At 46.7% G+C, this 121896-nt stretch overlaps 1 protein-coding gene across 1 annotated transcript; it reads left to right on the top strand.

Annotated features, from left to right (window-relative positions):
• Positions 1–1046: 1046 nt before the first annotated feature.
• Positions 1047–112401, top strand: LOC138580985 (proteoglycan 4-like). The gene is made up of 2 exons (XM_069651959.1): positions 1047–1164; positions 106388–112401. The coding sequence occupies exon 2, from the start codon at positions 106395–106397 to the stop codon at positions 107937–107939; it is 1545 nt and encodes a 514-aa protein (XP_069508060.1). The 5' UTR covers positions 1047–1164; positions 106388–106394; the 3' UTR covers positions 107940–112401.
• Positions 112402–121896: the final 9495 nt, after the last annotated feature.

The following is a 121896-nucleotide window of genomic DNA, read 5'->3' as shown; positions in this document are numbered from 1 at the left end:
TCAGCGCCTTCTGGCGGCGGTGCCGGTGGTGCACGACTTTCAGCCTTTTTCCAGAGACACGATCGCTCAATCCGCCTAGAGGTGACTAAGCTCACAGTGGCCGCTGTATTGAAGGACGGCGTGTGTTGGCTGTAACTCTTCTGTTAGGCTTCACCCTGAAGAGATAACGCCAGCTCCTAAAAGAAAACACAAAAGTTTGATTTCTTTTTTTAAAGAACTGAAACCCGTATTAGAGAGTGAGGTGCTTGCGGAGGGGAAGCAGAGGGTGCTCTTATTTTAATATTGAGAGAAGACGTTTTCAAAAGAGCAGACGGATACATGGTTCGGGGAAAGGAGGAAGACGAGTCTGCTCAAGAAAGTAAAAAGGGGAGAGTTGGGGAGGGGCAATAATAAGGTTTGTGAAACAGGCAGGACTACAGGGTGGGGAAAGAGGGGGGGGGCAGAGGCACAAGAACTTCACACCCCATTTTGATGAATGGAATGCCACAGGAATCTGTATTTTGCAACTCCAGTGTTCACATAGTAAGTCATGACAAAAGGGTGTTTTTTTCGAACTTTAAGTTTCAAGACTTCATTTTCTAACTTTGGGTTTCAGGCTAAATACCCACAGCAGGTAGGAATGTATCAATATATTAAGGGTGAAAATAAAGGAATACACGTGGCGAGTTGGATTTCTTCCTGGAAAAGAGACTTTGCGCCCGCCTAAAACATTCCCTCTGTGAACACACTATGAGCACACCTGGCAGGGAGGATGCCAGAGAAAAACACACCGTGCAGGAGGCGATAGGAGACGCACCTTGTACACACATGAACTACATAAGGCTCAGAATGCAAACTCTGGTTTGACACGCTGGTAGAAGGATGTAGCTAAGGGGACTGGCCTATGGGCACTGGCCTGACATGTGGCTGACTGGCCTCTTTGGGGGACTCTTCCCAGGGTAAACCTGCCTTTCTGAGATCATGGTGCACAGCCCTGCCAGTCTCCTCGGTGGTATTCTTCAGGTCTGGTTACCATGGCGCCTGGGCTGGTGGCAGGCAACGTGACCGTCTCTGACAGAGGGTATAAGAGACAGGGCACGACAGGCCTGGCAGAGCTCCACCTGCAAAGCTGAGCGTGGAGGAGTCGCTTCAGCCAGAAGGCAGAAATCGCACAGCTTGGCTCAGGTGAGTAGGTGACTGCCACACAGCTTTACCAGTTCACCCATCCACGCTAACCTGCACCCCCCCCACCACTGCTCTGCCAGTGCTGGGTCCCACAGCCCGATCTGACCCCCTCTGCTATTCCCGTGGTAGGAGCCAGGGACTGCTCTGGTGATGCTCCACTGTCCAACCCAATGCCAGAGCACAGTGAGTAGAGTGCTCCCTTTGACATCAGTGCAGTGCCTGCCGACGCCGTTTCGAATCCCGGCCGGGCCAAACTCAGCCTTTAATCCTGCCAGGTCGATAAATGAGCACCAGACACCGTGGGTATTAATAAGCAGCGCTCAGATTCCTGAGGGTTTGTAGCGCTATATAAATGCTAAATTATTATTTATGTTTTGATTTATACCGTGCTCCAATGCCATTTTCATGATTTCCATGTGCTCTGCTGGATTTGAAAAGGAAAGGGTTTGTGGGGGCTTAGTTAGTGGGATTGAGAGGGAAAAGCACAACAGAAGCAATGATGTGCTGTTGGTAGTTTCAGTTCGGGAAAAACTGTCACTGTGTGCTGGTTTGTTTTTAGTTTGTTAATGTTATGTGGTGTTTAGGTGCATGAGTGTGTATGGGGTGATGTGCGTGCGATTGGTTTAGTTTTCTGTTGGGTATTGTGGAGTATTTGCATTTTGCGGTTGGTATTTTTGATGGTGTTTTGCAACTGAGGTACATGACTGATCTGTTCAGTGTTTGAGGGTGAGTATGCAGAGTATTTAGAGAGTTTTTAGTATGGTTAGTAGGTAGTCGCCTGAGTCTTTTTCTGCAGGTTATGTTGACCCAACAAGTTAGTATTAGTCTCTGGTGTTTTGCTGGCAAGATGCTTTATTTTGTTGGGTGGCCCTGTTTTCAGGCAGTCAGATCTTTGTTGTCTTCAGTGTTTATAATGTGCTGTGTTGGTGGTTTCCTTCTATGATGTTTTCGATTTAGCTTGGTGAGTTGAAGAGCCATGTTTTTAATAGTTTTCTGAACTTTAGGTGATCTTCTGTTGTTCGTATTTCCTTAGGGAGTGAGTTCCAGAGTCTCGCCGTTATGCAGGAGAATGCTGATCCCCAATTCACGCTTTAAGTATTCTTTGGTTCGAGGCGAATGCAGTTGCTGGATCTTAATGTTCTTTTCGGTTTGTAGATGGAGATTTTTCCTCGTATGAATTCTGCTCCCTGACAGTGGATTGCTTTGTGTGTTGTGCAGAGTGTTTTGAAGAAAAATCATTTTTTTGATTGGAAGCCAGTGTAGTGTTCTCATTTCTGGTGTGATGTGTTCTCTCTTAGTGAGTCTTAATGAGTTTGCGAAGTAGTCTTGCAGCTGTATTTTGTATTCGTTGTAGTTTTTTCATCGGGTATTCTGGGATTCCGAGATAGATGCTGTTGCCGTTGTCTATTCTTGACATGACGAGAGAGATGATGGTGACCGTTCTGTCTGGGAAGATGACGAATGGGAGTATCCTGTTGATTGTATGTTGGTGGCAGAAGCATTTCTTTACTAATGTGTAGACTTGTGGTTAGAGTGTTAGTTCATTGTCCATAGGTATTCTGAGATTTTTGACCACTTTGAAAGGTTCTGGTAGGTTTCCCAATTTAGTGGGTCATGGAATCTGGTGATGGTTGGGTGCGATCATGATTTCAGTTTTTTCCGGGTTGAGTTTGAGGCTGTTAGCACTCATCCAATGTTTTATTTCTGTGAGGCAGTTGGTAAGCGTTGGAATTTGTTCTTCGCTAATGTTGATTCTGTAGATGATTAGTGTGCCATCTGCGCAGTTGTAGCAGGTGAGGCTTTGTCTTTTGATGAGGTTAACATGGGCGGGGTCATGTAGATGTTGAATAGTAATGGTGAGTGATAAGCCTTGTGGGACTCCACATGTTGTTTTGTGGGGTGTTGATTTGAATAGTGTTACCCACGTCGTTTCTGCTCTTTCCATCATGAAGGATTTTAGCCAGAGTAGCGTTGTGTTGCTGATTGCTATATCTTCAATTCTTTTGATGACTGTTTTGTGGTGGACTGTGTTGAAGGTTGCTGATAGATCAAGTATTATTAGTGCCGATTTGACGGAGTCTGCGTTGGTTTTTAGATCATCCCAGATCGATAATTATGCTGTTTACGTTCTTCTTATGGGTCTGAAACCTACGTGTGCCTGCTCTACTGTCCGATTATTTTCTACATGTTTCAGGATTTGTTCGTAGACATAGCTTTCGAGTAACTTCACTGGGTATGGGATGTTTGAGATTGGTCAGTAGTTGGTTAGGTCTTCTGTGTTTCCCGATGGGTCTTTAAGGAGTGGTTTGATGTATGCCAATTTGAAGGCTTGTGGAGCATCTCCTGTTAGTGAGCAGTTGAAGGGTTTGGGAAATATTCTGCAGGTATTTTTTGGGTAAGGATAGTCTTGTATGTGTCTGGTGGTGGGTAGGGGTCTGGTGGAGAGATGGCTTTGTTGCTTTTTCTTATAAGACTGTTGAAGTTTTCTGTCGAGATTGGTGGATGGTGGTTTAGCCTAGAAGATGGTTCCAGAATTGACTTGTTGGAGGTTTGGTGGTGTTTGTAGGCATGTTCTTAATGACTTGCTGGATGTTTGTGAGTTTGTTTTTTAAGTGGTCTGAAAGGTCATCACATAGTTTTTGTGATGGGGTTGGTGTGTTGTTGCATGCTGTTGGGTTTCTCAGTCCGTTAATGATGATGAACAGCTCTTTCTAGGTGTTGCTTGAATTTGTGCTACGTTCATTGTAGTGCTTCTTTTTTGGTTTGAATATTTCTGCTTTGTATAATCTTATCTGTTTTTGGTATTGGTTTTTGCTTGTTTTTCATAGTTTTTCCTGCATTCTTTTTCCAGTTTTCCTGCTAGTTTTGTTCATTGCTCTGACGTGGGGTGCAAAACATCTCACCATTGTTTTCTTTAGTGAGGGGGTGCATGGCTTTTCTGGTGTAATGTCATCTAGTGTTTTCTTCATCTATTTTTGGATTGTCTCCGTTCTTTCTTTTATGCTGGTTGAGTCTAAAACAGTGATTAAAGGTGCTGTGGCTTTCAATCTGGTTTTTAGGTTTGCAGTGTTCATGGATTTCGATTTTCTTTTCTGAATTGGATGGTTCTGTGGCCTGTAGATAAGTGGCCTGTAGATAAGTAGGAACGATAGGTTGGTTTGTTTATCTAAAGCTAGGAGCAGTGATTCGCAGTTTGGGATGTTTAGTGGTGATGCTGTTATCTTTAGCTTCTCCTTGTATGCAAGGCGATACCTCCTTTTTTTCCCTTCTTGGTTGGCTTGTTTAAGTTTGAAGTTGTTGGGTATGGAGTTGTGCTTTGTTACCTTGACGTTTTGAGTAAGCCAGGTTTCTGTGAGGAATAGCATGTCTGTTCCTCCAGGACTTAGCAGTTTGTGTATTTCCATTGATTATTTTGACATTGATATGTCGTTGACTAGGTTGCAGTGTATCATTTTGATTTTTGCAGTTAGTTTGTCCTTTGGTGGTGGCATTGATAGTTTGAGTTGGTGTTGATTTGTTTTTCCATCAAATTTCACATTCTGTTCGGTTGTTTCTGTTTCTTCGTTGGGTAGGTCAGAAAGGTTGCGTCTTGGGTTGATGTTTTCTTGTGGGTCATCTGTCTGCTCATATTGATGATTCTTTGTGTCATGCACGTTTTTTGTTACAAATGGTGTGTTGAGATAGTTTTTTTCAGTTTTGCTTATGTGGGTTTCACGCCTGTCTGTTAGGTTACCAGCTACCCTCCTCCTGTTCTTGCAGTTAGTTGGGCTGGGTGGTTGTCTTAGTGGCTCGTAGGTTGATTTGTAGCGCGATAAGTAAAGTGATGTTGGTCTTGTTTCAGCAGAGGGGCTTTTTGTGGTAGACGGCTAGGTGTGTTATTTCTTGGTGTAGGTTTGTGATGTTTTGAGATGGTTGGGATTGTTCTAATTGGTTTATTCAGATTTGTCTATTTCTTGTGCGTCAGTCTTTCCTGGTATGGTGCATTCCAGTGCTATCCCAGTGTTCTAGTCATCTAGGCGTCCATTTGTTTCAGGCATCCAACTTTCTCGTGGGTAACCTATCCGGGGCTTGCATTCTCTATTGTAGCCATATCCTTGGTCTAGACCTTATCCTCTGTTCAAAAAACCTTGTCCTTGGAACAGGGTCTAAGCCTAGCATGGGGACAATCCCAGGGGTGGAATTATCCCAGAAGAATGAAGCTATCCCTAGGGCGGGTGTGTGTGTGCTGGGGGTGTGGGGGCAATCCCATGGGAGGGAGCTATCCCATGGGAGGGGAGCTATCAAAGGGACAGTAACTATTCCAGGGACAGGTGCTATCTCAGGGGCCGGAGCAATTCCTGGGGCATGAGCAATCGCAGAGGCGCGCGCTATCCCAGGGTCTGAGCTGTCCCAAGGCATTAAATATTTCTGGGCAGATCTATCTCAGGGGTAAGGCTGTTCTTGGGGAAGGGCTATTCCTGGGGTGAAGCTATTGCGGGGCAGGACTATTCCCTGGCTGGACTATTTGGCAGCTCTAGATCTCGGAGTGGTAGGCCCTTACAGAGTTAGGGTTTCTGGTTGTGCGTCCATGTAATGATAGTGCCTTGTATTGGTGTATCACTTAAGGTGGTTTTAGCCTCTAGGTGGTTTAGGCTCCCCTTTTTGGGGCCTTGTGGAGGTATCGATTTCACAGTGGCGCAAGCCTCTCTGTGGTGGTTGTATTTCAGTCTTCAGACTTCATGGAGCTTGGGGACCCCAGATTTTTGGGGTGCTTTGTAATTGTTTTGGGTTCACAGTCGAAAAAGCCTCTCTGTGGTGTTGTATCTTATTCTCCGGACATTGTGGTGCTTGGGAACTCCTACTTTATAGTGGTAGTGTTCAAGGCAGCAGGTTCAGGGTTTCCAGAATTAGTGGTGGGAGGTTTAGAGTACTGGATTTCGAAAAGGTACTAGCTCTGTTGTACCAATATGCCTTTGCAGCCTCGGTCAGGTAGAGTGCGGGTGTGGTAAACTAGAGAAACTCACCAGACTTACCACCTCTGTCCAGACCAACAGTACCTTTGCTATGCCAGGGCTGTCACCCACAGCTAATGCTGCCCTCTCTGCTATTTCGTTGTTAGGACCCATGGACAAGCCTGCGGATGCACCTCAGTCCAGTCCAACAGGACCCCTGCTATGCCCGTGCTGGGACACACACCCAGATCTGCCCCAGCGCTGTGCTATTCCCACATTAGGACCCAGGGTCAGCTCTACTAATGCACCTCGGTCCAGAGCAACAGGACCCCTGCAATGCCAGTGCTGGATCCCACACCCAGATCTGCCCCTGTGCTCTGCTATTCCCACATTAGGACCCAGGGTCAGCTCTACTAATGCACCTCGGTCCAGACCAACAGTACCACTGCTGTGCCAATGAGCGACCCACAGCCAACTCAGCCCTCTGTGCTATTCCCCTGTTAGGACCCAGGGACAGCTCTGGTCATGTGCCCCAGCCAGTGCTGGCACCGCAGGCTGGGACCCACATCCAGCTCTGCCCATCTGCTTTTACCGTGTTAGGAACCAGGGACTGCTCTGGTGATGCTCCTCTGTCCAGGACAACAGTGCCACTGCTCTGCCAATGCTGGGACACACATCCACATCTGCCCCTTTTACTATTCCAGTGTTAGGACCCAGGGGCAGCTCTGCTGATGCACCTCAGTCCAGCAGTACCCTTGGTATGCCAGTGCTGGGTCCCACACCCAGATCTGCCCCCGCACACTGCTATTCCTGTGTTAGGACTGGGGGACGGCTCTGTTGATGCACCCCAGTCCAGATTAACGGTGCACCTGCAATGAAAGTGCTGGGTCCCACACGCAGATCTGCCAATGCACCTCAATCCTGACCAGCAGCACCCCTCCTATTCCAGCATTAGGACCCAAAAGCGGCTCTGCTTCTTCCTTTCAATTCCAACGCAGCACAACTCACTTTATTTCAGTTCTGGTACCAACACACAAGCGCTGTTAATGCACCCCACTCGGCCAACAGTGCACCTGCTATTCAAGTACGGATTCCAAAAGGCAGCTCAGCTGCTGCACCCTATTCTTGACCTGCAGCCCCCCTACCGCCCCCTTCTATTCCAGCACTGAGACTAACACTAGGCTCCGCTAATGCATCTTAATCCTAATCCAGCACGCCCAGCTCTGTTCCAGACCCGGGCCCCAATCCCAGCTCTACTGATGCACCTTGATTCCGGCCTTCAGCACCCACTTCCACTTCAGCGCTGTATGCCCCTCAGTCCTGGCATCAGCCCTCCTTCCTACTCTACTACCTATGCCCAAATACACAGCTGTGCTTTTTTCTCTCGGGCGAATCTCTTCTTTTTGATGGGGTAAATGGCGAATATGGCCCCTTGTCTCGGGAGGATAGCTCAAGGGTAACGCGCTCGCCTTGCAAGCAAGACGACACGGAGCAACACAGGTTCGATCCCCGGGTCTGCGCTTAGAAACCTCTGGGTATTAAGCACATTATAAATAACCAGTCAAATCAAATCATGCAGAGATGAACGGTGATGGTCTTTGATTGCTACTTCCTGGTTTATATTAACCCCTTCAGTGCCAAGGGCGAGGTATCTTGTCCTTGGGATTACCTCCCTGTTGCCAAGGAAGAGATACCTCGTCCTTGGCACTTAAGGGGTTAATGAAAGAGAAAACGCTGGAAGCCATTGAATGTTGAAATACCGAAATCACCAAAAACGGCCTTGGCACTGGGGGGTGGGTGGGACCATGGCAGTATTTTCTTCTGTTAATCTAAGTTTAGATATTCTGCCCTATGCCATGATGCTGTAGCTAGTCCTGCTACTGTGCTTTGTTACTTCACGGTAGGTTTGTCTATGCCCTAAATGCTATTTCACTGTATGTTGTATCATGGCATGTTGCTATGCCACTGCAGTGAACAGTATATTGCTATGCCATACATCGCCCTACTCTACCCACGCTTAGTCCAGATTCCCGCGAGCGAGAACCGCACCACGTTTTTAGGATAACCCCTGGAGGGGTGAACAACTCCCATTTTGAAGCACTGCACTCCATATGCATTTTGTGTGGATATCCCGATGCCATGGAATGGATTTGGTTCTTGGGGAACAAACTTTTAGATCACTCTGCCAGGATCTGCCCTTAATGACAGTGACTGGTGGCATTAGCAGCTCAAATATCCCAGTTAATGGCACCCTTCAGCTACTCCAGTGCTTGAAAAGAAAACCCAGAAGTGCAGGTACCCCGTATACCTGAGTACCTGCTTACTGTTGAGAAGTGCAGGTACTGTGTCCGTCAAACAAAAGAAGTGAGGGTACTCGGCGCCAGCAAGTACCTGCTCCTTCAAAGCACTGAGCTACGCTGCATGCAAGCAGTGTTTTATAAAACTTCCAATGCATAAATTGGCTCAACAGTGGGCCATCAGGTGGTAAGATTAGCATTTCGATGAGCAGACCTGGATAAATATTAATTATTGAAGGAAAAGCCTTCGATGCCCAGAGACACAGGGGCCGATTCACATAGAAGTGGCCAGAGGCGGATTTAGTGGTCGCCAGGTGGACAAACAGCGAGCAGGACCCTGTGCCCTGCCCACCTCTTTCCTTCCCAGTCTCTCTCTGAGACACAGGCCACAAGGCCCTTTCTGCTTTGACACCAGCCAGTGGCATCAAGTGCCATAAACAAAAATGTCAGTGTGGAAGAAACACAAAGGACACATTCTGCCGCAGCATTCGCTGTGTTAAAAGAACCGCATTGGTTTAGTGGTTAAGTGCATTCATTAGGTCATGGGAAGCCCGCGTTCGGATCCCGCCTGTGACACATACCTGTAAAGGGATGGTAAGGAAATCCAACACCCCCGCCCCCTTGGTATTTAAACAGCATGGAACAGCTTCTCACTATTTTTTTTGAGATAATCTATAATCTTAACCCATTTTACAGTGGCGCTCTTGCTTTTGCGTTGGGAAATATTCTAGGTGTTGTTTTGAAACTGTTCTTCAGGATTTCCACACGCAATCCATTAACAAAACAGCTTGATTGGGGGAGAATAGTAATACATTGGCGCTGTATGGTGCTACATCATTTACTTAAAACCCACAGCAAGGGCTACCAGGCCGCAGGCAGTGATAGAATGGTAAAAGAGTGGGGGCCAGTAGGAACATTGAGACACCTCGAGGGGCAAAAACAGAAATGTCGCTTCACTTGGTCCACAGACCATTTGTTGGCAGTCTTGACAGTCTTGACAGCTGACTTTCCTCCTAGTTTGGTCCTCAAACAACAAATGCGCCGCACAAATGCTTAAAGTGTGCTTTGCAGTGGCTGTCCAGGCTCTTTTGGCTGGGGTTTTGTTAGGAAAGATTCCCATTTTGTGTAATTTTCCCTCCAGTTGTGTACCCCCCCAACATTTTGCTGATGTTAAACACCATAGTCTGACTTTACCAGAGGAGCCTCCTCTGGGCTTTTCGCTTCCTTTTTATTGGGAAACTGACATGCCCTTAAGACAATCAGTACTGGGAGACTTTGTTTCCCTTAGTTCTTTCCAATGTTGCAACTTTTCTGCAACATGCAACAAGTGTACAATGTACCTTCCAGTACAGTGCACTTGGGTCTATTAATCATTTCCAAAGGCCCTAGATACTCTCGAAGGATTTTTTAGGAGAAGTGCAGATGTGCCTTGGACAGGGCTGGTGGCAGCTTATAATTTCGCATATTTTTAACCCTTTCCTGCCAGGTAAACCTCAATTACCGCGTTTGGCATGAACAGGTGGCCTGGCTCCAAAATGGCCACGCCACAAGGTTCTTTGTCCCGTCCTTTGGCCATCTTGCCCCTTCACCTTCCTCAGGTCGAGCCAACCCGGGTCCGTCCTTATTTGGGAATGCATTTTCCCGCGAAGCGCTAAGTTTTCATGAGCTTCTGCATGCCTTGTGTGTGTGCCTCCAACATGTGGCCTGGAACGTCTGGTTCCTATTCACATCCTGGGTGCCAGAGAGTCTGGAGTGCTGTGAAAGCCTGGGTGCACTGTGGTCCGTGATTGGTCCACATATGGTATGCCTGTATGTGAGCAGATCTCCCATTGGGTCCTTTCGTTTTGGATAAGAGAAGGCCCCAAACACCCCTACCATGTCGATCTCTGCAGTTCTCACTGAACGAAGGATAGGATCCAAGTATTCTGAAACTAAGAAGCCGAGTCGAGGAACCGCTGGTGACCCACTAGAAGGTTTGGCACCCTGAGCCCGCTGTCGTCCCTTGGTACCTCTCTGCATCAGGTCGTCATAGAAGGTCTGCGAAGATGCTTCGACCCATTGGAATAGTGGAACCAACTATTCTCGGCACCTTCAACAAACCCTGCAAGTAAGCTCTCTCGGAAGTGTCGCTGGGCCAACCAGTGGGCTGACCAGTTTACGCAGACTCTTTGCCCTGATACCACTGCTGTTTTGAGGTGACCCTCGAAACCTGGTGCGTCGCTAGCTCTGTGTTCACGGCACTCTCACACCGAATTTCGTACACTTGGCATTCCCAAGTCTGGAGTAAAGTGAGTGCACCCGAACCTGGGTATACGCGGTTACCATATCGCCCAGCTGTGGTGAAAAACTTTGCAAGTGTGCTGCATTTGTGACCCTCTTGCACTTGAAGCATGCTGCAGTGGAACTGGCCTGATCCATCTATCAGGAGCAGAGAAATCACCCACTGTCCCGTTTGGGAATCATTGCTGTATCTTCGTCGCTGAAAGCCACAGAGCTGCCAAATTGCTACACTTGAACCTGCAACCGAAGTGGACTCGACTGCTGAAGTTTGGTCTGGAGTGCACCGGGGGTCTGTGAGTAATCGCAACCCTAACCAGTGGCCCCTAGTGCCTCCATCCTTTTTTACACACAAGTGGCCCCTGAGGGCCCCTCTCCTTTCCACTGCTAGTGCAAACAAGCAAACTATTCCCAACTCTTGGAATCGACTCTGCCTTCAAGTGGAGGCCCTGCTTAATAGTGGGAACCTATTCTTCATCACCTCACCCACCTTCCTGAGCTGCTACAGACCCTTGAAGAGACCTCCTTTTGCCCATCTGCATTACCGCGTGCACCAGCATTGCAAGTACATTTGAACAGTAGGCTCCACTCTTCTTAGGGATTGGGCTGCCTCTTAGTTAGGAGTGTGTTGGATGCAGAAGGGACTAGAGACTACCTGCACTGCCTGTTTCCTTCCCCTTGGTCTTGTATATATATATCTAGATAGGGTTGTGTTGGCTTAATAGTATTACTGTGATTTGATTTGTGTGTTGAAACTCAAAGGCCTTGAAATAAATGTATTTGTATTTTTTATATATATATACACACCTGACTGGGAGTGATTTGTAGTGTACGTTACTCTGTGTGCTCATTGAGGTCTTTCAGTCACCCTCACCCCTCCTGAGACCTAGTCTTGACCGCCGCCAAGCTACCTTAATTGGTCTGGCTTGTCCAGAAGGTTACCCTGTTCCAAGAAACTAGGCTGGCCTCCTGAACCTCTGCCCACCAGGTCAGAGTTCAGAAATCCATCTTAACAGGTCTCCCTAAGGGGCACTGACTTATGCAGGGGAGGCATGAAGTACGAGCGCACACAAATAATGATCATAGTTTAGGATGATGGGGTGGCACCTGGGGTGGCCAATCAGAAAAGTATCAAACTGAATTGCTTTTATGGGCTCCCAATGTATATACATTATGGAAATGGCTCAAGCAACAAGGATGTGAAATGTTTATTTTGCTCATCCTGAATCAAGGTTTTCACGTATATGCCAAGCGAAGTTTATGTTGTCTGCTATATGAATGGACAGTATATTATTAAGTAACACGGTAGCTCAGTGTGTGTGTGTGTGTGTGTCAACCTTCCAAGGTCGATAAATCAGTGCCAACTTTAGTTGGGTGATTATTGTATGTGAATATGTTCTATGTATAGTGGTTTGGTGAAGCGCTATTCACATAACCAATATTTATCATTTGTTCGAGTTTAGTGACTTTTGAGAGTGCATAACAAAAGTTGAAAACTGAATTGCTTTTATGGGCTCCCAATATTGGTAGCTCAGGCATGAAGAGATTGCATGATTTGGCCAGGATTAAACACTTTGTTTAAGTAGCGTAACCAGTATTCTGGCCCAGGTGGAGATGTAAGAACTTGACCACATATCTTCCCAGGTATACTTCATATCAGTATTTTTAAGGCTTGGTAATCAAAAGGGTAAATCATTATTTGTCTAGTAATGCCTTGAAAAGTGCACAAATCACATAGTAAAGTCACCTGACAATATATATATACATTATAGAAAGAGGTCAAGCTAAATAATGTGATTGTACATTTGTTTTCCCCATCCTGGATGCTAGGTTTTCCTGTGTAAACCAAGAGAATTTTGTTGTGTGCAATATATGAATGGATCTTTATTGACGTCTTCTCATTGTATAATTGTATGAAGCTGGCAATTGTGTTTTTACTTCGCTTATTGCACAAGAATGTCTATAAAGGGACTGTTTTTATTTTTTGCACAATACTGAATTTATTGTACTGCGACGTGTACTTATTAAAGACATATTTCGACAAGGTGTTATACCTTTGTGAAACATTTCCACAGTTGTAATTACAAACATTGGATCCAACTAGTTTTCTAAGAGCCATGTTTCTAGGAAATTGTGTGGTCATCATAAGCTGTAATTCTCTTACGCCCCTGGCCTTGAAACATGTTCATAACCAAAATAAGTTTCAGGCTTGATCCTCCAATATTACCATTGATAGCAAAGCCTGCTGAGGAGGCCCAGCTGTTTCCAGTTAGTCAGACCCGTAGACACAGGTAACTGTAATAAAAGACAACTTTATAAAAAATAGCTTTTGTCCCTAAAGTTCACCATTGTGCACTTGTGACCACAATGAACTACGCCCACCTTGAGCTCCATCTCCTTAACCTGCCCACCTAGGGCCCTGTGTCAGGTGCTGGCCACGGGGCCCTTTCCCTTAAATCTGCCACTGGAAGTGACTCTGACTTATCCTTGTCCTAAGCCCAGACAGGGCATTTGGATTCACCAAGAACGTGCTGCGAATCACTCTGGCGTACTCCTGGTTTACTCCTGGCATGGCATGGGCACAGAGTTACTCCAGGGGATTTCTTTGTGAATTGGCCCTCTTGTACTTATGGGTGGTGTGTAGAGATGGCAGTGTCTGGCCATTAAGATAGGTCAGTGGGTTAATGCACACCTCTATCACTCACACTTGGTGTGCCCTTATTCATCTTACATTTTTGGGTGCATTTTTATTTCCCAGTGTCTCCTATCTCTTCTGGTACTTGTGTTGCTCACTCTTGTTTATCATGAAGCTCAGCATTCACTGCCTTGTTGGCCTCAATGCACTCCTCTTTCTTTTTTTAATTGGTGTATTCAAAGATGTATATGAAGTAATGCTGTGCAAACAGGATTCCAGACAAAGGTGCATTCAATTGTTATAAAGGTCAAGTGAGCACAAGTCGCCAGAACAGATAATGCAGCATGGAGTCTAGCGCCATGCCCCAATGAGTCGGGTTTACTTATTCGAAGCGCTTCTCGAGGGGGCTCAGCTTGGCCAGAATCCCTGTGGTTCGCCCTGATAGCCTCAGATTGCCCTCCCATCGTCCAGATTGTACTGGTTTCTGAGCGCTGCTCCTCTGCAGGTGAGAGACATCCTCTCCGATACTGTCCTCATCTAAATGTTCTCCCCATTTTCAAGCTGACCCAGTCCCTCGCCACCCACATCACAAATAGCGCACAGCTACCACTCACTGCCCGACCTGCTGCCCTTAAGCCTGGCATGGAAAACGGAGTGCAGGTGGAAGAGCCGGTTATCTGTCCCATGCTGTCACTGTGGCCCTTCCTCTCTGCAGTGCTCGATCTACAGATGCCTAATTATTATTTAATAATATAATTTGTGATTCCAACATGTCAAAAATTCCTTTATGAATATAGTTTGCTCTTTATATCTCTGTCTCCCTGTCTCTTCTGTCTTTTGATCACTTTTTGTATTGCTCTCTCATTGTCTGCCTCTCCCTCCCTCTCTATCTCTTTCTCTGTCTGCCTCACTTTTTAGTTCAGAATATTATAAATCGAAACTAGTGCAGAATACTGAATTCGGTGGCACTTTAGCGCCACCTATCACCCGATACTATTGCGTTAGAATACAGATGGGGAGCAATGTCATATGTGGAGAGACACAAAGCTTGAAGGCAGGGGTGCTGAGTACGAGGGTGCTCTGGGGCCCGCCGCTCCACCCTCCCAAGGAAAGGCCATCAACATAAAAGTCCCTATGCTTTAAATGGGACTTTTTGTTTTTTTTGGGTGCCGGCACCCCCGGGAAAACCTGAAGTTAGTGCCTCTGCTTGGAGATGTTGTTTGGTTATTTGCCCACCATTGACTGCCCATGGCCATGATAATCCCTATGGCCATTCCCAACAAGTTTCTGCCCCTCCCGACAAAAGCACCTCCTCATGGGAACTCTTTGTGCTTGCTTTAATCAAGCCTTACCATCAAACTTTGCACTCAAAGTGCCTGCCAGTGTTTTTTCAAAGCAGTCTTCTGAGAGTTAATGACTTAATTGGAGTTGTTAACATGCTACTTGCGTAATAAAAATGTCTTAACCAGGTATGCCTTCTGGCACTAGATTATTAAGCACTATGCGTGTCCTTCACTGAAGCTTGTTTGTTTTATTATTTATAATGCGCGCGAGAACAGAGGGTATCAGGGCGCAGAAAGAAACAAGAATATTTTCAGCTTAAGTTACAGTGCTGTACAGGTGTATACAGTGGTTATGCAGATGTCTACAGTAGGGATAAAGTCAACAAATTAATACAGTCACAAGGTCAAAAATAGGAGAAAATAAATATTTACATAATATATACAGACAGAGATCGGGCTGACACGTGTAGCAGAGTGTTACGGCAGACCTTACACAATATGTAGAAGAACTAATGTACAGTGTAGGATAGAAGAGTGGAGCTGGCAGGCGGAGCCCAGTGTTTAGCTGTCATTTTCTTTAATCCAATTGATGTGTCTGAAGTGTGGGTATGTTTGGTCTGCCCTTAGAGCAGGGGGCAAGGGGTTTCACAGCTGAGCGGCTTTAACTGGGAAGCTGCATCCTCCACTTTTGGAGAGTTTAAACCTAGGTACCGTCAGGAGATTGGAGTTGGCCGTTCTTGTAGGGCGGATGGAAGATTGTTTCTTAAATCTTTCAATAAGATAACGTGGGGCAGCGTTGTTCAGAAACTTATGGGTAAGTGAGGCCATTTTTAGCAATATTTTGTCAATAGTGGTGAGCCAATTATTCAGTCTCCTTGTTTCTGAAATATGAACTTTTTTTGCTATGCCCAGCGCTGCTCTAAGGGCGTTATTTTGGAGAATCTGGATTTTATTGGTGATATACTTGTTGGCCCCCAAATATAGGGTGTTACAATAGTCCAGTTTTGATAGAATTAGGGCTCTGACCAAGGTAGTGCAGATATACGTGGAGAGGAAAGGCATGGCAGCTTTAATTAGCTTACAGGTGTAAGCAGTGGCGGAGGCCATAGAGTTGACCTGTTTGGTGAAGGAGAGGGAGGCATCTAGGTAGAAACCTAATGTTTTAACTTCTTTGGCAACTTTGATGGTGTTGCCATCTATATTGAAGCTGGTGTATTTGTGGGTGAGTTTATTGTGGGTGGAGCCGAGGATTATGAACTTAGTTTTGTCATCATTCAGGCATAGACCGTGAGTGGCCATCCATGTCCGGATGATGAGGTACACCCAATTCACCACGGCCAAATCCCTGTCATAATCTCCTGTCAACAGTATGAGGATCTGGGTATCATCTGCATAATTAGTGTAGGTGATACCAAGACCATCAAGATCATCAAAATGGGGCTTAGTGAATATGTTGTACATGGTAGTAGAGACACATGAGCCCTGAGGTACCCCCCAGATGATGGGAATGGGGTCGGCGGTTGCTGAGGGAGAGAAGACGCGCATGGTCCTATTAGTCAGGAAGGGTTGTATCCAGCATACAGCATCATGCGAAAAGTGCACGGCCAAGTCCAAATGGTTTCAGAGGACTTTGTGGTCTACCAAGTCGAATGCCGCTGATAGGTCAAGTAATAGTAACACAGCGGTTTTTCCATTGTCCCGAAGTGAGTCAATTTGTGCCTTGAGGTCTATCAGCGCAGTTTCAGTCCCATGCTGGGGCCTGAAGCCTGACTGACGAGCTCCCAAGAGATGGTTTTGTTCCAGATATTGCTGTGTTTGTAGGCATGCTACCCTGGCTAAGATTTTGAGCAGGAAAGGAACTGTGGTGATGGCGCTGTAGTTTGTAGGTATGGAGGGGTCCAATGATTGCTTTTTGAGGAGTGGGAGTACCCAGGACTCCTTGAGGTTGCTGGGGATGTTGCCGGTGTAAAAGGATGCATTAATTAGCTTAGAGATAAAGGGTGATAGGTCTCTGGCAGCGTCTTTAATAATTTGGGCTGGACATGGGTCTCCTTGGCAGTTAGATGGTTTGAGGGTGAGGATGACTTTTTTTACCTCTAGGAGGGTCACTTTGGAGAAGCTGAAACGATGTATGGGTCTGTGTGAGGGCGGGGGCGTACTAGGTTGTGACATGCTCGGTTGTGGGGTGGAGTTGTGAAGGTATTCTTTTTTGTTGGCTATCTTGTTCTGGAGGGATGTTACTTTATTAGATAAGGCTTTTGAAGGCTAGTGCACCAGTTTTTGTCCTTCACACAGTTGTCTGGCACCGGTATAGGAGTTTTGAGTTCTTTGAGGATTATGAATAGTTCTTTTATGCAAGAGTTGGCCTGCAGAATTCTCTTGTTGTAGGAGTCTTGTTTGGATAGGAGTATTTATTTCTTGTAGTGGGAGGAAATATTGCTTAGGTTGGACTTGTTCACGTCTGATGGAGAATGTCTCCATATAGCTTTGCTTTTTCTTTTTTCCAGCCTCAGTGACTTGAGGTATGGAGAGAACCAAGTATTTAGATGCATTTTAGGCTTGCTCTTTCTCGATTTTAGCGGAGCAATGGAATCTAGGGCTTTGGACATTATTTTATTGTATTCCTCAACTAGGATGGAGGGGTCGGTGGAGTCAGGTAGGGAGTTCAGTGTCTGTAGTATCAGAGGTACAAGTTTGTTTTTCTTATTCCTGGTGGGTATGGATGGGGCCGAAGGGTTGTTTTTAGTTTTCAGTAGCGTAGCTTCTAGTGAGAATGCTAGGAGGTGGTGGTCTGTACATGACTGTGGAGTGATGGACGTGATGGAAACACTACAGTTGTAGTCTGCCACCCAATCAAGGGTTCTTCCTTTATTGTGGGTAGGAAGAGTCACTCTTTGACTAAAGCCTTGTTCAGCGAGAGTGCCAGCGATTAGTGTTGATTGGTGGTCTTTGGGGCCTTTAAACCCAAGGTTGAAATCACCTAACAGAAGGATTTGTGAGGTGTTTTTTAGGTTGTCAGAGAGGATGTTGGTTAGGTCCTCCTCAAACGATCCAGTGGGGCCGGGTGGTCTGTATAGTAAGTTAATGGTAAGAGTTTGGGATCCGTGAGTCAGTAGTTTGGCAATCAGAGATTCACAGGATTTGACATCAGGCGATGAGGATAGTCTCATGGCTAAGTTAGTTTTGGCCATTATAGCTAAGCCTCCACCGCGGGCCTCAGTTCTGTCTGCTCTCAGTATTGTGTAATCCTCTGGGACTGCCAGCATGAGGGCAGGGCCTGCTGCAGTATGAAGCCAAAATTCAGTGATGGCTAGGAAATCAAATTTTTCTAACTGTAGGAGGTCCTTTGAAGTGTGGGGTATTGCACACTGTTAGTGATTTTGATGGGATGCCATGTGGGATATTAGTTTCATTCTTGGGGAGAGCATTAAATGGTTGGTTTGTTCTGTTGGCATTTCTTGTGTGGTGGATGATTGAGAAGAGTAGTATTTAGGGTAGCGTTGGATGGTTTGATTAGAAGGCATGTTTTCCTATTGTTTGCTATGTTTGTAATGAGGGTAGACCGGGCGAGTGGTTCAAATAATTTAGTTAGCCTGGAGCGGAGTCTCAGGTTCCTGGTAGAAGGACTGCATGGTCTAGCAGTGTTGAATGTATTAGGGGTTAGTGGGCATGCAGGACTTGAGTTACTGGGTGACAGTAGTGTCGACAAAGTGTTGCTAGTTGATCTATCATGGTTGAGTGAGGTATGAGTGGGAGGAGTAGGCTTATGGTGCTGGTTATAGTGATCAGGTTTAGAGTGGCCCTTAGTAGCACTGTATATAAGCCCGGCACATACATAGTGATGCTGCACCGTCTGGGAGAGATGGCTATTTCGTGTTTCTACCAGCCAACTGTAGTAACAGTGTGTGTTTAGTAGGCTAGTTCAAGCGCTACCATAAGGATAAAGAAGCACACTTTGGCCTAGGCAGCTGGTTCGAGATTGCTACAAATAGGGTACAGAACACACTCTGGTATAATGGGCTAATTCGAAATGGCTACGAGTGGAGTGAAAAACACATTACAGCATAGTAAAAAACACACTTTGGAATAGTGGGCTGGTTCGAAATTACAATCAATAGAATAGAGCAACACGTCCTGTTAAAAACAAGCATTGACAAAGGCAACACTTGAGCTTGTGTAAAAATATTAGGACTTTGCCAGGCACTGCTATTAGATGTCCAGGTACGCACACCATTTTGCACCTGCTACCATCAATGGCCAGTTAATACCACTACACCAATGCCTGGCAAGTGCCTTTCCCATACCTACACACAAGCCCAAGCTGTTGGCATTGCCAATGCGTGTTTAATCTTTCCATCTCTCTGTGCTTCTTTGGCTGTGTTGCCTTTCTCCATTGGTGTTTCTTTTCTCGCTCTAGCTTTCGATCTGTATCCGTTTATTAGACTTGCTTCATGTCTCTGTCTTTGTTTTGCTGTCTCCGCTCCTCTTTGTCTGTTCACCTCTGTCTTTTCCCCTGTCAGTCCCTCTCTGTCCGTAGCTACTCTGTCCATTGCTGTCTATGCACTCTAGCTGTCTGTTCCTCTCTCTCCTCTCTAACCTCTGTCAATCCATCTCTGTCCCTGTATGTCTGTCCCTCTGTATCTGTCCCTCTCTGTCCTTTTCTATCTGTCCCTCTGTCCCCTTCTCTCTCTGTTTTCCCTCTCTGTCCATCCCTTTCTGTCTGCTGCTGTCTGTCCAACCCTCTCTGTCCCTCTCTGTCTCTCCCTCTCTCTCCATCCCTGTCTGCCCTTCTCTATCCACCCCTCTGTCTTTTCTTCTCTGTGTGCTCCTCTTTATCTGTACCTCACTGACCATCCCTCTTTGTTTCTCTCTATCCAACCCTCTCTGTCTGTCCCCCTCTGTCTGTCCCTCTCTCTAAACCCCTCTCTGTCTGTCCCTCTCTCTAAACCCCTCTCTGTCTGTTCCTCTCTATCCACCCCTCTCTGTCCATTCTTCTCTGTCTGTTCCTCTGTGTCTGACGCTCACTGTCCATCTCTGTCTGCCCCTCTTTGTCTTGTCCCTCTCTGACCATCCATATCTATTTGCCCCTCTCTGTTCATGCCTTTCCGTCTATGCCTATGTGTTGATCCCTCTCTGTCTGTCCGTTTGTCTGTCTTGCTCTCTATTCTTCTCTCTGTCTGTCCGTCTCTGTCATCCCTTTACATCCATTAATCTCTTTCTGTTCCTCTCTTTTGATCCCTCTCTGTCCGTCCCTCTCCACCCATCCCTCACTGTCTCGCTCTCTTTGTCTCTCTCTCTTGATCTCTTTCTCTTTTACCCTCATCCTCTCTGATTTCTTTCTGTTCATCTCTCCCTTCCTTTCCTTCTACCTCCCTCTGTCTACATCCCTCTCTCTCTTGGTGTCTCTTATTTCTGGGGATATACCGAACTTCAGCTTTCAGTTAGTCTTCAATCGAATTCCGGCTAAAAAAAGCTATTCGCTTCCGGCCAAATAGTTTCTTGCTATTTAGCTCCAGTCAAATGCTTTGTCTTCTCATTTGAATGCAATATAGCAACTCAGAGAGGAAAATACAGAGGGCAGATTGCAAGAGAGAATGGAATACACATCTCCTGACAGCATCCAGAATAAGTGTAGGACTAGGGACATATGCTGTGTATTTAAGAGGAGGACCGGGGAGTTAAAAAAGATGAGCATGGTTTGTTCCAATGGGAAATGCCTATGGAAAAAATTGAAGAAATTACAAAAGGTAGTGTCACAATAGGCATTTGTACCTGGCAAGGGACAATCGGATTGTTACAATAAATCTGATTGGCCCTCTCTGGATCGTTACCCATCCAGGTAGGACTTACCTCGCTATTTCCTTCCTTTCTCCATCTGGCCATCATATTAATGGCTGCCAAGGAAAGGGAGAAGGGACTTCATCTAGTCCCTTCTCCCCGATCCCCGGCAGCCATTTTTTTGTTCTCAAGTCGAGTACTTCCAAAGAGGCGGGCTACCTCTTATAGGTCAACAGTGCTTGGGACCAGTCATTTACATGTCCGACAGTGCAAGATGAGGCTGGCATTTCCCAATCTAGCAGAAAGTATTTTTCTGTGGACTGAGGGAGACAGAGAGCACTGTATCTGCTGGTGCTGTGTTATGGAGGGCCAAAGAGTGAGAGACATAGACAGAGCTTTTAATGTTTGGGCAGATTCAGTCACATGTCCGTCTTTGCAACCCTATTGGCCTCTCTGGAGTTTCCTCTCCCATATTTTGCCTCTGGGAGAGTGAGTCCCCTCTTTAAAGATACCAGGGAGATGGAGCCCACTCAGCTCCCATGTACTCTCGACTTGAGTGCCGCATGAGAAGGAAGACAACAATTAAACATTTACTTATAGACTGAGAGGAGGGTTTGAAATTCACTTCCCACCTAAGATACCTTGCAATTCGCAAAGAATACCAATGTGTATGATTCACAATGACAATTGCAAATGGCAGTACCATTTTGTTCTTTGCAACCTCGCCTGTAGCGTTCGTGAAGCCTGTCGCTTTGCATAGCAGTAGTTTTGCATATGCAAAGCCTTCTATCCCTTTGGTACATACTTCTTTGTAAATCTGTTCTTTTCTTGCATGCATGCTTTAAATAAGGTTGAGATATTGATTTAAATGGAGAGAAATATATTAATTTCTTTTTTTTTAAACATATTTTTCAAGTTTGACCAAGTGGTGTGTGCATTGAAAGCATCAGCTACGCAATCATTAAATAAGGAGCATTTTGTGCCTTGTATTATGGAATAACCCACGTGCGGCCCTGTAATGCATGGTGTATACCAAGAAGTTATCTGTGTTCTCCCCTGAAGAAAGTTCATGCAATGATAGCCTGGAAGAACTGAAACATGTCGGGATTGTTTTATGTCATTTGAGTGATATACTCAAATGAGTGTATTTTTTGTACTGTATCATCTGATCGTTTCAATGGTGTTTAATTTGAGTGTACTGACTTGTTATGTATTAGTCTTTTTCATCATGTATGTAATGGCTGGGTCCAAAACACTTTTTATGAAATAAATTTCCCTTTGTATATATCTATGTGTTAGGTCGCCCTCTGACCAAGCGAGAGATTTTTCGTGCTAGAGGTTCTTAGCCTTTAATAATTTTTCTGTTCGATACACCCCTACTTCTTCCTTAGAGTAAATCTGTTTTCAACAATCTCACTCGCTCCCTTCTCTGCCGTCTCTCGCTCCCCAGTACTCTCATTGTGTGCATCTATAGCTGTCTGTAGTACCACACAGACTGTCCACCCTTCCAGAGTTGCTTCTATTCACACTCTCTCTCTGACTCTGTCACTCTGTCCCTCCCACTCACTCTCTCATTCTTTCACCCCTCTCTCTCACTTAGTACTCACAACGTGTGCATCTATAGCTGTCTGTAGTACCACACAGACTGTCCACCCTTCCAGAGTTACTTCTGTTCACACTCTCTCTCTGACTCTGTCACTCTGTTCCTCCCACTCGCTCTCTCATTCTCTTCCCCCCTCTCTCTCTCACTTAGTACTCACATGTGTGTGGCTATTGCTGTCTGTAGTACCACACGTATTGTACACCCACTCAGTTAAATCCAGTGCTGTATTTAGGCTTCCTGCTGCCCCAGGCCCAACCAAATTCATGCGCCGCCATCCCTTTATCACTCCACTGTTCAGACCCAGTCTCTTCTTTATTCGTATTAAAGCCACAGAAGCACACATTGGAGGTGAAAACCCTTTTAACCTGTTCACTTTTTAGGGACTCTCACTGCTTTGCTGAGCAGGTTTTGACTTTTTGAATTGCCCTTTGTGCCAGTTCTCTGTAAGCTATGTGTTCTCCTAGAAGTTGGGAGGAAACTATTAGTCATGAAAGTCAATGTTTTTGCATAAACACACAATTTGCAACGTCAGCCACCCCCACTAGAATTGCAGGTGCACTGTCTGGGTGAATTAGCAGATGGGCAAGGCCATGTGAGCAGTCATTCCACTTCACGACTTTGACGCTTGTTATTGATCATCAAACATCCTTAATAGATCCTTTCACATACAGAATCACAAACATTTCACTCAATATGGACCTCACATAGTTTGATGACTGTCTCGAAAGTTGTTGCAACAGGTATATTTGGTATTCAAATATGGTGATACATAGTGCAGTGGCCCCAGCACCTGATGCAGGGGTATTGCGTCCTTTTGCCGACACCCTGTTTTTTTATATTTCCTGTCAGAGAAAAAAAATGTGGGGGGAAGGGTAAATAAAGAGCTGGGAAAGGTCAATAAAACAAATAATGAAATGTTTTAAAAAATGTCGAGGAAGTTTTTTGGCAAAACTCCCGCGACTAGACACCCATCGGAAAAAAGGGGGTCGGCGAAATGACATGGAACCGATGCAGGTACCAAAGCAGAACTATTCAAATGATATAATCCGATTTTACCAGGATCTCACAATTCTGGCCTTGTGGGGAAACTGAAATTATGGCTTGGATGCCATACATCCAAATTCTAGACCTCATTCTTCAACAGTTTTGCACGAAAACAAATTGCTAGAGCAGTCATTCATTTATTGATTGGATTACGAAGAACACCAGCACTAAACACCTAATCAATACCTATCAACCCTTCAGAAGTTCTCTACTTTTTATACTTTCATTGAAGTCTTTGTGCAGGAAGCTGAGTAGACAGCTAGATGATGTGGTACCGCTGCAATATAGCACCTTGACCCAAGAATCCAAATGCCATTCATTTCACATAAACCCAGCACCCCAGACAAACAGTGGTGGACTGGCCTACAGGGAACTCTGGAGGTTTCCTGGTAGGCTTCTGCACACTGGGCGTTTTCTGTGTGGGGCGGAAGGGGTGGACTGGCCTATACGGAATTCTGGATATTTCCCGGTATAGGCGGTGTCCAGTTATATTTTCGAAAAAATAGTTTCTACATACAAAAGTTTTGAATACAAAGTTTTGAAAAGAAAATGTTCGAATGCATTTTTTTCATGTTACAGGTTTTATTTTAGTTTCGTACAGAAAAAAAAAGTTTGTTTTCAAAAGAAAACAAGAGGTTGGGGGGGGACCCCCCGATTAAAAATGTTTTTTTTAAAATGCATTCAAAACTTTTTTTGATGCTTTTGTGTCGAAACTTTTGTATGTAGAAACTTTAACTGTCGAGCAAATCCCTATAAACCCCGTTAGGCCTCTGCACCCACCCTGGGCCTCTTCTGTGTGGGGTGGGAGGGGTGGACTGGCCAATAGGGAACGCTGGGGACCCTGGGCCTCTTCTGCATGTGACAGGAGGGGTAGTCTGGCCTATTATAGGGAACACTGTGGATTTTCTGGTAGGCCTCTGCACCTTGGGCCTCTTCTGTGTGTGGTGGGAGCGGTGGACTGGCCTACAGGGAATGCTGGGAACGCTGGGGACCCTGGGCCTCTTCTGTGTGGGGTAGGAGGGGTAGCCTGGCCTATTATAGGGAACACTGTGGATTTCCAGGTAGGCCTCAGCACCCTGGGCCTCTTCTGTGTGGTGTGAGGTGGGTGGACTGGCCTATAAGGAAAGCATGGGACTCTTGGCCTCTTCTGTGTGGTGTGAGTAGGTGGACTGGCCTATAAGGAACGCTGGGGACCCTGGGCCTCTTCTGTGTGCGGCAGGAGAGGTAGTCTGGCCTATTATAGAGAACACTGTGGATTTCCTGGTAGGCCTCTGCACTCTGGGCCTCTTTTGTGTGGTAAACTATTTTATTTGCAAATGTTCTCATAGGAAAAGAGTTGGGCTTCCTGAACATGTGTAATATGGGGCCACTTTGAACATTATTTCCAGGGCCTCTTTTGGTTCCCAGTCCACCCCTGCTGACAAAGCATGTCCTCTGTATGTATTCTTGCAGCAAAGTCAAAAGCCCCAAAGATGAAAGAACAGACAATGTTCATTCCGCTGTAGGTCATATATGTCTTCCTGATATTCTGTTGGGGATTCTTTGGGAGATGAGGAGGAGGCCAATTCTTGTCTAATGGAGTGAAGAGTGAGAGACATCAAAGGGTTTGGGAGCTGGCAAACAAAATGCAGGAAGGTGATATAATGCAAGGCAAGTGTTGGCCCCCGTCTAGGGAAGCATTGTGCTGGGAGGTGCTGCTCTCCTAATGTCATCATCAACAGGCTCAGGAGCCAATAGACGAGCCAAGGATTCTGGAAAAAGGCTCCCACTGGTTTCTGTTCCTCATTCTCATCGCTAGAAGGAATCCTGCTGAAGTTACATATTTATGGTGTTGATGGGATCAAGTAGAAACATGTTAATATAAGAGATTCATGATCAAGCAGAAGATTTAAAGAAAGAAAGCATGGTTTCAATCTGCAACAACTGCCATTTAGCACTCCTTTAGGAAGTTGGCAAACGTGGATTCATGACAATGGTGCATGCACAATGTTGTAGGGCATTATAACTGCCATCATCTAGAATGTTTCTATGTCTTTTGGGAGTCAACCCTCTCTGCATGTCACGGCCCCTCAGATATTGCACAATGGTTCGATAATATTTAGTTTCAGAGGTAAAACATTTTCCTTTGCTTCACTCGTGCATAGAAAGGGGGCAGTTCTGACCGGCTCTCAGCGCCTGCATTTATGATTTTTGGCCACGTTGAGAATCGGGATTTCTCCAAACATGTGGAGATCACCAGTACTCAATCCCGTGGAGAGGAGAACATGAAACAATGTCCCAGCAGGAAAGCGGTGCCTGTTGCTGCCTCCCTGTCACCCACCCACAGTGTCCACGATCAGGTCTCCTTCCCGCCGCTCACTTAATAACAGAGGGCGAGCTGCACGTGAGGGTCTTGCAGTTACTTTTAAAACGTGTTCTTTGTTCTTAGCAGAACCTTTTCTAATGTCTAACTGTTTAGGTGAAAGGAACTGGAACGGGGCATGCATAACGGAAAGCCCACACACAGTGCCAGTTACCTACCAGAAATGCGCCTTCTTTCAAGACAACGCAAGTGAGCAGAAACTACAACTCCCGGTTAAAGCAGCAGCAGCTGCATTATCATCCTCATCATCCTCATCATCATCATCATCATCATCAATCAACTTTATTCGGCAATACAAAGTCATTAAAGATCGTCAAACAATCATAAGATAAAGCAGGAACACAGGAATTCAAGTTAAAAGCAAAGGCATGCAGAGGATATTAAAACGAGCTGATACATTAACCCCTTAAGTGCCAGGCTATTTTATTATTATTTATTTATTTATTTATTTTTATTTTTTTTAATTTATTTTTTTTTTTTTAGTTGAAATTAATCAACCTTTCAAATTTTTAAGTACAAATACAGAAATATTTACACATTTAAAACATTATAATCTACAATTAGACTTAAACTAAACAAGCACAATAAAAAACAATACAGAATTTTTACCAGAATTCATAAAAGGAAAAACCAATATGAATTAACTAATCAATGAATATCGAAAATTAACTAAGGATATCACACAACTATTCACTTCTACTCAAGATGTCAACTTTCAAGAAAGTTTACAGTAGCAATCTGTAAAGGAAGATAGCCTGATCCCAAAATTAGAAACCAGGACAAATCTTGGGATGCAAGCTGTAAATAGTTGCAATGTCGCACAAAGTGTGTTTCGCGCAATGGACGAAGGACAGCGCATTCTGTGATAAGATGTCTCATAGTCTCATGTGTGTCCGTCAAAGAACAAAAACGGCAAATATTTTCTGCCTGGTTTAACAGTTTTCTTTTTGCCAACAAATCTCCGGTACGCCATAGATTAAAGCGCAATATCAAGATGGAATGCCGGTACTTAGGCGAAGGACAACGTATTAAGTATGCAGACAATGTGCGCATTTTTTTATGGGGAAATCGATTTGCATCAGCATCAAAATATGTAAGACATCTCTGTCAAGTGGCAATCCAGTCTGCTTGGTATATTTTTAGTTTTGCTTTATCTGGATGATGACGTAGAAGGTTTAATGAGACCTCTGCTTCAATTAGCACATAATAGATGGACATTAACCATGATTTAATGAACAGATGCTTACTTGAAAATAGATATGATGAGATGAGTTTCAGGAAAGCTTGTGATGTAGTAGACAATAAGCATTTCCTAAAAAAAGCGCATTTGCGCCAGTTGAGAACGGCCTGTAGTGAAATCAGTCCGAGCTCATACTTCAACCAGGCTATTATGTAAGTCTATGCAAAAAGGAAGTGCATACTCGTCCTTGGCACCTATTAGAAGATATATAAGCGAGTATGGGCAGAGTATACTCACAGCCCTAATACCATCCTTTAGCCTTCTTCACACCTGCAAGAATAGATACAGATTTCAATCACCTGCCCTGATACGCATTTTACATCAACATGACCAAGCCTGCTAAACATAATCATGTCTACTAAAACAGACCAGACATACAAATAATTATAAAAAGAGGAAGGCGCAAGCAGAGTATACTCGCAGCCCTAATGCCATCCTTTGTCCTTCTTCCGGCTTAGGGACATAGGTTTGATGTGCTGTCAATTGCCCCAATACACAGTTTTCTTCTGTATAACCAGGCCCTGTGAACATATAGGGCTACACAGGTCACTCTTTGAACAATCCGCAGTGCTTTTACAAAATTCCAGTGCAGCCTCTAAGGTACGGATGCCTGCATGTCTCAGGAGCGGTCTGAAATACTGTACTGATTTCAGTGCATCGAATGACACCAAAGGGTGGATAGATGTCTCTTCACCCATGCCACACAGGGGGCACAAACCTGACGCCATGGGGTCCAAGACTTCATAACACTTGCGATACGTAGAGTGCCCATTCTGAATCTAATAGACTGGTGGTCCAATACTCTATTAAAGCTTCATGTATGTTTGTGTGTTAGTTTGACATACAAAATCAAAGGGTTTGCTTTTATGTGAATATTCACATTTGCTTAAGACCATACATTATGCTTACATTATCCATTCGTTTTGGGAGAAGCCAATTGAGTGATTTTAATTTTGCATTGTGGGGCTTGTAGTCCTGGATTTCCCTATTATAAACCCACAACTGCAAGTCCCACGATGCAAAGTGAAAACCAGGAATGGGCATTTGTCTCCAAATGGATTGTATAATGGCATGTATGATGCATAACAAAAAGCTGGAACTTTGTATAAAACAATTACTTTTGTCATGTTCCCAAAAACACAATTTCCTTTGTGTCTAAAAGCTGAAAATATAGTGAAGAGATTTTTCATCTTTGCATTATTTTGTATTCTGGGACTTTTCATTTTCCTTTCAGGGCATTGCAAATTAAGCTATAATGAGTACTCGTTTGTCTTAACATGCTTCTGCAAGGGATTATATAATGTCAGATTGCTCTTCTGTAGGTGTGTACTTTGGAAGTAAACTCTATAACCTAGCTCTTGAGCGCCAATACCTAAATATGTGCACCAACTAGAACTTGGAAGGAATGTGGCCAAGTGCCTAAATTACAAAGTGGGTTTGAATCCTGGCTCCACTGCTTTGCCAAATTGTGTGATACTGGGAAAACATTGGGAGTCTTGAGAAAAGAGCCTGCCTAATAATGGGGCAGATTTAGAGGGACTTTTTCCAATAATCTATGAGGCTTAACAACCATGTTTAAAATGTTTACACTTTTTTAAACCAAATTGCTCACTCCAGGGGATGTTTACGTTTTTGATGGGGTTGGGTAGGTCCACCTAGCAAACTTTATATTCCCCCCACCACTATGTACTCCACTTGTCAAAAGAAATGCATATCCTGCAGCATCTGATTTTGATGAAGGTGGAGATTGATTGGATTATTATGGAATCCATCAGCTTTTAGCAAATGCTAAAGCTGGGCATATTCCACAATCACTTGTGTAAATTCCCACCACCATACACCTACACGGCAGAATGCATTTATAATTGCACTACAGAGTGCAAACCATGCACAGAAACCCGAATCCTCCCAAATCTCTGAGTGGCCCTCTGCATGGAATTATAAGAGGGAAGAAAATACCCCTTTGTCAACAAAGCTTAGGTATGTTATGTTGTCCTCAATAACGTCTGCGGAGCCACTCATTAGGATGGTCAAGTTTGAAGCTACGTTATAACCCCATCTGCTCGTTGTTTCGTTGATGCATTTACTCTGTGACCCTCAAGAGATTTTCATCGGGTTTGTGAGAGTTTATGTTGACTTTTCTCTTTGGGCACCAACCTCGTGTGCCCCAGATCATACTTATTAGTTCTCTTTCACTCTTCTTTCTCTCAAAACCTACCAACGTTTGTACCTCACAATAATGGTGCCAAGAACAGGGCAAAAACAGTCTGTGATTGATGGACGTCGTTGAGGGAAAGCTACATTAGGCTGTGAGACTCAGATTTCAAGTGAGTACACCATTATACAGGGCATTTGGTTGGAATCTCATTCTTATGTTTCAGCGTGTCATGCTGCCAAGGCCCAAGTTAGGCAAAAAAGGTTCTTGCGAGAGATGAAAGAAACAAACACAATCATGATTGAAGTAAGGGGTAGGAGGAGAATTGGAGAGAAAGACGAATAGAAGATGACACAAATGGAGTATAAGACATAAAGAGCAAGAGACACATAGAAAGTGAGACAAATATAGAGCTATGCAAACGGAGAGGGAGTCACAGAGTAAGAGTGTCAGGGAGACCGAGCAGGGGCCCAGTGCCAGAGCTGTTTTTTGACCGTTCCGGTGCCTAGCCCTGGCCCACCTAAACGCTCGGATTGTGAGTACACGCACTTCTTTTTTCCACCTGAAGCAATGGTTGCCCTTGTACAATTGGCTGATCACACAATGCCGGAAACAGTGGTCTTGTTGTATAGTGGAGGCCTGTACACCTTTATCTTCTTCAAAATAATCTGTGTAGATAGGTGACTGGATCAACCGAAGTACAGAGAGACGAAGTAACACCTACCATACATCCCCAGTGGGCACTAAAAGCACTCTGCACGGAAAAGAGTAGCCTTACATGATTCACAGGGAGATCCCCTTAAACGCTCTCCTCAGATGTTTCCCCCCCTGCAGCGGCGCTGCTAGCGGGGGCTGAGGGGGCTATGGCCCTCGGTCTTTTGGTTATAGCCCTGGATAGAAGCTCAGAGGCTACAACCAAAAGGCTATAGCTAGCCCCGAGTCCCGGCAGTCCCGACATTAGCGTAGCCCCGGTCTTTTCAAGACCTAGCAACCCCCCTGCCACCCTGTCCTGCATTAGCCACACATTCAGCTGCGTTCTGTGCCTCCCCTTCAAGCAGGAGTGGAGTCCTAAAAAAAAAAAAAAGGAGGGGGGGACTCATTTACATACGCGATGCTATGTGACGTCACCAGGAATTGAACATTTTAAAAAGTGTGCACGTTTTAAACCCCAAGAATCAATGCAAATGTTTTCCCTGGAGAGTGTTGTCCCGAAATGTGACATTTCAACTTTAGTTGTTCATTATTTGTCACCAGGCTATATGGTGTAGTGGTTAAGTGCCCGACCTGTACACCTAGTGACCGCTGTCCAGCTCGTACTTAAAATCATAATTTCGGAAAAAGACTGTCATGTCGTGTTATACACGTGGCCTCTATGCCGTCCACCTGTGCGCACTCTCGACTTGAGCCCTGCCTTCAAGGCATAGCAGCAGACTATTGTGGTGTAAATACAGCAGAACAATCAAATGATGATGATGTGTTATTTATATAGCACCTCAATCCAAAGCGCTTTACAGAGCACATATTTACATTCAATATCACCCAACCGAAATTGGCACTCATTTATCAACCTCAGAAGGATAAAAGGCTGAGTTGGCCTTGCCAGGATTTGAACCTGCGACCTGCAGATCACGCTTAGATCACAGCAGCAGGCACTCAACCTGCTGAGCTATAGGAGGGCTGGTGAATTCTGTGAAATTCACTGTACTTCCATTCTGCAGTGCATTCACTGTGAACACATGAAGGACAGGTGGAGCAGCAGCAGCAGGGGAGGTCCCTGGGTCCTGCTTGCACCCTGGCACTGGAGACCTGCAGACGCAGCAACACAGGCTTTGTGGATGAGCAACCCTTTCAGCATCCATCTTGCAGACTAGAGCACAGAATAAGTGCCGCACCTGTGTCACTTCAACACCGGCTTAGCGGACCTCGCTCACCCCTCGCTTTGCAGTGCCTGCAAAGACACCCCGGGAAAAATGTTTTGCACCTTTACTTTCAAAAGCAATTGATAACAGGCAATGAAACGTGACGCTCCTTGAGAATCTGCCGCACTGGGCCTGGGCCTAGAAGCAGTGGTCGAAGTGTACGAAAAGAAGTAGTGGAACTATGTTCCCTGCTAGCCTGCCCCGCTCCCCACAAACCCCATTGCCACAACCCCTCCCACACACAATACAAACCCCCAAACACATGCACCTGCTGTTTAAGGGAATGTTTAGTGCCGTGCACTGAAAGTGCAAGTTTCAACTTCTTCCTACACTGTTATTTTAAAACGAAACTGTTCCGGAACGGTTTCTTTTTAAAATAAAGGTATAGGAGCTGTAAAAGGTAATTTAAAAAAGTAGAGGAGCACCGCTCCCGACCACTCCCGCACACTTCGACCACTGCCTAGAAGGCCTTATTGGAAATAGGTCTCTGGTGAACTCTATTGACACTTCCCTACCGGTAGCACTCTCTCTCTCTCTCTCTCTCTCTGATTCTGTCAGTCTGTCTCTCTCACTCGCTTCCCCCTCTCTCTCTCGCTCTCTGGTGCTCTCAATGTGTGCTCCTATAGCGTTTTCTAGTACCGCAGGTTGTGTACACCCAGCCAGAGTTTTATATCTATTCAGAGTCCCCTCTCTGACACTCTCTCTCATTCACTCGCTCGCTCTCTCACTCTGACTAGCCAACTCTCTAATACTCTCCATGGTAGTTTTCTTTTTCTATAGTATCGTGGCTATTTGTATGTTATTAGAGGTGTATAATACTTTCGGCGAAGCACTTAAAAGACTTTAAAAAACGGCACAGTGTAATGAAGGGTTACAGCTTATGAGGAGTGGAGCGAAAGAAGATGGTGCCTCGGTATCTAGTCATTGCATCGAATTAAAAAGCATCGAATGCCATACCATAGAAAAAAAAGCATCGAAAAAACCATCAAATGCATTTTTTTTAAGGTAAAGGGTTTACTTGAATTATAACGGGTTTTAAAGGTAAAAAAGGGAGGCTAAGGGGGGACACCCATTAAAAAAAAGGAAAAGAAATGCATTCAAAGCTTTTTTTAATGCATTTTTTTCGATGCTTTTTTTCAATGGCAAGGCATTCGATGCTTTTTAATTCGAGATGCACTAACTAGAAACCGGTGCCTCAGATGAGCGTGAAAGAGAGGAAAGTGAGCCAATAGGGAGTGGATGTTGAATTCAATATGCTGGGGTCAGAGCCGGCCTTGGAGGGGGGGGCGAGCCGGGTGACCGCCCGGGGCGCCACGCCCCCCAGGGCGCCTTTTGCCCCTGCCAAGCCAGCTCGGGGGGGGGGTGTCTTTCAAGAGCTCCCCTGAGCTGGTCTGGGACAAGGCACAGCAGGTGGCCTTTTACTGTAAAAAGTGCCCGTGGCGGTGGGAGCATTTAAATGCCCCCCTCCGCCGTGGACACTTTTCACAAGAAAAGACGCCATTAGCCCCCCACCAGGCCAGCTCCGGGGAGTCTTTCAAGCGCCCCCCCCCCCCCCCCCCCGGGCTGGCGTGGTGGCAGAAGGTGTGGCAGGCGCCACATTGTCATTGAATGAACCCGCGATGGCGGGCTCATTCAATGACAATGGGGTGCTAACGGCACCTATTGAACCTCCTCGCCGGAGCGAGGAGGTTAAAAAAAAATGTAAATAAAAAAAAAGTGGCCCATCCTGGCCCCGCCCCCTTCCGCCGAGCCCGCTGTTAGCCAGGGGGGCGCCAGTTCACCCAGGGCGCTGCTAGCCTTAAGGCCTGCCCTTGCTGGGGTTCACGTAGCTAGTCACACATATACACCTCTCTCTCTCTTTTCACTGTTCCCCACTCTCTCTGCCTCTCTTTCCCCTCTTTGTCTGTCTCTGTTTCTCTCTCGCTCCTTCTGCCTCTCCAACTTTTTCTCTCCTGCTTTATAGTACTCACAAAGCTTAGAAGCACCTGTAACCCCCATGCAGGGATACACACACACACACACACACACACACATATACCCATCCCAATTCTTCTCTCTCGGTATCTCTGAGTCCCGTGCTCCCCGTATCACTATCGCTGCCCGTCTGTAGAGGCCACGACAGCTCTATCATGCTGCAGTAATGAGTGTGCACTCAGAGCTAACGGAGTGCGCACTGACGCCTCTATTGAGCCGTCAGCAGCGCTCCATGTTTCCCTCCTGTCTGTAATCCCGCTTCTCTCTGGCTCGAGCCACTGCCCCAGTTATCATGGATTTCATTTCTCTATTTATTTATTTGTACATTTGTAGAAGCGAGCAAAGCCCTTCGGCAACTATCATCCGAACTCGAGGGCTGACTGGAGGCCCACCTTTAGTTATTCTGATCTGAATGTCTTGGTGGGCCGCAGCTCCATCTCTCTATAAGGGAAGTGGAATTCGACACTTCTGTGCTAGCGACTGCCCTTCTGGCTGCGATATGCGTGTGTGTATAAGCCACCGTTATTTATATCTGCTCTTGTCACGTGACTCACGCGTCTCGATGGCGCTTTCCGCTCGCGCGTCGATCCGAGTGCTCATTGGTCTTACGTTTCCACTTCAGTTAAAGTTCTAATAGTTGCACCAAGGTCGTGTTTCGTTACTCTAGCCCAATATATGCATAACCAACCCCCCCACCCTGCTATGGCAGGTTGAGTCATTTCGTTTCTTATTTTCCCTTAAGTCACGTCAAAGTTTTTTTAAATATAGATTGGTCTGTGTACCGTGATTTCCTCTATGCCACTTTATGCAAATGTTTATTTGTGAAGGCCCAGTAGACGTTTGTTTGCTGTAATTTCTCTTTGCATGTCGTCCTGCTTTTTCTGTGTACACTTTCGCATGCGCTGTTTACAGGTTCCCTTCCACCGCCCTCCATCGATCTCTTCTTGTGCGGGGGACACCCCCACCTCAGCCCACCCCCGGCCCACTGCTTAGCTCTGGCTGCCAGGGCGGCACCTCCAGCCGCTTCCTGCCTCTCGCCGCCATTGCAGGAAATATGGATTCCGCAATCCCCGGTAGGCTGCGGTTCAAGCAAAGTTGCCTGCCGGGAACTGGACTCGCGAAAAATGGACACTTTGATCCACTTAAATATTAGTATCGGTGAAGACCCTCTTTTTTGTTATCGGGGCCCACCTCATGAGGGACTAGTCTGGACTAGGGTGTATCTTGTTTCGCTTTGATCCACTGACGACTGTCATGCTTGGCTCGTGTTTGGCCCTCAGAGCCAAGCCAGATCAGACCGCTGGCCTTATTATAGCTCTCAACTCACCCGCTTTTGGCAGGTGTCACCCGCCTTGAAAGCTGATGAATCACCCGCCAAGCCCCTCCTACGCCCATTCACTTCTATGGGCCTCTCACCCGCCAAAAAGAAAATCGGGTGTTTTCACCCGCCTTAGTGACACAAAAGGTTGGGAGCTATGCCTTATTCATGAAATGTCTGGAGCTCCCACCACCAATCGGGGCACACGATTCAGGCCCACCATGGCTCAGACTGGCAGGTGTTTCCTGGCGAAGCTTGCCCCACCCCACAATAGTTATAACTACAGTATATTCGGACAAAACAAAGGATTTGGACGATTCATTCCAAGAAAGAAGAGGTGTTGTTGCAAGCAGTTTCAGCCGAGGGTGCACCTCAAAGGAAGATGAGCAAAACCCAATGCACAGGGCTCAGGTGTTCCTTCTTTTTTCATAACAAATGCAAGCTTCCGTACCAGCTGGGATCGGATTACGAGTCCGCGCAAATACCGCCAGACCCAAAAAGTAATGGCGTTATTACAGCTGGCGCTATACCAGCCGTATCGCAAGTGCATGTGCAGCAGTATTACAGCTGAGAATTCTCTCCAGCCTGCAGCTGGAGGTAATTGAACCCAGGTGCCAGGAATCAAGCCACCGGTGCACGCATTGCACACCAGAGGGTTACATAAGACACACCCAGGCCCCAAACACTGTTTCCAACACCATGTTTCAATTAATTGCTGGAAGCTGGAACAGGCATCTGATCATGCTGTGCCTGGACCTTCAGATGAAGGCCAACCAGGCCAGGGCACAGGGAGTACAGGGGTTGGGGCAATGAGAAGGTGGAGGAGAGCGGCCCCAGCAAGGCGAGCTCCCATGCCCAGGGTCAGGCCATCACCCTGGGCCCTCAGCGACACCAAGTTGGTTACTGAGTACTGCCTCAACAAGGAGACCATCACTGAGCTGCTGGCCACAATCCAGGATGACGTAGGGAGCAGGATCAATATCCGTGCAGCTGTGCCCCCACTGGTGAAGCTGGTGGCAGTCCTGCAGTTCCTGGGGATAGGTACCTTCCAGCACTCTGGGGCTTGATGCAATCTCTGCAGTCCTGGGCCAGGTGCTGGATGCCCTCCTGCGCCATGTCAACCAACATATTGCACTGCCCACCACTCAGGCCGAGGTCAATGACATGAAGGCAAGGTTACATGCCACCATACAAATGTGCAATGTCATATCAGCCATTGACTGTGCCCATATAACGGAACAGGAAGCACTACCACTCTCTCAAACATGCAGGTGGCTTGCAGCCCTGACCTCATCATCAACCACTGCTGTGCCCGCTACCCAAGTTCCACCCACAATTCCATGGTCCTATGCAACAGCACACTGCCAGGATACATGGAGAGGCACAGAGGACAACCGACATGGATAGTTGGTGAGTACATTCCCTGCCACATATGCACAGTGAAGTACCAGGCCAAAAAGGGGGTGTGTGGCAACACAGAAAGAAAGCATGCCATGACAAGTGGCAGCACTGGCAACACCCAGAAAGCACCTGCACTAACGACAGAGGGCATCTAAGGGAGCATGCACACATCAGACACACCTGGACACACACGCTGACGGACACACACCACTGCCATCACGACACTTTACACCACATGTACCACAATGCATTAGTAATGCACCACAGCACAGATCCACACAGCAGCACATAACATCAAGTCTACCCATGCCACGACCATGTGCCCATGGGCACTCACCTAGGACATGCCACAGAACACCCGTCATATTGCCACAGGCAAAGGAATGCATGACACCATTTACAAATGCTGCACAGCCATCACACATTCACATTGCATGGGTGGGATGCACACAGCTAACAAAGCCCTGATATGTTTTGCTAGCAAACCCAAGTATGAGACAATTGACTGATGTCTGTATGGCGTGGCTGATGACCCCCCTGCATGACCCATATACACTGCACAAGACCGCCTAAGAGATGCCCACAGCTGGACCCGTGTATCCATTGAGCACACCTTTGGACTTCTCAAGGCACAATTCCATTGCCTAGATCGCAATGGTGGAGCCCCAATGTATTCCCCTGAGAAAGTTGAGAAAATGGTTCTGGTGTGTGCAATGCTCCATACCATTTGTTTGAGGAGGAATGTGCCACTACCACCCGACGCAGTCAGGACACACCCAGTGCAAGGCGCTGAGGAACAGCATGATGCAGGAGCCAGAGAAGACATTCACAGGGATGACGTGAGGGAAGGGAGACTGGCCCGGCAGGCACTAATAGACAATTCTTTCTAGAACAAGACCCCACCTTTGTCCACTACCAGCACTGTGTATAAATTGCACATGTACACAATCAGGAATGTCAATACATTATTGATGTTCAACTAAGGTTTATCTAAGATTTTCCACAAACTAAACCTCCAACCGCCACCCATCACCCCCCCCGCCAAAGTGTCCATGGCATGGCCACCCAGGCCAACAGTCATCAAGCCAATCACTGTGGCTGTTTCCTCTTTCCCTGACTCACAACAGCCATTTATCGGTTGCACAGGTGGCGCAGGGACTGGCACCTAGAGGTGCCTTCCTGGGACTCCACAGTAGGTGTTGTTGACCTGGAGGGGTTTGAGCCGCCCCCTACAGCTGTTGTCGTTGGAGGTCATTGCGCTGACGGATCTGCTCAGCAAGGGTTGAGACACCCTCTGTCATCAAACACACCCTTTGCCCAAATGCCGTCAGTGCAACGGTGCTTGCAGTAGTGATCCTCTGGGTCGCATTGTCCCGCGCCATCATTTGTGTCACAGCCTGGATCACGTCCAGGATTGCCTGCATGTGCTCAGAGTGGGTGTGGCCAATGGCATCCATCTCCCTTTGCCTCTTTTGCATTTCACCCAGCCTCTGCATTACCATTCCCAATGTGGCCGTGGTCTGCGTTGGTGAGGGGATACATTGTCATGGTCTGCTGGCAACAGGGGAGCCAAAGAAGGGGGAGTCTGTGTCTGGCTCGGGAGTGTGCATGCGCCAGCGGTGTGGTTGTTCTCTGGCTGCGCTGTCAGCATGGGTTTGCCTCTCTGTTTTGATGGAGGGTTGATTGCACAGACTGCGCCCTGGGGTAGCTGGCAATGCAGCATGTTCAGAGTCACTGCTGCTGTCAGCCTGTTCCTCCACTGTTATATTGGCTGGTGGGGTGTCCACAGCAGCAGAGGTGTTGATTGGTGCAACTTCCGTGCTCCTGGTGAGCTGGACGGGCGGTGTAGGTCTGTTCCTGCTGCGATGGGGTGTGGTGGGCTATGTGTGGCCCCTGTGGGTGGCGTGTCTGCCCCTTTGCAGTTTGTTGGTGGTGGTGGTTGTGTCGCGGAACGGTGCACTCCCAGATGGGCCAGCCGCCTCTTCCTCCTCCGGTGCCCCTGGCATTGCATGTTTGCCTGTAGGTGACATAGGTGATTGCGTTACGTCACATTGCCCCACATGTATTGGCATGCATGGCATTGTATACATGGTGATGAGTGGTGGCCCGAGGTATTGAGCCGATGGACAGGCCTGGTCTGGGGCATTTGCAGGTCGATTGACAAAGATGGCAACCAGTGCAGAAAAGGGCGGGGCACATAGGGGTTTTGCATTTGGACAGTGTGGGGATGGCAAGATTTTGTTGCTGGGCAAGTTGTTTTTAGGCTTGCATGCTTCTGATCCCCATGCACCCGCCTTGCTGATGCAGGTGCAATGTGGGTGGGGGTGGTGGGGTACATGTCACTGGCAGGTCCCTATTGGGCACTGCTTTGCTGTCGCCATGGCTGTGTGGTGCATGGCACTTGGATGTGTCCCTTGGCTGCTCTTGCCACTGCTCTGACTCACAGGGGTGGCCTAGATTCACTGGCACATGGATGCTGCAGTAGGTGCCTGAACTGGCACCCACTCACTTCACCCAGTCGCAATCCCCGGCTCATGGGTCTGTCCACTGGAGCGTGCTGTGCTAGGCTGTCTTTGTTGCATGCACATGATTGGGGGGGGGGGTTTGACTCACCTTCTAGCTCCTGGCTGCCGGCACCCGCCTCTGCAACTCCAATGCCCTTGATGCCCTCCATATCTAGCACCGAGCAGCACTTTTCCTCCCACGATGTTAGTGCAAGTGGCGACACTGTCCTTCCACCTGTGGCCATGCTCTCCTGCCTGTGCTGGGCCAGCAGTCCCTGGACCCACACTCGCAGGTCATTGCACCGTTTCCTGCAGTCTTCACCATCCCAGGGGATGCGGGCAACTGCACTGACCTTTTGGCTCACCGTCTGAAGGATGGCTGTGCGACGCTGGGCAGAGGTTTTATGTTGCCTCACACCATGCAGCTCCTCATGGTGTGCCACAACCTCATCCACAAGCACCAGCAGCTCCACCTCTGTAAAGTTTGGCTTTCTGAGGCTATCTTGTGCAGCCTTGCCCCGAACCCTCTCCTGAGACATTGTGAATGTTTTGCTGGATGGCTGCAGGAAGTGGAGATTTTAAATGTATAGTGTTTTCCAAAATGGCTGTGCAAGGCTTCCTGTTCCGCCGGCACTATTTGCTCTGCATCTCCGATGGTAGCACTATTGGAGCAGGTTTTCCAGCAGTAGCCCTCATTTGGACACAATTACAGCCGGGCGCTAACATCGCTAACGTCGGAGTTGGGGGCGCGTGCTTGCCAGGTTGTGATGCTGCGCAGATACTGCTGCACGACCCGGCGGTAACGCTTTTTGCGCCCGACTGTAATTGCGCTGAGTAACTGCCCAACTTGTCTTGAGAAGCAGACAAGGAAACAATGCAATTTCCACAATGGATTTTTATTCAACAAGACACATTTTGGCCAGAACGGTGCAAATTGTATTTCTGCAGTGCAAAAATGCACTTTGCACCATTCTGAAAATCAGGGTATTTGTTGGCAGTGCAAAGTCACTTTGCACCAGTACAAAGTAACTTTGCAAAGCGCAAAAACATCCATAAATCAGGCCCTTCCTCTCTGTAAGGGCGACCGTTTTTTGGCTGCAACATGCTATTTAACAAACGAAAGATAAAACTAAAACATGGGGAAACCATTTCACTTTCTTGTAGAGAAACTGTTTATTTTTACATGACACCTAATACAAGCTCATGTTAAACCAGTTAGAGTTCAACCAAATTGCAATTAAAATGCTTAACTCATGAAGACAACTAGGTTACTTAAATGTTACAAAATAAAACATCTAATTTACTAATTTCATTTTTTTGCGTTTTCTTTACTCTCTCTTTAAGTACAATGTTTTACTTCACCACCAAAACTCCAAAACATGCATTTCCACTAATATAAAAGGACAGGGATACCCCCCCAAATATTCTAAGAAAACAATCTCTCTTTGGGAACTGGGAACAATCAGCTAAACGGCGAACGTTCCACAAAAGGAAGAGGTATTGGCAGCACTTTTACAACTGCATAAAAAGCAATGCAGTATCTAATAAGGCAAGAGTCTCACGTTAATTTTAATCTCAGTGAACATTTTTTCACATCAAATCAAAACTCACTGAATACCCTGAGAAAGCCCTCCTTTGCGTGAAACACCTTTGTATTTAGTAAAGTAAATATTCTTCACTGCAACCCTAAAACACACCCTGGTTGTGGAGGCTAAGATAGACAATGGATGACCTCATTTGATGGCAGAAATTCCACATCCTCTACTTCCAAAAACTTGAGAGCCGCTTTTGGCTCCAACCTCACGGAACATTTGGAGCTGGGAAAACCTGCAGAGGAGCAGTGGTAAAATACGCTTCACATTTTTTTTATTTTCACCCTTCAAAAGCAAGTCACAAGAGCCTCATCAAATGGTGCATGACAACATTAAATGCTGAACAATCAATGCAGGTTTACAAATAAACAATCAGAATTAACAAGCGAACAAGAATTCAGTAAAATTAGGCAGAAAATAAAGGAAGAAGAAAAAGGAGAACGATAAGGAAAGGATAAAAGAATTTGAATCATTGAGTGGACAGATAATAACATTGGTTATATAGTTGAAACATTAACCATGTTTCAAGAAATGACCCCCAAATATCTGTAAACTTCTCAGTGTATACAGACTGCTTGTAAATGGCCCTCTCATATGTGGATATGGTTAACAATTCATCCACCCAGTCATCAATACAAAAGGAGGCCGCTGACTTCCACGCCCTGAGGATAATTTATTTTGCCACCATGCAAGCCCGGAGCAGCCACACTTTTTTTAGCAAAATGGCACGTCCCCAAGTGGAGATACATCTCCAAGAACCATAACAGAGGCATCCATTGTAATAGTGCAGCTTAAAACCAGGCAGTGGTAAAATAATGCAACTTAACAATTGCTTCAGTTGGCGGGGTGCGCGTCAGAGCTAGTCTTTACCTATTAGCGATGCTGTATTGACCAAATCGAGGGACTATGCAAGGCACAGTGCTGCTGAATTACGCCTGTGAGCTGATGCAATACGTGTGGCACAGCGTTCCGGAACCACGCTCACTGCTGGTTATATAGAGGCAACTCGTTTTTCATGAAAGGGCCCCAGTGTGGTAGCTGGGTTCCATAACTGCAGCATTAAGACTTTGCATACTTAAGAGCTACTGACCTATGGGTACATGGACATTGTTTAAATACCGCAAACATCTGCGATTTCTTTTTAAACTTTATTTATTGGCAGAAAGTTAAGACAGGCACAGGGCAAGGCACACAGCATTGAACAAGCGGATCTGCAAAATGCACATCAATACAACACAGTACAACACAGTCGGGCAGTATCATCGTGTGTGTCAAAAAAAAAAAATCAAAAAAAAAACGGCATCCGTAGTGTGACAACCAGGACAAAGAGGAGACATTACAGTATCAAGTAGTTGCAGGGGTGTGTGGGGAGGGGATGCTACCTCCTCCGCATCGTCTCTATTGTTCAGATAGGTGCGGAATGCAGACCACACATTTTTTGGTCGCGATGTGGGAGGCAAGGATCCAATGTAGACCTCTTCGCGCATTTGTGTCCAGGTAAGGGCTGTGAGCCACATCGCGAAGGTGGGGGGGCTGTGACGTTTCCAGTTTAGCAATATGCATTTTTTGGCTACAATAGCTCCGACATTCAAAAATGTAGACATTTTCCGTACATTCTCGCCTCCCCAGACCCCGAACAGCAGGGCAAGCGGGTCCAGGTCGACTGGAGATTCCACTATTTCTGAGAGCGCCTCTGCTACCTCCATCCAGAAGGCGCTGATCGCAGGGCACGCCCAGAACATGTGGATATGGTCAGCATCAGAAGATTTACACTTTGGGCATGTACCGGACACTGCACCAGCAAATCTCGCCACCCTCGTTGGTGTATAATAGAGCCTGTTAAGAAATTTAAATTGGATGCATCGGAATCTGGCACATAGGGACACCCCGCGTGTACTTGTGCACATCTTGTTCCAGAGTCCATCGGGTATCTCCATTTGGAGCTCACTAGCCCAAGTCATACGTGGTTTGAGGGCCCCAGACATTCTCCCACCCAGTTGCCGTTTGTACAGGTTGGATAACACCCCTTTGGAGCCCGCTGAGTTTGCTATATATTGGAGTTCGGGCGATTCCGGGGGTTCATCCGGATATGAAGGCCATGCGGAGCGTACCGCGGCTCGGAGTCTGTAGTACTGTAACATCTCAAGGAGAGAATCAGTGTGACCTGGACGCCACGTTTGAGGGGTGACAAATTTACCTTCTGGGAAGAGGTCTGCCAGGCACCGATATCCCAGGCCCTCCCAGTGTCTAGTAAGGTATTGGTCGTGTGTGGGGGAGAGACTAGGAAATTGCCACAGGGGGAGCCACTTGTAATACGGGAGATCAATCTGCTCAGTATATAGAATAGCGTTCCATGCTCTAATCGTGGTGGTTACTGGGTCTGCGTGGGAATCAGTACGGAGCGAGCGGTGTAACAGTAGGGTCATAATGTTGGTTCCACCTCCAGCCATTTTTTCGAGTTTCACATGCGGAGGCGGATTTTGGAATGTATACCAATGGGAGGCGTGTTGGGCCTGGGCCGCGTGCCAGTACAGTCGCAGGTCAGGAGCCGCAAATCCACCCTTGTCGCATGGTGCTGTCATGTGGTGCCACTTCATACGGACCGACCCCGGATGCCAAAGAAACTGGGCACATTCGGAGTGGAGCCTCCCAAAGTATTGCCTTCCGGGCCAGACAGGGACGTTGGCAAACACATACAGGAGCTTGGGAACCACTGTCATCTTTATCAGGGAGAGTTTGGCCGCCAAGGACAGCGGTAAATGCCGCCACTTGGAGAATTTGGTGACGATAAGCTGGGCCATGGCCTCGTAGTTATCCTTCAGGAGGGCACTTTTGGTTAACGAGAAATGAACCCCAAGGTACCTGACTCCCTCAGGAGACCAGCGCAGGGGGTATTCGCATGCCGGTTGCTGTGTTGTTTTGGTGAGGGGGAAAATTTCAGATTTGGAGTAGTTAATCGTGAACCCGGAGAACGTGCCTATTTTCGTGATGTCGCGAATGATCGGGTTCAGATTAGTGGAGGGGTTTCTAACATATAGAAGGACGTCGTCCGCGTAGAGTGAGATTAACTCAGGGGCCCCAGTCAACCGGATGCCTTTGTTGGAATGCCGCCCTCTGACATGGTCCGCCATGGGTTCGATGGCAAGGGCGAAGAGTAAGGGTGAAAAAGGGCAGCCCTGGCGGGTTCCACGGTGAAGCTTAAAGAGGTGGGAAGGGATAGAGTTTACCAGGACCCTGGCTACCGGGTCTGTGTATAAAAGCTTTATATAAGAGAGCATGTTCGGGCCCACACCCATCTTCTCCAGCACCGCCCACAGGTACTGCCAGGAGACCATGTCGAAGGCCTTTTGGGCATCTATGGTCACAGCAACCGCCTCTGCACACGGGTCGATTCTGGCCATCACATTGAATAGGCGCCGGATGTTGAGGGACGTGGATCTGCCAGGTATGAACCCGCTCTGGTCAGGATGCACCATATGGGACATAAAGGGGAGAAACCTATTTGCTATTATTTTAGCGAAAACTTTCATGTCAGTGTTAATTAGGGATAGGGGTCTGTAGGACCCGCATTCTTCAGGAGGCTTACCCGGTTTGGGGAGGACCGTTATTAAGGCTTCCCTTAAGGAGGGCGGGAGGGTGCGCAGCCGGAGCACCTCGGACCAGACCCCGAGTAGTACTGGAGCCAGAGCGGCCACATGTTCCTGATAAAACTCAGCGGTGAGTCCGTCCGGACCAGGCGCCTTATTTTTGGGAAGATCCGATATTACTTGGACTATCTCTTCCAGGGTGAACGGTGCTTCAAGACACTCTCTGGTGTCGTGGGAGATTATCGTCATAGGGATGCTCTCTAGGAGGTCATCTAGATCTTGGTCAGAGTGGCCAAGGCGGGGCCCATACAGATCGGCATAAAAGGTGGCAAATATGTCAAGTATGGATTGGTCGGACCAGTGTTTCAATCCTTGTTCATCCGTAATTCAATCAATCCGGGTCCCACCGCCCTCCGCCCGCACCAGTCTAGCCAGTGTTCTGCCCGGTCTGTCCCCCTCTCCATAACGACGGGCGGCTATGGGACAGGCATGATATTGCACCTCCCTAGAGGCCTGTGATTCGAATTGTTCCAGCTCCGCCCTGATTTCTGCCAGTATCCCCGGGGAAGGAGTGGTGAGGTATCTCTGCTTGAGGGTTTTTAGTTTAGTTTCTGAAGCATTCAGGGCTTGCCTGATGGCCTTCAAGACTCCTGCTTCTTTAGAGATGCACATCCCCCGGATGTACACCTTAAATGCTTCCCACCTGACCGCCTCCGAGGTGTCAGCCACCCTGTTGTTCTCAAAGAATGAGGCAATGTCCACTAATATCTCAGCCTTGAATACAATATCCGAGAGGGCGGTAGTCTTGAAACACCACGCAGTACGTGGCGGGCCCACATTACCAGTCTGTATCTGTAGCAGCACCGGGGAGTGATCAGATAGCGTGCGCGGGAGGATCTTAATGTCCAAGGTCCTGCCCACTAACCCGCCCGAGAGCAAAAACAAGTCTATTCGAGAAGAACTATCGTGCACCGAGGAGTAAAACGTATAGTCCCTATCGTGGGGGTGGAGAGTTCTCCATATATCATGCAGGTTTATGAATTCCATATGTGCACGGAGCCGTTCAGCTGCGCGCGAGGTGGTTCTGCGGGTGGTCGTAGTTCTATCTAGGGCATTGTTGAGTATCAGATTGAAGTCTCCCGCTCATACGGTGGGGACGTCCGGATATCTCATTAGGATGGGGGCCACTTTGTCAAAGAACTCGGGGGAATCAGTATTGGGCGCATATACATTGACCAGTATACAGTCTTCATGGTTCAAGCTACAGTGTAAAATAACGTATCTGCCCTCAGTATCAATGTGGGACACGTGGAGTGTGAACTGTAAGGATTTATGGATAAGGGTCAGGACCCCCCTAGCCTGGGTTGAGTATTGAGTATAGTGCCTATTAGAGCCCCAATTGTGTGCTATATTTGACGATAGATGTTTTAGAGCATGAGTCTCCTGTAGTAGAAGGATCTTAACCCCGTGTCTCTGTGCATAGGCTGTAATCCTGCGAGATTTCGTAAAATTTGTCAGCCCCCGGATATTCCAGGACATTATTCTAACCGCCATGTCCCACACTAGGGAACATCCCAGTGAAAGCCTTCATCATACGTGCCCAACCTGCGTGCCGCAACAACATGCGGGTGCCAACCTCTCGAGCCCGTCTCCACTCTTCCGCCATTTTGTGTATAACGTACCCCAACTTCAGCAAGCCCCACCCTCACCGCCCTACCCCAACCAGCAGTGCATGAAACCCCACCCGTACATATCCCACCTGCGTGCCATCCCCAACTTGGAGACACAGGAGAAGTAGCCCAACAGGGGCCAGAACACAAACATTTAAGATCAAGAAGAATAAGAATTGCAATCGCAGTGGGGGCTGCCGCTGCCGTTCTGCCCACTTGTACTGACTACTGTTACATTTGGGTCATATATGACTGGACATCAGCTAACAAATAAACAATTTCAGGGAGCGGATACTGGAGCATTATAGCTTCTATATGCAGCACCCCAGCGGAGAAGAGCCACAGAAATATGGCCCCCACACCCAATGGCAGTGCTACACATCCCCGCACCAAATTGCAGGGCACTAGAACGGTGCGTGTACTTATATATGAACGGACCTCATTCGTATTTCGCATGGACAAGTATGGCCGCAGTGCAGTGCTGCAGGGCCACAAGTTGAGCCCCGCCATATAGAGAGCGGGAAAACCCTTGGCCCGCCAGTGTGGCTTATAGTGCCTCTGCCACCATAAATACATTATGCAGTGCGGTAGATCACAGGTTTGGCGGTTGGTCGTCTTCCATGCGCTCCTCTGGAGGAGGAGCCGGCGGGATCTGTGCTTCGATAAATTTGACCGCCTTATCTGGGACCGTGAAAAAGTAGTGTTTATTGTGGTGGGAGAATTTTAGGCGGGCCGGGAAGAGCATTGCATATTCAATCTTTCGCTCCCTTAGCAGTTTCTTTACGCCATTGAATTGTCGCCTCTCCGCCTGGACCGCCACCGAAAAATCCGGGAAGATTCTGATGATTTGAGAATCCATCCTAAGTTCCCCTTTTTCCCTGGCCAATCGGAGGATAAGGTCTCTGTCCTTATAGCTCAAAAGTTTTGCTATGATCGGTCTAGGGAAATCACCGGGTTTAGGGCGAGGTGCCAGGGAGCGATGTGCCCTTTCCACAGTGAAGAAGGGAGATAATGGCGGGTCGCCGAGGAGGTCTTTAAGTAGTTGTTCGACCGCCGTTTCCATGCGGCCCCTCAGTGCCGATTCGGGAACCCCAACTATGCGGAGATTGTTTCTCCGGGACCGTGATTCTAAGTCGTCACACTTAGCTTTTACCTGCTTCATGTCCCTGACCAGTTCCGAGACCGTGTTTTGCAAGGTATGAACATTGTCCTCAGCAGACCCGATTCTCTGCTCAGTCTCAGCAATTCTAGACCCATGTTGATCAATCTTCACTCTCATTGAGGCCACATTTGCGTTAATATCGTCCAGTTTTTCGTGAACCGCTGCAAAGTTCTTGGCCATGGATTCCATCATTTTAGTAAGGTCAGCTCGATTGGACTCAGACCCACCCTCATCCTCCTCGTGCAGCGCCGAAGCCGAAGCATGCTCCGCCCTAGGCGCTAACTTGGTGAATTTGTCCATGGCGCCAGGTTTACCATTGGGCTTCGATTTACTGGGCATTACAGGGGTGGGAGGGGTGTCTGCTCGGGTATAGTGGCGTTTGCAGGATGGGTCCTCGCAGTACTCAACCCCCAGTAGTAGCTCCCGCAGCGGTCAATGCATACCCCCGATGCTCTAGCGGGCCGTGGCGTTATTAAATTCGGCCCGGGTATGGTGGCACCTGCAGAATGGGTCCTCGCAAAAGTCCACACACCGCCGTGGCGCCCAAGGAGGCCAAGACGTAACCCAGATGTAGAAGCGACCCGTAGAGTTGTCAAGTGGAGGAGGGGTACAGTACGTAATTACCCAGCCAGCCGTCCCAAACCGTGTATGTGCAGCGCCGGGGGACCAGACGGCGTTGATCTGGAGCGAACACCCACCTCAAGCACGTCGGGGGCGCAGTCCGCCCGTACACTCCAGCGATGGGAGCAGGAGCAGTCGCTGGGCACCAGCACGGCCCCAGGAGGCCGCGGCCCCAGGCGGCTGCAGAGGCCAGGCCGCGCCCAGACAGCCGCGCAGGCGATCCGGCGCCCAGAGGCGGTCCGGATGAAGGCCCCGGCCGAGGCTCCGTCGCCTCCGGGGGGAAGGCGAAGCAGGGGGGCACGGCCCCACACCGTTGGGATCGGTGCAAGGGCTGCGCCGCACTGCATGGGCCAGCGATACTCGCGGTGTCCCACGGCGCAGCCCACGGATCAGTCGGCGGGGGGGTTCGATGAAGAGGAGGCCCCTCAGGAGCCGCTCCAACGGGCGATCAGAGGCTGCAGGTATGGCCGGAGCGACAGCGAGCCGCGGATCTCGCAGCGCGAAGGATCAGGCAGCGGGTGCATCCAGGGGGGTCCGCTCGGACGCGGGTAGAGCAGGGAGGCCTCCGGGCCAGCGGGGGAGAGACGTCAGAAGGCCGCGGGCCGCCGCCTCCGGGGCCGGGAAGGAGGCAATGACGCCCCACAGGGGCAAAGGTCCGTGTCTTCGTCCACCAGCGACGTCTCCACCCCAAATTTCAGCCAAGTGTGCAGGGAGACAGGGGGGCAAGAATCGTGCTAGTCTCGTGGGTGAACTTAGCAGTATTACGCCGATGTCCGATGGATTGTAGTGGGCAGAGACGGAGCTCAAGGGCTAGGCAGCCATTTCCTTTGGCTGCTCAACAGCGCCCCCAAACATCTGCGATTTCTGCGGAACGCGTGCAAGATTTGAAAAATACTTGAAATTATGTCAGCCAAGCTTTGTAAAGTGGTTGAGTGCACGTGGTGTGGTTATCACATGCGTATGTAACTGTTTTTTTTGTCTTTCGTCACCTGTGCGCAGTAGGAGTGATAGTATGGAGTGCTTGGTTGTCGTCACTGATAGGGGTGGCACTTTAATGCTAATGTTTTCATTAGTTTATGGTTTATGCATTGATTCTCTTGATGAATTGTAAAACATTTTTAGTGTCAAAATTGTTTGCCATCAGGTAACATTGTACAAAAAACAATCTATTTTTGTAATTGAATGATGCTGTCAATAGCGTATTGTGTTACTTATACAAATACTTGGGTGATCAGATGCCCTGGTTTTTCTGGGACGGTCCCAGAATTGTGCCCTCCGTCCCCCAGTCCCGAGAGTATTTTTAAATTTAAAAACCCTGTCCCTGTTTTAGGGAAAGGGCGGGTGACAACAATTATAATTATTTTCACAACACTTTCAGAATTTTGAAGTTGGAGGTTTGGTTCAAACCCCCAACCTTTCAGGTACAAGCTGCAATACTTACTGACTGTGCCTCAGAGACTGTCATGGAAATTATTGTACAGCAAGCCATGTCATATCAATTAGAGCAAAAGCTTGTTTTTAATTAACATGCCAAGATTCACAGACAAAACTGCATAATTTAGATCATATATCATTTATAGACAGCAAAAGTGCAGGACATAGTGTTGGGTGGTGGCTGTGGGGGCGTGTTAGGGGAGGGGCGGTAATGGGTGGGCTGCGATGGGGTAGTCCTTCTTTTATGTTGTTGGCTGTCCCGGTTTTTCGTTTTGGAAATCTGGTCACCTTTACAAATACAGATAGGTTCACTTGTTCCTGCGTTGCCACCAGTAAAAGGGACTCGAAACAACACATTGTAAATCTACATTCTGGCCCCATTGTAATAGTGGGGGTACCAAACGCGGCCTTCGCTGGGGTCCTGCTCGGCCATGTTGTGAGACGGATTCTCTTACTTTGTGCCGTTCTTCAGAACGCCACTGGGGCAGTGCCCGCCAGGCTGCATTGCACTTGTGAGCTTTGCTTGTGGCATTTGGATCAACGAAATGCAAATAAGCCAAAGGAGAGCAGAGCAACTTCTGCCGCAGCTGGGAGCTTATATCAGCGCCACCGGGCACATCACTCTTCCCGTGATTGTGTTTGCTTTGCATTTATTTGCATAGAGAGGGGAGTTTCGATGAGAAGCTTGTCTATATACGAGCAAACATGGCTGCCTGGGCTCTTCATGGATGAGTGCTTACATATTAAAGGATTTATACATTAGTGGTGGTATTAGGGAGGGTTTAGGACAGAGAGACCGAGTACTGGCATGCAATGATTACAGGGCAACATATTACCTGTTTATATATGCTACTGGATTATCAGGGCTGGGCACACTGACCAGGCTAACATTGTCATGAAGTGCACATCAGCCCACATCTCACCCAAAACAATTTCTCTGTGTAAACGGTAACAATGTGTCCATGGGCCTCATTACGAGTCACCCGGTATGGAAATAACGGTGGTGGTATACCCGCCGCCACTGTTGTTTCCATACCGGGTGATCTTGAGTCCTGCAGGCGGAGGTGTCATTCCCGCCAGGTCTGACCTGGCAAGTTTAACACCACCCGGCTGCAGACGGACATGGAAACACCGGCACCATCCGAGATGGTGCCGGCGTTTCCACTTCCCCATTCCCATTGAGTCCTCTGGGTCCACTGGGTCTCAATGGGAATGGGGATTTACACCATTCCGCCTCCGAAATTCCCAGGTCACCGGGGTCGTAATGCCCCGGCAATTCCAGGAATCACAGGCAGAATGGTAATACGAGTCCGGCGGTAACCTGCCGGAATTTTAGGCACCGTTACCTCCAAACTCGTAATGAGGCCCCATGTGTCGCAAGAATGATCAATCCATGAAAAACTGCCCGTGTTTCCAAAATAATCCCAATTCCCATTCTGAGGTATATTCTTCCCATTTAATTCGCCATTTGCTCCCATGCAAAATGAATTATTTAACTCGTTCTGCCCCTGCACATAAGGGTTCTGTTCACTGCGTCACAAAAGTGTCAAAAGAATGTTCACTTTTTAAGGTGGTGTTTGTGCGTGCACCGATGAGCCAGAGGTTTCTTGGCACTAGTGAGAGATCAAGGAATTGGGCAAAGTTGTTGATCCCCCTGAAATCTCAGTGTACATACTCAGTGGCATGTTTGCATCTCGACACATGGTTGCTGTCTACGTCTTCCCTTGGAGGACATTAGCAACTATTTCCTTTCGGAATGCTGTATCCTCCTAGTGTGACGTCATGACAGTGGATTATGCAATTCATAATTAACCGCTATGAGGTCGTAGCATGGGTATATCCAGGTGAGTGCCCCACCTGCCCCCTCCAACTTGCCTCCTTATGCCTTTGTGTGTGCCCTTCTCGCTGTTTTTTTTTCTTCTCTTTTTCCTTTTCTTCTCATTTCCCCCCCCTCTTTTTTTCCTTCCTTCCCTGGTCCTTTCGTAGCTTCCACCTGCAATCCCTCCCCATGTCTTTTCTCCCTCTCTCTCCCTGCCCACATTATTTGCGTTTCAAAGCTCTGCTTTGAATGCGCTTAATCGTGATGACATTTCCACCAGCTGCAAGCCTTTCAACAAGGGTCATGCAGCAGATGTCCTGATCCAGGTGAGTGCCCCCTCTTGCCCCCTCCATCTTGCTGCCTTGTGCCTTTGTGTGTGTCCTTCTTGCTGTTTTTTTCTTCTCTTTGTCTTTTTCTGCCTTCCTTCCCTGGTTCTTTTTTAGCTCCCACCTCTAATCCCTCCCCATGTCATTTCTCCTTCCCTCTCCACAATCCTGCCCTGTGTGATTTGTGTTTCAAAGCCCTGCTTTGAATCAGGACGGCATTTCCACTAGCTGCAGGCACTTACATGAAGGTCCTGCAGAAGGTCCTGCAGAATCTGTCCAGATGCAGGTGAGTGTCCCCTCTTGCCCCCCCATCTTGCTCCCTTGTGCATTTGTGTGCATCCTTCTCGCAGTTTTTTTTCTTCTCTTTTTCCTTTTCTTCTAGTTTTTTCCCGCTCTTTTTTTCTTTCCTTCCTTGGTCTTTTTGTAGCTCCCACCTGCAATCCTTCCCCATGTCAGTTTGCCCTCCCTCTCCCTGCCCCTGCCACGCATGATTGGCGAGTGGGTGTGGAACCCTCCCACTTAACAGTGGGACCCAGGGTAGCCTCTGCCCGGGCTGCCTTCAGCTAAGGGCCAAAGGCAAAGGGCAGCTCCAGAAGAAGCAGCTCCACCCAGTGTTTGCCCGTGTTCACCTGGGAAGACTGCTGAAATCAACCAGTAGCGATTGATTAGGTAAGTGGGGAGTGCAGCCATTACTGCGCTCCAGTAAAACCCCACCACTCTTATTACCTAATATCATACGCCTACTTACACCTAGTCTACTTATTAAGATTAGCCTTATCTTGCATGGAGCCCCATTATGTAAACCACCCAAATGTGCACTTAACCAGTTTGCCTAGATTAACCATGCGCTGCATGAGGTCTAACTGAATGCGCTAGTCATATGCTCCCTACAGCGCCATGAGATGGGCATGGTGTAGTGTCTTTATCATGCTGGCCCACAGCCCCCAAGATGGATTGTTGGGGGGTAGTAAAAACGCTACATAAAGATGGATTATTGGCGGTAGGAAATGCAGGACACTTAGATGGATGGTTAGGCATGTTAATGTATGGCACTTAGATGGATTGTTGGGGTTGGAAATGCAGCACACTTAGATGGATGGTTGGGAACATTAATTTACTGCACTTAGATGGATTGTTGGGGGTAGGAAATGTACTGCACTTAGATAGATTGAAGAGGTAGGAAATTTACCAGATGGATTGTTGGGGGTAGGAAATGCAGCACACTTAGGTGGATGCTTGGTAACATTAATGTACCGCACTTAGATACACTGTTGTGGATTGGAAATGTACCGCACTTAGATGGATTGATGGTGGTAAGAAATGCAGCAAACTTAGATGGATGGTTAGGGGTAGGAAATGCAGAACACTTGGATGTTTGGGAACATTAATGTATCACACGTAGATGGATTGCTGGGGTTGGAAATGCAGCACACTTAGTTGGATTGTTGGGAACATTAATGTACTGCACTTAGATGGATTGATGGTGGTAAGAAATGCAGCAAACTTAGATGGATGGTTAGGGGTAGGAAATGCAGAACCCTTGGATGTTTGGGAACATTAATGTATCAGACTTAGATGGATTGTTGGGGGTTGGAAATGCAGCACACTTAGTTGGATGGTTGGGCACATTAATGTACTGCACTAAGATGGATTTTTGGGGGTAGGAAATGTACCACACTTAGATGGACTGTTGGGGGTATGAAATGCAGCACATTTATATGGATGGTAGGCTGTAGGAAATGCAGCACACTTAGATGAATGGATGGGTACATTAATGTACCACACTTAGATGGATTTCTGAGGTTTGGAAATGCAGCACACCTAGTTGAATGATTGAGAACATTAATGTACCACGCTTAGATAGGATAACTGGGGGTTGGAAATTTAACACACTTGGATGGATGGTTGGGCACATTAATGTACCGCACTTAGATGGATTGTTGGGGGTTGAAAATGCAGCACACTTAGATGGATGGTTGGGAACATTAATGTACTGCACTTAGATGTATTGTTGGGGGTATGAGATGCAACACACTTATATGGATGGTTTGGCATATTAATGTACCACACTTAATTAGATTGTTGGGGGTAGGAAATGCAGCACACTTAGATGTATGGTTGGGAACATTAATGTACCGCACTTAGATGGATTGATGGGGGTTGGAAATGCAGCACAATTAGATGGATGGTTGGGAACATTAATGTACCGCACTAAGATGGACTATTGGGGGTTGGAAATGTACCGCACTGGGATGGATTGTTGGGGGTAGGAAATGTACCGGACTTAGATGGATGGTTTGGAACATTAATGTACTGCACTTAGGTGGATTGTTGGGGGTGGGAAATGTGTTGCACATGGATGGATTATTGGGGGTGTAAGTGAGCTGCACGTGGATGAATTGTTAGGGGTGGGAGATGTACCACACTTGGATGGAGTCTTGGGAACATTAATGTGTCACACGTAAATAGATTGTTCGGGGTACGAAATATATTGCACTTAGATGTATTGTTTGGCGCAGGAAATGTGCCTCACTTAGATGGATTGTTGGGGGTAGGAAATACAGCACGTTTAGATGGATCATTGGGAACTTTGATGTACCGCACTTAGAAGGATTGGTGGTGGTAGGAAATTCAGGACACTTAGATGGATGGTTGGGAACATTAGTGTACTGCACTTTGATGGATTGTTAGGGGTGGGAGATGTACCACACTTAGATGGACTGTTGGGAACATTAATGTGTCACACTTAGATGGATTGTTGGGGTAGGAAATGTAACGCATTTAGTTGGATTGTTGACGGTGGAAGGTATACCGCACTTGGATGGATTGTTGGGGGTGGGAAATATACCGCAACTTTCAAGTGTCTTACACCATTTTGCTCCATGAAGCATTTTACGCTTTTTGAATCCCTTCAAGGAAACCATATCTTTCTGCAATCCATCTGGATACATAATGAATAAATGTCAGTTACAACCTTGGAATTGCAGTCTGCACTGAAGTCCCCTGCTAAGATAATTTTACCGGCCTGGTATTGTGCCAACCATTCTTCCACATTTGCATTAAGATGAGAAAGCGTTTTATCTAGGTTGCCATTAGGATTCCAGTAAATATTAATTAGCAGCAAGGGACCAGTTCATACCAAGGAATCTACATCAAGAGATACTGCTGGGATAGCTAGTGGTTCTCCATTCGGCCAGTTTTCGAAATCTCATACCATTTTTGGTTGCTACAGTGAGTCCCCACACAGGCCTCCCCCTTGTATACTGAACTGCTACCAAAGTAGAGATTTCATAAGCATCCAAAAACCGGGTACCAACATTCCATGTTTCCTGCAGAAAGATAATATGGAACGAACGCAAAAGCTTACATAGCTTCTTATTTGTAGAGAGGCCGGCTGAGCCCTGAATATTCCAGGGCATAAGTGCGAGAGAGTCACCTGAGCTAACATTGTTGTTTTAGATCTTTGAATTGGAGTATCAATTCCTTCAGGGTTATGGCAAACCAGCGCCCATTTGCATTGTCTGAGATAAATGTATTTTCGTTAGGCCTGACTGTCTCATAAGTAGCAGCTAAATACTTTCTAGAATTCAACCTATTATCCTCATTATACTGTAATTTAGAAAAGGGAATAGATCATACCCAAATTTGTATAGGCTGTCACTCTCGTTCCCCAGCATATCATAAACGAGCCTTGAAGGTATGACCAGCCTCACAAAATCGTAACGCTGTGAATGTAGGATTTTCGTTCGATTGAGCGACTCTGGACCACCATATTCAAACAAAAAGTTTAGAATCAGACTCGATTCCCGAGGCTATATAGGGTCCCTAAGGTTGCTTAGGTCTATGTCTCTGTCTGAGGAAGTCTTCACGCTGGGCACTGATTCTATCACGACAGGTCTTCCTTCTGTCGTACACCATAATTAGTATTTAATGGTCCTGCTCACCCACTCGGAGTAATATGATTCTTCAAGGTTTCCCCCAGAGAGTATTGGGTTTTTCAGATATAGTAAGGTGGGGGTGGGGTGCCCGAGCTAACTCATCACCAGGGACATCCATTCTGCTCATAGGGCACACACTTCTCTGAGGATCTTTTCTCAAAGCTTGAGCATTTGAGTTATCCATATTACTCAACTGGGATTTTTTGTTGTTGTTGGACTATATGATCCCCAGTTCCAGATTCCAGTTCCTCATTGACTCTAGGGTTTCCCGGGCGGTCAGCCCCCGTGTTTCCTTCTCCCTCACTTTATCCTCTTTAATAATGTTTCTAATCAGCGCACTTCCTTTTCTGTAGCTGAAAATCTTTTAGATAACCCAGGGAAGGGAGGATGCCTGCCTCCTGTTGCTCAACAGCAGTACAGATGCTTTCCCCTAAACCTGGCCCAGCAGTGGTGCGTTCCAAGGACTGTGGATTGGGTAAAACATCAGTCATGTCCGTGCCAGCCTGAAGATGCTTGTATCATAACACTACTGTCAACAAACTCTCCAACCCTCTTGGCATTATTAATTAGAGGTTGATCCATATCTTTACATTTAAAGATATTACATAGCCAGGGATACGATTGACCATTTACTCTCTTAGGCCTTTTCTGTAGTGAATTTTTATTTTTAGTACATCCACCAATTTCATTGCAGATTCCACGTACTTATTGCTATTACAGGTTGCTTCTATCGCAGGCTCTTTATCTCCTATTTCAATAGCACTCAAAGGCAGCTTACTAATCTCATCAGTGGTGATCTCAATTATGTCACGCTGGGCAAAGTCATTTTCAGCTTCAAAGTCGAATAGATCACGTTGGGATTTTGTTTATTTTTATTTTTCCTCTTTTTTTCTTTTCTTTTATTCGTTCTTAAGTCAGGAATCAGGACCTCGGCTTCTATAGCATCTAACGTAATATTTTCTGACTCTGTTTTTGTGACGGCTCAGTAATATCTTTTACATTGTAGGTTTTTTTTCGGGGTTGGGGAGTTTGTGGAAACCCAATGTTTTATACACAGCTTTAAGAATGGTTGCTATCTCCATCAGGTAGACAGTGTGTATTTTTAATTCACTGCATAGGTGTTCGTGTAGCTTGTGAGTGTCACGGATGGCACTCTGTTAAGAGTGGCACAGAACACCTAGGAAGGGTTTGGGTGGTTGTGCCGAAGTAAGGTGGACAGATAAGTACACACACAGCTGAAAGTAAGAGAAGGAAGAGTAGGCAAGTGTAGCAAGGAAATAAGGTACAACAGAATGGATTCCCTCTTGGGGTGTATGCAGATATAGGAAAAGAGTATTCCACAGACCTTAGGAAAAATTCTAGCCTTCTGCACAGTTTGCTATAACAGAGGCCCACGCTGATTGCTCATGGCTTGGAACAACAGCTATGGGTGTCTGTAACGCAGAAACGAGACAAGGAAAGGGTCAGAGGTTGCCTGACGGAAACCAACAGACAAGCTCTGTACAAGGGGTCTACAAACAGAACAAGAGAAGACACTAACAGACAAATCCAGGAAAAAGGAAGTCGATAGCAATCTAGCAGAAGGAAATGAAGGGAAAGCCGTATAACAGGATTGGATAGGGATAAAGAACAGAGGGTTGAAAACAAGGAAGAAAGCAAGGGAGCAGCAGTCAGGAAACAGGGGGACTGCAATAACTGAAAGTAAATAAAGTAGGTGAACTGTTGTGGATAGCAGAGGACGGTAGGGTACAAGGTTGAAAGCTCAGAGGAGCAGGAAACCAATGAGCAAGCCCAAAGGAGCAGGGCTGTAAGGAAGGGAGCCCAGAGGGAAAGGGCTTAGGGCAGCGGAGTAAGCAGACTGCATGGCAAGGAGCCCAGAAGGGCCGGGCAGCAAGGAGTGAGCCCAGGGGAGCAGGACCGCTGACTGTAGAAGGCTGCAGAGGACTGTAGAGGGCTGCTAGGCTGAGAACCCAGCAGACAAAGGCTGCAGGCAGCAAGCAGCAGAGCGTGATCGGCTGCAAGGTAGGAAGCCCCGCGGACAAGGGCTGTTGGCAGCGAAGAGAAGCAGGCTGCGCGGCAAGGAGCCAGAAGGACCGGGCAGCAAGGAGTAAGCCCAGAGGAGCAGGGCCGCTGACTGTAGAAGGCTGCAAAGGACTGTAGAGGGCTACTAGGCTGGAAGCCCAGTGGACGAAGGCTGTAGATTGAAAGCAGCGGAGCGTGATCGGCTGCAAGGTAGGAGCCTGGAAGACAAGGGCGGAAGGTAGCAGCGGAGGTGATCGGCTGCAAGGCAAAAGCCCGGAAGGGCAAAGGCGGAGGCTGGAAAGCAGCAGAGCGTGATCGGCTGCAAAGCAGATAGCCCGGCAGGGCACTGGATCCAAAGCAGGAGTAAGGAGGAACCGCATACAAAGATCCGTAGCTCGAAGCTAAAAGGTGCGGAAGGACTCTTAATGCAAGAGACTGAGCTCGTGCAGGCAGCAGCTTTTATACTGCCCTGCCCAGCACAGAGGTGGGCTAATTGGTCGCACCTGGATCAGCACACCTGCATACAATTTGCCTCCTCCCTCTCTGTTCCTGAGCTGGTGGAAGCAGAGCTGATCCCTAGGGCTTCTGTGGATTGTAGTTCCGAGGATGACAAATAGGAATAGGCAGGAATAGATGATTATAGCCAAGTGCATTGTGGTAAGTGTAGTTTGTTGGGAAAAATAGAAAAGCACCAAAGTCTCGCAAATGGGAAATAAGGTCCAAGAAGTGAATAGCGGTTGATCCAAGAGTTTTCCGCAGATAAAAGAATAACAATTAGTCCATATTGATCACCAATGTATGCGCCCATGGCGCAGGCATGACAGTGAGCACCATGACTAGTTCGAGCAGATTAAACCCATCTTCCCCCCAGCCCTTCTACAGGTTTTTGGGCCGAGGAGAAACTACTGTTTTTCTCCTTCACTTCCACAGGATACTGTGAGAGTTCTAAGAGGGTTATCTCACCCCATGAAAATATTGGGGGGTGTCCAAAAATGAATCAGATGGATCTACGTCAGCCTCCACCGCCTTAACATCCATTGGGTGCAGAGGACACGTTGTTTTTACCTGAGGTATTTTCTCAGCCTCCTCACCAAAAAGTATCTGAGAGGAGTTCTGTGACCCCTCTGAGCCCCCCTTAAACGTGTCATCCTTCAAAATAAACACAGAGCTGGAGGTGAGGGGGGGAGGGCTTTTGATCTTTCAGATTTCTTCATTTTATTAACAGAAATGTCCTGCCTGTCTATTATGCCAGCAAATTATTCTTAAATATAACTCAATGTAATTAACCAGAAGGACAAAAGTGGAAAGATGATTGCCTCACCCCACCACCTAGCCACCTAAAAGCCAACAGCACTCAGTGGGGCACTGTGCTGGTTCACGTGGCCATTAGATTTCAAGGAGCTTGCCCCAAAACACGTGGGTCAATTATCTTTCCACAATTTCCCCACAGTAATGCAGAGTTAACTTCTAGAGGAAAAAGAGAGAGCTGTTAGGCGTTTTGTCCCTCAGTAAATACTGTTCTGTATAGATCCAGCTTGTTTGCCTCGCTGCTTACCTTCTTTCTACAAGTAAGTTCTCAGGCTGTGTCCAGTGTTAAGACGCCACCACGCAGCCAACAGCACTCAGTGGGGCACTCCGCTGATGCCCGCCTTTTTCTCATTTGTTATGGGGAAACTGACTAGTCCTTCAGACTGTCAGTACTGAGAAGAACACATTACTTACAACTGATAATGTTCTTTCTGATGGATATTCCTCCCACGGATTCCTCGTCTTAGATATATTCATATCCTGCTTTGCAGTCTTGGAATTATTTCGTTGGCTGAGGGCGCTGTGTGGCATCAAGTCGATGTACCTCGATGGTTACCATTCCTGTATACAGAGGTGGCGTCGATGATAGTGTAAATAACACTCACTGCGCCCATTGCCTCAGTTCCTAGTTTTCTTCCCTCTTTCTGCTCAGCTGTCTTGAGGAATAGATTACTGTTATGCCAGGAACAGCTTTCTTTGATCAATTCAATGGTACAACAAATTACCAGATTTTTAGAAAAGGGAAAAGGGGGTCCTCTTTTTATTTTATAGAGGGGCCTGAGTCAGGAGGATAAATTGCACTATAGAAAAATGGGGGGGGAGACTCTGGCTACCTCTTCCTCTGAGACACTTACAGGTGTCGCACTAGCATGCATGAAAACAAGTCTAAACTTATAGGACCTGTATTTCTTATAGTAGAACACAACAAAAACTTTTTCAGAGGTGCTAACACTTATTTATTTAACACACAACAAGCTTTTTTCCTTTTTTTGATCAATAGATATACAAACTAAAAGTCCATTTTCACAAATTGCATTTCCATTATATTGTATCATCATACAATGTCAACAACAAATGATTGTTAGTACAACATGGTTATAAAGTGCAATGTTACTCCACATGCACTTGATGAGTCGACACTCAAATGTGTTTCCAGCTATGCAACGACACAGGTGTTGGTGGTGTGTTGTGCTATAGCTTTCCTCAGGAGTGTTAAACGGGAAGAAATCGAGTAGACTTTCATCTGTTGCTCAGAGAAAGCTGTGGATATATAAAAAGGGAAGTGTGTTGTTTAAAAGGTTCTACTAATAAAATGACTAAAAGGCATGATGCTGTGCTAAGACACACCTGTCTTCAACAGTATGCTGTCTCAGGGCAAGGTGATGCGTGGGGAATGGCTGATCCAAGTGCCAAACCCAGAAGAAATCGTTCTCTTTGGTTGCAGAAGAAAAAACCATTACAACACAAAGGACACACCATTTTTTAATATTTTTAAAGTGTGTCCTCCTTGTGTCAATTAATTGACAAAAACATGCACATGAATTTAAGTGCTAATGGCTTGTTATTAGCCGGATTAAAAAACTGTGAAACAGTGTGGCTATCTATATGAGGACAAATGTCCTACTATATGGTCTCTATTCGTTGCATGTTAAACGAAAAAACAGGGAGCAATTGCTACTACATGGGGCCTAGTGGCCGAGTGTGGATTCTCCCATGGTGCTGGTGATTGTGATCTCGAAGAGAGAGAGCGATAAATTTACCTGCTCGTACTGGAAGGAGCTCCCGAAGTGAGCTGTGTGTCTTGTTCGTCGCTTGAACGTCCTCTGCGCATGTGTTGTGCTGTGCCGAGAGACGAGAGCGATCAAATGGGCGAAAGCGAACATTTACGCATGTGCGGGCGGATAGTGGGACACCAATCGCGCATGCGTAAGAAGAATATATGGAAGCCTACGTGTGTGTGGCCTCGCTATTGTTGCTATGCCGCGTCGAGGGAGGCGTGGCCTGTGTCTGTGGGGCACTGGTCCCGTTGTTGCTGTGTATACAGGGGGCCTTTGTGTTGTATTGTAATGTGTGCCTAAATGTTCATTTCGGAACAACGAAATCACAAATCAATATACATTAGGAGCGTGAGTCTCAAGATATATATTTGAACATGTATACTTGTTCAGAACTGATTAAACGGGAGATAGATAGCTTAGAATGAACACAACAGTTATAAGCATTAAACATCAACTGTTATTTATGACACATTTAAAATTTTAATAAAGACATAAAACATTTTTTACAAGTCCGTAGCAAATCACTAAATAAAACACTCTAAAACAGTGACAGTATCATACCCTAATGGGCAGGATTGACATCAATGTTAATCAGATCAGTAATAATGCAGAGTATCTAACATTTAGATCTCTAGTATTGTCCTTATCTCGACATGTCTCGTATTGTTATGCTTAGAACATTAAACCATTATGTAGTCTCGACATGTTTCTGTTCGATGTCAATTAATACAGAACTTTCATCAGGAGTATAGTCACTACGATTAAAAAACCACAATCTGAACTTTTGGATCTGTTAAGCCGAAGAATCTTCTGGCTGAATGTGGGAAGTGTACACGACAAATCTGGCGTGTTTTCAAATGGTTGTAACTGTTGGTAAAACACAATAGAAAAGGAAAAAGCTATTAGTGCTATTATCTTGATTACTAGAAATCTCATGAGGAGGAAAAGGATATAAATTACCTTGTCCCCTCTGTGGAGTTATAGCAGAAGCTGGCTTGATTTAGGCTTATTTTGGGCTTCTGTAGGTGAATAACCCTTAATAAGGGATAAACGCCCTGCAAAAATAAAGTTTGCAAAGATTTAAAATCGCCCTGTGAGGCCGTATGTAAAGGGACACAGTGAGAAAGCATCCCCGAGGTCATTAAAAGTCGTTTTGCATTAATAAGCTACGATCCCTCGTAGTATTTACCTGAAGGGTTCAGGGTGAAGATGGCTAATTAATCCTTATAACGAGGTCGATTAGAAAGACTCTTTCTGCAACTTTCCGAATGATAGAGAGAAGCTTTCAGAAAAAGCAGATAAAATCCCTGGTTAGGGTCTTCGCACGTTGGATTGTTAAGGAAGAATACATGGTGAATTACCCACCTATGGGTTTAAAGTCTTACCGTGGTTCGTTTTAATGTATCGTCGTATTCTTTAGTAAAGAATAGAGTGAAGCTGTGTTGAATACAGTCGGCTTCTGTGTAGTGAAGCGTCTTTAGAATGCCTGTTGAGATAGAAATGGAGAGGTTTCTAAGAATGGAGTCCATTTCTATAGTAAATTGTCCGCGTTTATCGTGAAAGCTCAAACTAGTTGTAATTATATTCTGCGGGGGGATGGATGGATCCGGGTCTCTGGAGCAGCTTGTTAGTTCTGGCATGGCATCCTCTTGCAGCACTGGAAGATTCCCAGCTGATTCCCAGCTGCAAGATAATACAGGACTGTAAGTGAATCTTACCCTAATGTCTTATTCAGGACCGATAGAGTGGAGCTTTACCAAATTACGGAGCTCGCGATGACTTATCAGGAGTGAACGCACAGATTGCTGCTTCGTTTGACACAGTTTGGACAAAACGTGCCCTATCCATAATGAACGGAATGCAGGTGAAAAGTCTACAGACAAAGAACAACTATGTAGCAGAAAGACTTCCCCAACCTTCCCTATGTATAGTCTGTTTACGTACCGATTAGACGGCACGTAGATCTCGGAGAACAGAGATGCAGAACCCTGACAATGCTTTCTGGGTAATCGAGTTGCAAGAAAAGGAAACGGCCTGTGATGGAGTAGTACTCCAAAATGCACAGGATGATCCAAAGCAATAAAAGTTGGTTTCGGTCATGGCTTGGCCTTACATTCCCCAAGAACCTCCTCATCCTCCTGTACTGCCGGGTGGACTGACCAGCTCCCTCGTGGGCTACCACACCAGAATGTTCACCATTTCACATTCAAGCCCAGAACTTTGGTGGTTGTCAGCTTGTGTCATGAGTCTCCTTTTTCCTAATTCTCAGCTTACTATTATCAAGGGAACCTGTCTTGGAGCTGCTTCTCTGACAGCAACTGGAAGGACATTTGTCGTCACCTGCAAATGATGATCGTTGCTGGAACTTGCCTTTCTCCATCCTGTGAAGTGTCCTGAAGAGGTCTGCAATACGCAAGTCTGCATTTCTTCATCGTCTGGACTTGCCTATTGCAGTTGCATCCGATCAGAAGAGTACTCGAACCTGCAACGTTTGTACACCTCTCACCCAAAGAAAGGCTGGAAAACTGCAGTGCAGTGAACCCCAGATGATCCATCATGACGCCTGGAAAAAATCAGAGTCAGAGGGGTAAGTAAGCATACCAGTCACTGCCCTCCTCGCCCTCCTCCTTCCTCCATAGGCCAACATCGGGTGCAAAGCCATTTGTCTCCTATCTCCCTCTTACTAATCTTCGGTTGTAGAACCTGGGACAAGTGTCCTTCCCCTGGGTGTAACGCTCACCTGATTCCCGTAGAGGCGCCTGTCTTGACTGGGCGTATACCGTATCTTCAAAGGTGATGTGTAACACACGGCTGGCTCTTTGGGCTGGACCTCTGTGCACTGTATGTCTGCCTCGAAGGGTAAGATGTCTTAGGTAAGTGAACGCCGTGCTCTCCATCTGCCTCGGGGCAGGGTGCTGTAACCAGTTTCTTCACTGGATAAGGGGAGCAGGCCTCTTGACTTCAGAGGACTGCTGTCCGTCGTTTACTGCACGAACGGTAAGTTTCGAGTAATTCTAATGTCTTTAAAGTCTTTAGTAATGATGTTTCTTGTTTTGCAGGGTTCCGGCGATGGCGGATGACGGGCTGAAGTGAGTTGAAGATGGAGCCCGTGTGATGAATAGAAGCGCCTGGAAGCACGTAAGTAAGCGCTTGTTGCCTGCTTCACGATGCGCTCTAACTGTCTTTTTATTTTGCAGGTACAGGTTCAGAGTGGCTGCAGGGTGCCGGAATACCCACTGGGTTAGGTGTGGAAAAGAGTAATGGCACGTGAGTATTAAAGTTCCCCAATGTCTTTAAACGCACCTTGTTTTGTCTTTCAGATGCGGGATGCAGCGCCGAAGGCCTCCGGAGCGTGCGAAGAGTTGGTAAGCTTTTGTCTTTCAGATGCTGAAATGCATTGTGAAGACCTCCGGAGCGCACGAAGAGTAGGTAAGCCTTTGTCTTTCAGATGCCGGAATGCAGCGCGAGGCGTTAGTGACAGCCGATGGACCAGGTAAGTGAAGAGCTGTCACTGAAGACCGTAATGCTAACCTGTTCTTTCTTGTCTTTATAGGTGTTGCTGAAGACTGGATTCAGGATGGTAAGCCTTTTTCCTTAGGCCCAGGATCAGATGCAGAAGACACGATGAGCGTTCTGCTGCAGAGGATGCAGAATAACGCAAAGCAAGATTCATCCATCGGGTGTGGTTTAAATAGCCTCCTGTAGTGCTTAGGTGTCTCCTTCCACAGCCACGCCTAGGTAAGAAAAGAGTTCCTGCTTTCCAGAAGAGTTCCAGTGTTCTGAATCTAGGGAGTGGCTCCTGCCCCACCCAACAGGAAAAGTAGTTCCAAACAGAAGAGGATCAGAGGCTCAATTGGCAGGCAAGTAAGCAGCATGGTCTGCTGCAGGTAAGTCCACCCAAGCATTATGAGCCCGGCGCTTCCAGCGCTGGGACTGGGCATATTTATGAGCCTGGTGCCACTGGCGCCAGGACTGGGTCCAAAAGGTCCCAATTGGGACTGGTTGGCACTCGGAACCTGGGTTATGGATCTGCTTCCAAGGGAGTTGGGAAAACCCTGACCTTTTGGAAGCAGAGATCATGACACTGGGTTAGCCTTGGGCCTGGTGACAGAGGAGAACTCACCTGTCTTCTGTCAAATAGTTTTCAACTGTTTTGAACCACCACAAGCTCATTGCATCTCTGTAGAGAATACCTTCCTGTGATAAACCTTGTGTTGTAACCTGTGAATTTTGGGCGATAGGCCCCATACATCTTAGGGATATGCTTCTTAAGAAAGGGATTTGTTCTTGTGACTGGTTCTCATCTTTTTACCGACATCTGAGTTCTTACCTGTTTCACCTGGTTAGTTATTTAGTGATGTATTGTAAGTGCAACTGACAGTGAATGTATATATTTGTGTTTAATGGTTTTGTGCGATTTTGCTACCTGCTAGGTTCATTTCCAGGTGTGTTCTAAAAGCCTCGTTAAATGAGGGTACTTGTATAACTGACTGTCTAATCCACATTATTGTGTGTTATTCTGTGAAGACTCATTGGGGCCCCTGACAACACCTACACTCTCCTGAGATTAAGGGGCCAATTCATGGAACAAATGTGTGCCGAAAATCGTGGCGCAAGCCGGCGCAAGCCTGAAAAAGTGCACGCGTGCGATTCATGGAAGGCCCTGTGCGTGTTTCCCCCGGGAAGTGCGCCAAATCCATGCGTGGCGCACATGGGGGAACATGTCATTGCAACATCTAGAACGCCGTGTGCGAGGCGCACAGCGAAAGCGCACAACGTCAGCACACACACCAAAAAGGGGGTGGAACACGGGGTATAACATGCAGAATGGGGAACAACGCGGGAAAATAAGTGCGTAAATGGGGATGTACTGCTGGGAAGTATACGGAACGCCCACATGCACCCGAACCACACGTATTCATCGAATCGGTTAGGGGAATCCCACGCAGGGCCAAAGTCACGCACAGGCCTAAACACGTCCGCCACACGAAGGCAGACGGTAGCGTCCCTGCGCATTACAAAAGTGTGCGCAAACAAAAAACACGTATATACAGCTACGATGAATGTCCCATTCTGTGGCCCACTAAGAGAAATGACGTGTCATGCAACGCACAGGCATCCCAGAAAAGCAAGAAAAAGAGATAAGCGACCCCTGTTGCCCATGTGCGTGTAAAAAAACACACGCAGTACGCTGTGGCAGCCAGGAGCCCAAAAGATACGTACGGGATCGACACGCAGGCTAGTATGCCCGTAATAAAAGGGGTATGCGACAAACATGGACACCCGCAGTTGGAAAAATAGCGTGTGCGACTCACCGTCTGCCTTGCGTGTAGAAGACGACCGTGGAGCCAACACCCACCCGCTGTGAAGTAATCACGTGTGAACCCCAACACCTGGAAAACATACGCACCGCTTCCCACGAAAAGCATGTACATTGCGTTGGAAACCCACGTGGGACCTTCAACCCGTGCCAGGGGAACGCCCGTGCATTTCACATCACAGACGCGCTTACACGCTAAGGGCCTTTCCTCCAATTACACGCTGACATGCAGTTTCTTCACGTGCCAAATCACTCCGTATCGAGCTGGGCACACGACAACACACGGAAGACCACGCTCCTTCCCAGAAGGCCATTTTCCTGCCCCCCGAGCCCGAGCACGCTCCCACCTGCCATCTGCTGCTGCCTGCCTGCCTGCTGGCCACGTGCCCAGCTATTTGGTGCCTGCACGTCAGCCATCCGCATGGGTCCAGTTGCTGGGACCACCCCTGCTGGAACAGAAGACTCCAGACTGGTATTCCATCACTCCACAGCCCAGCCCCAGGACCCAGTTTCCCACCCACACCTGCCTCAGGGGTTGCCATGTCCGACACAACACCATCTGGCACCAGTGGCAACTCCCCAGCAGAGAGGCAGAGGGCTGCCAGCTTCACAGCCAATTAAGTTGGCATCCTGGTGGAGCAAGTCCTGGGGCATTATGATGCCCTCTTTGGAAGTTCACGCGCTGACAATGAAGGACGGAAGAGGATCTGGAAGGACATTGTGGCTGCCATCAACGTGGAGGGGTGGCAGCCCGCGACATGCAACATGTCCAGAAGCGCTGGTAGGACTTCAGGTCCAGGACCCTCAGCAAGGCCTGGCTCCTCTTGAAGGCAAAGCATGCAGAGGGGTGCAGGGGCTGCCTTACCAACATCCAGATGAGGGTTCAGGAACGCATACACCCTGCACTCCACCTCCAGATCCTTCAGAGGCAAACCCGTCCGGAGTCGAGCGGTAAGTGTCCATGCACACTGATTGGATGCTGTGCATGTTGAGGTGTGTCAGGAGTGTGCAGATTGCACATATGTCTTGGAAGGCCCATGTATGGATGTGTATGTACAGGGACATGAGCCTGCCGCATGTGAGTCCAGTCATGTGTGAGGCACATCAATAGTGTATGTGTTCAAATGCATGGTGCCCAAATGCATGTGTCGGTGCACACATGTTTACATTTCTGTGTATGTACTGTGGCATGGTTGTGGTGTGACACATGGATGCCGGTTCCACCTTCATGTATGTGCACAATGTACATGTGCGTGTGTGTGTATTTGACATGTGTGCCACTGTGATACACCATGAATGCATGTGACACCTACATGTAGGAGGCAGATTGGCAGATGTGACATGGATGGCAATGATTTCACTGCAACAGGTGGTGGAGATGTACAGATGCATGTGTGTCTGGTGGCATGTGTGCATTTGTTCGGCACTCCCCGTGTTGCATGTGACTTCAGGCTAACCTTTGGATGCTGTTGTATGTGTCTGGATGGTGCTGCCTGCTGCAGCATTCCTGTGAATTTGCGCATGTGTGTGGGTTCAAATGATGTGTGTGTTGGGGAGTGTGATGCCATGTGTGACGTTTGACACTGCCGCTCATGTACAACTGTCATGTGTGTATCAGACCATTGTACAGTGCCCTGATGCCTGTGTTCTCTCTCTCCCTGTCTGCAGCGTCAACTGATGAATAGGGCGGAGACGGTGCTGTGGAGCACAGCGGCAGGGATCCCACCCCCAGCCGGAGACGCAAGGCCCGGCTCCCCTCCCAGGTTGTCATCTCGTCAGGGAGTGAGGAGTCTGGTGCTGCGTCCGTGGCCGCAGCTGCCGAGGGTCGGTCCAAGAGGTGGAGGTCGGAGGTGGACTCCTTGGAAGCAGAAGGGGCAGCTGAGACCCCACAGGGGCCTATGGAGGAAGATGGCACAGAGTCATCCAGGTCGGTGGGGGGTTTGGTTGAGGAGGAGGCCGTGGAAGGGGTGGGGAGGGGGGATTCCACTGGTGCTAGTGGTGCAGTCCAGGGGCAGGGACAGGAGGCAGCACAGGAGGTGCCTGTGTGTAATCCTGTCACTGATCCTGTGACTGCATCATCCCGCACCAGCAGGGATGCCTTCGTCGAGACCTGTTTTCAGGGAGGGGATCTGCTAACAACTACTGGCCTTCCTCTCCTTGTGGACGTGGCAATCGGGACCGTGTTGAGCCTGTCCTGGCTGGGGTGGTGTTGCGTCAACGTGGCATCCGGGATGACGTGCAGGGTTCTCGTGAGGACTCTGCATGTTATTTCGGATTCCTCATTGACCGTGTCGACCTACTAGGACGGGTCACCAGTGCTGGGTTCCTCCGTCTGCTGAACCTTCTACCGACCCCCTCCTCAACTGAACCCCCTATGTGCCAGTTGTCCATAGTGCCATCTTCCTGGCCATGTATCACCTGGCCACCCTGTGGAGCTGTCCCTGACCCAGCGGCCAGGCTGGTGGAGGACACATCCCTGCCACAGTTGGGAGTCGGCAGTCCAGCAGGGGTGGCCAACCCAACAACTGGACCCCAGCAGGAGGAGGAGGACATGCAGGTATCAACAGGCAGAGCACATGCACGGCAGCAGCAGGCTCAAGGTGGGAGCGATGATGGCTCTGGGCATCAACATCAGAGGGGCAGGCATCGGCCGGAGGGTAGAAGGACCCGGGATTAGGAGTGTCGTCCATGTGGCAGCGGTTGGGCCAGCAAATAGATGCAGAGCGGCGGTGGGCGGGAGAGGCACGGCTCACTATGGTCAGGGCGGAGAACTCCATGCGCAGGGTGTTGAGGCGGGCTGAGTGCCTCGAGGAAATTCGCAGGGAGTTGGAGGTGGACATGGCTTTATCCCTGAGAGACCTCATGGCCAGGGAACAGGCCCGCCTCCAGGACGTTGAACAGGAGTTTGATGATGCCCTGGCCCAGGAAATCAACAAGTGAGCAGTAGGACTTGCCCGCCGCCATTGTATATAGTTCATTAGTGTTAGGTTTCCTTTCTATTTTTCGTTCATTTGGGGCCCATGGACTATGCCCCACCTTTTTGTATATAGTTATTTATTAGGTAGGGTTTTTTGTAGGTTTCCTTTGGATTGTTGGGCTCATGGACCCTTGGATGTTCTTTTCTAAATAGTTTTCGATGTGGATTTCATTTTCTTGGACCCATGGTTGAATACTTTGCTTATTTTGAACTGTGATTTTTTTTATGGACAGACCCATAGGAGCTATTTTACTTTGGATTTTATTGGTTGCAGCATTTCTTTTTTTTAATCAATTTTGGAGTTCCGGACTTGGATTATTTCTTTTCATTATTGTGTGATTTGGTTTTATTCATTTAGTTGATTCTTCAATACACTTTTTTTTCTTTACTTTACTTGTGTGGTCTTCTATTATTTGTTTTATGCATGTCACAATGTTGTTTTTCACAGTCATGTGTCACCATTGTGTGGGTCTGAGGGACATGTATTCATGGGCATGCTGGTTATGCATTTACTATCATGACTTTGGTAATTCAATGTGGGGTGTTTGGACTGGGGTGGCCTGATGTGGGATTTGGGTGGCCATAAGGGCCATGGGTCTGCAGTGTGATGATGTGTCGGGTGGGGGGACATGAGTCGGGACCTGCTGGCAGGTGCCCGTCAATGGTGGGTGGGTGAGTGGGTGGGGGGACATGAGTCGAGGCCTGCTGGCAGGTGCCCGTCAATGGTGGCTGGGTGAGTGGGTGGGGGGACATGAGTTGGGGCCTGCTGGCAGGTGCCCGTCAATGGTGGGTGGGTGAGTGGGTGGGAGGACATGAGTCGGGGCCTGCTGGCAGGTGCCCGTCACTGGGGGTGGATGGATGGGTGGGGGACATGAGTTGGGGCTCACAAGTGTGCTCACAAGTGCGTGGTGCCAAGTGGGCTGCCTGCAGGGCATGGTGAGGGTTGTAGGGTAAGTCCCCTGTGGTGTGGGCTGCCTGCAGGGCATGGGGAGGGGGGAAACCACACACCCGCAAGAGCCCACGATGCCAAATAGCGCATGAAACTCCCTGCGCACCCCCCAAATACACGTACCGCGCTCGCACAGGGCCTATCGCATGTGAAACTCCCTGCATACCTCCCAAATACACGTACCCCGCTCGCACAGGGCCTATCGCGTGTGAACCTCCCCACGTACCCCCAAATACACGTCCCCGCTCGCACCAGGCCTAACGCGTGTAAAACAATCTGCGCACCCCTTGGAATACACGTACTCCACTCGCACAGGGCCTATCGCGTGTAAAACTCCCTGTGCATGCCCTACTCGCACAGGGCCTATCGCGTGTGAAACTTCTTGCGCACCCCCGGAATTCACACAGGCTGCCTATCCACCCTCGCCATGCCCCACAGGCAGCCCACACCACAGGGGAGACTTTTTCCACGCAATTTACCTGGTGCGAGCGGGGTACTTGTATTCCGAGGGGTGCGCAGGGAGTTTTACACGCGATAGGCATGGTGCGAGTGGGGTACGTGTATTCTGAGGGGTGCACGGGGAGTTTTACACGCGATGGGCCTGGCGCGAGTGGGGTACGTGTATTCTGGGGCGTGCGCTGGGAGTTTTACACGCATTTTCGTGGTTGAGAGGCTGTATGCTGGTCCACTTGCCTTTGCGTCATGTACTGGATTTGTGCGATATCTTTGGCACACGGGCGGATTTGGGGGCGTAACAGGCGCTGCTGCAGGGTCGCTGCGCCACTGCGCTCCACGGCTGCTTATGGATGTATTAATCCATGAATACGCTGTGCGCCTGAATGGTTTTTGGCACACACGGCTGGCACAGTCTGCCGCATGCGCACTCTGTGCACCAGCCACGTGCACCATATGTGTGCCAAATTCTATGAATTACCCCCTAAGCCTTGACTGCTCTCAGCACTGACTTGATTGGGGTTTAGCTAAACTCTCCTATCCTAGGGTGGACTCTTAAAATCTACCCGCAAAGTTTGATTTTGGAAATCAATCTTAATACTTGTAATGGCAAAGTGGAAGGTAAAAGGCAACAGGCCTCAGTAGGAGTTTGGCGGCAGCCCTTAAATTTGGCGGTAACGCCATTACCGCTGCATTTAAGGGCTGGCCTAATCACGAGATGGGCGGAAAATTTAAGTTTTACCTCCAGTTTTTTGCTGAAGGTAAAAATCTCCACTTTCCGCCCGTTTTTGGCGCCATTAGCTTGGCGCTAATTGCGCCAGCGCTAAAAGTGCTGAAAAACTCCATTGGATCCAATGGACCCAATGGGAAATGGGGCTACACCACATTACCGCTACTCGGGTTCCAGCGCAAATTGCACCGGACTGAGTAGTGGTAACGCTATTTGTGTTGGCAGTATCCTGGCACTATTACTGCCGGGATACTGCCAACCTCCTGATGAGGCCCAATGTCATTATGTGGGCATACTGGGAATTAAATGCTTACCGAGAATGGCAAACTGGGATTTACCCAGTGGTTACTCCCCACCACAACCTGGTCAAAATGTCACTCGACCTCACCCCATCGTATGAAGTTCGCTGCATTCTGTTATGTACGTTCTTTTGCAATCAAAAGAGCATTGTTCTTTCCTGTGAGATTTTTGCCCCGGGCAGCCCTGCACACACTGCCTGAGGCCTTTACTGCAGCTGGGCTCGTCCAGCTGGGACCCAGTGCGGGCCAACGCCTGCACAATTGCATGGGTGCCCGGGCTGCTCCAGGGCACGCTGCCTGGGCCCGAGGTTCACAGCCTGGCACACCCAGCATACGTGGCCTTGGGGCCACTCAAGGCCGTGGCCCCCACAGGGAGTTTTATTTGTCTCTTTTCTCCCTTTTATTGCCCTCCTTTTCCTGTTTCTCCTTTCATCATCCGTGCTCTCTGTTTAAACTGCTGGATTCCTTTCTCCCCTGTCCAGCCCATTCTTGGGCAGGGGAGTTCTGACCCTCTGTTTTTCTTTTTTTTCCTTTTTTCTTTAACATTTTATCCAACCCCATGGTGGGCTGGATGGATTAGTCCAAGTAAGTAAATGCGCAAACACTACACATAAACCACACACACTCGAAATAAAATATTGTATTTGCCAAACACTGATGTCTGTGTCGTTATTTCTAGGTTTCCCTTAGGGGACAAGTATGTGGGTCTCTCTTGCAGTGCCCTATTTTTGCCACGGGCTACAATACCTATATCATTTTGGAGAAGTTCATCCAATCTTGCTTCAGTGTTTGCATTCTGGGGCTTTTAGTACTGGATTTATGATGGGAAAAGCAAATTTACAACTGAGCAGCAACCGATCAAAGTGCACCGCCACAACTGGGACATCATCAGAAACCTGTTGGGGCTGATATACAAAGTGCTATCAAACAGTGCAAAGCCACACCCCAAATCCTGAAGTTGTTGCCAGTCCTGCACTTGCACATTTTCAACACTCTGTTAGCATGCAACATCGAATGCCGCAGCTTGTCTTCTCCGTGGTCATGAACCTGGTCCACGAAGTCCTACAACAACATTCCCAGTAACACATTTCCCTCACCATTGCCCAGTATGCCATCAATGCTAGGAGGGCCGGATTTCATCAACTTGCAGGCTTCCAAATACATTCCCCGTTTTGTTTTTTATTATAATGTGGAACAGCTCAAAAAAATGGACTTTTCAAATAAGACAGAAATGAAAGGAAACAGAAATCAATCATTACGTCTCTTCACATTTACAAACAAGAAAAACAATCATTCCTTCCAACCAATCCTCAGGGACCTTCATTATACAGATCCAACTTTTTTACCATTTGTCAAAAATGGTTTGTTCCCTGCAGACAGTCGGTGCCAAAAGTCCATAGTCTGTAACCACCTTTGATCACTGGCAAATTGAGCCAAAAATTGCTTCGCCATATCTCTTGTTCCTTCACATTCAACCAGGATATGGTACAAAGACTGTCTTACTTCTGGTTGACATATAGAGCACATTTCTTCACATGCTTTTTCTCTTTCACTTAGTCTACTGGATTGTATCTCTCCATTTGGGAGCATACTTAGTGGAAATCTTAATATAACATCTCGACTTCTTCCATCAGGATAACGATTCAGGTGTCTGGGTAGGTCCCCCATTGACTTATCTATAAAGGAGAGGCTTCCATGATGTTGTAGCGATCGCATTGCATCCACTGTTCTTATCCAATCATAGTCATTTAGGGCTCGCTTTACGCTGCTCGGGTTTAGAACTAATTCCTCGACTGATTTGGAAGTATTTGTTAAAATGGTGGTGACAGCTTTTGTGAAGCCTTTCAAAAAGGGATTGGCCCGCCTCAAATCGTCCTGATGGATGTCCACATATTGTGAGTTATCTCTAGGTGACGTAATGAGCCTATATAGTTGCAGAAGTCTCCACTCCATACTTGCCATAAGGGATAATAGGCCCAGCTCATAACGAAGCGTCGCCATGGGAAGAGACAGGAGCAGGCATAGGACCTTTTCCCATACCCTTCCCTCCAGGTAAATCCAGTTTAGATTGCATGTCTGAGATTCGATGTCCATGCCATACGACAAGGAGGGGATTACTTTTCCCTTATAGAATTTTATTAAGGGAACCAATGAAAAGCAGCAATAATTTGCTTTAAGATTCTTCATCTGAGACGCCAATTGGTCTATTTGGCTCTTAGTCTATTGTCCACCAGGCCCACATGTGGGTGTGCAGCCATTCTGAAACCCAAGTACGCTGTTTCTAATACTCGCTCAATGCTCTTTGATTCCATAGACCAGCTATACACAGCCCGTTTCTTTTTCCCTATTACAGAATCTGACGATCTTGTTTTTTTCACAGTCGATCGCTAAATCATTGGTTGAAGCATATTTGCTCATAGCTCCCATCAATTGCTGTAATCCCGTAGGGGTTAAATCAACGAGCAAAACATCATCAGCATAAGCTATCCAACTTGTCTTCCGCGCCCCTATTTTAGGGCTTGCCAATGCATGTTTATTCAAGGTATCCTTTAGATCGGCTAGGTACAAACTGAAGAGACATGAGGCAAGGATGCATCCCTGCCTCGCGCCCCTCCTTGTAGATATTAACCTTGTAAAATGCCCTTGGCAGTCCAATCTAACTTGGATCTTTGTATTCACGTGTAGATCGACCGGACTCGTACAAATATGTCGACCTGGGAATTGCGACGGACGAAAATGCTGACTTTTTTTTTAACTCCCCCCTTACACCACATATATATGTGGGGGGGTGTTTAGAGTATTATATTAATATGGGTGGGGGGTGCAGGGGGTCTCCGCCCGCATATATATGTGGTGTAAAGGGTTCAAAAAAAGGCAGCATTTTCGGCCGTTGCAATAATCATATAGATCCGATAGACCAAGATAGGCAATAGCCCCAAAGGGATTCCCCAGGCACCCAACATTTGCCACAGTCAGTTCTTATTGACCGTGCCAAAGGAGTTACTAAGGTCTATCAAAGCCACATAAACTGGTTGATTGCCCGCTTGCCGCACACAATCCCTCACTAACCCATTAAGGGTTGTTGCCAAACCTCTCCTAAAGCCAATCTGCTCTCTATTTAGACTACTCCTACTCTCGGCCCAACTCTCCAATTGGGCGATTGGGCGGTAGCTGTTCGGGTCCGCACGATCACCCTTCTTATGAATTGAAATTATTATCGCAGGCTTCCAACTCTCAGGGCACTGTCTCCTGTATATTGATTTCTTAAACAGGAGGTATAATGTCTTAGACCATGACTCCAAGTCAGCCTTCGGAATGGAGTTGGAAAACCCATCTCCTCACACCCCCTTAGAAATTGGCCAAACACCTAAGGTCATCATCCGAAAACAAACTATTTATCCCGCCGGTGAGAAACAAAGGTTTCGGGAGCAGTCTCTTCACACACAAGGCTCAGTCTTTTGGAACTCTCTCTCTCTTCACCTCTGCACCTTGAGAGAGCTGCAACAGGTACCAGTGCTTTAAGTGGGGTGAGAAATCGAAGGAGGGGGCTCCAACAAGGGGCGGGCCTAGAAAACTATGGGTGTGGCTTAAGGGGGAAGGGCAGAGAGATTATGAAATGGCCAGCTGCTGCAAAACAAAGCATAACCTGGCAATGTGTGGTCTGTGTCCCAGCACCTCAGCACTGAATCATTTCTAATGCCTCACATTCAAATGAAGACTGCACTTGTTCAATGCCCTTTCAAATTACAACCCGTTAGCACGCAACCAGGAATCTAAAAGTAAAAAGCCCGGTCACTCTCCCTGCAGCTACATGTGCCTCGCTGCTTTAATCCGAAAGGAAAATCAGGCCCTTCAAAGCTGAGCAATGTATGTTCATTGGCTGATGACGAGTGAGGCTGTTCACTTCCTGTGCTGTAGCGGGCAATGGCGATTCCGGTGGCACGCGGGAGAATACATTACATCGGAAATAAACCAAAATGTCGCCTCCAGAACTCCAACTGCCGAAAAATTCAAATTTTTTTTTCGACCCCCTTTAAAACACATAGATATGTGCTATAATACAAGTATGGGGGTGCTGCGGGGGTCTCCCCCCACATATCTATGTGGTGTAAAGGGGGTTGGAAAAACAAAAGAAAGTCGCATTTCTGGCCCTTGGACTTTTGAGGGTCGCAAGAAATCACAGAGATTCCATTACATTTGCTGCCCTGCTGTGCGGGGGCTGGGGGCGGGGCGGCGCATGCTCAACAGTGTACCCCTGGACACATTTTAAAAAGGTAATGTTCAAACCCCACGGGAAAAAGAAAGCTCTCTACAAATGTGGTTTACGCTCTTGAATGAAAAATTCTAACAATATTAGATTTAAAAAGTCGACAACATACACATTCCCACTAAGGACCCAAATCAAGCAGAGTAACTCTGTACACACATCACGGCACAACACCAAAGATGATGGCTGCTTTCAAGTTTTCACTATACAGAGCCCGGAGGGCACTTGAAGCGGAAACGTGTTTCCAAAATCCCATTTGCCAATTATTTACTGCTCAAGACACGCAAAGGCCGGCCATCTGCTGTGCAGGAGCTCACCGCAATCTTTGCTTTTGTGCGCCCCCATCTCCCTTTGATTTGCACCTTCAGTGGTGCCGATCCCACAAGGCACCAGCAGGCACCTTTCGGAAAGGAAGCCGCCCGATTGACAGCATCTGTTGGGTGGGGGGGGGCTGAAAGGGAAATGAATCACCTTGCTTTAGCTCCTCCCTACCAAACAGATGCACAAGCCAATGCACCACACCTCCGCCTGAAGCGCCGTGTGCGCTCAAATGCTGCCAAGGATTAGTGAGGACCTTATGTGAGCACTGTTCTGACCCCTGAGCACTGGCCCCTTTTGGAGACTTCTGGGGCTCAGTCCCGGCTAGCCCTGGCCCACTATGCGTTCACCCTCTTGAATCACGTCCTGATGTCAGTTCGGACCCTTCACCTGCGAACAGTTTAATCCAAGTGAAGGCTGACTCCATCCCGAACCAGAAACGTAACTATGTGTCGACAGCAAATACTACCAGTCCACAAGTAGCATTGAATTTTGCACCATATTCTTATGTTACTAACCCTCACTCACTCAACTGTGATGTAACAGGCTACAAATTCCTTTTAAAGCTCAATTGGGCTTAAATGTATTTTTTTATAGTTTCAATTGTTGTTTTTCTTTGTGAACCTACAGTTTTTAGATGTGCGTTTGAATTTATGAATACATTGATTTACCATAAAATTCTTTTGAAATTATCTTGTGACCATCCATAGCCAGTATTTGTTTAAACTAGCTATCTGCCTCCTTTAAGCCTACCACCCTACACGGTTGAATAGGGGTAGCTGATGACTCTTCTTTTTCCTTACCACTTAAAGCTCTGTCAAGTACTGTCCAGGACTCAAGCTGTTCTCCTTCCACAAATTATGCAGCCTTATCTTGACACAACAGCACCAGCTGTTGTTTTTTGTCCTCCTTGCCTTGCCTTTAGCCAATTCCTCCTGTTGTAATCTTTTGTGCAAGCCTCCAGAAGCTACCAGATGGTAGTGTGGACAGTCTGCAAAATCCACAAAAAATGCAATATAATAAAATGGTTGCGGTAAAGTACCATCTATAGGCCACAATGATGCACTCTACGGACACCTGCAGACTTGTTCTGCTTCTGCAATTCCATCATTCCCTCTACTCATAACAGTATCAGCTCCGTAACTAGTGACTTCACTATGAGCCAAATATAATCAGGACAGCATTTATATCTAACACCTGGAATGGGGCAGTTTTAGGTCTCTGACTTGATATGATATGATGTGTCATTTATAACGCGCCTGCACACGAGTGTTTCTGGGCGCGACAAGGTAATGAGACTTAGGAAGGACAAAACAAATGATCTTACTAGGCCATGTGTCGTTCAGATCGTGCAAGTGCAGGGGGGTGCGGGAAGAGGAGGAATGCCAGGGGGAGGGAAAGGGGAAGTTCGATCAGGGCAGCATTGCTCTGAGTAATTGCAGCAAGGGGTGTTGGCTCTGGGTAGTGCAAGGAGGCAGGGGACTGTAGGGTTACAGATACAACCCCTATGTGCACGGAGGCCCGGAGGCAGTGCAGGTGCTTACAGGTTGTGGAGGAGCCTGGTGCCCATTGGATTCTGAGGGTAGCCAGGCGATCAGTCAGCGCAGCAGACAGGTAGGTCAGCAAGGGAGAGAAGGAGAGAAAGCAGAAGCGAAAAGGAAGGTCTTGAGCTGCTTCCGGATCCTGAGGTGGTCCAGCCCGAGTTTGACAGAGGTAGTGAGGACATTCCAGAGGGAGGCCACTGCAGAGGGAAGAGATCTACCTCCCACTCTCTGCGCAGAGAAGTGCCTCACCATCAGAGAGTTGGAGGTAGCTGAGCGAAGGGCTCAAGAAGGAAGATGTTTAGGAAGAGAGAGTTGGATGTAGTGCAGTCCACGGCCCCAGAAAGCCTTAGGGAAAAAGAAGAGGGTCTTGAACTTATTCCTTGCAACCACCAGGAGACAATGGAGAGATTTAAGCGCTGGAGAGATGCAATCCCTGGGCTTGAGACCAGGGACAAGTCTTTCAGTCCTGTTCTGGATTAGTTGCAGGCGGCAGAGAGTAGAGGAAGGCAGGTTGAGAAAGAGGCTGTTGCAATAGTCCAGCGTAGAGAACCAGGGCTCTGAGCTTCTTGGGGAAAGTGAGAAAAGGAAGAATACCTCTGAGGAGAGGTAGCTGGTAGTTGGACTTCTTAGAGAGGTCAGTGATTTGAGGAGAGAAGGAGAGAGTGGAGTCGAAGATGACCCCAAGGTTCTTTCCCTCAGAGGAAGGCGCAGGGAGAGGGCCCAAGAAGAGCGGCCAGAGTGAGAGAGGAAAAGCGGGAGCAGGGGTCCCAATGAGGAGGATCTCAGTCATGCTGGCATTGAGGCAGAGATCGTTGCGGGCACACCATTGCTGATTCGCAGATAGTCAGGAATGAGCAAGAGAGGAGAGGAGGCAGAGGGGAGTGTGAGGACAAGCTGAGTGTCATCTGCATAACACTGAAAATTAGAGAAGGTAGAGATGAGGTGGGCCCAAGGGACCAAGTAGACGTTGAAAAGCCAGGGTGAGAGGTGGGAGCCCTGGGGAGCACCACATGTGGAGAGAGATAGGGTGGAGAGAAAGGACCCCAGTTGAACCTGAGAGGGGTGGTCCAGGAAGAAGGAGGTGAACCAGGCAAGTGCCTGATCCGTGATGCTTAGGTTCGCACTGAGATGATTGATCAGGGTGGTATGATTGACCATGTCGAAAGCAGTGGAAAGATCAAGGAGAATGTGGACAGAAGGAAGGCTAGAGTCGAGATTAGTGAACACGTGTCCAGGAGAGCAGTTTCCCTGCCTCTGGCTGCTCGGAAGCCAGACTGATGGTCATGGAGACAACCAACAGCGTCAGTGTGGAGAGTAAGCTTTGAGATGGCCAGTTGGTCTGATAGTGTGCCTTTCCTCCATTGTAAGAAACCCCAATAAATCTCAAGACAGTGAGATTTGATGTGTGCCTTTGGCAGTTTATCACACACACTCCATCCTGTGCCCCCATAACTCTGGCCGGATGCTCTGGCAGAAAGCTTCGGGGACACATGTTTACCTTTAAATGTGCTCAAAGGCATAGATTAAACCGCATGACCCAGCCCTTGATGTTGCAAAGGGAGAAGCGGATCGAAATGGTAGCATCTTTTTTTCTGATGGTGTACGGAGTTTATTTGTGTGACGAAGGAGACGGCACCTTAGCAGCAAGGATGGCCAGTGTCTAATCGGTATTACATGAAAGGGGTCCTAGCGGGAAATGCTACAGTTTAAATTCTGGAAAGAGCCGCCAACACGGAGCGGGAAATTTTGGCGCGGCCAGTTCGGCGCAGGAGCCGGGTCGGCGCGGCAGCCCGCGCCGAACTGGCCGCACATTAATGTCCTGCTTTGGCACTGTCACTACGAGTTCTTCATGCAGGCACCACAGCCATGCAGACTACACAGCCGGGCCCGCGAAGGTGGGGGCTGTGCTGCCCGAAGCAGTCTGATCTGAGCAGATCAGCCCCCACCCTTGTGGGTCCGGCAGATCTAATCTGCCCTGTGCGAGGACAGTGCACACAGAGTAGATTACTCTTTGTGCTCAGTGCTCGCACAGGGCATTTGCTTTTAATGCAAAATTCTAGGTTCCTATGCCTTTATTTTAAAATGAAACCGCTCTAGAACAGTTTCATTTTAAAATAGTGTGGGATGAAGTTGGAACTCGCACTTTCAGTGCACTGCACTGCACGTTTCCCTAAACAGCAGGCGATGTGCACTGGTGTGTGGCGCGCCAAAACAGCCCAGTGCCAAAACATCCCATCGCCGAACTGGCCGTGGCGAATGGGCCGGCGCCAAACCGGCGGCGCCAAAACGGGGTGTACCGCCGCCAACATGGGAAACAGATAAACACCAGTGCAGCTGCGGCACCTAGTGCCCAGTCAAAATATGACAACGCCTAGACATACTGAAAGAAGCAAATATCAATGCACCAATATCATTCATGCCTAACACACTTTATTTCGGCCAAAAGTTGCCATAAAGGTTGTACAAAAGTACAGAGATAAAAGGTACATTACGATATACAACAGATTGATCAAATTCAATAAAAATACACAAAATACCAAACATTTTGGACCCTCGCGTTATAAGATTATTTTCATTTGAAATGATTGTCTTCTCCATTCACTTGCTAAAAATGTCGAGGCAACAAAAATAACATCCAATGTTTTACCACTTTTACATAGTTTTTCTGCTGCAACAAACATTCCTATGGCACAATTCTTCAAGAAAGCCTTTATTTTATCTATGTATTTATTTATTTATTTATTTCATTTGTGTAACGTCCAAACCCACGGGTATCACAGAGTTTCTTTTACAATACAATGAGTGGTAGTGACGTAACTGATAGTATAAGCCGGTAAGACAGATACAATAGAACAAGCACCAAGTTCAATGAATGTTAATCGTGTTTTGTCGAAATTAAGTTTCATCATACATAGGGCAAATGAAATGGACATGTTGTAGTGATGCCCTAGATGATGTGCCAAAGGGACACATGGGCGAGTTCTTCTCATCCCACTTAGCCTTCACCACAGTAAGTGGCACATTCCCTAGCACCACCTTTACAAACAAGGCTCGCCGCTGCAGATATTCAATGAGAGACAGATAGCCTTTCAATGCAAAGTCATCTTTACAAAATAGATCATCATATCCCATGGATAATTTTAAACATTTAGAGATGTATTCTCCTAAGGTATAATCGGTACAGGCATCCACCAGACTTTGGGCCTGATGACGACTTTGGCGTTAACACCGGTGGTAATACCGCCGGCGGTATTAGCCCTACCGCCAAACTCCCCGGTGCTAATAGTGCCGGATCACGAGTTCGGCGGTAATGTAATTCCTCATTCCCCATTGAGCCCATTCGGGAATGCACCATTCCCCATTGGGCTCAATGGGGAAAATTCGCGCTCTTACTGCCGGCGGATTTCCCGCCGGCGGTAATAGCGCGAATTTTCGGCGGATTTCCCCCCGGCCAAGAGCTGGGCCGGAATCGGCCGAAGTCCTGATTTGGCAGACCCTTAAATCCGGCGGTAATAGCGTGACCGCCGGATTTAAGGGTTACCGCCAAAGTCGTGATGAGGCCCAGGTAGCAGCATTAATGGTTTCAGGTCTATTTCACAACTCGTCTAACTTCAACATTTATAGAAGCTCCTTATAATTAGTATCCGGAGTCAGGGACGCCATTTGGGGGTCCCCAGAGGTCGCAAGTGCGACCTCTGAGGTCTCCCATGTGACCTCTTAAAAAAAAAAAAGTTCTTTCTTTTTTTTTTTTTTGCAATGTAAGCTCCTGGGCTGTGGCCAGCACCATGTGGCTCTTTAATTCTGGAGTGGCTAGCTTTCTTGTTCAGGCCCCTTAAAAAAAGAAGAAAAATAAGAACAGGAGTGCCACAAGTCCAACACTTTCAGCAATGAACCTAAATAAGAAAGAATAGGAATGCCAAAAAGTGTGTCTTTCTGGAATTCTACACAATAATTGCTAGACTCATTAAAGGTTTATTTCAGGCACACTTCAGGGGATGAGTCACTGACTTAGTCTGTTGTTAAACGCCTCAACTCAGCCTTTCATCCTTCTGAGGTCGATAAATGGGTACCAACACAGGTTGTGATATTGGGTGTATATTTCTTCTGTGTAAAGCGCTTCAGCGTAAGTGCTATATAATAACACATCATTATCATTTGGTCATGGACGTCTGCTTGCATTCACAGCAATTTCCTAATATTGGCCTATACACACTGATCTTAATGATACATATGGCGATCTATTCTTGTATGAAATGCACATCACATTATAGTGATATCGTAACCATATTTTTCATAGTGTACAATGCTTTGTGATGCTACTTCCTGTTTTGTCAACGGTGAAAGGTCATGTTCCATCACTTCCCGTGATATCACTTAGGGGTGGGGTCAAATGACATCACTTCCTGTGATGTCATCAGGGGGTCAAGGGTTGTGTGATGTCACTCCTGCTACCCCTGGCATTCTGGTGAAATGACGTCACTGCCCAGCGTGGGTCAATGAGCTTGTAATAAGCAAGCTCTTTGGCCCTCGCCAGGTCGTTACCAGACCTACAAAGCCTTTGTCTGGCCGGTTGCTCTGTGTCCTGGCTGGTATGGAAAGGGAAAAGGGACTACGTGTAGTCCCTTCACCCCCTTCCATGGTGGCCATTTTGTTTGTTTACCTTTTTCCCCTATATTTTTAATGCCCGCCATGGAAAGGGAGAAGGGACTACAAGTAGTCCCTTCTCCCCAATCCCTGGCAGCCTTTTTTTCTTGAGTTGAGAAACGGTTTCAATGCCATTTCTCAACTTGAGAAAAAGTGCAATTAGTACCCCGGTACGATGTGCCGGGGTACTAATAGCAATAGAACACTCAGGGGGCTGTGTTAAAGCACTTGCTTCGCTTGGGCTTCGAAGTATCACCCCAGGGGCAATGCCCTACTGGTAATGCCCTCCCCCGGTTGTGTTCTATTGCTTAAGTGAAAAACACATGAAGGAATGCCTTTTGTACGGCAAAAAATCTTTTAATGCTTCTCGATGCGTCATGTGAAACTCACTACACCAGATGCGACTATTTGGCCTGAGATACTTAAATGGCCAATTTCCATATAAAGTGGAATATTGGGTGTACCAACAGGAATCCGTAGTAGCCGTTTCAAAAAATCGCTCTCTGTTACCACAAGGGCAATTCAATGAACTGTCAGCCCCATACTTCTGCACCATACCGCGCACCTGCTAAAACCTGCGCACCGTAGATTTCCATTGCTGGTGCCAGAGAATTATACTTGGCTGTATTAGCAAAGGCCGGGATACCATAACACTTTCTTTCCAAACTCACGTTTACTCTTGACACTTGCTTCAACCATGTGCCATCAGTTGATGTTTGTACCCCAAAGTAGTCAAAATGACAGACTTCTTCTATCGTTGCCCCTTCAATGGCAGTATCGAGGTGCGACCATTGCCCACACCCCATAGCTTTTGTTCTATTAATGTTTGCTTCCAAACCTCTAGATCTACAAAATTTTACTAAGTGAGTTATCTGTTTCATCAGCCCTATAGGGGTATGTGACAAGATGACAACATTATCCGCTAAAAACAAAATTGCAATGTTTTCTCCCGCTAGCAAGGGAGCGTCCGAAGTATCCACCAGGAACTCTTCCAGCAGACCATAGAAGAAGAGATTGGAGAGGAGGGGGCGAGTCTGCAGTCTTGTCTTACACCCTTTTCTACCCCAAAGATGTTAGTGGTCCCCGCTCTCCAGACCTCACCCTAGCCGATGAATCCACGTACAGATCCATAATCGCTTTTAAAAGTGGCATTGGCACTCCCGCGGCAAACAATGCTTGCCACAGCATGCTCCTCTGGATACTATCAAACGCAGCCTTTGAATCCACAAATAGAAGTGGAAGGCTACCCTTTTGAATATCCACATATTTATGAATCATTAGGCTAAGTCGCAGAAGTTGGTCAAAAGTACTCACCCCCCTACTGAAGCCTGCTTGCAGATGACTCAAGGGCTCCCATTCCTGAACCCAATCTTCAAGTTTTGCTTGTAAGATTTCCCTCAAAATCTTATTGCTGACATCTAATAAAGAAATCGGCCTGTAGTTACCGGGTTCACCTTGATCTCCTTTTTTTGTATTGTTGTATTGTTGTATTGTTTATTTATTTATAGAGCGCTCCGGGCCCTCAGGCATATATTTATTTATTGGTACAACTTCTGCTAAGTTCCAGGAGATCTTCTTCGTACCAGATCTAAGGATTGCATTAAACATCCTACACAGGTGGGGGGCCCAAATAGCTGTCTCACTTGTATACAGATCTTCTGACATAAAGTCCGGTCCTGGTGCTTTCCCTTTCCCCTGACTTCCCACAGCCTCAGCCACCTCTGCAAGAGTAATTTCTAACGGTGGTACGCCATTATTTATAAAAATCAAGTCGTTTTTCTTGATAGAGGTCAGAGAAGTGCTTGGACTAGTTGTTTTTTTCGGATGGCTGCTTGCACCGAATTTTGGCCAGAGACACTTCGCTTTGCTACTATTCCCCAAAGTTCCTTGGCATTTTTATTCATGCACAGTTTTTTAGGGACTCCCAAAAATTGTTACAAGGGACCTTTTTTTTCATGCCATCATTGTTGTATATTCTTTCCTACGGCTTTGAATGACCTTTTGTTCCCCAGCGCCTCTGTTTTTAATTGCTCCAACTAACTTGGATTTGGTCTCTCTAATATCAAACCACCCCTCTCTACGTGTGTGCAGATGGTTTACCCCTCTAGATGATTGAGCAAGAAAATTAGCAAACATAGAAGACAGACATTAAAGGAGCTGAGTTAAGCACAACTTGGTCGATCACAGAACCAGCCACCATCACTGAACCAGAAACTGGACGAGTTTGTTGATAGGCCACCAACAGGTTGCAATCCAAAGCAGACTCTTCCCATTTTAGCCCACACCTGTTGTTTGCTTGCCATATTACTCGGGTCATAGCGGGTTCAGTATTAACAGACGTATAGGCAGAGAGAGTCAGGCACAACAAATGATGGTCACTTTCACTCCTCATATCGACTTAGCATAGTTGATATGACTATGTTCTTCCCCAGAGGTGAATGTCACAGAGGACGGCACATCCGGCATCACTTGGCCATAACACGCCCGTAGTCCTAGTCTAAAGAATAACTCTTTGTAGGGAATATTTATATGCTGGCTTCTTTGTGGGAGCAACAAGTTTCGGTATTCCCCAAAATGTGTCCTCCTCGTCTATGAATTCCGCCAACTCGTCTCTGGGTTTGAACTGAAGATTCATATCCCCCTGTGGTATGAAGTCCTTTCATTGCCGGATTTTTCAAAGCCTGACACTTCAACGTGCACTAATGTTCATCAAACGTTTTAGGGGGGAGTGGAGGGCAGATAAGGGTTTGGGGCGTTAGGGAATAGGTAAAATAGGTGGGGTAGAGGGGGTTTGGGGCCCAGGGCCCCCACCCTAAAAAAATGATTTCAAAATTTGGTGAACATTTCTACGTTGAAATGCCAGGCTTTGAAAATTCCAGCGATGAAATGACATGGAACCCCCCCCCTCCAATAGTACACTTGGTTTGCATCTGAAACTCACGCTCACCTTCTATCGTCAAGCCCTCTCACCTATCCGGCAGTCATAAATCATACAAATTAAGAGATTGGTTCTAAAGTTTAAATAAATGAGTAAGCACTGCAAGTCTGAGCAGTGCATTTCTACAAGATGAACCTGGGCGTTCAGCTCACTACAGATCCAGGTACGTAGCCCCCCATTAGGAGGCCCGACTCGACGTAGAGATCTGACAGCAGGAATCGCAAATGAGGGATATCCCTCCAATGCACGGTTCTTAGTGCTCCAGGTCTCTTGGACGCACAATAAATCAAAGCTTCTCACGAGTTCTACCCATTCCGGGTCATCTAGCTGTCTGAGTAAACCCGAAATGTTGCAAGCAGCCAATTTCCGCTTCCTATCTATACACGCATTCCTATGCAATTCGGTTTCTCTGTTTAGACCTCTAGGTTGGGGGTGGGAGGCGCAGGATAGCAAGGCAAATTTGCAGTTGGCCGAGTACTTTGAGCTGGAACAGGTGTTAGGCTTGCCACCTCATGAACCATTGAGACATTTTGACGGTGGTCTTCCCGTCAATTCAAGTTGAAAATTTGGTGTTTGCAGTGCCCTGGTATCAATCGACAGAAGCCCGGATTTAAGAAAGTCATTCGACAAAGTTGTTTTAATATAATCTAACCCCCTTACAGGTTCTGTGCTAATGTGTCAGACATCAATAATGTCGGCTCTAATAATTGACAGACACTGCTTTATATATGTCTTATCCAGGGAATACACTTGCTGCGGAGGCTCTCAATATCTTCCCGACAACCCTTCTGCAACTTAGGCCCATTAGTTAAAAAAACTATATTGTCCGCTGCTTCTCTTGTGGCAGTGCCCGAGCCGATTGCTTTAGAACATTAGGAGGAGCATTTTGCCAAGATTTAGATACATTAGCACCAATCTCCTGGCGAATATTAGCTAAGACTGCTGTACTGAACACACGGGAAGGATTGGGCTTACTACCACCAGGGCGCGAATGGCTTCTTACATGGTTTTCAATAACCTAATTTACAGCAGTGAGATCAGTACTAGGTGTTGGGGGATGGGGGTTCCCCATTAGACCTTACACGACTTGGGGGGGGGGGAACTAGCTTTTCCTCTAAAAGTTTCTGCCTCAGTTTCCCCATCTCTGCTTTCAGCTCTAACACCAGAGTCTTTAGGGTTGCAAGTTCTAATTTTGCCCATTGACAATTCTGGCAGTGATCTTTCCCATCCTCGACCAAGTTGCACTGATCCATGGACTGGCACACCCCATTCCCTATTTTGCCATTACTGGAGCACCCCTTTTCCCCCTCAGCCCAGTAGTATCCCCCTGCACTGGCAAAAAGCGATTAGAGGTTGGATTCATTTCATTAATGACAGTGGGCAGTAGTGATTGCGGCTGAGTTAAATTTACAGCATGCCCCCGCCCAAGTGCATCACCACAACCTATATTGGTGTTGCCGGTGGGGAGGCACACAAAATATACTCCGCCTTCTGAGCGGTGAACTTCAATTGGAAAGGTATAATTGCACCCACCCTGCTGATGGTCAAGCCGAGGGCCAGCCACAAGCTCAAAGTCGAATAATTCAGACTTAGCTCCTCCCTCAATCTTTAATTTCCCTTTGGCATTGGCGAAAGGCAATTTGCTCTGATGTAATTTCCCAATGTTTTTCCCCTTTGCTTCTAGCCCATCTACCCCAACACTTAACCTACTCCTTTCCCGGGGAGCTTTTTCTTTCACCCTTTCTTTCACCCCAATTCGGTCTCTCCCCTGGTCGATATCATCCAGGAGTACACCTATTTCTTCAATTAACAAATTAACTTCATTGATGGGGGTGGTCAGGTGTGCACTCCTCTTGGGACCGTGGGCGGGTAGGATCTGTGTCGTAGCCTTACGTTTGGACATGATAAAACTATTGATTAATTTTCAACCCGCCTGCCATGCTGCCAATCTACCAGGCTACATCAACACACTCACAACCACCTTTTGCCAATATTGCTATATGTCGCCTCTCCACTGGGTTAGCCCAGCATTAGGAGTCACAATTGGCTAAGTGCAAAGTGTAAACTCATAAGGTGCAGGCATATAATAAAACAAACTAAAAATACTTGTTAAAAAATAAAACATTTAGATCATAGCTAAAAAAAACTTGCTGGGATCATACGCTTTGCCCTCTTATTGTCCTTAACTGTAAATATCGTACAGCTTCGTAGAGTCTAAGCAACAATCCCACAACCACTCTATTGAATAGAGTGCTGAAGCGGGATGCTGGAGGTACGCCAACTGGCTCGAGGGGCTGACATAGCCCGACTCCCCACCGCCCACTGAGGCCGAAACATGTTTGGGGATACTTGTGGTCTACTGCAGAAGAGATGTGACCATGCCGTTCGGGCTGGGCTGCCCCTTTTGGGGAGGGACCAAGCCTGATTTGCATATGGTCTCTCCCCTTTTGTAATGGCTTGGCAGGCAAAGAACAGTGGTCTGGAGGGTTGCCCAGAGCTATGCCTGCCAGCCATCACCTCTTTCGTTTTTCTATCGTCACCCCGGGTGGGACGGGTATGCCCAGGTGTGGGTCCCATGCCAGCTGCGCCTAGAGACCCAAGCGACTACTCCCTGATGAGGCCCAAGGAGGCCGAAACGTGTTTGGGGATACTTGTGGTCCTGTGCAGAAGAGATGTGACCAAGCCAGCTGGGCTGGACTGTCCCTTTTGCGGTGGGACCTAGCCTGATTTGCATATGGTCTTTCTCCTTTTGTAATGGGTTAGCAGGTGAAGAACGATGGTCTCGAGGGTTGCCCAGAGCAATGCCAGAGGTAAAGATTAATTCTAAACTTTCCAGCCATCACCTCTTTTGTTTTGCTATAGTCATCTCGAGTGGGACGGGTATGCTCAGATGTGGGTCCCATGCCTGCTGGGCCTAGACACCCAAGCTACTCCTCCCTGATGAGGCCCAATGAGGCCAAAACATGTTTGGGAATGCTTGTGGTCCCGTGCAGAAGGGATGTGACCAAGCTGTTTGGGCTGGACTGCCCCTTTTGCCGATTAAATATAGCAGACAAGTGATGAAGGCTAGTGCTCTGCCCAGTGAACACGCACAGCAGTCTCCCTGCAGTGACTGCTCTTGCCCGTTCTTCACTGCGGCTTTGCCGCTGGGCTCAGATTAAATACAGCAGACAGGTGATGAAGGTTAGGGCTTCTTTCAGTAAGAACGCACAGCAGTGTACCGGATCTATGTGATTACTGCACCGCTCTTAATTCCGTTGATGGAAATGTCGACTCCAATTACTGCACGGCGCAGTGATCAGAGAGATTGATCACTTTTGCTCACATGCCCCGGCCCACATTGCCCTACCGGCTCCCGCGCCCACTTACCTTTACGGCGGCACACTTCTGTGTGCGCCGCCGACTCCCCACTGTCCCTGCGGTGTCAGTTCCTCCCACTTACATGGGTCTAAGCTGACGCCCCAGGGTCCTTTATCTTTTTATTTTTCCTTTCTTGTCCCCCGCTTTCCACAGCAGTATGCAGGGGACACCCCTGCAACCTCCAACTCCCATCACAGCGGCCAACAGTAATGGGTGTCAGAATTTTGTATAATGCCAACTGCGCAGTAAATGTGCAGTCAGCTATATAAAGGCGGAGTGAGTACTCTTGCCCGCTATTCGCCGCGGCTTCACCGCTGGGCCCGGATTACATATGGCAGACAGGTGATGAAGTTTAGGGCTCCTCCCAGTGAGCACACACGGCAGTCCCCCTGCAGTGACTGCTCTTGCCCGCTCTATGCAGCAATATACTTGTGGTTTGTACATTTAAACCTTACACAAAAACAATAATTTACAAAAACGTAGAACTACAAAATCAATAAAACACACAAGACCATATATAAAAAACACATAAAAATGCAATACCTTATCAATCTTTCTTGTCAGCAACAGCTGTAAGAAGCATTATCCCACCATTGTAATTGGAACATTGCCTCAAGAAATTCTCAATATTGGTATACATTTATAAAGTAGAAGTAATAGTGCAATATTACTCCTTCTACTAGGCTACAACAGTTTTAATTCATGGCAGTAGATTAGATATTTAAGAAATGTGTGTTTGCATCAATTCAATATATTTATATAGTACAAATATACAGGATGCAAATCAAGGGTACGTGGTCACCCATTTTTCTTTTTGAAAGGGTATTTTTGAGGCTGCCAGTAAAATAGAGTTATTTTTCTATATTTCGGGAACTTTAACAATTACCTCAGTGTTCGAATTAGGCCTAACACGAGATTCGAACCGCGTCGCTGACACTGCTCTGCTAGACTATATATATAACCCAGGACTGTAGGTGAAATGTGTCAAATAGACTGTGCTATCTGGGATTTATTTTCGAAGCGATTCTCGGGTCTAAAACGTGCGCCGTTTTCACATTTTCCCAATACCATCACAAAGCCAAAATCCTTCCTTGGGCTCGTTTTCGTCTGTTGAAATTAGGAAAGGCAAACACCCATTTGTCCTGGGCACTTTCTTCGATTATGCAGAGCCAATTGAATGTAATTAGCATATTTCACTGTATACGTCAATTTCCTATGATGTCACTTACCATTGCGTATGTTAATGATCCCCCTCGTCCCCCACCTTTTTGTTTAAGACGTGTGGCCTGTAAATGTAGCCAGGAAGTAGTGGCGGGCAGCACAAACACAAACAGGAGGTCAGTGGGAGTGAGGAGATTTGATAGCAGTATCCAGAGATGATGGGAGGTGTGCACAGATTTGAGCCCTTTAAGGTCCCCAGTGCTCGAGGAAGAACTCCCAAAACAGCAGGATCTTTCATTCCTAGGCATTAATGGTGCTGGAATTATCCGCTGTACAGTGCGATGTTGTTCCACAGATGAACAAGTTACTTACCCATGGTAACGTTCTTTCGACTGGATGTTCCTCCCACATATTCCTCATCTTATGATATCTCCATATCCAGCTTTACCTGCTCCAGAAACAAATATTTAGCAAGGGGTGCTGTGCATCGATGCCTGTCGACTCGATGTCCCTTGAAGGCCTCTGTCTCGCTGTTGACGTCATTGATGGTATATAGCATGCTCAGCGACCGTTGGCTTCACTTCCATTTTTACATATATTGGCTTATCCTATGCCTGACAGCTACTAACCCTGAAAGAGCATAAGCTGCGAAGACATGGAAATTCTACTGCGGGGTAGGCTGGGAGAGGCGATGAGGAATATGTGGGAGGAACATCCAGTCAAAAGAACGTTACCATCGGTAAGTAACTTGTTCTTCAAATGGATTGTGTCCTCCCACATATTACTCATGATAGACTACCAAAGCAGTATTTGCATCTTTGGGGGAGGGAGCCAGAATGTACAGTTTCCAATTAGAATTTAGGAGTTACTTATCGGTCTTTATGTACAGAATGTAACACTGCCTTCCCAAAAACACCTTCCCAGCCTGAGGAAGCGTCCAGACTATAATGTCTGTTGAACGTGTGGACTGAGGACCATGTTGCAGCTGCACAAATATTCTTAATTAGGACTCCCCTCTGTAAAGCAGAGGAAGTAGCAATGCCACCAAATGAAGTTTTTTTTAGACCACCTTCCCCAACCTATGGCCTGTGCAACCACCAAATGTTGATTGTCTTGTCTTAATTTAGAAATTCTGGAAATGTAGAAACTAAGTACACATTTTGGGTCAAGCCTGTGTAGCCCCTCCTCTTCCTTTCCAGGATGAGGTGGGGGATAGAAAGACGGTAGAATGATTTTTTGAGTTAAATGAAACTCAGGCACAATTTTTGGTAGAAAGGTAGGTTTAAACTTAAGGGCCACTCTATCCCTAAAGAAGACTGTGTACGGAGGCTTGCAAGACAAGGCTTGTAGTTCACAAACTCTACAGGCTGATGTAAGAGCCACTAAAAGGATGGCCTTTAAGGTTAACAATCTTAAAGGACAGGAGTGAATAGGCTCAAATGGAGCACACATTAGTAATTTCAGAACTAGGTTGAGATCCCAAACTGGGATTAAAAGGGGACCGGAGGACAAACATTTGTCAATCCTTTCAATAACTGTATAACCAGAGGAATCTTGAAGAAAGATACCTCTTCAGAGGAGCGCTTGAAAATAGATACCACTGCTAGATACCCTTTAATTGTACCAACTTGCAGCCCCAGATTTGCCAGGTGCAATAAGAATGAAAACACCATAGGTGTACTGCATGTAAAAGGGTCCACATTCTAATCCCTGTAACAGCTGCAGAATTTGTTCCATCGACAGCGGTATAAGGATTTTGTTGCTGTCCTTCTGGCGGAAAGCAAAATCTCCATTATGTCATCCGGGAGGTCCCAATCCTTATATCTCAACCTCTCAGAAACCATGCGTGAAGGTTGAGTGTCTTGACCTCTGGATGGAGAACCTGACCCTCATCTCGCGAGAGAAGATCCTCTCTTTGTGGAAGAAGTATTGGAGGACAGATGGAAATGTCCAGAAGGTCCGGGTACCATGCCGTCCCGGCCCAATATGGGGCAATAGGGATCATGGATTTCCTGAACTTTCTCAACCTCCTGATCATGCGAGGAATGACGGGGACCAGAGGAAACCACGTACAGGAGTGGAATCTCCCAGTCCACTGTGAGCGTGTCCCTTAGAGCTCCCCGTGGTGGAAATTCCCAGTTAACACTTCTGGTTGACACCGGTTACAAACAGATCCACTTGAGGGGTTCACCAAAGGGTGAGATCTCTTGAAGGACTTCCTGAGCTATTTCCCACTCATGAGAGACTGTGCTCTGCCTGCTCAGAGTATCCGCCGTATTCTCCTCTCCGGCTAGGTGAACTGCCGATAGAGACATTCCTTTGTGAATTGCCCAGAACCAGAGATGCATTGACGCTACCCCCTCCTCTCTTGTTGAGGTAGTACATGGCCACTGCATTTTCAATCATTATCAGGACATTATTTACCCGTACAGAGGGGAGAAAGGCCTTCAGCGCTAGTCTGATTGCACTCAGCTCCACCAGGCTGATGTGTTGTTTGGACTCCGATGGAGACCAACGACTGCTGATAGATCGCTGGCGTGGGCTCCCCACTCTGTGAGTGAGACGTACGTCACTACTATTAACTCCGGCCATGGTTGCCAAAAAGGTTCTCCTTTCAAAATGTTGTTCTAGCCCGACCACCACAGAAGGTCCTGTGTGACGCTGCTTGGAACCTGAAGGAGGTCTGACATCCTGCTTGAAATTGGGACCATTGATTCCTGAGGGCCCATTGAAGGGATCTCATTCTCAGGCAGGCCTATGGGCAGCAAGAAAATGCACAATGCCATGTGGCCACGCAACCTCAAAAAATCAAAGGCCGGAAGACGCTGGGTACTCTGGATTTCAGTGACCATCTGCAGAATGTCTTGAGCCCTCACCTCGGCTGGTGAGGCTTTTCCAAATGAAGCATCTAGGACAGTTCCAATGAATTGGAGCCTTTGAGATGGTATTATGTGGGACTTCTTGGAGTTGAGGGAGAAGCCCAGTCTATGAAGGGGGTGATAGGTGGAGCTGAGATGTTCCAGGGCCTGTTCGGGAGAACGTGCCCTGATCAGCCAATCGAAACTGATAATGAGAATCGGCAACAGCAAACCTCATGAAAGTAAGCATACTGAAGGTCCAATTTTACCATTCAGTCCCGAAGCTAGAGGGCCTGAAGGATCCGTGAAAGGATAACCATATTGAACTTGTCCTTCCTGAGGAACCTGTTCAAGTCTCATAAATCCAAGATGGGTCTCAATTGTTCCTCTCCAGTACAGGTACCGGTTCTATAGCACCTTTCTCTAGCAGGGTCAACATTTCCTGCATAAGGCGTGGATCTAGAACTTTGAAAGAGCTGTTCCTCCGTGGATGATCCTGGGGCCTTTTTAGAAAGGGAAGACAGTAACCCTGGGCAACTGTTTCCAATGCCCATACATCTGAAGGAATACCCGCTATTCTTTCAGATGCTGCGAGAGTCTGCCTCCCACCGGGGTCTTGTGGAGTAAGGCCTCCGAGAGGTTTTGAGGTGGCTGATGCAGCAGCTGAGGGTAAAGCAGCTGTTCCCCATCCATCACGAAGGAAATCTTCTCTGACCTCTTTGATTCAACAGTCCTCTCCCTCTTCCAAATGAGAATTAATAGCGAAAGGACCTGCCCTTCCAAGCTGTACCAGTGGGGCGAGATGGTTGTGGCTGTCTGATTGCAGCGCCAAGGGATTTTGGCTGCAGTTTTGGAGGTCTGCAGCTTCTCCAGTCTCTCATCAGCCATGCTGCCATATATATGTGTGCTATCAAAGGGCATGTTAAGAAGTCTAGACTACACATCTGGAGAAAAAACGGACTTTCTCAACCAGGCAAAGCTGCACCTTACAGTGCTAGCCGGCAATAGCCCTGCTGATACTGTTAGCAGAGTCAAGACCAGTCTGGAGGGATTTGCACATTGAATCTTTCCCATCCGTGACAATGTTTAGGAAGCCGTCTCATTCTTCCCCTTTGGTAATATGTTCAGCCGCCATTGTTATGCAATCCCATAAGGTGAAAGTGAACTTGGCAAGTGCACACTTGGTATTTGCCGATTTAAGGGCCATACAGGGGGGTAGCTGGGTATGCATGTTGTTTGGGGCAGCAATCTGAAATACTTTGAGCATCTTTAGTCTGAACATCCACTCAGCCAGTGAGGCCGATTTGGTCGGGCACCAGACCCATTCCGGGGAGGAACTCGACAACAAAGATGGCACTCTGTGGCACCTTTTCTTCGACCGCCATGAGGATGTTGACGAGTGGTGTGAGCCACTGCGTGATCGGGATCTTCTAGCTTTCTCTCAGTGAGGAGAGTCGTCTCTCGCCTCGAAGAGGATCGCCTTTTCAATAGGGTTGTCAAAGGGGATTTATGAGACCTACCTGCCGCTAACTTCCCTCTATGATCTTGCAGGGCTTTTGCTGTCATCGATATGCAGGACCCACACTCCGATGTGAAATGAGTGGATCCTAAGCACCACAGACACGCCCGATGGGGGTCCATAAGGGACATTTTCTTCCCACATCATGACATTTTTTTAACCCCGATCTCAGAGTTGAAGATGCCAATGACGATGTCATCCTTTTCACTGAATAAGACATTTTTCTTGACAAGGAACTGGAGCACACCGATATTCCGAAGCGAAAGCTCTCGAGGAAAATCGCAACTGAAGCCACTGGTTGCTACATGCTCTATATACCACCGATGACGTCAACACCAAGACGGAGGCCCCCGAGGGACATTGAGTCAACCGGCATCAATGCATAGCGCCCTCTGCTGAATTTCTTTTTGCCGATCAGCTAAAGCTGGATATGGAGATGAGGAATACGTGGGAGGACACAATCCATTTGAAAGGGTTCATTTTACCGCAGCCCATTTTGCCACACCCACTCTTCTAACAGGCTATTTCTTTTTGCACCACCACGACATTCCCAAACGTTCTTCCTGGTCCATGGCAGGCCCATTCTTTGCTCTCTCTGCACCAACCGGCGCTATCTGTTCTGCTGCTGGCATACGCTCTCCTTAATAATACTCCATCTTTGCATGGGGCTCCCCCCTGCTGCACTCTCCCTCCCTCACCCCCACCACCATCTACGTATTGCTGAAGCCTCTCTCCAGGGCCTCCTCAGGGTCGCTGCCCAAGGGATATCCCTGCTCTGATCCCCTCCTGCTGTTGTAAGTTTGTCAGTGAAAATCTGACTGCACCATGACCTGCCACTGTTCTGCATTAATGATGCATAAAATGTAAAGGCGTGTTTTCTGGTCGTCTCTTGCCAGCATTTGTTATTCTCCAGTCACGGTATGTTGTGTATAATAAGGGCTGTTTTTTACAAATGATCCAGGACGCGGTCGACAGGCGGTGAAGGTTTTCCAGCATCAGAGAGATGTCACATTTTTTGATGCTGGTGTTTAGTCTGATAGAAGAGTGTTGCACTGCTTTGAGTACCGCGAGGGCTGAGGTGTTGACACTTGAAAAGGAGTGTATTTCCTCCCTCCAGCTTTGATTGTAATAATGCTTTTGCACAGTAAAGTTAGCTGAAACGAGACAATTTCGGACTTCTTCGTGATATAACGTTGAATGATACGCTATTCTCTATGATTAAGCTGGGCAATGTATTGCTTGAGACTAATGGGGCCATGAACCCTTCGAGATTCAGGCAGGGTGACCAGGATTGGATGAGTGGTTGCTTGTTTGGGTTGCCAAGAGCACAAGTTCAATGTTAGTAGGGTTCAGCTTTAGGTAGGGGGGTCGACATTCAGGATTGGTTAAACGTGAGACAGCGTTTCTGTCATGAAATGTCTTGGATGCAACTGACTTAGGTATGATTGTGCATCATTCGTTTGTGCATTGGTGGACTTGGATGTTCAGAGATTTGTGGAAAACCTATAGAGGTCCATGTACAGAAGTTCTCTGCCTGGTGACGGGATGGAGCCTTGAGGGACCCCACATGTGACTGGGTGGCACATTGATCTGAATGTGCCCATGTGAGCGAGATGGCATCTGTGCAATGAGTACGAAGTGAATACGTTGGGCATGGGCCCGGAGAACCCAATCTGTACGAGTAATAGCTTGCTTAGAGTCATGTGGTTAATCACTGTGTCAAAGGCTGCAGAAAGGTTCAGAAGGACATGAATCCATTTTGTGAATGAAACGGAGTATGTGTCAGTGCTGCAACCGAATCTGAAACCAGATTGACAGTCTGATAATAAACCATGATACAAGAAGTGGTTGGAATTGAGGTCTATCGCGCTCTGCCTCTTAAAGTTAGGTAAGCTGGTGTTTAGCATAGAAATGAGCTCAATGTATCTTCTGAGAAAATCTTCCAATAGAAGGTTGATTATCAAAGGAGGACAGCCGACACGTGTTTCGGCCTTAGTTGTCCTCAAGGCCAAACACCAGCTTACCTAACTTTAAGAGGCAGAGAGCGATACAACTCAATTCCAACCACTTCTTGTATCACTATCTAATCAAGGCCTTTGTGGGTGAGCCTTGGAGAATGGGTGACGCAGCTTGCCATCACACATTACAATAGAGTGGTCATAGTGCACGTCTTAAGGATACAAACCCATACTTATATATGCTTCTATAATAAACCATGTTGCTCAATCTTCTCGGGAAATTGTGTGGCTGCAGGTTTCCCCGGGAAGGAAATATTGATAATTAGGTGGCCATTCTCAAGGTTGTCTCGGTCCAAGCTGTTTTTACTGAGAGGTGAGCATTTTAATCCTGTGTTGAGTGATGTGGGAGAGGTCGGCAATAAGAGACACGCACTGATTATTGTAAGTGGGGACAAGAACGCTTGGCTCTTAATTGATTTGATGAGGGTGCTGGGCAGCCTTGCATCCTCAATGTGTGGCGGGTTTGAGAGGTGGTGGGATGTTGGCGAAATGCACATTGGTAGTCATGCGCCTGAAATGTAACCATTAAGGAACACTCTTATGGGTGAATTGAAGGGGAGCTGCTAGTGGCCCCTATCTGAAAGGGCCGTGCCCATGGTGGCAGGAGGAATGAGCACATGGCGAGCCAAGGGTAGATGGGTGGAGGGCCAGTGCAGGTTCAGCGTAGCAGGGCCAAGTGTAGATGTCAGGACCCTGGCAAAGGAAGGTGATAAGACCCTTTAGGACTCCCCAGTGGAAATTGAGGTGCAAGGGCTGGTGTGCCCCTTCCCATGAACATCAGCTGCAAGCTTCTGCTACACCTTGTGGGCGAGACCCAGCAACAGCTACAAAGACTGATGGTGATCGCCTCACCACTGCACGCGGAGAGACGTCTGGGAGAATTGTGAGGGGAAGCACGTGACCAAGATACTGGGAGCGCTGAGGGGGGTACCCCAAAGAACTCACTAACTGAAGAGGAACATTTGTGTTTTCATTGCTCAGACTGACAGGCCCAGAGGGGGGAGACGTTTCTGAACTTTGAGTTCCTGGATCCACTAAGGGGCTATCCTTTTCATTTGTGGTTAGAAGAACAAGTCCCGTTTCTCTATGCACTGTTTGGGAATCCCACACGGCTATGTAACAACTCCCCAAAAACACAAGGGGGTAGCGGGGATAAAGAGGGAAGATGCATGTAGGGCACAGTAGGGTTAAGTGTGGAAGGGAGGGGGAAATGGTGTAAGCATAAAACATTGTAAAATCAAGCATCATGGAACATGTGATTGTGCTGAAAGGGATGTGGGTGAGGCCATTGGTCTGTGAAGAGTGGTTGTAAGGAGGGATACTTGTCAGGGTGGACTGAGGGCTGAATCCTACAGGGTGTTAGGAAGGTGTTTCTTGAAGAGGAGGGTCTTGATTTCTATATTGAATTGAACAAGAGTGGAGGTGGGCGTGATGCTGGCAGTTATGAGGCTCCTCAGCGAGTGTATACTGAGAAACGCTTGTTAAAAACTCAAATTGGGCCTCATCACGACTTTGGGGGTAACCCTTAAATCCGGCGGTCGTGCTATTACCGCCGGATTTAAGGGTCTGCCAAATCAGGACTTCAGCGTATTTCGCCCGAGCTCTGAGCTGGGGGGAAATCCGCCGAAAATGTGCGCTATTACCACCGGCGGGAAATCCGCCGGCGGTAAGAGCGTGAATTTTCCCCATTGAGCCCAATGGGGAATGGGGCATTCCCGAATGGGCTCAATGGGGAATGGGGAATTACATTACCGCCGAACTCGTGATCCGGTGCTATTAGCGCCGGGAAGTTTGGCGGTAAGGCTAATACTGCCGGCGGTAACACCGCTGGCGTTACCACCAAAGTCGTGATCAGGCCCAAAGCCTCTCCCAATTTAAGCAAATAAGCACCTTGACTCATTTGTTTCTCACTAATTGAATGGTGTGCAGCATAATTTCTCCATCGGAAAATAAAAGGCCAGTCTCCTGCGTGGCAAATCTTTTTCCACAATAGGTTTCTTCCAAAAACGGTGGGCAGTCATAAAGTCAAATTAATAAAGTCGAATTACAAAAATGTCAAAAATAAAATGTAAAAAAAAAAATGTGAATGTTTTATTTTTTATTTATATGTGTTTTTTGGGTTCCGCGAGTAAAAAAAAAGGAGTAACAAAAAAAAAGGGGGGGTTTGGGGGGAACCCCCATTTCGAATAAAAAACATAGTAAAAAAGACATTTGAATTATTTTTTTTCGACATTATTTTTTCGACTTTATGTCTTTCGACTTTATTGAATTCGACTTTATGACTATAAACCTCCAAAAACCACTTAGTTCACTACAATCGTTCGGCCTTGCCGCCCTCCCATAATGAGCACTCTGATTTTGATTGTCTCCAAAGCCCCATGAATTCCCTTCTCTTAAAAGGAGAACTCCATTTTGCTCTCACAACTTTCTTTTTTGGGTGTTGCTGGTATTGGCGGTAAAGCCACTAATTCGAGAATGGTTGTTATGGCTGCGGACTCTCAAAGTGGGAAAAAACCACAGAACAGGTTAACATGCCATGTTCTTTCAAGAGAGGGGCGCCTGCTACCTTTTAAAACGAAAATTGCAAGGAACTTGGGGTTGGTCACCCTGAGTTACCTGGGGCAACCAGACGTGGACTCCCCGCTCACTGTGCTCAGAGAGGCACAGCTCCACCTCACTGATGAGTCCCAACAAGGCAGAAACACGTGTATGGGGTTGCTGTTGGTGCTCTTGTTCAGAAGGGAATTGCCACAGCATTTCGGTGCTGGACTGCCCATGTGGGTGGGACAAAGACTGATATGCAAATGGATATTTCCCATCTGTGAAAGGTACAGTGAACAAAAAGTGATGGCTGCAGACTTTCATAGTTGGAAAAAACCACAGAAGAGGTTATCATGCCATGGACTTTCTAGAGAGGGGCACCTGCTTTTTAAAAAAAAAATTGTTATGTATATGGTAAGGCCATCAACCACAATGGGTACTGCATAGGCCTGGACAAATCTCAAAAACGGATCTGTGAACCCCCATGTGGCTCAACCGCTTGATTCAGGTGTGTCTGTGGAAGACGGTTGGCGAATCGAGGTGCCAATACCTTTTGGACGAGATTCGAAGACCTCCCACCACTGATTCAGCTGAGATTGTTATGTTCGCATGGAATTCGGGCAGGTCCTTGGGTGGAAAGCAAGCTCGCACAGCTGTTTATGAAACCTGCACATTCTTGCTTTCTTTGTGGCTTGAGTTTGGTAGCAGGAAGGTGAGGCAGGGCAGATACCCACCAAGCAAACAGCAAGGCCTGGCAAGCAATATTCTCCCACCAAGCCCCAGAAACGTTTCCCCTTAACTCAAAGTGTGCTAATAATGAAATAAATTCACATGCTGATGTCAGCTATTGCACTAAACCAAGTTGTGTGTGTATGTGTATATGTGCTCAATCATGCACATTTGTGCAAATGTCTCCTCCCTCCAAGAAAGGGGGGGGGGGAGTTGTGTCACACGCCTAATCACCCTTCTGCAAATGCCACTGCCTGAATGTTCAGTCAAAGTGTGGCAGTAATGAAAGTAATTAACATGCTGGCATCAGCTATTACGCTAAATCAAGTCGTGTGTGACCGCGCGTTCAATCAAGCTGGCCCACAGGGGCGTTGCTAGGGGGGGGGCTAAGGGGGCTATAGCCCCTGATCTCTTGGTTGTAGCCCCGGATAGAATCTCAGGAGCTACAGCCAAAAGACTAGCTAGCCCCCAGTCCCAACAGTTCCGACATCAGCTTAGCCCCGGGTCTTTTCCAGACCTAGCAACTCCCCTGCTGGCCCAGCATGAAATATGCAAGCAAGTTGCTGATGAGCCTAGCAGACGAAGTGAAATCCCCCTCCTAACAGTACTTCAAAGCCCTAGCAAGGTTTGTCTATCATGCCCTAGTATGAAATACAGATAATTCATTTTAAAGATGTTTGTAAAAAGAGACAGTATTATATTCTGTTCAGCACCGCCTTAAATTGCACAAAACAATCAAAGACTATAAGCCCTGCTTAATGTAAAATGCTGTAGCAAGCAAAGAACAAAAAAATGCCTTACATGATATGATGGGTTATTTATAACGCACTTAATACCCAGAGGTTTTAAAGCGCGGACCCGGGGATCGAACCTGTGGTGCTCTGTGTCCTCTTGCCTCCAAGGCGAGCATGTTGCCACTAAGCCATCCTCCCGAAACTATCATCTGACCCTCCTCCCTTTCTGAAAGATTTCCAGTGACTATTGAAGATCTCCCCAAGCAGGTTCAGTATGAAACTAGGTGAATCTGGCTGCCTGCATTTCATTTCCTGAATCCCTTAAATGTTTGAGAAGTTTGCTAAATCCTGAACGTAGTGGAAATGGAGGTTATTCAGAGTTTGGTCAAACCTTTTTCGCCCACCTGAGTATTGTACTGCCTCCTCACATTCCATTCAGTGTGCATCTCTCTGAAATGTAATGCAATGCAAAAGCGTACACCCAGCATGGGAGGCTATACATGCCTGCCACATGAGGCAGCAGCCCCTTCATGAGGCACGGGGAACAGTGTGCATGCCATGGCCATAGGCTGCTTAAAGGAGCAGGGCGGTTGCATGACTTCCCTGCTCTCCACCTGTTGTTGAATCCTACCAGCTGTGTAACGATGACACAAATTTGAGAGTGCACAGCTAGGTGTACAACAGGGGCCGCAGAGAGAAATGGCTCTATGATAGGCACGTCTGTTGTTTATGTCATTGCTTGTTTTGACTGCCTCTTTCGTGGACCATTCTAAAGTGGTATGTTAGAAGCTTGGACATGTGCTGTGTGACCTATTTGCTCACCAGTTCTTGGTAAACAATCTTCTGGTTCCATGGCATCCATCTTGATAAGTGTAATCTATACTGTCACAGATGGCCTTAAGAATACCAATACTCGGAAAAACGATTCAAGGGTTTTACTTCTACGGAAGACGAATGAGGCTGGTGTTTGCTAGTATCCAAGCGAAGTAGGACATGCTGAAGGCCGTCCCTCTTCCCACCCCTGGCTGAAGCTTCTGTACCCCTGTCGGTTGGTAACCCCTAATGTCTAGCATGCTGAAGGCCTCAGCCTTTCCTAACTCACGTCCTCTGGGATTCTTCCAGGCGGATCCTATCCTAGTATCTCCCAGTGATGTCTGGTTTTCACAAAGGGATCTGGTGCCTCTTCAAATGCTCAGTTTCCCGCGTCCGATCTTCTTCATGGCCTTGAGCACCTGCCCATGATGTTGATGTTCCTTCTTTTTCTTCCCCTTCTACTCCTATCTTAACCCCTACTGCTCGCTTGCTCACTCACTCTCTCAGTTTCTCTCTGTCAAAATCTCTCTCACTCTATTTCTCCCTCTGGTGGTCTCTCGCTACGGCTCCCCTTTCTCCTCTACTCTCCTCTACCCCTTACTCTCCACCATCCGCTCTACTCTTCCATCTTCTCTCCACTCTCCACACCCCCACTCTCTATGCTCCTCTCTACCCTCTCCTCCCCTGTGCTCTACTCTCCATTCCTCCTGTCCTTCAGCTTCCATTTACTCCTTTCACTCTCTCATAGAGTGTGCTCACCCACACTCACTTATTCTGCTACTCTTTCTCTAACACTCATACCCTCCAAGCACCAGGTACTCACTCTTACATACAAGCACCACTTTCTCTCACAGCCAACACCTCACCTTTGACTATCTCTCCTTCAGTCTTCTCCATGCTCCGATCCATCCTCCTTCCTCCGCTTGGTCTCTTGATCCACCTACTTTCCACCTGCCCTCCCCCGAATAACCCACATTCAGGGGGATTCATGAAAAGCAGTGCAAATGAAAGGAGCACAGAAAATGCGCTCGTTTGATCTGCGCTGCTTTCAGAAATGCTCACCTTACCTTATTCACAAAGGTGACATTTCTGGGTGGGCGGGAGACCAGTGCAAAGATGCGCTGTCCAGCACCCTTGCATACATTCGTGTCCGGAGCAGCTTCCCGCCGTTTGTTTATGACAGGCTCCCAGCAACCACGCTATTCACCGAGACAGGCCGCTAAAGGTGAAATGCTTGAAGGAAGAAATCCATGTATGGGGATAGACATGCAAGTGTGCCAGCTGTGGTTGAACCCGCGGCTTTCACACTTAAAAATACAAAATCATGACGGGGTCAAAAATCACCTTGTCATGATTTTTGACCTCTCCCTATGCCTGTTTTAAAAGGCACAGGGGGATGACCCTTATTTCTGGGCATTTCAAAGCGCTTCTCATTTGTGAATTTGGGATGCACTTTTAATGGCCTTGAAACACCCCCTTATTTGTGCAAATGCGCAAATATGGTGAAAGGACATCTGAATGAGCACATCTGAGAATCTTTGGGAATCAAGCTTCTCATTTTTGGCGAGAGTGAGGAGATGCGCTCGAGCACCTCCTCACTAGCGCCAAAAAAAGCTTTGAGAATCTGGCCCCCAGTATTTCCTTTCTCTCCTTTTTATAGTGCTCTTCCTGGGTTTCAGACTTCGCTCCCCCTTCCACCGGCTGGAACGCTCACCTGCTCCAATGGCCCAATCTCTACCTAGCTCTTCACAGGAGCTGCGCGCACAGGTTTCAAGTGATAAAAATGCCCTTCAAGCCCCACCCATTTTCCATATTCATGTCTGCCGGCGTTCCGTAATAGCTGCTCGATAAGGCAATCAAAGCTTTGAACGGCTCCAGTGAAGCGTCTATGTGCCTGGTGCCTGGTAAGTGGCGTTTGGTAGACACTGAGTTCCTTGCCGTGTCTTTCTTGTGAGTCATGTAGTTCATCTTCCAATGCCGGAGTTTCCGTAGGTAATGGTTCTGGAAAGGAAAAGAGAGAACACTTTTCAGCATGGGGTATGGTAGGCATTGGGTGATTTGGAGTGGTTGCACTTGTATTTATTTATTTATTTATCCAGGCACGTAAAGGGGGGTGGCAGAGACTGCGGCCCTCCCAACTGCACCATGCTTCTAGGGCAAGACAAGCGCTGGTGAACAGCTGGAAGGCAGTGCCGGATTACAGAATAGGTAAAGTAGCCACCAGTCTATGGGCCCTATGCCTTTTAGGGGCCCCGGGATAAGAGAACAAAATAATATTGATTTGATCTTGAAAGAAAATTATAATCAAGCTTTCTTAAATTCTTTCCAAAAGATAGAAAACAATGAATCAACTCAAAGAAACAAAAACTTTACATTAAAAACTCTATAGACTATAGAAAAAAACTGCATTCATGCAATGTACCCATTAACAACTTAACGTACATAAACCAGAGACATCAGATTCACATAACAGTTTGGGCCTCATTACAACCCAGGCAGAGGACCATGGTGCTATTAGCACCATGGTCAATGCCGGTGTCCGCCATGGCGGAATGGGGAATTACCACCCCATTCCGAGGTTGGTGGGGTGGTAATTCCCCATGCCGCCATGGCCCTTCCCCATTCCCATTTTTGCCCCATAGGGCTCAATGGGAATGGGGAAGGTGCTAATAACGGTACCGCAAATTGGAAAAACCAGCCGTTAAGTTCGGGTCCTGCAAAGGGACCTCGTAATCAGGCGTTAAGGGTTTAACGGCGCGACACCTTTTACGGCGCCGTTAAACCCTTAATGCCAGGGTCGTAATGAGGCCCTTTGTCTCTTAAAAGCTCATCTTCGGTCAGCTGGCAGTTTGTAAAAACAATCAGGTGCAAACTACATATGTGTTGTAATGTAGAGTAGTGATGGTCATCTCCATCTAGCGGCCGACGTGCACACTACTTAGTTCAATGTTATTCCACTACAGCGCACGCATCAGAAACCTCCAGAAACTAAGCTTTCTGTGAGAAAGTGTGTTGCGAGTTCCCGCCGACTCCAGACTGTAGTAGAATATTTGCGAGTAGAAGCTTTGAGAACACTGATGAGTATATATACGGTTCCCGACGTCTACGTTAACTTTTGGGAGTTATAATGAACCGTCAAATTTCTTCCTTAACAGAACAAATCTATCTTGTTCAGGCACTTTTATTCATTTTTTTACGAATTCTTTCATTTTCTTGAACAAAGCATAAATATTGTTTGTTGTCGCTCTTTTGTAGACCCATAATGTCAGCGCCTGAAAAGAAGAGGTACCAAAGCGTTGCCCAAAATTTAAAAACGCATTAGCAGATAATTGCCAGGCAGGGGCCCTGAAGTTTCGACTGCCTAAGGGCCTCCACAGTGTTTAACAGGCACTGCTGGAAGGCCTCCTGCCCCAGGTTGCGAGTGCTCCCTATATCCCCTTGAAGGTCAGGTCCCTGACCATGTCACAATATGTAAAGGTTAATGATTTTGGGGAAAGGGCAAGATCACTGTACTACGTCATGGCAGCATGTTACAGAACTTATGACATTGCTGGATGTATTTATTTTATTTTGTCATTTGTATAGCGCACCCGATCCAGAGGTATCTAGGCGCTGGTTACATAAGAGGTTGGTGACCTTAGTTACATATTGCATTGTGTTACAGATGTTACATTTAGGTTACAGAGTGTGGGAGACATATATAGCACAGGTTGTATAGCAAAAAATACATTTGGAAAATAACAACATTGAAATGAGGACATAGTGGGTACAGTTCATTGCAAGTAATGTAGATTGCTAGTATATAGTTGCGAGAGTAGGGTTGTGGTTCTTCTAGATATCTTGGGAAAAGAGCTAGGTTTGTAGGCCTTTGTAGAAGGACCAGAGGGAGGGTTCTGATCTTGGGGCTAGGGGCAGTGAGTTCTATTGTTTGGCAGCAATCACAGAGAAGCTGCAGCCTCCAGGTTTTTTTCGTTTGTACCTAGGGATATCAAGGCAGCAGGAGCATGCAGATTGGGTAGGTCTGTTGGACTGGGCTTTGGATATTTGTCTAGCTAGGTAGATCGTAGCGCTGTTAGACAGACATTTGTGTGTCAGAAAAAAGGTTTTGAAAGTGATGCATTCCCGGACCAGGTGCCAGTGGATCTTTCGTCTAGCTGATGATATGTGTTATTTTTTAGGGATTTTGAGTGTGGTTCTTACAGGGTCTGCTTGCATTGATCAGTTTGGCAGCGTAGGGCGCTGCCAACGCAATTGCATTTACTTGCCTTGTTAGGGAGAGCAAGGAGTCAAAATACACTCCTAATGTTTTTTCCTCTTTTGCTACAGTGATAATGTTGCAGTCGATGGTGAAGGATTTATAGGAGTGAGAGAGGTTGTTTAGCCGAGATTGACTGCCAATGAGGAGCAGTTCTGTTTTCTCATCACTAAGGCATAGCTCGTCCTGTGCCATTCAGGCTTAAATGGTTAGGTATATTTCACTTATTACGTTGGAGTCGATGTCATAGTTGCCATTGATGGGAAGGAGTATTTGGGTGTCATATGCGTAGTTGGTGTAAGTGACTCCCAGTTTATCTACGAGGTCAAAGAGTGGCTTGGTTAACACATTGTATAGGGTTTGTGAGACGCAGGAGCCTTGGGCCACTCCACATGTAACTGGGGCTGGGGGTGCTGCTGCAGTGGTTGAAAATGCTCTCATAGTACGGTTAGATAAGAAGGATTCAATCCATTTTATGGCATTAGCTGAGAAGTGTGCAGCTAGGGCAAGGTGTTGGCATAGCATATTGTGATTTACCAAATCAAAGGCTGCTGACAGGTCAAGTAGGAGGAGGATGGGCAGATTTCCCTTGTCTTTTATCTCATCCATTTGGATTTTGAGGTCCAAGAGGGTGGTTTCTGTTCTGTGACCAGGGCGGAATCCTGAATGGGGAGGCCAAGGAGGTTGTGTGTTTCTAAGTATTTTTGAATTTGCACATAAGCCACTCTGTCAAGAATTTTACTGTTGTGATGGAGCAGTTGTTGGTGTGGATAGTAGGGTCCAATGTGGGTTTTTTGAGAAGTGGGAGTAGCCAGGCTCCTTTAAGGTTTTCTGGAACATTGCTGTTGGAGAAGGAGTTGTTGATTAGGGATGTGATGAAGGGGGCAAGCTCTTCCACGCAGTCTTTGATGAGGGAGACTGGGCAGATGTCTCCTTGGCATCTGGTGGGTTTCAGGCCGTTGATGATTTTAGTGGTTTCTGTGATGATTAAGGGGGTGAAATCGAAACTGGGTGTGGGTCTGGGAGGTATAGGACGTGGGTCAGGATTCTGGACAACTGAGTCAAGTTTGGATTTTTTAGCATTGATTTTGTTTTGGAGTAGGACGCTTTTGCCAAGGAGGGCTTCTTGAATATTCTCGCACCAGGGCAGATCTTTGTTACAATGGTCAGGTGAGGGGGCTGGTGATTCGAGTTCACGTAGTTCATTGTGAAGAGCTCTCTTGTGCCCTAGTTTGCCTTTGCAATTCTCTCATTGTATGAATTGCCTTTTTATTGGAAGATGGCTTGTTGTACTCTATGGCTAAGGTGTTGAAGTGCTGTTTGTTCGCATCAGAAGGTGTTTTTTTCCAGGTAAGCAGTTCTTTTTTCGGCTCGTAGAGCTATCAGTCTGGAGGAGTACCAGGAATTCAGGTGAGCTGTTGATTTGGCTTTATGGTTGCCCAGAAGAGCAACTTTGTTAATGGCATCAAGGAGAGTTTGGTTGTAGAGTGTCACCATGGAAGTGGGGTCGGTGTTGGTGTGAGAGTAACTTGTGAGTGGAAGTAGCAGGGGGAGTACGTTGTCTGGGGTGATGTTTCGTGAGTTTCTAGAGCGTGCCGCTGAGGTAGGTTGAGATGGAATGTTCGGCGGGGCTTTATCGTTGATAGAGAATAGGATGATGTTGTGGTCTGACCAAGGGCATGGGTAGTTTGCTAGTATGTTGGTGTGGCAATTGAGGTCCGCTAGCCGTTCTAGTATACAGCCTTTGTCGTGCATAGGGTTGGAAATTCTGTTAAGGAGCCCATGCACTTCGATAGTGTTTGCAAGTGCTTGGGAATCTGATGGGTCGTTGAGAACTAAGTTGAAGTCTCCCAAAATGATGATTTTAGAAGAGGGCTTGGTGTTGGCTGAGAGGAGGTGTGCGATGTCTTCCTCAAATGATAGCAGGGGACCTGGAGGTCTGTAGATTAGGTGGATTGTGAGAGTGGATGTAGCGGAGAGGGAGATTTTAAGCGAGATTGAGTTCTCCTGATGGAATAGTTTGGTTAGGTATTTCTCTGAATGGAAGGTTATTTTTGGCGATGACAGCTACTCCGCCTCCTTTAGATACCAATCTGTCTTTTCTGAGGATGGTGTCGCCTTCAGGGATGGCCAGGGAGAGGACAGGGCTGGCAGCTGGGTGCAGCCAGGTTTCTGAAACAGCTAGCAAGTCTAGGTTGTTGGAGGTGATAAGATCAGCAATGTCAAGGGCATGTGCCAGGAGGGATCTGGCACAGGATAGGATGTGATATTGAATTAAGCACTCTTTCCATGCAGGACGTGAACAGCACACCTGCTGTATCGCAGAACTTAACTCCTGTATGTAAAGCTTTAGAAGTGTATGACAAATACGTTTCCTTCTTAGATTATTACAGATCATATACTGATTACCATAACATTCTTCACTCCTTGAGCGCCAAGGCAGAGTATGTTTGTCCAATTTGCATAAGAATGCATAATAACCCACCAGTTAATGAGCACTAATAGATGCTCTCAAAGATATTACATGCATTCAATGGCAACTAGCTTTGCAGAAACACGTTTTCCTTTCTTTTCTTAGTACGCCATTAATTTGATATTTCTCTGACTGCTCCATGCTGCCTTCTTGTCAGAGCCACCAGTCTGCCAAAGACCATCTTTCCACACAACTATACTTCTCTTTGGTTTCCGTGCAAGAACGGTATTTCTCATTTTCTATGCTGCTCCTCCAGCAGTGGATGTAGCTGAAGCGCAACTCACAGGATCTGTCTCTAATTGATGTTGCAACATATAAACGTTCCCCCTCTTTTCTTCTTTTCAGGTCTACCATGGTACGTGCATGGATTGTGTGCTTTGCGCTGGTAGCAACATGGGCGTTTGCCAAGGCAGGTGTCTCTGACAGTGGAACTCCCCAAACCACAGCTGAACCTAATACGGAAGCCACCCATGAGCCAACGGAAACAAGTCTCAACACGCCAGTAGAAGAGACTCCAAGCAATTCAACAAATGAGAGCCCTAGCAAGCCAACGGTCGAGAGTCCCAGCAACAAATTGATGGACGACGGTACAAGCAAGCCAAAAGAAGATACTCCCGCCGTGCCCACAGAGTGGAGTCACAACATGACAATGGAGGGGAGTCAAAAGAACCCTACAGAGGAGGCTACCAACATGCCACCAGAGGAGAATCATCACAATATGTCCACGGATGCAACACTCAGCAAGCCCACAGAGAGTCCCAACAACATGACAACGGAGAGTCCCAGCCAACCAACGCAAGGGAGCACCAACACGTCAATCGAAGAGAGTGCCAAAACACCAACAGACGAGACTCCCAACAAGCCTACAGAAGAGAGTCACAATATGGCAATGGGAGTGAGTCACAACAACCTGAAGGAGGAGAGTCCCAGCATGCCACCAGTGGAGAGTCACAACATGTCGACAGATGCAACACTCACCAAGTCCACAGACAGTCCCCACAACATGACAAAGGAGAGCCCTAGCATACCAACACATGAGAGTCCCCACATGGCAATGGAGACGAGTGCCAACAAACCAAAAGAGGAGAATCCTGACAAGCCAACAGAGGAGAGCCCGAAAACAATGACAGAAGTAAATCCCCATAATCCAAAAGAGGAGAATCACAGCCAGCCAACAGAGGAGAGTCCCCACATGGCAATGGAGACGAGTGTCAACAAACCAACAGAGGAGAATCCTAACAAGCCAACAGAGGCGAGCCCGAAAACAATGACAGAAGAAGATCCCCATAATCCTAAAGAGGAGAGTCACAATCAGCCAACACAGGAGAGTCCCCACATGGCAACAGAGACGAGTGCCAACAGAACAAATGTTGAGAATCCTAACAAGCTAACAGAGGAGAGCCCCAAAACAATAACAGAAGAAAATCCTGATCATTCAACAGAGAGTCACAACAAGCCAACAGAGAACAATTCAACCACCATCAAAAACAGTCCCAATACCACCACCAAGGATGCTGACAGCACCTCTGCCGATAGTCCCAGCATCATAAAGGACAGTCCTGCTACCTCCACCAACACAAATAGTACCAGCATCACCACCAAGTACAGTCCTACCCTCACCAGCACCAGCAAAGATATTCTGACAACCACCAAAGCTAGGCCTACCACCACAACCAAGAACACGGCTATCACCACAAAGGACAAAAATACCACCACCAAGGACCATACCACGAACACATCCAGCAGCAAACCGGTAACGATGTCCACAGGTCACACAAGTACCACGTCCATAGGGACACCGGCCACCACATTCCAGGTGGCAAAAAGCAGTGGCATACACCTGAGAGTCTTCGCTTGGCCCATTTTGGTAGTGCTCCATGGCCTCATCACAAGTTAAACTGTAATCTTCCCCTTGCCCAAAATACTGACTCAGCATATTTGTTAACTGTAATGACGCCTAAATGTTTTGAGGTAATACTTAAATCTATAGGTTGAATGCAATCAGGTGCTCACCCCTTTGGTCCTGTCTGTTTCCAAAACAGGCTTATTTGTCACCAGGGATATGATATGATATGATATGGCATTTATAACGCGCCTATACACAAGTGTTTCAAGGCACGAATAGGGCAGTTTATCAGTCACCACCATGTATGGGAAAAACAACTATGATCTTATGGGGGAGATCCCACTCTTGGGTGGGCTTCTGCCTATTTGGACTGTTCTTGCTGTGGGAAAGAAGAGAATAACATGTGCAATTCTGAAAGCTCACCATCCTGTGATTGGTTTGGGCATATTTCTGCATCTCTTTGATGCTGTCAAATATCCCCAAATGCTACTGCAAGGAGTGGTTGCCATGATCCCATTTATCTACCTTTCCTGACTTGGCCATTCAGAGGAACCTCTGAAATATACCTGCTACTTCTCTAGAAAAGTAGCAGCAGAATTGTATTGCTCTGCCTGTACCTTTTTAAATGCACCACCCCACACTGGGCACTATGATCATGTCTTGGATGTACAACATAAGAGTCATAAAACGCCCAAACCGTGAGTCTATAGGGCTGCGAAACATTGGGAATATCAACAGCACAGACTCAATATCAACTACCAATGTGCTCAGGTCTAAGAAAATGAACGAAAGGGGAGCCCAATGCCCTGGATAAAGCAGCACATGCATACTGGGATAGGATTGCCATGATAGGGGGCATAGGGTCTTCCTCGGTGCAAGTCTCTTTAAGATTTTCAAAAGGGTGTGTCTGGAAGCCTGATCCAGGACATGTGCGACACAATGTCTTCAGTGCCGGATTAAACCCTGTGGAGGCCCTTAGGCAGTCGAAAATGTGGGGCCGGCCTCGCATATAATATGAGAATGCTAACGCGCCACAGGCCGTTGTGCAGCGCAGCAGTGCATCAATGTGTCTGCATTACAGGGCCCCTAAAAGGAATGGGGCCGTTAAGACAGGGCCTAAATGACCTAATGGATAATCCGGCACTGAATGTCCTGCTTGGTTGGTGGAGTAGTCACGTCCATCGGTACAGGCACCGCCCATCTTCCTAGCCTCTCTCAGACACATTAAGAAATGATAGGGGGTGATCTTAGGAGTCCCTGTGTCACCTGTCTCTCTACCCTGTCCCACTCAAATGGTAATGAGGTGCCGATGGGGCGTGTCAAAGGGAAGGTGGCCAAGGTCCCACGGTTTGTATCAAGGCTATGGTGGAATCTGTGCATGGACGTGGGTTTAAATTAGATATTTATGTAGAGGCAATCTTCCAAACATTTTGCTTTAAAATAAAAGATATTGGAAATTGGAAATAGTTCCTTATTCCAATCCCCACCAATCCCCGACTCCCCCTTCCTTCTGCTTTGCAACTTTTTTCAGAATGATGTGTTAGCCTTTGCAGTCTAGAGGTGAAAGAGAACAGAAATGCAGTGCAGTTACTGCTGATTTGAGTCATTGTAGAGATAGGTATGTGCTCCGCTTCCTTCCAGTGCTGAAACACTCCTTGTTTAGGACTTAATATAACGTTTTTAAGTGTTCTGCTGTTAAGACACAATACGATCTTTTTGAGGGATGTCCAATTCGTTCCTCTTATTCAGGGGTGCAGTGATGACGACACATCACCTGTGGACCACTAATTCAAAGGTTGGGTGCTCTCCTACCCAGATCTCAGGGGGGCAGCCTGCCTGCTTTGTTGAAGAGAGAAAATAACCATTACAGATGTGCCCGGGGTGTAGAGGCTCAGCGGAGAGACCAATGAAGGAATGGCCATGAGATATGATTGTCGCCCCCACTCGTAAAGGGGAGTTTAGCAAACAGAACACATGTTAAATAAGTCTGGTACTGTGATATGATCTCCTCCAAAACACATTTGCCCACAAGGTGATTAAGGGGTTGTCTTCAAAACACTGGCCTTAACACACAAATGTCTTCACAGACTCGCACCCAGGTATCTAGCACAAAGGATCTCAAAACAAACAGCGTCCAGAACTTCCAGGCCCGCCTATGCCAAACGCATCATGGTCCCTCACACGCGGAGAGTGCGTGCTGGGGGCTCGGGTTTCCCAACAATGGCTGCTACTCTCTGGAACAACCTCCCAGACCAGATCAATCGAGTCTCATGACGCCTTACGCAAGGCATTAAAAACTAGGCTCTTTGTCTAAAGGACTTATCCACATGTGCGATATTTTACATATGTTACTTCACTGAATTTGACACACTATGCGATGTAGAATACTGTACTTTGTAATTTAACCCTGTAAGCAATTGTCTTGAAGCTTTATTCCTGGGCCGCTTAATGTAACCCTCAAGCAAGCCTTAAGTATCCTTTATAGCGCCTCGATGCCTGTGGGCTGCAGTGCGCTCTACAAATCCAAATAAATAAAAAAGAAATTCAGAGGAAAAGCTTTCGTAGAAACAGTGGGGATCAACTGATCAGGTAATATTATCCCCAAAATAATGTCACCATACATATAGTCGCTGGGAAATATTACAATGTAGTGGATCATAACACTGTTAGACTTCTTTCCCCAGCACTTTTCAAAAATCTTTTGTAATCACCATGCCACGTAGTGTGCGTCGTTTGCTTGTTTCCTTGGAAAGTGACACAAACACGTACAAAAGATGGAGAGGTTGCAGTGCACCAGTGGGAGTCGGATTGCTAACCTTTGAACCCCTGCGTCATTGGCTGGATGGAGCACCACGAATAGACAAGTATGCCTTGGATAACTTGCCTGAGGGGTGCTTTGATATCCTTCTAAAGATGCCAGGCGCTGCGTGCAATGTTTTGGTTCTTGTCTCAAACGCTGCAACCCCCTCTCTGAACTGTTTTTCGCACTTTTTCACGATTTGTACATCATGTCAGTTTTAGTGGCATTAAGGGGGACTTGATATTTAAGTGACATCAGAATGACAATGTATTTTTATTTGATATAACTTTACCGGTTGAAGGTGAAATATAATTGTAATAACATTTTTGATGTTTTACCTTTATGTGTCTAATCACTGCAATGTATTTGATTGTTTTGAAGTATGAATTTATGTTCTGGTTTACTGATGTGGCTGGCCACTTCTTTGCAACCTGTAGATGTATCAGTTTATATGGAAATCAGAATATGTCACCATCCCCCACCAACGCCATACTAGCACCTGTGGCGGGTGAGCGGCCACTCACGTTGCTCGGAATGCAGACAGAATCCTCTAGTAAACACCAGGTCCTGAGCCAGTTGTTGGTTGCTCTGGCTCCTTCCCTCCCTCTCGCCAACTCCGCCCTCCTGATGACAGACATGTAAACTCCCCTGTCTTCTCTGCAGCTTCCCACCCTCATTTCTGCCAACGTTGCCATTTCCGTGGCGGCCATGTTGCTTGTAGTCGAATTTCTTAGTTAAGAAATGCTTTGCACTCCATGAACACATATTTTTTTCTAAAGAAATGTTTACAGTTAGAACAACACAGTGGTCGAAGTGGGCGGGAGCGGTTGGGAGCGGTGCTCCTCTACTTCTTTTAATTAAGTTTTACCATTCCTATACTTTTATTTTTAAAAAAAACCGTTCCGGAACGGTTTAGTTTTAAAATAAACATGTAGGAAGCAGTTGAAACTTGCACTTTCAGTGCACTGCACTGAACAGTCCCTTAAACTGCAGGAACATGCATTTGGGGGTTTATATTGTGCATGGGAGGGGGTGTGGCGATGGGGTTTGCAGGGAGAGGTGCAGGCCCGTAGGGAACATAGCTCCGCTACTTCTTTTCATACACTTCGATGGCTGGAACCACAGTTGTTTTGTCATAACAGTGGTAACGTCCTGCCATCCTTGTTGATAGCTCTCATTTCACTTGGGCCGATCAACTTTGGCGGCCGGAGGATATCACCAAGTTAGGCCCATCACTAATGACATCATTTCCTAATCATAGAATGTCACCAATCCCATCCTTGTTACTGTTATGCACATGTGGGATGTTCCTACTAAATGGCCCACCTTGGCCGGCCTGGATGTTTTGGCTAATAAAGCCAGCGGAGCATAGCGCGGTATGTGCAAACCATAGACGGATCGGGGTCTACGTACCTCACATATTTCCAAAGCCTTGCTGCGAGAAACCACAGTTACAAATGTCACCAGACAGGTACTTATTTACAGAAGACATCGATTTGGCAATTGCATTTTTCAAAATGGACTTTCATGTCACATTCAATTTGCAATGTTTTATCTTTTAATCATGCGCTGTCAAATTTTGAACAAATTGTGTGGTGCTTAAAATTCTACTGAAAACCGGCCCCTGCTCTGACCTTAAACTGACTAAAATGGCTTCTTTTCGAATGTTGGGAATTTTAATAATGGATTATGCAAATAAAAACTATAATTCAATTCTTTTCAGGGGCAATATTTTTGTGGCATTTCATTTCGTGTGAAATGCAAATTTCACTTGTCTGTGTTACATTGGCACTAGGTGTATTTTAATGCATTTATGTCTGTGGTTTCTGAGACGTTTTAATTTTTAAGTTGAAAACAACATATCACAATGAGAAAAAAAGAAAATGATAAAAATAAATTACCGAGAAAATTGAGCAAAAAAGAAAAGTTTCGAATTGTGAGAAACATACCCAAAAAATGTAACATTTTCGAACTATGAGATGTATCTGAAAAATAGCACTTTCAAAATGTGGGGGAAACAACAAAGAAAATGAAGCCTTGAAGTTGTGGGAGCTATACCCTGAAAAAAAACAAACTTCAGAATTGCTGGATACATGTTCAAAAAAAGGGAACACTTTCGCATTCTAGGCAGCACATCAAATAAAAGAGAACTTCCAAACTGTGGGGAGTAGACCCCCAAAAAAGGGACGTTTTATTCCCACAAAAAGAGAGCACCTGAAAAATTTGAAATTGTGAGAAACATGTCTGAGAAAAAATAAATATTTTAGCTATGCGCGGTGGAGTCTCACACCGGCAAGAAAAAGTATAATTGGAGGTACGGACTGCCTCTTAGTAGCCCATCATAACAGGGGACTGCCCGCGGATCCCATTTGCATAATGAGAAAGACTGCCGTGTTGAGAAGCTTTCTTCCTCCACCTTTTTTCTTTAGCAACACTTTGGCCCCAATTCACAAAGGTTGTTCACTTTGTGGCGAGTTCCAAGTTTGCCTGCACGTGAAAAAAAATCACGTGTGATTACACCTCATCATGAGTACATATTTAATTTACTTTATGAAAGTGAATAAAGCACATTGGGCCTCATTCCGAGTATGGCGGTAAGGGATAGCGGCCACCGGTAACGAGACCGGTGGCGGTGATCCCTTACCGCCATACTCCGAGTTCCCTTTGCGCCCTCGCCCTTAACGCCTGCTTTGAGCAGGTGTTAAAGTCGAGGGCACAAAGGGGCCGCCAAGCCAATAACGGTGACCGTAATGAACGGTCACCGTTATTTGCATCTTCCCCATTCCCATTGAGCCCTATGGGGGCTCATTTGGGAATGGGGAAGAGCCTTGGTGAATGGGGAATTACCGCCCCGCCAACCTTGGAATGGGGCGGTAATTCCGCCATCCACCAAGGCGCTGCCGGTCCGGGTACGGCGTCAACCAAGGCGTTAATAGCGCCATTGGTTAGCACCGTACTCGGAATGAGGCCCATTATGTTATAAATTATGTACAACCTGAATTATAGAGAAACATTATTGCACCAACACCACCAACATGACTTCATAAAGCTGAAGCAAAATATAAAGTTTTAGAAAATGGCATCACAAACATTTTAAAAAGCATGAGAGAGGCTGAAGAAAAGATGGTTTTGGCTATTCATAATTCAATTGTGTGCTGTTACAAAATCTTGGGATATTGATGTGCATTGATTCCAGCTACTGTATCTAGAGACTCCCACTATAGATTTTAAGCAATGTTTTTTTCATCCTGAATTCAAAGGGCCTGATTAACAAAGAATTTGGTTTGTGGTTGCAAAGAGGATTAGACACAAATTGAGCCTGCAATGTGTGCAGGCATGATCGTCCACTATGAATCAAACTTCCTGCATGGGCAATTTATATGTGCCACACTTTGAATCCGCAAATGGACTTCATGCAACCAAAAATACCATTTGCAAGTTCCTGGATCTGCCAAATAACAAGTGACGTGAATCACTTTCAGGGAAACGGAAAGAAATTAAGTGTGTTCCTGAGGAAATGCTTGTGACCCAAAACAAACTAATGCATGTTGGAACAGGGTCAGTTTTTTCTTCCCCTTATTTGCATTGACCGGCCATTGCCACTTCCCTGCAACACTATTTTGCATATGCTAAGTGCGCCTGTCAAGACGTACACCCCAATCTGGCCCATTGAGTAGCATGTTATTTTTTATTTAATCGAGGACATTGTCATTGTCACAGTTTTGTGAATCAAGTGTCATTTGTACCTGCTGCAATTTGCAGTTTTGCAGCTGCAAATGTAGTTTGCAACAACAAGGATGCTTTCTGGATTGGCCCAAGAGGTCGACAGTTGCGAAGACACAACCCACTATACACCGGAACGCCCTCCCCACTACCCTGCGAGCCGAACCATCACTCACTGCCTTCCGTAAGGCCATGAAAACTACCTTGTTACCTTGTTCGCCTGATCAATCCTACTTGCTGACGTGTCTACCGTCCCTTCCCCAGGGATTCTGCGATTGTGTCACTACTGCAAATAGCCCTCACCAATGACCTCAATGCATAATATGTATAACATCCATGCTGTCTAATGCTTTGAACGTGTACCTACTGCAACTAAGTCTCCTACAAGTAACAGCGCCACAATGCCCCCGGGCTGTCGAAGCGCTATATAAATGTAAAAAAGAAAAAAATATATATTGAGAAAAGACCGTCAATCAACATTTTAACTAAATATCCCCATGGGTCTTTGAGGGATAGCTATTTCATAATCTGGAGAAGCCAAACACCACAAAGTCATACACTTCAAAGAAAAATATGCCACGTATCGATGCCAGACAAAAAAACACACTCTGACTTACTCGATAAGCTCTTCGGTTTCCGAAAGTACACATATAGTTACTGTAAAACAAAATATAAAGCAACTCGAGGTTTTCCGAGATAATTATGATTTTGCCTTCTGTGAAAGGAACGTCAAGAGACAAAAGTAAATGACCATCTTTCAGCTATTAGACACCACGTTAAATAAAAAACACCAAAGAATTGCTTGTGCATTAGAACAAGGCTCATGTGCAGTTTCATCCAATCAAACTAAGTTGAGGATACACAAACACAGGTGTCCAATTCACAGCAGATACATTAGTTTCAGACATCTGGGGCCAGATTACAGAAACCTTGCACCGGTGCAAGTGCAAAGTTTGCACGGTATTAGCACTAGGGCAAAGTGTGCCCTATTTTTAAAAACACTGGGGCACATAAAAAAAACATTGCACCTCGACGAGTGCAGTTTGGCATAATAAAAGCACCAGGGCAAAAATTGCCCTAGTGCTAAAAGGATACATTTTTGATGCATTCTTGCATCACGGCAAAGTTTGCCATAATGCTAATACCATTCCGTATTAGCACTGGGGCAAAGTTTGCCCTGGTACAAAAATGTAGTGAGAATGCATATTTTTTGCACTAGGGCAATTTTTGCCCTGGTGCTTTTAATATGCCAAACTGCACTTGTCGAGGTGCAATGTTTTTTTAAATTTGTACCAGTGTTTTAAAAAAATAGGGCAAACTTTGCCCTAGTGCTAATACCGTGCAAACTTTGCACTTTCACTGGTGCAAGGTTTCTATAATCTGACCCCTGGTGCCTAAGTGCGCACATAACCAAAGCAGAAGAATGCCAAACGCAGGACTCCTGGGAGGACATTTCTGCAGATAAACCACCCTCAGTGAGAAAAAGGCATTTAGGAGTAAAAACACTGTCAACCATGAGTGTGGAACTTATGAGGTGGCTGGTAGATTAACTGGCACTAGTCTGCAAGGTCCAAATACTGATATTAAATAGCTAGGTGTTGGATGACCCAAAAAAGATGTAGGGTAATAATTGTATTGTATGCAATTGTAACACCACAATAGTGGTATATATTATATAGTGCCCTTGCAATCTACTATATATAGGAACAACCATTTGAAAAGTCAAAACTCACATATGTGAACATTGCAGTTGCATACAGAATAACATTTCCTCAGCACCATTGATCCACTGTCATGGCGACAAAGAACATGAAAATGAAATTAGGTGAACTATCCTAAAGAAAATCATGCACCAAGACAAGGCAAGAGCTGACCAATCCTCTTAGAGTTTGAGAAGAGGGTGACTTTTCTGAGCAATCGTCACCTAGCAGGACCTAATGATAGGGTGACCAGATGTCCCGGTTTGGGCAAAACCGATCAGGTATTGGGGCATCTGTCCACCTGTCCCGAGAGATTATTTTTTGCAAAACCACTGTTCCGGAGAAAGAGAGGGTGACAACTTAACATAATTGCCAACAATTATAAAGTAAATAAAAATTATAACACGCTCAGAATTGTTGTAGGTCTGGCCCAAACCCCCAACCTTTCAGGTACCACCCGCATGCAGTCACTAGTTGTGCCAAAGAGACCCGTTGAGAATCGGATAAACAGAACGGCCTATCATACCAATCAGAGCAATAGCTCATTTTTTTTTATTAACATGCATCCTTATTCAAAAGTATGATCACCTAAGGACAAATACTCCACCCGTCCCCTTTTCATTACTGATATGGGTGCAGCCCACCATATATACGTAGAGGAGGTGTTAAACGGGATATCATATCATGCCTCTTTTATTGTATATATTGGCCTAAACCCAGTCGCTCTGCGAAGAAAACCGCGTTGCAAAGTTCCGATCTTAGATCATGTTAGCCGCCATTTTAGGTCCGTTCACCATTTTGATTTCTATTCTAAAGTAATTCTGTGTTCTAAAATGGTGGACAGTGTTTCCCGCCTGTAACTGAGCCATCCTGCGCTTTGTACGTTAGTTAATGTGTAAACTGTCCGTTGGCCGAATGCTTGGGTTGAGTAAAGAGACCTTGTCCCATGCCTGACTTGTAGAGAGAGGATTACCTGCTCCAACAAGTCCGATCCGCGAACATACATCAACCACAATGTTGTATCAATACTGAACGTGGACACTGGCTAAACTACATTGTATAGGACATGTGTTAAGGCTTATTGTTAAATCCGAGAATACACTGTTGCCATTGTGACTTGTTGACATGCAAACTGAATATGATCCACATGCATATAGTTGCAAAAACTAGAAGTGAACTCGGCACAAACCCTAGACCGAGTATCATTAACCTGTAGAGGGACTGGATATTATAATTGGAAATGTATAAAATGTGCAACTGTGTAGACGTCCAGTACCTCTCACTTCTCACACCGAAAGGGCTGGTATTCGCTGTGATGTACTGCGGGCCAGATGGCTATCTGATACTTTTTTTTTTTGTAAACTGTGCAGTCTTAGAATAAAGATCTGTGAATCTTTATAAGCCCGTGTTTGGTGTATTTCCTTTTTGGGGTACTCAGCCTCGATATTTCCTCTTGCTTTTACAGATGGCGCCCGAATAGGCACCCTCAAGATTGATGCCATCTCGTTGAAGGTTGACTCGGCTATCGGACCGGGATTGGACGGTGACAAAAGGGGCCCCTTTCTTGGATGAGACGCGACACCTCAGCAGCGCTGCACGACCCGATCCCTGGACGGCGAGTCCCGCGGTACGAGACGGCATCTTGATGAGGGTCCATATATCGAGGCGGGCAGATTTGCCGAAATCACCAACCACATGGGATCTTTGTTAGTTCTTTGAAATCCGATCGGACCTCCTTAGGATTTATTAGGTGAGTCATGACCCGATTCTTAAGTAGTCTGATAATTAGTTTTGGCGTATTGCACTCGCGAGTACAATTATTGACCAGGTAACACCAGTATTCTGATATGCCTGGGAAATTGTCTGCCTGCTTCAGGGTGTTATTCCGCAGTGACAGACAATCTTCGGAATTTGCCTTACCGGCGCCAATGGAGGGGTCGCCGGCATGTACTATGTACTGTAAGTACGGCATTGGTAGCATAGTGTTTAATGATATTTGGCACAGACAAACGAGACATGCTTCAAAACTTCAGTGGCCAATCAATGGTAGTTTTGAAATTCCTCATATTGAATACTTAGAATCCATATTATTAAAGAAAAAGGCTAGACCTGCAGCAATTGATATTTTACAGAATTGGAAGAAAGAAGCTATACAGCAACTTAAGAGTAGGGAAAAACATGCGCGCCGTCATATGACGAACGCCGAAAGAGCGTTGTTATATGACCAGAATAAACTAACTGAGTCAGTTAGGAATATGGATAGGGCTTTTTCACTTAGTATCCAGAAAATGTATCCTTCTAAAGACTTTCATGTATCTGATGAGCTGATCGACAAACTTTTAAATGAACGAAGGCCTGGTACCACTGGGCCACCTCCGTATGTTCCTCTTCCTGCTGTTATTCCTCCTCCCGTAGCTCCTCCTGCTCCTCCTATTGCTCCTCTTAATGTTACTCTTCCTCCGGCTGTTGTTCCTCCTCTTGTCGTTGCTCCGCCACCTGCTCCTCCACCTTTGCCTGCTGTTACGGGTCCGATGGGTTTGCCTGCTGCACCAGTGATAGCACCTTTTTTTCCTAATGTAAAAAGTTTGCCTACTCTCCCTCTTCCAAGTGGTTCTGTACCGCTTGTAGCTGATCAGGGAGCGGGATCGAGGGTTGTAACTCGTAATACTGCGTCTCCAGAGAGAAAGCATGAATTACCTGCATGGGCTAGACATTGCATGGAGAAGGGTGAACAAGCTGATGTTTTTGCCATACTCTCGAACTTAGACAATTTTCCTGAGAAAAACGTTTTTATTGAAGGGTTCATTTACGAATAATGTGAAACAGGTTAAATGATATAGATCTCCCACAAGGGTTAAGGGATCTGAATATTTTAGCATTTTCTAGAGATACTGCGGAGAAAGTACATAAGCACGTCGAGAGGGTTTTTGAGTACAGAAAGGAGTCAGAAAGGTTACGGAATGAAGATATAGTTGGTGATAGTTTGGACGCTATGTTAGTACAGAAACAGTTTTTTCCTTGTCACCAATCGATAAATGAGGAAACACGAATTTGTACGAAAGATGCGATTAGGTGGATTTCAGACTTGTCGATAACTCCCGTTGAAGTATATGACACGTATAGTCAGTATATGCCAGAAATGCAGAGGAAAGTGATACAGATAATGGTAGAGTACCTGCAGGACGAATGTATAAAGAAAAAGATTTGTCGTCCTGCAGAATTACTGAATATTTATAAGTGGGCTTTTTCTTTTGACACTTCTTCAGCTGCTTTAGCCCTCGATCTAGCTCTATTGCTTAGTAAGCGTTCGGAATTGCCTACTTCTCAGTTGCCTATGAGAGAGGTTCCTCCGACATTTGTCCCAAAAGTTGAGATTCCCGCCGATCCTGCAACGGGTGCAGTTGTTCAAGACATCCCTGTACATTATGTGTCGCAGTTCTTTCGCGTCCCGTTCTCGAGACAGGAAGTGAACACCATTAAACAATCTATTCCCGATATTAGGAAGAATCCGACAGGATTCTACAAAGAGATAGAGTCTGTTTTGCAATCATCAGTATTTCCTTAAGCGATATTGACTTGTTATTTCCCGTACTCCTGCCAATCGACTTGTGGAAGCAGATTAGGACTATAGATGATGTACCAGGGTTGGGAGATACATGTGATAATATGGTTAGGCTCGATAGAGAAAGACCAGCTGGCAAGAAACCACCATAGGTAATATTGACTTTGCCAGATAGAATAGTTATGATTTAAAAACTATAATTCCTGAAAGAAGGATTATTTGGGACAAGCTTACTGCCTGTGTCCTAGGAAAGTCTGAGGGTGCTACCGAGTTCTTTAATCAGTTTGAACAAGTATTTTCAGATTTTAGTGGACAAGATTTGAGTACAGAGTCTAGGAAACGACTATTTGTGGACAAATTTGTGCGTGGATTACTGCCTGACATCCAGTCGCAAATTATGTCTTCGGAGAGCGCTTGGCAAGCTAAGTCTCAGTAACAAGTATTGCATATGGCTCAATATTATGAGAATCGTGTCAATAACGAAAAAGAAAGAGCTGAAAAGAGAAAAGGAGACTTAAAAACAAAAGTTCTATTGAAGCAAATTGTCAGATGCCCTAGAGGGGGTAATTCGCAATTTAGGGGTCAGTATGTTCCACAGGGAAATGTGCCATTGGGTCCTATAAACATAAACCAGTATGCTTATTGCAGACAAGAGGGTCATTGGCGTGCACAATGCTCGATCCTCCAACAGAGGTCGAATAACGCATTTGGTAATATGGGTAGACGATCCAGAGGCCGCCCTGGGGCAGGGGGTCCTGGTAGAAGTCAGTTTTCGCAGAATTCACAGCAACCTTTTTCACAGGATAATCAGGCACCAAGTGTGGATAATAGAAACATTTTTGATCATCCTTCTGCTGCTTACCTCTCCAAAGAACTTCCTTTTGATGAAATTCTGTTTCGTTAGGATTGCCCGAAGCAGGGTTTGGAACCAACGCCTATTCCCGTTAATCAGAAAGGTCCCTACGTTGAGATGTTAGTGGGAAATAGGAAACATCTATTCTTGAAAGATACAGGGGCACAGAAGTGTTCCATCAACCATTAACGGGATCCAAACATTCCACTGTCATGGCAAACCAATGTTTCTGTACGGTTTTCTGGCACACCAGTAGTCTGTCTGGTTTCTTCGCCAGTACCGATTACCTTGGGTCCATTTTCAGACCACTGTCCATTCCTCTTGACTACGAATTGCGGAGAGAATTTGTTAGGGTTGAATCTGTTGAAGGAATTAAATGCGGTAATTCATTGTTCTTCTGATGGAGTGCATTTGACGATTTCACTGCAGCAACTTTCTGTCTCTCAGTTCTTGACCAAACCTTTGCCGCCGAAATTCAGTGGTGTTCCGGAGTGTTTATGGGCAATTGATGATAATGATGTCGGTGTCTTGCAAATTGAGCCTGTTAAGATTATTTTGAAACATGGAGTAAAGTTGCCACGTATTCCACAGTATAAGATCTCGGTTGATGGTGAGCAGGCTTTGAAATGCATAGTCTCCGATTTTGTGCATCGTGGAGTGATCGAGAAAATTGCAGGTAGTTTGTGCAATAGTCCGGTTTTGCCCATGTACAAAAAAGGTGATAATGCAATTCCTTTCTGTTTCATTATTGATTTACGTGCCATCAATAAGATTGTTGCTCCACAATTACCCATTGTGCCCGACGTGACGACAATACTAACTATGATTCCAGCTTCAGCTACTCACTTTAGTATTGTGGATCTAAAAAACGCCTTCTTTAGTATTCCTATACACAAAGACAGTAGATACTTGTTCGCGTTCACCTTAGGGGGACGCTCGTTTACCTTTACCCGTGCACCGCAAGGATACACAGAGAGTCCTAGTATCTACAGTAGGGCTTTGAAAGAGCAGCTCGACACACTCGAGTTGCCTACCACTTATACACTGCTTCAGTATGTAGATGATCTACTCTTAGCTGCTGACTCAGAGAGCGCCTGAAAGGAGGGCACCGTGTTGTTGCTTATCCACTTAGCATGACATGGACACAAAGCTTCACTTAAAAAGTTTCAATATTTTCGACAGGAGGTCGCCTATTTAGGCTATCTCCCGTCAAAGGAGGGAAGAAGGTTGACGCCTGAACAGATAAAAATCATTTCTAGCATGTCTGTCCCAAATACACAGAAGGAAGTCAGAGCCTTAATAGGAATGGCTTCGTACTGTAGGCAGTGGATCCTGTACTTCTCCTTAGTGATTAAACCAATGTTGGCTTT

This window comes from Ambystoma mexicanum, chromosome 3p (assembly GCF_040938575.1).
Source record: "Ambystoma mexicanum isolate Mex_15411 chromosome 3p, UKY_AmexF1_1, whole genome shotgun sequence".
NCBI lineage: Eukaryota > Metazoa > Chordata > Amphibia > Caudata > Ambystomatidae > Ambystoma > Ambystoma mexicanum.
Note: the sequence above shows the minus strand (reverse complement) of the source record. Positions and strands in the feature narration are given on the sequence as shown.

Bases quoted from the DNA above. Each gene is read 5' to 3' on its own strand.
- LOC138580985 (XM_069651959.1), top strand. From the start codon at position 106,395: ATGGTACGTGCATGGATTGTGTGCTTTGCGCTGGTAGCAACATGGGCG.